Source organism: Sipha flava, unplaced genomic scaffold, assembly GCF_003268045.1.
Source record: "Sipha flava isolate LNK unplaced genomic scaffold, YSA_version1 2_pilon_pilon, whole genome shotgun sequence".
Lineage (NCBI taxonomy): Eukaryota > Metazoa > Arthropoda > Insecta > Hemiptera > Aphididae > Sipha > Sipha flava.
In genome coordinates, this window is record NW_020272972.1 from 890,851 (window position 1) to 1,035,029 (window position 144,179).

The 144,179-nt window shown below is 29.7% G+C and overlaps 9 protein-coding genes across 11 annotated transcripts; 2 read left to right on the forward strand and 7 right to left on the reverse strand.

The window, feature by feature from the left end:
* Positions 1 to 20,895: 20,895 nt before the first annotated feature.
* On the reverse strand, positions 20,896 to 22,894 carry LOC112686019 (nuclear factor related to kappa-B-binding protein-like). Its single transcript, XM_025558118.1, has 5 exons — positions 22,495 to 22,894; positions 22,198 to 22,394; positions 21,894 to 22,123; positions 21,592 to 21,818; positions 20,896 to 21,519 (listed from the first exon to the last, which is right to left on the reverse strand). Exons 1-5 carry the CDS (start codon positions 22,855 to 22,857, stop codon positions 20,896 to 20,898), a joined length of 1,641 nt encoding a protein of 546 aa, XP_025413903.1. The 5' UTR covers positions 22,858 to 22,894.
* Positions 22,895 to 30,111: 7,217 nt separating this feature from the next.
* Positions 30,112 to 36,001, forward strand: LOC112686020 (uncharacterized protein PFB0765w-like). Its single transcript, XM_025558119.1, has 13 exons — positions 30,112 to 30,565; positions 30,674 to 30,924; positions 31,237 to 31,439; positions 32,051 to 32,178; positions 32,253 to 32,329; positions 32,388 to 32,534; positions 32,615 to 32,873; positions 33,286 to 33,483; positions 33,597 to 33,752; positions 34,529 to 34,651; positions 34,864 to 35,046; positions 35,688 to 35,822; positions 35,879 to 36,001. The coding sequence occupies exons 1-13, from the start codon at positions 30,461 to 30,463 to the stop codon at positions 35,999 to 36,001; spliced, it is 2,088 nt and encodes a 695-aa protein (XP_025413904.1). The 5' UTR covers positions 30,112 to 30,460.
* Positions 36,002 to 38,244: 2,243 nt separating this feature from the next.
* On the reverse strand, positions 38,245 to 49,367 carry LOC112685996. Its single transcript, XM_025558086.1, has 19 exons — positions 48,945 to 49,367; positions 47,293 to 47,676; positions 46,998 to 47,194; positions 46,694 to 46,923; positions 46,392 to 46,618; positions 45,533 to 46,317; positions 45,245 to 45,442; positions 44,105 to 44,340; positions 43,688 to 44,019; positions 43,451 to 43,625; positions 43,159 to 43,386; positions 40,956 to 41,938; positions 40,789 to 40,891; positions 40,203 to 40,717; positions 39,295 to 39,496; positions 39,124 to 39,239; positions 38,907 to 39,029; positions 38,646 to 38,835; positions 38,245 to 38,569 (listed from the first exon to the last, which is right to left on the reverse strand). Exons 2-19 carry the CDS (start codon positions 47,653 to 47,655, stop codon positions 38,457 to 38,459), a joined length of 5,316 nt encoding a protein of 1,771 aa, XP_025413871.1. The 5' UTR covers positions 47,656 to 47,676; positions 48,945 to 49,367; the 3' UTR covers positions 38,245 to 38,456.
* A 3,761-nt stretch (positions 49,368 to 53,128) lies between these two features.
* On the reverse strand, positions 53,129 to 55,591 carry LOC112686000 (sec1 family domain-containing protein 1). The gene is made up of 2 exons (XM_025558090.1): positions 55,553 to 55,591; positions 53,129 to 55,181 (listed from the first exon to the last, which is right to left on the reverse strand). The coding sequence occupies exon 2, from the start codon at positions 55,053 to 55,055 to the stop codon at positions 53,190 to 53,192; it is 1,866 nt and encodes a 621-aa protein (XP_025413875.1). The 5' UTR covers positions 55,056 to 55,181; positions 55,553 to 55,591; the 3' UTR covers positions 53,129 to 53,189.
* Positions 55,592 to 55,870: 279 nt separating this feature from the next.
* Positions 55,871 to 57,706, forward strand: LOC112686083 (eukaryotic translation initiation factor 3 subunit F-1). Its single transcript, XM_025558206.1, has 6 exons — positions 55,871 to 56,105; positions 56,166 to 56,236; positions 56,309 to 56,526; positions 56,797 to 56,888; positions 57,145 to 57,404; positions 57,471 to 57,706. The coding sequence occupies exons 1-6, from the start codon at positions 55,997 to 55,999 to the stop codon at positions 57,555 to 57,557; spliced, it is 837 nt and encodes a 278-aa protein (XP_025413991.1). The 5' UTR covers positions 55,871 to 55,996; the 3' UTR covers positions 57,558 to 57,706.
* A 2,321-nt stretch (positions 57,707 to 60,027) lies between these two features.
* On the reverse strand, positions 60,028 to 80,209 carry LOC112686022 (tubulin-specific chaperone cofactor E-like protein). 2 transcript variants are annotated; one of them, XM_025558122.1, is made up of 8 exons: positions 80,121 to 80,209; positions 62,798 to 63,073; positions 61,582 to 61,778; positions 61,393 to 61,502; positions 61,076 to 61,246; positions 60,840 to 60,991; positions 60,580 to 60,758; positions 60,028 to 60,444 (listed from the first exon to the last, which is right to left on the reverse strand). In XM_025558122.1, the coding sequence occupies exons 2-8, from the start codon at positions 63,035 to 63,037 to the stop codon at positions 60,123 to 60,125; spliced, it is 1,371 nt and encodes a 456-aa protein (XP_025413907.1). In that variant the 5' UTR covers positions 63,038 to 63,073; positions 80,121 to 80,209; the 3' UTR covers positions 60,028 to 60,122. The 2 variants fall into 2 exon arrangements, with proteins under 2 accessions (XP_025413907.1, XP_025413906.1); XM_025558121.1 differs by lacking the exon at positions 80,121 to 80,209 and adding an exon at positions 73,042 to 73,403.
* Positions 80,210 to 92,576: 12,367 nt separating this feature from the next.
* On the reverse strand, positions 92,577 to 95,609 carry LOC112686073 (cuticle protein 19-like). Of its 2 annotated transcripts, XR_003148862.1 has the most exons (4): positions 95,504 to 95,609; positions 94,701 to 94,823; positions 92,960 to 93,663; positions 92,577 to 92,891 (listed from the first exon to the last, which is right to left on the reverse strand). XR_003148862.1 is itself a non-coding variant. In XM_025558194.1 (3 exons), the coding sequence occupies exons 1-3, from the start codon at positions 95,519 to 95,521 to the stop codon at positions 93,394 to 93,396; spliced, it is 411 nt and encodes a 136-aa protein (XP_025413979.1). In that variant the 5' UTR covers positions 95,522 to 95,609; the 3' UTR covers positions 92,577 to 93,393. The 2 variants fall into 2 exon arrangements, 1 of the variants encoding a protein (XP_025413979.1); XM_025558194.1 differs by having other exon boundaries at positions 92,577 to 93,663.
* A 4,407-nt stretch (positions 95,610 to 100,016) lies between these two features.
* Positions 100,017 to 101,570, reverse strand: LOC112686094 (cuticle protein 19-like). Its single transcript, XM_025558224.1, has 3 exons — positions 101,383 to 101,570; positions 100,976 to 101,095; positions 100,017 to 100,463 (listed from the first exon to the last, which is right to left on the reverse strand). Exons 1-3 carry the CDS (start codon positions 101,404 to 101,406, stop codon positions 100,224 to 100,226), a joined length of 384 nt encoding a protein of 127 aa, XP_025414009.1. The 5' UTR covers positions 101,407 to 101,570; the 3' UTR covers positions 100,017 to 100,223.
* A 10,031-nt stretch (positions 101,571 to 111,601) lies between these two features.
* Positions 111,602 to 114,941, reverse strand: LOC112686146 (cuticle protein 19-like). The gene is made up of 3 exons (XM_025558323.1): positions 114,817 to 114,941; positions 113,015 to 113,230; positions 111,602 to 112,595 (listed from the first exon to the last, which is right to left on the reverse strand). Exons 1-3 carry the CDS (start codon positions 114,829 to 114,831, stop codon positions 112,338 to 112,340), a joined length of 489 nt encoding a protein of 162 aa, XP_025414108.1. The 5' UTR covers positions 114,832 to 114,941; the 3' UTR covers positions 111,602 to 112,337.
* Positions 114,942 to 144,179: the final 29,238 nt, after the last annotated feature.

A 144,179-nucleotide genomic window follows, 5' to 3' on the forward strand; every position in this document is an offset into this window, starting at 1 on the left:
CTGGATATACTGCTTTAACTTCTCTTTTTACAGTCTTTCCATCAGAGACGTAGTCTGCCTAGAGGTCTTTTCCCTTCCGGTTCCTCTTTAATTACTGCATTTATTGCGTCTTTTATACTCTAGGCTTGATCACAGCAGTCTACTTATGGTTTTATAATGTTTCAAGTTCTTCTATGTAACATTTTTTTAAAAATTAACCCAATATTTATATTATTTTCGCTGAGTTTTCAATTCCAATTTCTTGAACGGTAAAATTTGAATATATTAATTAAACAATGTACAACACTTCAACTAATTTTAAAACAAAATTTCGATTTTATATAACAATTAATTGCTTTACCAATTATTTTTAGTTAAGTTTGACAATTCATCGGATAAGTTGCTCAAAATGATGATTGTTGTTCGAAACCCATTTCATCACATCGTTGCATTACTTCGTTGTGTGTGGCTGAAAGTATTTTCTCTTCTATTACCTAGTACACCTAAAACTTATTTGGTAATTTAATTCTTGAAGGTTAAATATAAATCGAATTTTTTTTTTAAAATTAATTAAAAAAGTGTACATTTATTTAATTAATCAATTAAAATCTTACTGTTCAAGAAATTTGAGTAATAAACTCAGTGAAAATAATGTAAGTATTTTGTTAAAAAAAAATATATCAAAGCATTCATCGGAATATTGTAAAACCGTAGGTAGACTGTTGAAAAATATGACGAAATAAATTTCATTAATCAATACTTTTACTTATTCTCAATCAAATTTCCAAAGACCAAACTTTATAAGTCAAAGTTGTTTAAAAAAATAAAGAAATTCAAATTTGAACTAAAAAAAAGAACCATTTAAAAAAGTTAGTTTTTGTTGTGCATGCGCGAAAAAAATTATTTAAAAATGAAATTTTTCAAATATTAATGTAATTTCAAGTCATTTATACTGCAAGAAAAACTCAAATTGATTACATAGTAATGCATATGAAATATTTCGTGTTTTACACATTACATAGTAATGCATATGAAATATTTCGTGTTACCGTTATCCATGAACACTGTATATTTTTTAAATAAATGGAAGTTATAGTTTGATATAATTAAATACGTTATAAATTCTAATTTATATAGCCGTGCACGAATCAAAATTTAAAATAAAACCACAATATCAGTATGCTTAACTTATGACCCTATAGTTCAACTACCTGTGTTTGAAAAATGATCAGTCCTCCCAAAGGATAATCATGGCTATGCCACTGTAATAGTTTACATTAAAATTTAATTTTAGTTGGTGATTATTATTTTTTTTTTTTTTTGAATTACACTATTTACGTTTCGTGAAAATATATTATAATCAAATTACTCTACTAACGTGAGAAATTTATTTCAATTTATTCTACATAAAAAATTATTTTGTTGTTGGTTTTATTGTAAATGTTATAAAAGTATAATTTAATTCAGTTAACGATTGGAAAACTTAAATAAGTTGTTTTTTCTTATTATAAATATAATTTTCAATCGATCTTGATGTATTATTTAATTTTTTTAAATGTATCATTCAAATATTAAGTATTGTATTTTTTGTCTCATTTATTTAATAGTTTATGTTTATATATATATATGTTATATATAACCTATATATGTTAATGTTATTTATAATATTGTTTTTTGAAAAACACCAAAGTATTAATTTAAATTATAATAAGTTATACATATTGTGTGTAGTTGAATTGCTCAAAAATATTTATTTAAATATCATTTATTATTTTTTTCTTCAAATTGTTATCTTAGACTTTTTGTACGGAGTATTAAATTTTGATTTATTAAAATACCAATCATTCAAATTATAATTTTAATAATTAATACAGAACCAATTTTTTGAAAATAATTAGAACCTGTGTTCTTCAAACCAAAAAGCATTTTAAATTTGAGAATAATAATTTACTTACACTTATTTAAAACTCAAATGGCTTATTAAGTAAATAATGAGACTGTAATTTAAAGTGGGTAGATTTGTTTGGTTTCTTTTATCAAAAAATTTTGTAAGAGTACGAAAAGATTATGTTTTTCAATATTGAATATTCAATAATCTTCTTGTTTTTATAATTTTCTTTTCAAATTTTTTACTAAACATATGATTAGTTTCTGTATATTGAAAAGAATATTACACCTATATAAACAATTTGAATGAATAGAAATAAATAGAAATATACCAACATTAAAAGATTATTAAATAAACGTTTCCGGTAAATTGAATTCAATAAAAATATATTCAATAAATAATTAATGGAAATTTCAAATCCATTGGAATATTAACTTGAATGAAAAACATTTTATAAAATTTGAATAATTTTTAGTCTAAGAAATCTGAAATAAAGTTTGGGTTATAACTGTTTATGAAATATTGCAAAACTTATATCAATAATAAGTGAAATAAGTCAACAAAATGTTTAGCATAGGATATTCGAAGCTTGAATTCATGATATATGATTATATGAATAAACAGATAATCCCGAGTTTTGTTTAATCCTCCAGTAATTTCATAAAGTCATAAATTATGGCAATTAATCAAAAGTACATTCACTTCTGTTCAAAATAAATTTCCAAAATTCCAAAGTTGATTTATTTTAAAATACTCTTTGTAAATTATAATCTCAAAGATGTACAGATTCTTAGGTTAAAAATTTAAACTTTTAGTTTTACTTTTAATTATATTTTCTAATAAATAACTAATGACCACACTTAGACGATGTTAAATAATATTCATGCACTCATAACAACATGGATTTAGATTTTGATCGGTTCAAGGGTAATAGAGTATACTATTAATACTTTATAATCTTCTCTTAAATATCGAATAATATCAGAAGTAATTATTTTAAGTAAATATTTATTTATCATATTTTAAACTAATGATATATATAAATATGTAATACAAATTATACACAATAGTTTTTGTCAAGTCAAGCAATTTATTAACTTAACTTATGTAAACGTAAAAAAAAAAAGAGTTTCCTCGTTATTTTCCGAAAACAATTTTTTAGTAAACTATGACACTTAGTCCGAGACACTATGATCAATGACTGATGTATAGCAAAAAATTCATACTATATATATATATATAAGTAGATAATTAAATGAGAGATCATTCATCATTTAACACTCACAAATAATGAAACTTATAAATGAAAAATCGATAAATTTAGTTCATTTGAGCTTGTCTACATGAAAAATATTAGATGTATAACAAATAATACTTGTATAATATATTTAAATATACTTAGATGTATATTTTCATAAACAAGCAAAAAAATATAATAAATATTATGAAATGTATTTCATCTGTTTCCTATGTATTTATTAATTATTCATTTATATAGGAAGATATAAAGAAAGGTACTCCATGTTTACTAATCTAAATTAATTCTAGGGTAAATATCAGTTCGGTAGGATAAATTGATGTGGTTTTAAGTACAAAACCACTTAATTGCTAACTTAAATTAAACGATTAAAACAAATTCATTAAACTTTTTTTCAATTTTAATCATATAGAGCCGATATATAATATCTTGCAATACGAGTTATGAGATTTTTGGCTTAAGTTTAAAATATACAATTTAAATAAAAAGTTTGTATACTTTAAACTTAAGCCTTAAATTATATTAACTTAACTTATATTTAAATAAAAAGTTTACAAAAAAAATTAAACTATCATTTAATAATCAATCTAAACTTTTTCTATAACTCATTTACAATAAATTGAACTTTTACTTTTTTTCTGAAACCATAAACTCAAGGAAGAACATTGTTTTATTATTTACTGTGAAAATCATCCATATTTTTTAGAGAATCCATCATAGGGGTAAATATGAAAATTTTTTATATTTTTTTAAAATTGATTGTGTTTAAAGTTTTTGATTCTTAACCTAATAACTTCGGTAATTTAAAATTAAACTTATATTTGCATTTTTTCTACAGTTAAAAAAATAAATAATAATGAAGTTAAAAGTACACGGAAGTGTAGATAAATGTCTCCTAAAAATTACAAAAATAAAAATATAAAATAGAAGGTTTTAACTATAGTCGTACACAAATTGTATTATAAAAAATTGGTGATATACTCGCACATTACATTTTCCAAGTTTTTGTCTAATCAAAATTATTTTATATATATTATAAAAAAGAAAACTATGAAAACATGAAAATTTCAATTATCATATCAAAGCATTACAAAATTTATTTTCTAGAAAATCATCACATTTCCAAATAACGGTAATATTAACAATCAGTAAAAATCGTAAATCGCTTAAATCTCTACGATTATTTGTTAACAAAATAATTAATTCGATAATATCGAAACCGGTATTTCATACATAATTTTTCGTATTATTTGAATTTTTTTTCAAGTTTTTTTTGGAAAATTATTGAGCAATCTAATAGTCAAATTCGCAAATGTATTAACAAGACTATATTTGCAAATAGAAATCAGTCTCCTTTTAGATAATTTGAGCAATCCTTCAGATCAAAATCGTATAGATAAGCAGAAAAATATATAATTAATTAATTACAAAATCAAACATTTTGATTGTAGTCTGAAACTAGCTAAAAATAAAATATTAATCTTAAAACAATATTATTACCTATCTATATATTAGCTTTCGTTATTTCATTGGCAAATTTTTTTCTTTTTGAATAAATTTTATAATTTTTTAAATTAACAAAGTTTATTTAAAGTTTGGATACATATTAATCAATTATAACATAATATTATAGTAGAAAAAAATATCATTGTAAAATCTCTTGAAATATATTATACTATTATCAAAAAAATGAAAAATGTTACATAGTAACAATAACATCCTTAAAAAACCTTGTATGCTCTAAGCATAACCTTGACAGACGATTTATTAGGACGATTTGTTCGTTACTCTATAAGTAGTTCATATATGACAAGTTAACATATATTTTTTTGTTTGCATTTATGTAATGCATACTCGTATAAAACACGAACTCAACCACTTAAATGTACATATTTAAATTATAACCATAAAATATTGACATAGTTAAGAATATCATTAACAATGTTATTTTTTTAAGTTAATGTTTCAAATTACAATACAATTTTTTTTTTATTTTTTATTTTTTGCATAGCCAGTGTCTATGTATTATTTTAAAAGACCGGAGAGATTTGAAACGTATTTATTAAAAAATAAATGGCAACAATTATTGATTTATTTTTAAACGAATGCACTTTATACGAGTATTATACGTTCTTATATTTGACCTATTTATGTTTTATTCTATATATTTTAAACTTCCAAACATAGATTATTTATTATTACAATACAGACCAACTTGGAAATTATTCTTATTTTAACTATAGAATGAAAACTATTTATATTAACTAACAATAAAATGCAAACAATTTCTGATAACATAATAAAATACCGCTCATTTTTCACCTTATATTTGGAATGTTCACGATACCACGATTCATAAATTTGATAACATGAACGATCTTTGGAGAGTTTAAATTACTGTTAATAAATTTGGTAAATCATTAAAACTCAAAAATAAGGAATATTGTCGATTAAGTTCAACTAAAGATTATTGCATGAATTAAAGATTCCTTAGAAGAAAAAAATACTTGAATTACTAAATAAATATTTGATAAAGAATTAAAATACGACCAAGCCTAACCAGAGTTTAACATTTTAAGAAGTTTTTAAACTTTGTACGATAATATTTTTTAACTCGTGTATATTTTATTTCTACACTAGTTAATATTTATACAACAAAAATGGACCACCAAAGGTAAAAGAATGAATTGTTTTTTTTACTACCAACATTTTTCGAGCACTAAAATTAAATAATATGTATGCTATTTTCGTTGGAGGTACTTTTTTTATTTTGTTTATAGATAAATTATTTCCATATATTTATTTACCAAATAGTTTATATCTGATTCGTTTACATTATACGAGTAAAACAAAATTTTTATTTATATTATTGATACGAGTTAAGAAAAAAGTCAAAAAAAAAAAGGTAAAGAAAGCCCACCAAGCAAATGCGTATATTGTGTTGTTGAAATTAAGGAAAAATATAATTTCTGATTGTTAAATTAATTTTAATACAAATATACGATTTTGAATATTAATATGTTATTGTATACACTTTATTACTCAATGTGATGAATTTTTTATCAGACACTTGCAACCAAAATTTTTATTTTTTAAAACAAAATATTTCATTATTTTTACGTATATACAATATACATAAGATAATAAATTTATAAATAAATAAGAATTAAATGATGATAAGAGATATTAAATAAAATAAAGATATTATTTTGAGTGTTAATGGTTCAATAATCAACTATTATAAAAAATAATATACGGATTAAGTGATTAAGCTTACATTGTATCAGTTATGTTTGAACTCTTAATTCAAATTCGTCACGTTACACACAATATTTCGATAAAATTTTGACTTGTCATGATAAATTTACATATTTTAAACACAGTAATCATTGAACTTAAATAGTGACTGAAATAGTCTCTTTTGTTTGAATTTAATTGAAATTATATTTTAATAAAAATAAAATAAAATCATAAAAAGTATAATCCGATTCCTTAGCACTCAATATTTAACTCTTTTGACTAGGTATGTTGAATACAAAATAAAATGCATAATAAATTAATAATCTTCTTTTATAAATATTTTTTTTAAATAGATATTGAATTTTATGTCATTTTTGTGGTGATTTTAATTATTTGTTCGTCCTCCAAGAATATAAATTTATCACTTCATTCCAATTGCTTTTGGTATTCACCTAGTCTGTATTTATTAATATGTAAATAAAATTCCACTTTATCAAAAATAAAAATTACCATTATTCCATTGTTTAAATTTTTCAACTAATGATTTACAAAAGCATTTTATATAGACCAAAATAATTTTAGGATAACTTATAAAATTTATAATAATATTCATTTATCAGTTTAAGTTAGTTGTAAATAACAATAGTTTTCTTAATACTGGACCAATTTAACACTATACGAAAAATATCTGTCGATACAATTTTGGAGATTATTTTAAAACAAATTGCATTGATTTATTTTAGAGTGTATACATAAAACTAAAAACTAAAAAGGTTATATTGTATAAGTAGTTAAATAATATGTACCCCAAAAAAGACTTTGTATTCTCTAAATATATAAAAAAATTTCCTGTCCAAATAACATGGTCGTTGATAAGTAGTATTAGGCGTTTCTTATGAAATAGAATAAGAACTATAACCGGAAATCAATATTTATGACTAGATGAATAGGGATATGAAATACAGGTAAATACACATTTATGGAATTGTATGCGTAAGATTATAGTTACTTATTATGTCAGGTAACATGTGTTTTGTATGTTACTTAATATATTTTACATCAACACGATCATGTTTAATTCATGTATTATATTTTATATTTTTATATATTATGAAATTTTTTTCACAAAAACCCACATTTTCTGCTCTTTTGAAATTAAATTATTTCAAAAATGATAATACGATAATACGATAATCTATCCTAAATAAATAATATATAAGTCAAACAAATACGATAGCTTAGACGATTTTATTTTTTTAATACTTGATAATAGTACTCCTAAAAATGAATATAAATTATTCTTTGGTAGTACTTCAATATATATTGTGTACTAGATTAGTAGATATGCCTTAACTCTAACATCGAATAAGCTCCACAAATTCTAGAGAATAGCTTGTTGCTATCTGATTGATTTTTACAATAGTTTTATTCATTATCATTAGATAACCTCTGATTCTTCATCTTAACTATAAAGTCTTTATTTACCAATCAAACATTGTATAATAAGTTGTTTATGTTATTCCAGATATTTTACCCTATTTCCAACCTATGATATGCATTTTAAAAATATTTTTGTTTCAATCAAAAGTCAAAATTTTCAAATATTGGATTTAAATTGTACATTTATTCGTAATTTGCATTTTAACATTTCTGTGAACATGATTTCGTACATTTCAATAAGCTTTTAAAGATGCAGTTACGAATCAAAAGAATTTTGATACCAGCTAGTTACTTTAACATCATTATAAAATGTTTCATAATTACTATGTACGAGTACCTCTTTTTCACATTACTATCAAATAGTCACTGGCAAAATTTAGGATCAAATTTTAACCATGACATTCGTAAATAAAAAAAAATTATTTGGAAATGTACTGCATTAAAAATAAATAGTATAACATAAGTTGGATAAGTAAGGATAAAGTAGTGGTAATATTTCTGGAGTATAATACGTATATGACTAAATAAACATAAGATTAGAATTTTTAAATATGTCGCTATTAATTATCCGGTGACTTATTAGTGAGTACTACAAATATTTGGAAAACAAATAATATAGCACGTAAAAACTATTATTATTAATACCTAATTTATAAAACAGATATTACTATAAAAATTTAACATTTTTCGAGCCATAACTTACCTTCAATTTTATATTTTTCATCTTTTACCTGCTGTCAAAACTTTAAGACTGTATAATCGTTCGGGAACAAAATACAAGCCAGTAACATGATATAACACTACAACTAAAAAATTACACTGAATTATAAATAGATTTCAATATACTTCGCTAAAAGTTTTTAATTAAAACTAACAATAAAAAAAAAAAAAAAGTTGAAAAGGATTTACAGATTTAAAGTAGCATCTGAAGATAAAAATAAAATTTTATAAATATTGTTATATTATACTATACAAACATAATTCAAAATAATTACACATAACTTCATTCATTTTATGTATAATTTTTTTTTTCACATCACACAGTGGTTTAAAAGTACGTGGAATATTGAGATCAACATAAATATTATTATTTTTGTATGACTCACCCTAACAAAAATTATAAGTTTGATTGTAAAAATGAATGATATATAATGAAAATATATGAGTACTTTATCAAACAAACAGACCACCAAATAAATGAACATCAAATACAAAACTTTTTTATTTTTTATTTGTTTACTAGCTAAATCTGGAAAGATAAAATTAATATATGGTTGAAACTCTCAACCTAACACAACTTACTTATTTTGAAACTATAAATCAAATAGTTTTGAACTGTCTCATTTATCGATTGTTATGTAATTGTATTTTTACATCATCCAAAAAATTATTAAGATCATCATTTTAATACTCTTATTAAAAGACGTAAGTGAAAACTTACAGTAAAAATTTCTTTTAAAAGAAATATAATTGTTCTAAAATAATAATTCAACATACAATTAGTGAAAAATTTAATCGAAATATACCTTAAGGTCAATCTGATTTCATTTCTTCCAATATAATATTGTAAACAATATTTTTATCTCTTATATTATATTAATTAAATTAAGATTTTTATGTTAGATATTTTTACCCTTATTATCTCTTTCATCTATGAAGATGTCTTTCGTATTTAAAAATTTATAATTATTTATTTAAATGTATTATATATATTTTATTTGTGTTTAATTGACGAGCTTAATAGTTTACTAATAGCTCAAAAAAAAAAAAGTGTTAGATATTTTCCCCGTTTATAATTTAAATTAATTAATATCGAGCACTTTTATTACCTCGGATAAAAACCATCATTACATTCTTTGATTTTGTTTTTGTTTTTTACTATATGCCCAATTTATACATAATATAAACATACTACATAAATAATTTTCTTGACATTATCATTGCAATATTTTAATGTATACCAAATAACCAAATTATATAACGATAATATTTATCAAATCATAAACACACAATTTTTAAAAAATAATCAAACGGAATAATGTACCTTAATAATACTTGTATAATGATAAATAATTTCTTTCTAAAACTATTTCGAGAGAGAATCAGTGTAATTTATATTAATTAACATTGTAAACCTTAATTAATATTTAGAAAATATTAATATAAAAAATCTGATTTCGGTTTACACAAATTCTGCGGTTAATACAAAATACGAACAATTATTAGAAAACATATCGCCGTTATGTTGATTAACATGAAAAGAAAAATATAATTTTCTATTTTTGTTTCATTACTCATATAAGTATATATTTATCAATGTCTTTTCTTATCACTTTTATTCTCTTTGTATGTAAATATGTAAGCGTGAGATTTGGCTTGATGCTAGTCGCTCTCGTTTAAATCCATTGCTCTATCGATAATTATAAGTTGACTTTGTTGCAAATAATGTTGCAGATGGAAACGTAAACAAATGGCTTCGAGATTTCGTTCAAGTGAGGAATATGACGAACATTCAATATCGATGGGACCGATGTTTTTTATAATTTATTACCCGACTGTTCGTTAGATTTTAAAGGAGTGAAGTCGCATGGAAGCGCAGAGTAGAGAGAAATTGACTGTTGTATTGTGCTAAAATGCTACTGGCTCAAAAAAACTAAAGAATTGAGTAATTGGCAAGAATAAAAACTCCAAGTTTTTTAAAAACGTAAATAAGCTTAGCCTTCCATTTGAGTACACTTATCAAAAAAAAACGCGTTGATCGATTAAACATATTTTCGCCTATGGTTAGGTTAGGAACGATGGTAGTTCAGAACAGAAATATACTTTTGGCTATGGACAATTTTAATTGTAACCTAACCTGAAACTGCCAAACGAAAATTATTTCAAATAATAGTAATATAGTAACAATTGAAAATAACCTCTATGCACATACACATATATTAATTATATGCAAAATACTATTTGGTGTGTGTATAAATATATATTTATGTATGTGTGTGTAATTGATTGTGTAAATTTAATTAGGGTATTTGTACTATAACGCGAGTTCATTCGTATATGTATGATTCGCTTAATATGAAAAATTCGTGTACGAGCAACGTATTGGTTTAATAATGATGGGTATGTGTGTTTTTTTATTGCGTCTGTGTACATGACTTCGAATAAAACGATTGCTTTGATCGTCACAATCTTTAATAATTTCTAATAAAAATGTCATCTATTTAGTACTTTGAGAGAGTTTATTTCATAACTTCCAAACATAGTTCCCTTAAGAATTGTGAATAAATGACAAAAATTACAAAAATACCATCAAATGTATGCCATATCATTATTTAACAAAACCGAATTTTAGTTTTAATTATAATTCAAAAAATAATAATCGTAGTGACCAGAAATTTGCACTAAATTATCACATCAACATTTTCTAAAAATGGTATAATTTTGAAAATATTTTTATGAGCTATTCATAGATAATTCAAATTTTCAAATTTTCTTAATTTTTTTTTTATAATGTTGATAAAATAATTTTGCTAGGCAAAAAGCCTTGAAAATTTAATACAAAGTTCATAAAAGTCTTTTGAAAATCGTGCTATTCAAATCAAATAGTGATAAAAACATTCAGTTAGAATTAAGTATCTACGGTTACTATTTTTTGAATAACGATAAAAACTAAAATTTGATTTTGTTAAATATTGTTAAGCCATAAATATTGTTGTTTCTTTATGCATTTTCATCAGTTTTTCTTAATTATCAGGAAAACTGTTTGGAGATTCATAAAATGATTTCTTTCAAAGTAATAACTAGATAACATTTCGAATATATGTTATGATTATGATTTTTGGAGTAATCGTTCTGATCTAAATCGTATAAATAAATATACACACATTATGGTAAAACCGATACATTTTACGTTTCAAGCAGAATCTAAGAATTTCAAGGTGAAACTTTTAATTTTAAACAAATTACATGACTTTAAAGAAAATACGCTTTGTATAACCAAGTTAATAATACTGTGTTTATTATCAATTTATTATCATCAATTTATATCAAATTAAAATTATATCATAACTTGTACCTAAAAATAAAACAATTATAGTGAACGCTGCTTTTCCTATATCACAATTTGTGATAAAATGTTTGGAATAACCATTTTGGATGATAAGTCGCAGATGTTTAGTGCGACAGCTTACAACTTTTTGCCATTTGGCCTCAGAAATATTGTGCATGAAAAACACATCTCCCAACAAATCCCCGACTATTATCCTACACTCAAACTTGCATGACTACAATTGTGCAAGAATCTATATTCAATTTAAAGCTCATATTATATCACCACCATTTTTTCATTTTTCCAAAAGCAGCAATACTGTCATAGTGTGTAGTAATGTATATTTGTGGCTTGAAAATATTCCATACATATTTTTACATGAATAAGAGACAGGGGAAAATAATACTTTTGACATGACATAGTAAACATACTCTAAATGCATAAATATGGATATTCCTGTTATTAATCAATAAAATATTAAAAAGGATCTCATTTTTTGAAATATTCAAATAACCTTTGAGTAAAATAAACTTAACTAAGCTGAAATAAATCATTTATACAAAAAAATCAATAAGTTTAGTTCATAAGTAATGTTGAAAAAAAACTATACCAATTTATTATTTTATTTTTCCATAACTCAATATAGGTGTTGTAATTTATAATATCACCTTAAGCAGACTTGGGTAAAATACTTTTTAAAAGTATTTAGAATAAATATTTGAATATTTACAAACAATAGTATTCCGAATATGTATTCAAATACTTTATACAAATTGTATTCCGAATACTTTTAAAACACTTCTAGTTTTTATACTATAAAAATAATAGATGTCCACTCAACAGAAATATTTGAAATCGTAGACTAAATATATTTTATTTTATTGTATTTTTATATTACATAACTAATAGTTTATGGTTTACAACAATAATGATTACCTGATATTAGCTTATACAAGATACGACGGAGAAGTAATAAAATCATTTACAAGAGATGATTTGAAAGTATTCGAAATACAGTATTCAGAATACTCGTTATAAGTATTCAAAATACTTTATTGAATACTTTCAAAAAAAGTATTTAAAAAGTATTCGAAATACTTAAAAAGTATTCTGAATACAGTATTCCGAATATTGTAGTCTGACCTTAAGTAACATAGTTTAAAAAAAAAAATAGGAACAAGGTAAAGTAAGTATTTAAAATGAAGAATTATGTATTTAATAATAGCCACGGTGAAATTTTAAATTATAAACAACAGATATTATTGAAATTGAATATAGATAAATCACAATGTACTATACAAAATAAACTAAATATATCTTTTTAATTCATTTTTTTTATTCTAATTGTTATAACTACTAATTAATGAAACCCCTCTATTTTAAATTATGTTTTTGAATATAATTGCATAAAATAAATGTATGTAATTAGTTGTTTTATAACATCAGCATTTTAAAAGTTTTATTATTGTTCAAACTTTTATAATTACTACTTTAGCGATTAGACACAATTATAAAAAATATAATTTAATGAGTTTAAAACTACGTACACTTATTAGATATACAGTAATTATTTATCTGATTCATGTAAATCCTAAAATAATTTATGTTATCCGTCTTTGAACATTATAACACAGTTTATTTTACATGTTCATTGATTTAAATTAAAAATGTTTTTCCTATAAAAATTACTGACAAATTATATGTGACTCAATAAGATGTCCGAAAGTTATAAAAAAAAAATTTTCAATGAAAAACTTTAGAAGTTTGGAACCTTACACTATTAGGCTCCAGACAAATGTTCTTTAGCCTTGTTTTTCAATCCGCCGTATAATATATGTTTAATATTTATAGGTATTAGAATAATTTCAAAATAAATAACATCCTTAAAAATGCACTGTTATTGAGATCCTTGACAATCTATTAAAAAAAATACTAAACAACTTATAACGTAAACAATTATATTATTCACAAATATGATTTTAAATTCATTTTATTTTATGGAAAAAATACAGTCTTTAATAAATTTACATTAAAAAAGCGAGTAAGTATTTTTCTGTTATTTTAAAATTGGCAAATGAAATATTTTTAAAATATTAAATACTGATAGTACATACTTGAATAGAATTCTGATGAAAAATTATATTTTTTATTATACTGAAAAAGTTTTTTTAACGAATTACTTTTTACCAAATTAATGTTTAGAAAAGAGCTGTTAAATTAATTTTCCTTTCTACACGAGTTCAATAACCCTTTTAAAACAATATAATTATTATTTAAACTTTCAGAGTAAATTTTACTATTAAACTATTTAGATTCCAAACTATTATCAATATTTTTGCTATTCGTAGTCTAAGACTCAAAAATAATCATGAACAATGATACCTACCTATTTTAAATACTAACATGAAGTTAACTAACTGAAAGCTTTAAATTTTGTTTTTATTACTTGTGTAGGATGTTATAAAACAGTATTTCTATATTATCATCGAACATCAGATAAAATAATTACTCATCATATTTTAGAAATGTATTACAAAAGATTAGTTTATTGTTTCAGTATTAAAAATTATTTTTTTATATGTATGAGCTGTATATTATTATATCTAATAACATAGTGAGCAGTGGCATTCAAAATAAAACGTAATTATTAATCAATCAAATAATAAAATATACTTATTATTTCTAATTATATTTAAAAATTTTAAATCAATTAAAAATCAATATTATTAAAAAAAAAATTGTCATGCAACTTCAATTTATAAAATGACCTTTGCTCTTAATGCCTATAAGACAATATTTACTATCTGAATACTTCTAACATTATAATTATCGGATCAATTATCGAATCCTTCGGGACAAAATTGTGTAGACAAACACAAAAAATAAAACCTACTTCACTATGGTCAGACCAATAGCTTTCTTGTTTTATTCAAATTCTAAAATATGTAAATGTATTAGATTGTCTTCTTAAACTATAAATACTTAAGTGAAATCAGAGTTGGGCAAAAACAAATCAAAATAATGGGTATAAAATAAAATCATGGATAACTGTTTATTTTATAAAAATAAATTATAATATTAAATTTTAAGAGTATTAGTTTGAATAAAAAAAAATAATAACTTTAGGTAGGTATATAGTTTAATTTTTAAATAAACTAATTATTCTGAACAATTTACTCAGAATAATAAATGAATAATATTGAATTTTCGTACAACAAAATGCAAATAACAATAAAAATTAACATATCGACTACGACAGTAATAATAATTTAATAATTCCTTTTAATTTTTATTAAGTATATTCAATAACTTAAATCATCCATAACTTTACAATTAATGTTATGTATTTATATAAATATTAAAAAAATATAATGAACTGTCGATGTTGAATAGATCATAGCGCTTTAAAATAAATATAAACCGAGTACTGGCTGAATACAAGCATACTGAGATATAACATTCTTAAGTTATATCGTAATTTATTTATAATAATATTTGATACCACGTAATATGTTATAAATACGAAATCATTGATTTCAATAAGTTAAAACCTTAAATTATGTAAGATACATTCAAGTCAAATATAATTATATACAATTATTGAATAACGAATAACCGAATTATGAGTATTTATATAATAATGAATCAACTGTTTAGAATAATGCATAAATAATAAAAAAAAAAATAAAAAATAATCGAATGAAAAATAAATAAATAAAGAATAATGTTTTATTCAAATAATGCCCAACTCAAAAATTAAATTCCATTGTAAACTTTGAAGATATATAGTAATTTTATTCTGAAAATTAATATATTAACAAAATATTGTTATATAAATGGACTTACCAATATTCTAGAAACATAAAATACAAACTCATATTTGATGTTTGTTTAGGATCCAATTAAGTGTTAAATTTGTCATAAATATATACCTGAAGACAATTACTATGCGACAAAACTTTATCTTATAATGTTTAACTATTATTATAGAAAAACATTTCAAGATAAAATTTCGTTGCCACTATTATTATAGAATAGCTATTCTTTAATCAGGTACGGGAATCGGAATCGGAACCATTTAAATTTTAAGAACCAAAATCGAAATCAAAACCTTTATACTAATGAATTAAGTATCGGAACCGAACCGGAATTTTTAAATTATAATGATTTTTTTAGGTTCCGTAATAAAATTGTTTTATTTTGCATAATATTAGTTTTATAAAATTAGTTATCACTACTTTGTTTATAAACATTCAGGGATCCATTCTCATAATATTTTTACTAATTATATAAAATGTACATTCCGGATAGGTATCTATTTAAAATTATTATACTTTTGAAGTTTTTATTACAAATATATTTATCACAAAAACGTATTATTGTGAAATGTCTATCCCAGTATACACTAAATATACATCATTTTAAATATTATTGTCTCCGAGGGGCGCTAGCCACCAGCAACCTGGATCCACCCATGATTATAGTATGTATATATAATATTATAATATATTCACTAGATAAGAAATAATATTATATTTTACTGATAACAGAGACCGGTACCTATATTTTTTTTAACAAAGAACCGGAACGAAATTGGAACAGTTATTTTATTTTCTGAGAACCTGTACCGGAACTGATAATGAGAAATTCAAACGGTTCCAGCCCCTGCTTTAAATATAACCCTGAGAGAAGAGAGTATGACTAAAAATAATTTCTAGTAATAAATGAAATATCAATAATTTAAATTTATTACCATTTGAAAAACATTTCTTAGATTTCTACTGATTTCTTTAATTAACAATAAATAATTTGAGTACAAAATAATTATAAAATTTAAGTGAAAAATTCCGAATGAAAAACCGATTGTAAATATAGTTAAAATAATAAGTACCAATACTTAATGTAGTGGTTTATAAAAATGTAACCCAACAGTCATATAATTAAAATATGAAACATACTGACCAAAAACACATGTTTGCACATACTTAAAAAACAATTGAGTTTATATACAAGTCATAGACAGAGAAACCTATATGACACATTATGTTATTTTGTTCCATAAAAATGTATTTTAAATTAATAATTAAATATATTTTTGACTTTTATAAATTTAAAATGAATGATAAGTTATTGAAAAAAATTCAAAATGTTATGATACAAAGTATATTATTATTAATATTTTTATATTTTAATTAATCTATCACCTTGTCATTTTTGATTTAAACCACAGTTAAAATCACTATTATTTACACATAATATAGGTGTATATAATTTTTGTACTAAACCATTCTATTCCTCATCTATCAATATTCGAAAAAACTGAATGAGTAAACTATGTTTAAATTATAGAAAAGTATATGGTTAGTTAAAAAATATTATATAATTAAAGGGAGTATATTTTTAACAATAATCAAAGAGCGCACTATTGTATTATGAATATTAAATAGAGTTTAATCAAACTTTGAAGATATTTAGGGTTCGCATTAAAACCACAATGTGTTAATTTTGCATAAAATGACTATATTGATAGACAAAACGTCAAAATCAAGCACTTGCATGACTAACTTTGATCTCAACAACTTGAATCTAAGGTCTCAAGAGGTTCTCTTAGGAAGAAAACCAAATACTCCCTAAAAGTAACAAAAACGTTACCTTTCTTGGTCATTATTGACTGTGAGCTTTTAATAATGAAAACTTCTGGTGAATTGGCTAGCAGGAAATTCAATCACTGTTGAAATGACGAGGTGCTACGATGTTTGTTTTACTCTTAATATATTTTCATTTACACGGGTCAAAGCAATATATAAAACGTTGGTAATAGCCAGTGCCGGATCTAGTATATTTTTTACCCGGGGCAAAGTATAAAATTAGCGCCCTCCCCCTTTGTTGTGCCTACAATTATACTTATGTATCAATTAAACTCTAAAGAAAAAAATTTAAGAGAATAAAAAAAAAATATATCTATTTGCTAGATTAGAAAAAATATGTATTAAATAAAAAACTTTAAATACAAATTATTACAAACTAATACATGAAAATAATCATTATACAATAATCAAATTATCATTAAATTTTGATTTTTCTTGCTTTTCTGGCGACAAAATCGTTAATTATATCGTCTTAATCTAAATTTTTGGCAATTTGATTTTCAATTGAAATAATTGAATTTGATAGTTGTTACATGTCGAAAAAAAATTAATTTATCAGTATTGTTAATCGGGTTTTAACATCATGGTTGTCTGATTATCGTAATTTATAGCTTGTAGATATCCTATTAGCAATAAAATATACTAGAATGAATCGCAGAAAATATATTTAGTAGACAGATAATATCCATTGGATTTTTGAGTTTATTGTTATAACCATAAAGTCAAATGGAGATAGAAATTGTAATTTGTACAAAAATTTTATTATAAAATGAATAAAAACTATTAATAAATATACACAACTTATTTTGTAATTTGGCGACCTCCGACCAAAAAGTCCGGGGCAAGTGACCCGGTTCACCCCCCCCCCCCCCCTAGATCCGGCCCTGGTAATAGCAATCAAATAAAATTTGAATTCATAGGTTACCTTTTAAGGTATCAAAGAGAAAGCAAATATTTATGTGTTAATATTTATAGTTTATATTATAACTAGTGCTTGAATTGGAAAGGGCGCATAGAGACGGAGCTCCTGTAAATTTTTTTTATTTTTCTACGTATCCCAACTATATTTTTGCACTAAAACGGGGTAATTCTAATCACGCTTAGTACCTTCATAAGAAAATATATTTTCGTAGATAATAAAAGATTATATGGTGGTTATGATAAGTAACGGCATCGTCATTTGAGGAAAAATATAAATAGTAATGTCTGATTATAATCAGACATATAGTTATAATTTGGTATATATGATATCATACTTTATTCATTGTATAGATTGTTATTAATATTATTGATATTAATATTTGAAATTTAAATTTTTGTGTAGCTAAAAAGTAGTATTAAAAATATATATAAAGTTTTTTAGAGGGGAGTGAGGGACGAAGCCCTCCACGGGACTGTGTTAAATGACTGCACACGTGGAACGCACTTTTTAAATCGTTGGACTGAGCTCCTCTAATTAATTTTTGCCAATTCAAGCACTGATTATAACGGTCGCGTAGGTTCAAAAACACAACTATGAAATCAATAAAAAAATAAATATGTATAAATATATTTATAACTCTCTAAGAAATAATAAAATTTAATATAAACTATCAAAGACAATTTTAAGACACTGCACAGCGTTATTTCGGTAACTTTTTAAAAGAAAAATAATTTTAATAAAACTGTAATTGAATTTTCAACGATATCATAATTCAATTATTATTCCCTCGGAATTAAAATATAATTTAAGTTAAATTTCAAAGTATATTCAAACAAAGTAAAAAATATACCTTCATAAAAATACTCATAATTAAAAATATTAAACGTACAAAACTAAAATTCCCAGAAATCAAAATCTTAATAAAATATTATAGAATAACAAATCAACAGTTCATACATTTTTCAATTAGATTTGAAATTTCGAACGAGGAAAGGAATATATGTATTTTGAAAGTTTTAAAATTAAAATATTATAGTAAAAATACAATCTATCCCCCGTAAAAAATTGAACTATACAAGACTTTATTAGTAAAGCAATTAAGAATTAGCAATTAAGTTTGAAGATTTAAGGTACCGAATCAGTTTAAATATAATTCATACAAAATTTAACAAAAAAAAATGAATATCTATAATTGTTATTGTTTATATTCCGGGTGAAACAAGGAATATATTGATTTTATCATGATTTGTATATTTTGGCTGTGGACACGATTAAGTGACTTTTTTGAACACAACGGTAGATTGATTTCAAATTTAAAAGATCAATGCAGCAATACCATTCCCTAACTCTATAACTTGTATCTCGCTCATGGAGTCTTACATGACCTAAATTGTACATACATTCTTATTATATTCGTGTATTTAAAATTAAATAAATATTATATTTCAGAATTTAATAAACTTTTCGTAAGAACTATGTTCTAAGATTTAAACCTATACAAATTTCACTACAAATCATTTAACTAAAATTGAATATAATATAATACAATATAATTATAGTAAACAATAATATTACAATAGTATTACAATATAAAACAGTATAATTATGTTTTTTATAATAAAATTTTAAGTATAAACATTTAATATTTTATGAATTTTCAAGTACAGAAATGAAGTGAATTTTCTTGATTTTTAACGTTTTGTCAAAATTTCATATTTAAACGCTCATAAAATTGTTTTTGAAAATAATTTCAATTTTTTTTTTTTCATTAAGTAGTGATAAATATATTTTAAAAAATGTTTGTTAAATTCTCAAGATAATTTTTTAAACCAAAACGATTTACGATTATTATTTTTCGAGTTACGAAGAAAAATAATATACGTACTTATATTTTATTTTGTCAAATATACCGTACATAAATGTTGCCTTTTTTATAACTTATGGTCAGTATTTCTCAATTATTAAAAACTGTTGAGAAATTATGTAATCAACCTCTTCAACATACCAACTAGACAACATTTTCTATATAAAATCTTTAATAATTGTGATTATCATTTTGGTTGAAATTGTGTACACAAACACAAAATAAAACACATCATATTTAAGCCAATACATTCCAAATTTCACTCAGAATTTAAAATACAACGGTGTAGTAATGGAGAATAGCAGTTACATGATTTAATAATAATGTACTATGTATTATTATTATAACAGGTACATTACATTATTAATAATAACAGCTAACAGAAATCGTGTGAAATAAATAATGATTTTTTCAAATATAATTAAATATAATTTTTGATATAATTTCTTAACAGAAAACAATATAACGTACTAAATTATAAATTAATCAGTTATTAATATAATATTTTATATTATAACTACTGTGATAAGTAGGTGGACTGTACTTGGATTCTAAATTGTTTTCTTGTTTTCAGATGGTGGAGGTGTAGATGAAGGTGATGACAATATTTATGGCGAATTATTATACTTCTCTTCCACATCACTCATTATCTCTAACAACATCGCTACAGCAGCCTGACCTTCTTCTGCCTTACGTATTTCATCAGCCGTTAAACTGATAGGTTCAACTTTAATTTGCCTCTGTTGTACTATTTCTTCTTCCGTCTTAACAATATCAGTAATAATTAATTTTGGTTCTAATTTTATGGCATCTAAATTGGTTTTAATTGATTCTTCTTGAATCAAATCAAGTATAGGTGTTGAAGGTGGTGGTGATGGTAATGATGGTGATATTGGTGGTGGTGGTGGTGGTGGTATTGATGGTGGTGGTGATGTTGATATAGGTGGAGATGGCTCATGATATACCTCTTTTTTAATCAATGGAATACTAATTGGTTCTGATTCAACTGGTTCTTGTTTTACTGTAATATTATCAAATCCATCCAACTGCACAGGAAGTTTTACATCTAATTGTGAAGATGAAGATGAAGATGATTGTGCTGATTGTTTAATAACCTTTGTTCGTTTCACTCGAGACCGATCGCTAGTTGCTGACCTCTTTTTCTCATTTCCCAATGAAACAGCTGGTTTTATCTGTTCTTTCATTAGGTCAAGTCTTATTTGTTCTTTTTCCTTAAAAAAAAAAAAAAAAAAAGTAAAACTATTATACCTGTCATAAATATTAAATTGTTTTAAAAAATATACTTGTTCAATTTTCTTCTGTTTTCTCTTATGAGATAACAACATTTCTCTATACATATCTTCAGTTGGATCAAAAGGATTACTCATAGGCAAAGCAATTTTAGACAAATCTATTCCTTCAAGAAATGTTGCTAAAGTAGAAGTGATAGTTTCTACTTCCGGTGAAAGAGAATTTTGTAAAACAGCTAAATTACGCCGTTGTTTTTTACTCAGACGAGCAGGTGGTCCTTCTAAATAAAAGAAAAAATATAACATTTAATAAAAAATACAAAATTTTAAAACCAAACATCTAAAAACATACAAACCTTGATAATTGCTATCTGAACTATTATCAGAATCATCTCCTACTCGATGTTTAATATCAGAAAGCTCACGAAAATATCTTCTTCTTACTTGCTGATGCATAGTATAACTATTACTACCCCCAGTATTTATCGTGGATGTAGTTGAAACCCCATTAAGAATATCAATAATCTTTGTACGTCCAGAGAGTAATTTTTTTAATGTATTAAAACTGTGAATACGTTGATTTTTTCTGGAACATCAATTAATAACACTTATTAAGTACATTAACAGAAATTAAAAAATATTTATTTAAATAATCCATACCTATATTCTTTTTTGAGAGTACGTCTTAACAAAGATTTCATTTTAACAATATCAGGACGATAATGTCCATTTTTTAATTTGTCATGAAAATCATCAATTGGATTAACTCCAAATCGAAAACTTTGACCACCAAAAAGCATTCTTAAAGTGATTTCTTTTTCCATTAAATCATTTTCAGGAAAAGTTGGAAGAAAATTCTACAAAAAAAAAAAAAAAAATTTTAGTATGTTTTACACTTAATTTTATTTTTTATAAGTTTTATTTGTATAAAGGTGAGTTTCTGTTACACAATTATACCTTTAAATGTTGCTTTTGTTGGTCACTTAAGCATACCCAAGAGTTGACAGAAAAAAGTTGTTTGAAAACTTCTTCATCTTCGCACATTCCAACAGGTAAACTAAGCTCAGTTTTATTAGCCACTACAGTTTCAGTTTTGAGTGATATAGTTTCGTCTTCATCAGCAGTACTAGTACTTTCAGAATCAAAGCCTGACTGACTACTACCACTACTACTGGATGCAGATGTACTCGTGCTAGATGTTGAAGTTGCAGAATCGTCGTCACTATCATCCTGTTCAATTTCAGGAGACGACAATTCTTCTTCGTCTGTATTTGAAGTTGATTCTTGCGGCCAATTTTCATAATTATTATACCCCGACATTATTGAGTCAAAATATAATTACTGAAATTAGTATAAAAAATATTAAACCAATTACTAGTTTCAAAGTTAATACTAACATAACATTTTCATAAACAATTTATATTTTTAAATAACCTAGGTAACAATCAATTTTTTTAAAAATGTTATAAATAAAATATTGGCTATAAAAAAAAAAAAAACAGTAGTTCAGAAGACACTTTGAATTTTTTTGTTTAAGTATTAAAATCTGTTTTCAATAAATCACAAACAAAATTCAAGGTCATGGATCCATAAAATAATATTTCTATATAAATTACTTTACATAATTACTTTCCATCGAACATGTTAATTGATTAAAAAACTACCAATAGTAAATTATTTAGAAAAATAATACGGATAAAAGATATAACTAAAATATTAAATAAATTGATTAATAAATAAATGATTGCTAGTTATTAATATTTACTTGGTATCTAATTTATATTATTACACTTTTACGTTCCTATCATTTTAACTACCCTCAATAAAATAGTAGTTATTCTATTCATTATTATTTATCTTAATATTTTGGTATGACCCTTAGTTTAATATATTTTTATATGTATACATTTATAAAGTGTGTCACCAATTTTCATTTAAAAATCACGCTTAATGTCTAATATAATATAAATTTGGTTAAAGTTAAATTAAATTCAGTTGATAATTAATTAAGATTAAATTATTGATTTATTAACAACCTAAAATTGTCATTTTATTAAATTAAGATACATTTTAATATTTTAATTATATAAAAAACAATATCAATATTTGATATTAGCTAATCGTTATTTGTAATATTTACCACACTAGTATATCAATATTTATTGTCTAGATGGTTAAAAATACATACCTATTATATATTTATATAATATTAAAATTGATTTTATTTCTTGATTCTATATTAATATTAGGAATCAATTAATGTATTGTCAATCTCCTAAATTATTAACAAAATCTAAATAATACTTACATATATTTTGTATAATTCAAAAAATGCTATAAATTAAAACATGTGTTTAATTAATTATTTTAAATCTAAAATATGATTTTCAACTTTCCAATCAACTGAAAGCTTGTTTAAAATGGAAAATATAATAATAAGTAATTTTATTAAGTTACAAAAAAATGAAAATTTCCGGGACTGACGTTCATTGATAATCAGATTGAGCATCAGTTTTTCTAATAAATTTTATTTCTACTTATTTTTTTTTTTTTTTTTTTTAAGGTGGGGTTTTATTAGGGGGTGGGTGATCAAAAAAAATAAAAGCCACACCGGAAACAGGAATCTGCGCACACCTATGTAGTTGATCTTTGTTGGACAAGTGTTTCCAGGTCTATATTTTCAGCGATCATAATAAAGTTAGTGTAGAAAAATTAAAAATTATAATAATATAATAATTATATATGTTACGTACGACCGTTTTGCAAGGACTACGGTATCCTACTAGTTATGAATGATAAAAATTATTTTATCATGACTGACGGAATAGAGTATGTTCTATTTTGATAAAATACTAGTGACTAGAATTTTAATTAGTTTAATATTAGTCTAGTGACTAGAATTAACTAAAGAGCAAAAATGTTTTGTTTTGACTATGACGTCAGTGTGCGAGTTTTCACTGAATTACATGAGTTCTATTTTTGATTAGTCATAATAAAGCTGTCAAGTCTGCTTTAAGCAGTTTTGCTCTTTTGGTGTGCGGCCGGCCTTTTAAATCAGAATTGTTTCGGGAGTCAGATAACCATTTTCATATTTTTTTTTTCATTTTTAACTTTTAATTTTTATTGGTATAAATATAATAATTTTGTAACTTACTTAAAATAATTTAAACATTTTTAATAAATTAAATCAACTTTACATAATAACTCTCATTTAATAATCAAATAATAATAATATAATTCAATTTTTTTTTTGTTTCTTTTCAGAACTGGATTTTTTTTTCATTTACCTAAATCAAAATTCCTCCGGGAGCCGGGGATCCCCTTTTCATTTTTAATGATATAAATATGATAATTTTATAACTTACTTAAAATAGTTTAAAAATTTTAAATAAATTAAATCAACTGTATATAATTACTCTCATTAGTTGCTGTGCGTCCGCCGTCGCATACGCACGTTTGTCACGTTGCGCTCGCTTTTTTTTATCAGATAATCATGATCATATATTAGGACGATGCCGGGTCCGTCCGTCATGTCTCGAGCATCTACATCGAAATCGACAAAATAGAATCTGTCGTCCTCCTCTTCGCCTAATACTAACACAAAAGTAAAGATTAACAAGACATTTGTGTCGCCAAATCGATTCTCCGTTCTCACGACGTATGAAAACCTCCCGAGGTTTTTAGCATAGGCGTAAGTTCTCCATAATTTTAGAGGGGGCTGATATTTAAAAATACTTTATTGCATATCAAAGCCGAAAAATTAAATCTATAATATTACCAAAAACATCATGCAAAACCTAAGCGTGATTTATTTTAGATAGATACGAATATACTATACTATGCATATACTGATATACTCTTACATATACTTGAATTTTAACAATCAAAACTCTTTATAATGCAACTAAAAAATATTTATTTTAAAATAATGTATCTATTTATTTTTGCAAATAAATCTAGTATGGCTTCTTGATCAATTTTTTTACAAATATAATTTTCAATACTAATTATAGCTAAATTGTTAAATCTATTTTGTAATATGGATGACCTCAGCAATATTTTAATCTTTCTCATTGCAGAAAAACTACGTTCACACATTGACGAACTTATAGGAAGAGTAAGTACAACTTGCATAAGCTTATACGTGTTAGGGTATATATTTGTGGAAAGTACTGAAGTCAAAGTTTCAGACATACCCAATGACTTAATTTTAATATGTTGTGCTCATTTAGTCATGCAAGTCAAATGTTGTTTACAAGTTGAATGTGCTTCAAGTTTACTTTGCTTATTGCCTTTTTTCCCTCTTGATCCAATTAACTAAATAGTCAATTGAGTACATTATATAATATTTTGAAAATGTCAAATTATAATATAAAAAGTATAGGTACCAACTACCATTGACTAGAAATATAGCATTTATAATCAATGCTACTACCTATCATTAAGTTCGTTCAAGGGCGTATTTGAGGGGGACAAAGGGGGCATTCGCCCCCCATGAGTTGTATTTTTTTTGAATATAATACATTTATTTATTTAAAAATTGTAATGTATAAATAATTAGGAATATAAATTACTAGTCTATCTTTATAATACGATAGACTAGTAATTTATAATAATCATTTATATTTAAAATATTTATAATATTTATCTTTATAATATGATAATAAATTCAACAATATGTCAATATGGTCATGAGTATCAATTTTTGTTTATCTTCTTATATCATAACATTTTTGGTTGTGGAACGAATAGTGGTATTATCTTCCATGGATATTTCTACGGTTATAGACATTTACAACCATAACCGGGGTATTTAACAGATGATATAAAGTAATAAAAGTAATACTTTTTTACCACAGATTTACTAGTAAGTCAATTTTTTGGTGTATTTATGCATATTGTATATTTTTGTATTTATTAGAGCTATATAAGTCCTTAATAATTTTACTCGACTATTTTTTTTTTACAACATAATATTTGGAACTTTTTGTTGTGCATAGATATTTAGTCATTTTTTTGTACACAAATTCATGCATGCATATTTTTGTATTTTATAGAGCTAGAAGCCCCTAACTCAAATAATAATCATAATAACTGACAATATTCTTTATTCCATATTCTTTAACTTGCAAATATTGGCCAAAAATATATATTTGTAAATTGAAAATATGGCTAAGATCAAGAATAGGTCAGCATAGACTAACAGGTTTGGCTTTGCTTCATGTGCATAAAAATATTATTGTATCCATTGATGAAACAATCAACAAATTGCCAAAATGAAAAAAAGGAAATTTGGAATTTGTTATTTGACTACTTACCAATCTTTTGTGTTTTCTACTTAGATATATATTACGTTAAGTTACCTGTCTTATTTTTTTTTTAATGTTTAAAAAATAATAGGTATTATTACTATTATGATCAGTGGCGTAACTGGAAAAAAAACCTAGGGGGAGCAATATAATATATTTATTATTACCAAAACCCTGACATCCCTCCCCCTCACCAGTTGAAACATATTTTTATTGTATGTATTTTATACACCATATATAATTGTTTGATTTTACATAAGTCTTTTAACTCATTTTATGGTTTAGTTAAACATAAATTGTAGGTAGCATGTACTAGGTACCAATATTGTTAAATAATATCCATAAGAGTTAATTAATAAAAGGTGTATTTGTACTGTTGGATTATCTGGGGGGCAAAATTATACCTTTATCTCTCAAAAGATTGTCAGAGGGGGAACTTCCCTCCTTTCCTCCCACAATTATGCCACTGACTATGATTATTTGTTGTTGTTTTTATACAGGATTTAGACTAACTATTTGTGTTGTTTTTATCAATACTTATTTTGTATGCAGTAGGTTTTAAATATATTTATTAAATAAATATTTAATTCAATTTGGTACTTGTATTTTTATTCATTCACTCGGAAGAAAAACAGGAGCATGAGCTGTAGTTAATGAACCAGGAGCGCACCCAGGAATTTCTCAGGAGGGAGGGGTCCAATATTTTTATTTTATCTGTTCTCTAATTATAATTATAGTCAGTGCTCAAATTGGGAAAAATTAAGTAGAGGAACTCAGTCCAACGATTTGAAAACTGCGTTCTACGTGCACAATTATTTAACACATATCCGTGGGGGGCTTCGTCCCCACCCTCCGCCAACCTTACATATACTTTGAATACCAATTTTCAGCTAAACAAATATTTAAATTCCAAATATAATATATTTTAATAGCAATACCAACATCTTACATGTTACAATAGAAAATAAAAATAAAATAATAATTAACATAATTGTAGACGATCAGGCAGTCTCATGAATCGAATGGTATAATCATATATTTGGTTTTTGTTTTTATTTATTTTTACTTTATGGTGCGGTCCACGACCTTAGAAGATTAGTCTATGGTCGTTGTGCAGGCATTTATTTTTTTCCGAAATGACGATATCGCCGATCGCCAATATTAATAACAAACCGTACAATGTATAAAGTATAATACACCAAATCCACAGACATTGCTATTTATATTTTTCCAAAAATGACGGCGTTGTCCTTATCATAAACACCATATAATCTTTAATTATAAAAATAGTTTTGGTAGTATAAATCGTAAAATTTGTTTTCAAATTGACGTAAATTGAAATTCACATAAAAATTATTTTGGACATCAATTAGTATAAACGTTTCCCCGTTCCGGTGAAAAAATATAGTTGGGGTACGCAAAAAAAAAAAAATAGTAAAGGAGCTCCGTCCCCCTGCGCATCCCCCCATCAATTCGAGCACTGATTATAGTTTAATTCAATACCATAAAATCACTATTAATAACTGTAGTAATAGTCACAATAGTCTTATATATCACACATATTCTTCACAAAGGCTTACTATAATAGGTAGGTACTATAATTAAAATCAATTTTTATTTGGTAATAAAATTATATAAAAAAATACATTATAATAATAATAATTATTAACAATAATAAATAATATTAAAAAGCAGTATAAATTAAACATGGTTTATACATTAAAGGTAGGTATATTATATAATCTATAAACTTTGTATATTGAAGATAATGGGAAATTTAAATACACTATGCACTATTTACTATTAAACCATTGAGTATGTAGAAATTCAATGGGAGTTTGGGACCGAAAACCCCCTTGGGTACGCCCCTGTAATGAACTGTAAATTATTTTTAAATTTGTATTAAAGAAAAATTAGTTTCGCCCCCCCCCCATCTCAAATACGCCCTTGAGTTTGTTAAACATACTTTTTTCCAATTTTTAAACCTAGTTAATGTAAACACATCTTGTACACTTTTTCTGGTAGAATAAAAACAAAAAATAGCATCATCCACAATACTATATTCAATCCATAAATATTTTGAATATTATTTATCGTTAAAACTTCAGTTTTGAGAACCAAAATTAGTTTTTGTATAAGTCTATAGCACAGTTATAAAATAAAAAATATTGTATTAACTTCAAGTAGTCTTATATTATTTTAATTCAATAATTTAACACCCAGGCCCGTATTTAGGGAAGAGGGCCCAGGTAGGCACATGCCCGGGGGGGTGTCAAGTCACAGGGGCGACAAAATATTTTAGCAAAATTAATTTTAAAAATGATGTACCAAATGAAAAAAAAAAAGAAAACAATAAAAAAAAGAAAATAGTATGTTTTATAATGTAATTTTTAAATTAAAAAAATTGTATTTTTACTATATTAAAATTGTTAATTAAAAAAAAAATGGAAATTGTATGTTTTATTATGTTATAATTTGTTTAATTCGTTAATTAAAAAAAAGTATTAAACGATTTTCATTTATAAGTTATATTTTAATATTAAAGAATCTCGATTATGGACCAAATAATAAGTGTTATATTATTATTATTTATTTGGAGGAGGCATAAATTATATGCCCGGGGGCGCCAAATTTTTAAATATGGACCTGTCTATAATATATATATATATAAATATATATAATAATAATTATAGTACCTATTGGAGAGTAAGAATTTGTTAAAACGTAATGTGATTGGTTACTCTGTTAAGTTTGTAATATAAAATAATAGAAGTATAAAAATATGTTTCTGTATCATAGGATAAAATGTATATAAAATTTATTTATTTAATTATAAACAAAATAATAGAAAAGCTTTTCAATATTTAAAACGCCATTTACCAATAATAAAATTGCCTTTAAACCGTTAATAAGTAATTGGTCTAAACCAATTTTTTAGTGATTATTTGGCTATATCTACTTTGATTTAAAATTAGTATTATAAGTATTATTAAATATTAAATTTGACATATCAAAAATTCCAACAATCATTTAATACAAAACATTATTAGAATGTGCATAAATCTAATTATGTATTTAAATTTAAAATTGATTTATTTAATTTCCTAGATGTTATATTATTCATAAAGAATTTATTGTTGTTGGTTTATTTCTATCATATTATTTAAAAGTTTTAAGATATTTTTCGTAAGTTGAACTATCATAATTTTCATATTTTTAAACACTTAAAGTGTGAAATGAAAAATTTTCGTCGAGGAACAACCGGTGACCCAGTAAGCTGATCGAGACTCCGTTCCAAATTGTATGTTCCTTGGTGCGCACTAATAATGTTATTGGTCCAAGTTCGACCCAAGCCATGTACACAGTTACTTGACTGTAGTTGTGTTACAAGCTTGGCTCCGAGTTTTGGTCGACCGCCGCCATCTTAATTTTTCCACTTTAAACATCTGTTCCTTAATAGTTGAAACTTTTAACTCTTAACCCTCCTACCCGGCATTTCGTCGTGTTGCCGTTGACATTTTATAATTTATCCGTCTACACGAATAAATTCAATTCAATTCTATTCGCTTTCTTTTTTTTTAAAAAAAAAAAAAACAATCGAAGATCGTCCCAAAATGAATAACAAAGAACAGCATACTACTCCGTTAAACATAAATGATGAATCTGGTAAAACTAGTGATTCGCTTGCGTTGAACAACACTAATTTACATGATTCTGAAGTAAGTAAACATTTTCATTTCTAATCCCTACTTTTGATGTTTAAAGGTTAAATTATACCCTTTATTCTCTATTCAGTTACCAAATTGTTTTTTTTTTTTTTTATGTAGAACTTTGACATTAATCATTCGGTTTTGAAACACAATGACTCAATTCAAGGTACTAGTGATCCTGTGAAGTATTTAGATTTACAACGTATGTTTAATGAACAAAAAAATACTATGATGGTCTTAAAATTATCAGCATATGAAAAAGCTTTAAATGAAAGAGATCATACTATTAAATCCATGCATACGGAGATGATGAACAATCAAAATGATTCCTATGTTATTTCTCGCCAATACCAAAGTATTATGGAAAAGTAATAAAATAAGTATATACTTTCAATATATTAAACAATGTTTACATAAAAAAACTATTTTTCCCTGTATGTTATGTTAAAGACTTATGGTCACAACAATTTGATTTATTATGTAAAAATAGATTTTTGTGTAAATTATAATTATTTCAATATTTTAACTTATGATGTATACATATAAAATGAATGTCATATGTTTTAAAATATTATTACTATTAATTTGTTAAATTAACAATTATACTAAAGTTAGTAAAAAATTGTCAGTTGAACTTTCCTTAAGATTATAAACATTTTGACAATGAATTTTTATTTTAGAACAAATTATATCAGTGATACATGCATAAGTTTAAATACAAAGTTTACAAATATTTGTGAACGTTTAAATAGACTTGGAGATATTGTTGATAATGCAAAAGTTAGACAAAATGATGTGATGATTTTGGTAAATCAAACTACTAATACATTTCAACAGAAAGTTCTTAATATATCAGACAGCATTGATGATTCATTAAAACAAAGTAGGCAACAACTGTAGTATTAAAAATATAAAATATGTAATTCTGTATTTTTGTTTAATACAATATGTATATATTTTTAACTATATGCACAAAATTTTCCAAACGAATAATATATACTATTTTTTTATTTTATAAAAGTAGTATCTGGTATGTTTGTAAAATTTATACAATGTTGATAATTTCTTGAAATGTAGATATCTTAATTTAAGTTTTAGTAATTAAGTGTGTATAAACCCTTCAATTAATTATCTTTTTCATTGAATTTTAAAAAATCTTGACATCAAACTCCATTATGTGTTAATATAATGCCAAATATGGATAAATACTCAGTGACAAATGGCTAGTACAACATTGAATTGTGACATATAGGTTTCTAACTACTTCTGGTGTCTTATTCTAATTAAATATTACAATATGTGTCAATAAAAGTGGCTATAATAGAAAATATAAATACAAAAACTTAAAATACAATAATTAATCATACTTAAAATAATAATGATCATTTTCATATTATACCTTTATAATATTAGTATGTTGTAATTAAATAATATATAAACATATTAACTATTTTGTTTATACTTAATTATATTCTTGTTTTATATTATATTAAGTGAATATAGAAAAAATAAGAATAAAACAAGAACTAGAAGTCTTGAATAATAACTATTCTCGTGATATAAGTGTTTATAAAACCGATTTAGAAAAATGTATGACAGAAATGGAACACTTAAAATCAAAGGTTATTTAAAATAAATTTTTTAATGTTCTTATATAATTATTATTTAACTAAAATTATTTATTTATTTTTATTAGAATAATGCTTTATTAGATAAATGTAATGAATCCATAATCAAATTAAACGAAGAAAAAGAAACTGCATTAAAACTAAAGTAAAACTTAGATAGTTTAAACATTTAAATACGCAAATATTATTTTTTTTATTTTCAGTCAACAGTTTGAAAAAGAACTAAATGATAAAGAAAAACAAAATAAATTGCTTACTGATGATAATATGTCTATAAGTATAAAACTTGATGAAATACTAAATGAAAATCAAACTTTAAAGAATGAAATTGATTTAATGAAAACTTCTCTGTAATAATTAAATAACTTACTATAGGCGATAACTGCTTTTATTTATTAGTATTGTATTGATATATAATTATAAATTTTAGGGATGAAAATAAGCAACAGTTAAGTATGCAATCAATTTTAGTTAAAGAACAAACTGAATTATTAGAAAACCTAAAAGTATCCGTTGAATTAAATGATGTACTCAAAAAAGATAATTTAGTCTTAAAAGAACGTAATGAACATCTTGAAAAAATTAACCATGATATAATGGAAGATATTAATAAAAATGAATTATTCCAAAATAAAATTCAAGAAGAAAAAGAAAAACAATTTAAAGAAATGTGTAACAATTACGATGAAGTTAGTATGTTTAAAAAATGTTTGAAGTAAAATTAACTTTCTTCTAAAATAGGAAAATTTGATATTTGTACTTATTCAAATATTTTTAAAAACTTAAGATTTTATAATTTAAAATGACTATTTTTATAAACTATGTACTATATAACTTTAACAATTATTTTTTTTTTTTAATTAATCAACATCAGAGGAGGCTGTGTATGTAAAAATACTACTCCTCTGCTGCCATAATTTATTGATGCATTGCATACAAATTGGGTTAAAATAGTGTAATGCATACAATTTACAAAATACAAAACACAGTGGGTGATTGCAGGTTATATATTTTGCTTATTATTTATGAGCTAAATAATTTATACAGTTTTAAAGATATTGCTGAAGTTCATACACATAAATTTAAAATTTTTATCATTAGTTATTGAATATGCAAGGAGAAAAGATAATAGACTTGACTGAAACATTAAAATTACAAAAAGAAAAAGAAAACCAATTTCAAAATCAAATAATTGAATTAGAACAAGAAGTTAATGAGTCTAATAACACCATTATCAATTTACAAGACGATTTAAAATCTAAACTTTTATTGTTACCTGATTTACAACATGAAATTGAGGTAAATATATATCTTTTTTTTTTTTAAATAAATTTAGTATAATTTATAAATGACTTTTTCATATTATAACATGAATTCCAAATTCCCATGAATGATAGTAAATGTTTTTTCAGGATTTAAAAACTAAGTTAGCAAAATCTCAAGAGAACTCAAATATCACTGCAAAAAAATTTTTATTAGAAAAAAATGAATTAGAAAAAGATAAAAAAGAATTAGAAAATCGAAACAAGGATTATTGTAAGCAAATTGAAAAATTGAATTCAAATTACGTAAGTATTAAAATAATATTAATACAAGATTTTCTTAATTCCGAGTTAAACCCAATTTAATTATTTATAAAATTTGTATTTATTTTATATTTAAATAGTATAATTAAATTTTTTTTTTTTTTTGAATCCTTAAAATTTCACTATTATAAAAATGATAATGCAAAAAAAAAATTAGTGAAAAATATTATTTTTATTTTTCTATTTTTAAAAGCATATAATTGTTCATACTTTGAAAATTTATCATTGAGCATTGAACAATTAAAACTTGCACATATTACAATAGTTGATTAAGCATCATTCCATGGAAAAGTGGTATTTAACAATATAATTTACCAGTTTGTAAAATTTAGCCAGTTTAACATTTATTTACAATTGGGCCAATTTATAAAATCTTAAACTTCCATTAAATTATTATTGTAAGAACATTAAAATTGATGATTCAAAATTTGGTAAAAAAAAAAATGTATTGCTGTCATTAGGTGATCAATGGGTTTTTTGCGGTGTAGAAAAGGTTTCTGTTAAATTGTTTTTAATCCTAGTAGAAAAACAAGCTAAAGAAACTTTTAAATATTATTAATCATTGGATTTTGCCAGAAACTATGATTTTTGGAATGTAACTTTTTTAATATTTTCTTACCACATAATAATAGTTATAACAATTATTATTTGAGTAACAAAAAAAATGTACATTTTAAGAATAAAAATATAATAACGCTTTTAAATTATTATAATATAATTTATGTATTATATATAAAGTATTTTATTTTACAATATAGATAGGATATAAATCAAAATCCAAACTGTTGTATAATGAAGTTATGAGATTACGTTCTCAATGTTCAAGATCAGACCAGAAAAAAACTCCTCGAGTCACTTTACCTTTAGAAAATATTGAGGATGTAAGTTCATTGTATAGTGAAGTAATTTTTTTTAGATTTTTTTTATTTATTTTTAAATTTATCTTTTCATCATTTTGAGTTCAACGTATCAGGGAACCTGAAGTAGTGACTAATAATCAATGATAATTTAATTGAGATTAACAATGCATCACTTTGAACTTTGTTTATGATTATTCATGTAATTTAACATAATTTTTTTTTAACACATACAGGATGATGTAATTATAATTGACAAAGATATACCCAACCAGGATGTTAGTATTTGGTCTACTTCAAAAAAAATTAGCCTAAAGTCTAACAGTTCAAATTCCAAAAGAAATTCTTCACCTCTAAAATATATTGACAATTCTAAAATAAAGAAACAAAAAATAACAGCTGATATTATACCTCAACAAGTGAGTTCTGTACAAATTTTTTTTCATTTAAAAATCATGCTTAATGTCTAATATAGTATAAATTTGGTTAAAGTTAAATTAAATTCAATTGATAATTAATTAAGATTAAATTATTGATTTATTAACAACCTAAAATTGTCATTTTATTAAATTAAGATACATTTTAATATTTTAATTATATTAAAAACAATATCAATATTTGATATTAGCTTATCGTTATTTGTAATATTTACCACATTAGTATATCAATATTTATTGTCTAGATGGTTAAATACATACCTATTATATATTTATTTAATATTAAAATTGATTTTAATTCTTGATTCTATATTAATATTAGGAATTAAATAAAGTATTGTCAATCTCCTGAATTATTAACAAAATCTAAATAATACTTATATATATTTTGTATAATTCAAAAAATGCTATAAATTAAAATATGTGTTTAATTAATTATTTTTAATCTAAAATATGATTTTCAACTTTTCAATCAATTGAGAGCTTGTTTAAAATGGAAAATATATTTTTTAAAAAATAATTAATAAATAAATTTGTATGTTATATATATTTAATTACCCTGTAAAACTAACCAGTATTAATTTGTTTTCAAATAGTTTTTAAAGTAATGTTTTGATTAACAGGAAATTTTTAAATATAACAAACATTTAAAAGAAAATCAAGAATGTAAAAATATAAATTCAATTAACTCTGTCTCAAATACTGGTTCAAATCTAACTAAGAAAAACGAATTTAAAAAACTTTCAGTTAAGCATCAAGTAACTTTTTAATTTAGAAATATATGAATAAATATTATCAGTATGAATTTTTTCAGGGAAAATTAAAACCGATTAATGAACAAAATATTGAGTACTCTAAGCCAAATTCACCAGTAATCCTAACTCCTGCTCCTTCTAACATAATGTATATGGAAAATGTATTTCGATCAAATTGTTAGATTTGATGTAATATATTACTTAAAGTAATATTAATGTTTTTATATTGTTTAAAATATAGTTAAATGTAATTTTTTAAAATGTTAAAGTATAATTTAAAAGTTAAAATTATTTTTATTATAAAACTCTAGCATTTTAATTTAATAGTATTTAAAAATTTAATTATAATTTGTGAATTACTATAAATACTTTTGTTGGTTATATTTTATTTTAAAAGATATTTTTATTAATATAAATGAAACTATCATATTAATGACATGTGTCCAGATTGTCCGATTGTTATTTTTCTTTTCTGAAAATTTAATTTTTACTTAATAAAATTTTAGAATAGGTTTTATTATTTATTTTAATATTATTAAGCTTATTCTTATTCATTTTTTATTATAAGGCTTATTCTTGGGGTATTAATTAGTTTCACATGTTCAGATATAAATCTAAGAGTTACCTTGCTCTTTATGAGGACATGAGTCGATGTTACTTATCGTATGACTGTTTTCAAACTTCAGCAACTGTGCTGACTGTGCATTGAAATCAGTTTCACTACCACTGCAACCCAGTGGCATCATTTAAAGGGGACGCAACTCATACTTTTGCTACAATCTAAAATTTAGCTATTCCAAAGTCAGCACATTTTCAAAATATTAATACGTCATATAAAACCATTGACAATATTGTTCATCATAAAAATAAGACTTGTACTTAGGTACAAAATACAAATAATTATATTTTTGGACAAATTTAAATTAATTTAAGAAATCGCGAATGTGTTGAAAACAAACTAATTGCTAAAATATATTTACCAACAGTGGTATATGCAGGACGAGGGCAAACGGACTGAAATCCCCCCTATTTCCCGTATTATTTTTTTTCCATGGTCATGAGTAAATAATTTGGTGTATTTATGTAAATATTAAATACATTACCATAAGATCGTAATAATTTTATTTCCCATCGTTAGTACTAAGTAGCCATAGACATTAATTTAAATTCTACATGCATAGCTGTTGTTAGAATATGTAAGGTCCTAGGACCTCTTATATACCCAGAACCTTTAAATTCCTAAACTATGTTACACGTATTTTTTTAACACAATTATTATTGTTAATTATTAATGAACTTACTAACTTTATTACTAATAAATTAATAATTTAAAAATAAACTGTCATATTATGAATAGAAATAAGTATTAATAGTCATATTATTCTAATTTATCTCAATTATATATAGTCCATTTTTACATTCAACATTTATAATTTATTTAAACCTTATACACCAATACACAGGCGAAAACAACAATTTTTCTTTTCATTCATAGAATTGCATTATTTTTATGAAAGCTAATTTTAATATTTTCTACTTGATATTTATTTTTTAAAAAAAAGAAAAAAAAAATGTAAAATTATATCTTGTAAATATAGTGTATTTATTGTGAATTTGGCGTCCTTCAAATCACGAGGTCCTCAGCTTTAAATTGTCACTGTCTACAAGATATTCTTTTTCCTCAACACAAACTTCTTATCAACATTTTCAATTATCATGGATAATTGTTTTTAAATAATTTAGAACACGATTGTTATTTCCCATGTTTTCTCACCACAAAAACTTTATATTTCAATTTAGTTGTTCAATGGTCACTTTAGATTTGAGTATAGGAGTTTAATATGGGTATGGATTTGATAAAAAAAATGTTATTTAAACACCGAATATGAAAGATTTCAGAATCAGTTACTGAAATAATTGTAAAACAAAAAACGCTTTAATTTAAAAATATTAACATTTTTAGTTTAGTAAAATTTAACGTTGGTACATTACTACTAGTGTTCACCTATAATTATAACTTAATATACATTTATTTAAATCTAGATTGTTATAAAAATAAAACATAATATAGTAAATTAAAAATTTTTTTTCTTAAAATTATTGTATACAAATGGTACACCCACATTCGCAACATAAACTGTTGTTTTTTTCAATGCAATTCTTGTAGTAGACATAAATGTATATATTTCAGTCTTAGATCATATACACTGGATAGAGCAATGGAATAAAATTGTTATGAGTTTCTCCCCGTACCACACTATTTATAACGTATGGCTCATAACAATCAATTGCTAAGCTTCACGCATTTACTACGCGAGATAAATGCTGTAACTATATCCAGTGTGAAAATGATCCAAGATTTTCGTATTTTACATTTACATATAGTTCAAATACCAAATCACATAAGTATTTTAACAACAATGAATACTTTAAACAAAGTTTATTGAAGCAAATAAATATAAAACAAAAAAAAAAAAAAGTAGGTAACGGATCAGACTACATATACAAAGTAGACTTATAAGTCATTAATAAACCTATGATTTTTCAAAGTCATTACATAGTTCATAGATAATGACTATAACATGTATAAATAAAAAAATAATTATAATAATTAAGGAACTGGTATCCCACAGAGGTTTAATTATTTGATTCACTCGGTCCTTGGCTAGTGTCTTGATTAGACTGTTGATGAATGAACATCGGCCTTACAATGTCAGGATTCACTAAACGAGCATACATCTGTGATCGTCCTGTAATAAAATAATTGTTTAGTTTTCAGTAAAATTTGAGCCAGGAGAAAATAATAATAAATGCAAAATTATTAACCTTTAACATGGTGATGTGACAGTGGTATAACTTTTAGACCTTGAATAGATTTCAAAGAATTAGCAGGAACGAGTATTTGTTGAGAACCTTGCTGCACCACAGTGTAAGTGTTAGGTGTAGAATTCACTCCTGCTGCAGATACTATGGTCGATGAAGTTGGTATACCTGTGAGAGATGATGACATTTGTGCCTGGAAAAATAATAATTTTTTTTTTACTTAAAATTTTCATATTAAAAGTAATTAATCAATTTTTCATTTACTTTATTTTTTACCAAAACAGGTTTCCCACTGATTTGTGACTGAACCACTCGCAAAGTTTGTGATTGATTGGTATCACCAGACTTCAAACGATCATTTATAGATGACAATCGAGTGAGCGTTTGCTATGATAACATAAACCCAAATATATATTTAATAATATGCACCTTATACTTATATCACAAGCGATCAATTTTAAAATAATATTTTAGTAATTACCTGTCCAATAGTTAATTGATTTGATGGCATAAGTTTTGGTTGAGCAACGGTCACTACTGTATAATGTGGTTGACCGCTCTTTGATGTTTGTACACCAGAAATTCGTAACGATGCACCTAAAAAATGAATGAGGTTATAGTGAAAAATTTAAATAAATTTAAAATCACTTACCTTGAACACTAGATAATTTTCGATTTCCAATAACGGAATCAACAGGTAATTGTGCTCTTGGACTAGATACAATCTTACCAACAATAGGTTTAGTGAGTCTATGTTGTACACTTTGACCAGATTGTTTTGTTTGCAACATCACATTAGTAGTCTTAGCTGGATTTTGATGGATCTTAGCACCGCGAATTGATGTTAAAATCGGCTAGAAAATAATTGATAATTAGTAGTTTATATAAATTCATATAATTTAAATGACAAACTAAAACTGCAAAAATATTTTGTTCAAAAAACCATATTTCCAATACTTCCGTTTTACTAAAGGGTAAATTCAAATATTTGTAACCCCATTTATTCTTACTGACAGTAAAACAATTGAAGCACATTAAAGGTTGTTAAAAAAAATAAATAAAAATATTTGGTTTTTTTATAGATTAAACAAATTAACCTAAACAAGAATTAAATAATATTAATTGAAAAGATTAATTAATACATAAAATATTTCAATCAAGCCCCTGTATGGTTAAATAAAAAATTATGATTAAAAGAAGATAATATAAAGAGTATATTAGTTTGTAAGGGATAGCAGAAGATTAAATATGGGTGATATTTTGAGACAACTGATGTGAAGGTTAGGTCAGTCCATGAGATTTTCGTAAAGCATACCGATAAGAAGCGCTAAATGAAAGGGAGATAAATAAGGTTCAACTAAATCAGATTGGGAAGAAAGTTAAAGATTTCATAGAGATTGAGTTATAAAACCAAAGGTGGAATGAGATAACTGTGACAAAACCAAAATCTTTAATAATTAGAATTTAAAAGCTATCATAATATGATAAATTTCAAATTCTAATTGTTCATAAACTATATGACACCAAAAGTGAAAATAAAATATTGGTATAAAATTATACCTTGAGAGCAATGGGTTTTTGATCACTCCCTGGTTGTTTAACCATAACAACTTGAGTCTGTTGCCCTGTCTGCTTTTGTGGCCTAATCATTAATAAGTGTTGGAATTGTTGTTGTGTTAACTGTTGTGGTTCTGATTGGACACCTGTAGGACTTTGTATTACATATTTAAATTGAGAAAGTTCCCCATTCCCTGCTTCAGTTTTATCATCTACATCAGATTTTCTGATAATGACTTGTTGTTTGTTTTGCTGCAAAGTTTGCTGCTGAATTTGTTTATGTTGCAAAAGTTTTAACTGCATCTGTTGTTTTTGCTGCTGCTGAAGTTGAAGAAACTGTTGGACAGTTTGTGTTTTCACAGTATCAGTTTGACTAATAATAGAAGAATTTTGTTCAGAGTTTGCAACCGAATGATCAGATCGCTTTTGTTTTAATAATAATATCTGACGTTGAGGTTCTTTGTTTTGAGGTGATTTGGTAATAGTAATATGATGATCTTGTTGAAAATTTGTAGGTACTAAAATACAAAAAATAAATAACAGCATATTATTTAACAACCATTGTGTTTTAAATGCTAATAAAATTTACTAGAAGATGGTCCAATTGTGACTGGTTGAGAAATTTGAACATGTTTTGTTGTTTTCTTTCTGGAACCAATTGTAATTAGATCTCCAGATGATAAAACTTGTTTCTAAAAAAAAAAAAAAAAACGTTAATGTTAACCCATCCACAAAAATATGATATGCAATACATACATTTGAAGAAATACTATTGACAACCATTTTATTATTATTAATGAGGTTTTGATTGCTGTTGTTCATAGTTTGCGTAATTTTTATCATCTGCCCAGAATTAGCAATATTTTGTGTATTCACAACTTTTAAACTGGTATTAGCCATCGAATGGCTAATGATGGTATTAGCACCTGAATGATTGGTATTAATATTACTAGAAATTGCTTGACTAGTGATATTACCAGAAATTGATTGATTATTGTTACTAGTAACTGAATGGACATTGCTACTAGCAATAGACTGTATATTGCCACTCGAAATGGAATGGATATTGCTACTTGAAATTGATTGAATATTGTTACCAACAATTGATTGTATATTGCTATTAGCCATTGGTTTAATATTGTTACCAGCAATTGATTGTATATTGCTATTAGCCATTGATTTAATATTGTTACCAGCAATTGATTGGTTTATCATGTTGTTGGTAAATGATTGACTAGTGATGTTGCCAGTAAATTGATTAGTAAATGTTTTACTAGTAATATTACAGGCAGTAATAGTTGAGCTATTACTACTTGCAGATGTTGAAATGTTATTAGATACGGGCATAGCAAACCTTTGGGAAGCTTCAGTACTATTTTGATCTATTAATGATGGATTTTCTATTTTAAGTTCAACAGCATTATCTGTAGTTTGCGTAGGTATTTTTCGATGTTTAATTACTCGAGGATTTTTTAATGACAGTTTTAAACCCTCTGTACCCGTTATGTCTTGAGTGGCATGCATGTTCACATCGGACAATACAGGCGAAGTACTTGAACTTGGCATAGAATCTGAAGTTGAACTCGTAGGTAGATCTAACATTGACAAAGATTCAGAGAGAACATTGGATGGTCGTTTTTTATTTGGTATTTGTTTAGGTTCAGGTGATTGTTTTTGGGTTTTATTTCTTCGCCAACATTTCATCTTCACTGCACCTTGTTGTTCTAAATGCAATCGTTCTGAAAAAACAAGTTTTGCCTAGTTCAAAAAAAGTGTAAAATGATGATAAAAAAAAAAATGATACTTAAGGATTAAATACCAATGTTATTTATCAAAAAAAAAAAAATCCTTAGTTTATTTTTTATTAATTTTTTTAGAAAATATATTGGTTTTAATATGGTTCCCAACCAGTGTGCCGCAAGCACTCTTTAAATGTGCCACGATAAATCTAATTGTTTTATAAGTATGTATTTATTGGCTTATTATTGATATTCGAGATGAAAACTGATGGAACTAATCGCAGATACATATAATATTATTTATTGTGAGTATGCCCGTCGCAGCCATCTCGATCGATCGATTGTATTTATATATTTCACAATAAATAACCCTCTAATAGAGTAGACTGTAAATAGTATACATAAATATATAAAATATAGTTCACATAATATATGGATTGGTGTACCGCGAACATTTTGTTGGAGATGAAGTGTACCGTATTGTTAAAAAGGTTGAAAACCATTGGTTTATACAATATTTTGATTCTCTCCCATTAAATGTAAGTTTTTCACGTGAAAGACAAACAAAAACTAAAATTCTTGAATTTACTAAGGCCTTTTCCCACTTAACCAAATAAACTCCTTGATAAAGGACTATTAATACTTTATAACTAACTAATAGATATTGTAGTATAAGGTTTAGTCAAATCCTCAAAATAAAAATACAATACATAATAAACAATCCTATCCAATAAACAAATCCTAAATAAACCCATTTTTCTTTTTATCATTATACATACTTTAACAGTAACAGTATCATTATCACATTAAATAGTTAAGTTTTTTAAATATTAAAATAATAATTAATGAAACTATCAGCATAAAAAAAAGATTTTTTTTCAGAAAAAACAAATCACACAATCCAATAAGCTATACTAAAATATTTTAAGATCTTTTGAAAAGACATCTTGGTCAAAAACAATGTAAAGAACTATTTTATTAATTACATTTTAACTAAAAACAACAATTTTTTTTTTACTTTAAATACTATAAAAATTATAAATTTTTATTTGAATTAAAGCTATAATTGAAAATCTATTTTATTTGAATTATAAGTTTAATAAAAACATATCTTGATTTTCTGAATCAGTTAATCACAATAATATTATGAAATAAACTTATTACTTTTTTTTTAATATTAACTATAATTATTAATATTATTGATATAATTATATTCATACCAAACTCTTCCAATGTTCGTCCTCTATGTAAGTATATCCAAATTTTACGTTTAGCATCATATTTAACACATGGGTCGTTTTCATAATGCAATCTATCTAAAGCACCACTGACGGCATTATGTAATTCAGTTTGATTTGCTTCCATTAAGTATTGTGAATCTTTAAGTAAAACACAGATGTCACTACGAGTTCCCATTCCATTAGGCAATCTAGCAGTCGCATCACGTACTGAAATAACACAATTTAATAATTTTTTTTTTTTTTCACAATAGTATAAATAGTCATGATATACCTAATACTAATATTGATATGAAATGCGGTCTATTTTCTATTAACAAAGAATGACCACGAGCTGCTTTATGAATATTGGAAGAATTGTAAATACCACGAACAGGACCTACAACTGACTCATATCCATGCATTCGATATATAAAAGAACGATGTGGTTTTAAAAACCTTTGTCTTTCCTAGAGATTTAAATAAAATATAATTTAAATCTTAAAAAAATGTAATACTATTTTTAACTTACTTGAGCCTGGAAAACAGCGCGTTCTTCAGAATTAGAAGGTGTTACTACCCAAGTATCTAATAATGGAGTAGGTACAGAGATCGATGAATCTGTTTCAGGCATTTCAATGGTTGAAATAAAATCAACAGTAGATGGTATTGGTACATTTTTAATACCAATCATATCTTCTTTAATATTTTTTAATTTTAAACTAATATTATTCAAATTATGTAGCCAACAATTGCATAACTCTCCGAGTCGAGTATCTGAATCTCTACCAGCACCAATCCACTGATATGTATTTAAACTAGGTTTATATTCAATATAAGGAACAAAGTCTTCCGGCTGCCACTCTGAATAAAATATTATAATATAATATATATAATATCATAGTGATGTTCATATTAATAACTAAAAAAAAAAAAACATTTTACTTACCAGGAAAATGACCAGCTAAGAAACCTATAGCTGATTGTAAAGCTTTAGGCCAAGTTTTTAATGCTAAACTATGATACCAATCTGGTTTTTTTTTATTATTTAATGTTGATTTCACCCATTCTAGGACACGTTCGGTTAATGCAGTCATATTCATACGGTATTCCCAGGTGGAACATATTATATCTCTAATAAGTGCAAAGAAACTAGCAGTTATATTTTTTGCTTCTGGTAGTGGTCTAAACAAAAATACATACATAATTAATATTATAACTAAAAAATTTGTATACAAATAAAAAGTACAGTACATTATTATGACGAATATCAATATTTTAAGTTTTTCGAAAAAAAAATCTAATTCGTAATTATTACGGTTTGGATTTTGTTGCAAATGTTTCTTTTGGGGGGAATGTGATAGAAAGATAATTCTTAAATAAAAATATGTTTTGAACATCTAATTTCACTGAAATTAGATTAATTTTTTGTTATTTTATACTATACCCCCCCCCCCCCCCCGTTTGGTTCTTTAATATAATTTTACATTATTTTCATGAAAATTTAACATATTTATATGAATATTTTACATTGATTATATTAATATTGCCATAAATGATAAAATCTGTAAAAAAAATCAGAAATCATTAGCATTCAAAATAGCATTACACCAAACATTAATGCGTACAGTATGATTTAAATGATTGAGTTTACATGAAATATACACCAATTACTACAATTGATGTGAAAAGGTCATTTTCTATGAATAAAAATATGAGTATATTAGCACCCGATAGGATGAGCTTTACTAAACCAAATTTAACCAAATGCATACATGGTCGTAAATTTATTTTTTAATATTTATTTGCGTGATTTGTGTGAAATGTGTCATTTTAATTTGTGTTTTTTTAAATTCAATTTAATAAATGCTTTATTTTGCTTTTATTGATTCTAACTAAAAATGCTTTTAAAGATTTATTTTGCTACAAAATCCGAGCCCTAGTAATTATATATTAATCCTTTAGAAATTCACTTTACGTTCATAGTTTTTCATAAAATGTAAAACTTCAAATTGTTTTCAATTTTTCAAACCTTTGTGTATTTCTCTTGAGATATTCACCATAATAAGAATCTAATTTATTAACATACTTAATGTCCATATCATCATTGCACTCAGTCTTAATATCTAAAACATGGAAACCTTCCAACTCTGATAATGATCCAACATAATTAGAATCTGTGATAACTTTGCTTGGGGTAGACACTGGTGATAATGATAACTGTTTAGAACCATAGTTATTAGGAGTGACTGGTAGCATACAAGAATGCAACATCCTAGGAGGAGACCTAAATAAAATAACAATAAATATAAATTAAATTTCATGAGTGATATTTTTTATCAAGAATATTAAAATAAAATGTAATTCATATCCTTACTCAGTACTCATAGATTGCACTGTACTAGTTAACATATCTTCTGGATGAAATTCTCTTTTAATGTGATAAGTAGCTGGACTGTACTTGGACTCTAAATTGTTTTCAGATGGTGGAGGTGTAGATGGAGGTGATGACAATATTAATGGCGAATTATTATACTTCTCTTCCACATCACTCATTTGCTCTAACAACATCGCTGCAGCAGCCTGACCTTCTTCTGCCTTACGTATTTCATCAGCCGTTAAACTGATAGGTTCAACTTTAATTTGCCTCTGTTGTACTATTTCTTCTTCCGTCTTAACAATATCAGTAATAATTAATTTTGGTTCTAATTTTATGGCATCTAAATTGGTTTTAATTGATTCTTCTTGAATCAAATCAAGTATAGGTGTTGAAGGTGGTGGTGATGGTAATGATGGTGATATTGGTGGTGGTGGTGGTGGTGGTGGTGGCGGTGGTGGTGGTGGTATTGATGGTGGTGGTGATGTTGATATAGGTGGAGATGGCTCATGAAATACCTCTTTTTTAATCAATGGAATACTAATTGGTTCTGATTCAACTGGTTCTTGTTTTACTGTAATATTATCAAATCCATCCAACTGCACAGGAAGTTTTACATCTAATTGTGAAGATGAAGATGAAGATGATTGTGCTGATTGTTTAATAACCTTTGTTCGTTTCACTCGAGACCGATCGCTAGTTGCTGACCTCTTTTTCTCATTTCCCAATGAAACAGCTGGTTTTATCTGTTCTTTCATTAGGTCAAGTCTTATTTGTTCTTTTTCCTTAAAAAAAAAAAAAAAAAAAAAGTAAAACTATTATACCTGTCATAAATATTAAATTGTTTTAAAAAATATACTTGTTCAATTTTCTTCTGTTTTCTCTTATGAGATAACAACATTTCTCTATACATATCTTCAGTTGGATCAAAAGGATTACTCATAGGCAAAGCAATTTTAGACAAATCTATTCCTTCAGGAAATGTTGCTAAAGTAGAAGTGATAGTTTCTACTTCCGGTGAAAGAGAATTTTGTAAAACAGCTAAATTACGCCGTTGTTTTTTACTCAGACGAGCAGGTGGTCCTTCTAAATAAAAGAAAAAATATAACATTTAATAAAAAATACAAAATTTTAAAACCAAACATCTAAAAACATACAAACCTTGATAATTGCTATCTGAACTATTATCAGAATCATCTCCTACTAGATGTTTAATATCAGAAAGCTCACGAAAATATCTTCTTCTTACTTGCTGATGCATAGTATAACTATTACTACCCCCAGTATTTATCGTGGATGTAGTTGAAACCCCATTAAGAATATCAATAATCTTTGTACGTCCAGAGAGTAATTTTTTTAATGTATTAAAACTGTGAATACGTTGATTTTTTCTGGAACATCAATTAATAACACTAATTAAGTACATTAACAGAAATTAAAAAATATTTATTTAAATAATCCATACCTATATTCTTTTTTGAGAGTACGTCTTAACAAAGATTTCATTTTAACAATATCAGGACGATAATGTCCATTTTTTAATTTGTCATGAAAATCATCAATTGGATTAACTCCAAATCGAAAACTTTGACCACCAAAAAGCATTCTTAAAGTGATTTCTTTTTCCATTAAATCATTTTCAGGAAAAGTTGGAAGAAAATTCTACAAAAAAAAAAAAAAATTTTAGTATGTTTTACACTTAATTTTATTTTTTATAAGTTTTATTCGTATAAAGGTGAGTTTCTGTTACACAATTATACCTTTAAATGTTGCTTTTGTTGGTCACTTAAGCATACCCAAGAGTTGACAGAAAAAAGTTGTTTGAAAACTTCTTCATCTTCGCACATTCCAACAGGTAAACTAAGCTCAGTTTTATTAGCCACTACAGTTTCAGTTTTGAGTGATATAGTTTCGTCTTCATCAGCAGTACTAGTACTTTCAGAATCAGAGCCTGACTGACTACTACCACTACTACTGGATGCAGATGTACTCGTGCTAGATGTTGAAGTTGCAGAATCGTCGTCACTATCATCCTGTTCAATTTCAGGAGACGACAATTCTTCTTCGTCTGTATTTGAAGTTGATTCTTGCGGCCAATTTTCATAATTATTATACCCCGACATTATTGAGTCAAAATATAATTACTGAAATTAGTATAAAAAATATTAAACCAATTACTAGTTTCAAAGTTAATACTAACATAACATTTTCATAAACAATTTATATTTTTAAATAACCTAGGTAACAATCAATTTTTTTAAAAATGTTATAAATAAAATATTGGCTATAAAAAAAAAAAAAAACAGTAGTTCAGAAGACACTTTGAATTTTTTTGTTTAAGTATTAAAATCTGTTTTCAATAAATCACAAACAAAATTCAAGGTCATGGATCCATAAAATAATATTTCTATATAAATTACTTTACATAATTACTTTCCATCGAACATGTTAATTGATTAAAAAACTACCAATAGTAAATTATTTAGAAAAATAATGCGGATAAAAGATATAACTAAAATATTAAATAAATTGATTAATAAATAAATGATTGCTAGTTATTAATATTTACTTGGTATCTAATTTATATTATTACACTTTTACGTTCCTATCATTTTAACTACCCTCAATAAAATAGTAGTTATTCTATTCATTATTATTTATCTTAATATTTTGGTATGACCCTTAGTTTAATATATTTTTATATTTATACATTTATAAAGTGTGTCACCGATTAGGTATTATCTGTATTATACTATCACATTACATTGTTTAAGGTTTTCACCCATTTATTGTTAAAAAAAAATAAATAAACAAATAAAAAAATGTACCTTATTAGGTTTATTTATAAGTGAACATTTTGTTAAACAGACACTAATTTATGATACATATTTGATTTAAAGTACTTTTTCATTATTAACACCAGTAGAACAGTATTACAATTAGCAAGCAATATCTGGGGTAATTGCTCATTTTATACACGGAGAGACATGTTAATAACTATTTTGCTGCAAAGTTCAAAACTTATAATATTAATATAATAATTAGAAATATTTAAGTAAAAATAAATATGCAATTCAAATAATTTTAACGGTACTACTCAATTTGTTTGCAAATATATTTAACGGATCAATTTTGATAAATCTAATGAAGACATGTGATAAAAATAATATAAAAAGTTAAAACTAGTCTTTATTAACTAACATTAATTGATAAACTGTTATCAGTTTAAAATTGAACTGTTTTCTAATGTTGTAGACAGATTCAGTCAAATAGAGAATGACAAAAACATTGTTTACGTACAACACTTGGGATGAATGAATCATAGAAAAAACTTTAGGAACTAACAGACAATTTATGTGACATACGGTGTTAAGACCACAGATCTATGAACTTTGATTATGCACCTACTTACCAGATAAAAAATTTCAGATCTTTAAATAATTGTCACTGAATCAAACCGCTACGATTTTTATGTTCGGTGGATTTTCTTTCTTTGTATAGTGTCCGTCCCGGAGTAGATGGCTGTAGGCTGTAACCAAGCAATTACGAGTCGGGCGAAAACAACCAGTTTTTCTTAGTCTTCTGAGAGAACGTTAAACGCGAATAGTCGACGATGAACGGTCAATATGACGGATCGGAACCGCTGCCGTGCCGTGCACATACGTCGGGGACATAACGTAACTGTAGTTCGCGTCGTCGTCCCGGCCGACATAATAATAACGATTTGGGGAAAAAAAAGTATATCGTAACGTTGTTGCACTGAATTCCCTCTCGCCGTCGAACGTCACGAGAGGAGCTACAGTGTTTTGTTTACAATCTGTATGGGCTCTATCGTCGGCCGCGACGTGCGAGTCCACGACTGATAACGCTTGACACATCTTGGAAGAACAAATGCACGCCGCGTATATTTGTCGTTTACGCCATGACGTTTACCGCACAGGATTAATAGACCTAACATAATCCTGCACCCGTAACAGGGCCGGATTAAGGGGGTTCAAGCCCGAACGTAAAATTGTCTCAAATATAAGAGACGAACGTTTTATTTTTTGTTTTCTTTACCCGCCTTTGGCGAAGTATTAATTACATCTAGACAAACACGTACGTCGTAATCGTTAAAATTAATAAAAAAATAAAAGTTTTCGAATTAGCCATTATAATTGTAAATGTAAAACCGATGGTTAGTGAGTTATGGTTAGGTAAGGATTTATTTTTAATCCCTTTTTGAATCGTTAAATCCAATGAAACGACAGTGAAATGACTTTATGAAATAATAACTGTCTTCTAAATCAATAGTCCGTTAAAGTATTCATGTATACACACACACGTATGTATATTAGAAAATAAGAACGAAAATTATTGCCCTTTTTCCCTAAAAGTGATCAGAAAAAGTATGTTACCTACCGAAAAAAAATAAGCGTACATTTATTTTTATACCAGGACGTACGAACTGGTCTGTACACACGACTTAACCGCTAAGTTGACCATCACGTGCCGGAATCATAGGCGTGCACAGGTAGTATGCAGGGTATATAGCTGCATACCCTGAACACAGAGCTTTGTTTCTAAAAATATCAAAAATAAATAAAAAGCATGACATATTTGGTTTTGTATTGCGCTATAATTATTATTATTCTTTTACATTCAGTTCCAGGACGTTTTCATTTGTTTTTGAAACACAAATCACGTACCTATAAATAGTTCATGCAAGTATAGAAATAAATGCTTAGCCTGGAGTATTATTATGTTTCTAATGTATGACTGGTTTCGAATTAAAAATGCATACATTACAAGTATAAAATTATACTCCGCGGGCTAAGCTTTATTTATTTGTTTTTTTTTTTTTTATTTCTATATACATTACATTATGATTATCAACCATTTACTAATTTTTATTTTATTTGTCATTATTGTATTGCAAACTATCTGACTCGGTAAACTTCGTACCGCCTAACCGTCAATTAATGTAGTGATACCTTTTAGCTAAACATAATTTATTATTTTTTAATTAACGTAATAAAACGAATACAAAAAATGTATTAAGTTCAGTGGATATTTAGGAAAACTACAAAAATCAAGTATTTGAACGGCGTTTCCAGTTATGGAAAATTCATCTTTTGTACAGTGAAAAAAAAAAAAACGGTGAGTGTCGTTTTTTGAGGAGAATATAGTCGGTCTTAGAAATTATTTTCAGTAAAATATACACGTTCGCCATTATTTATATTGATGTTATTAGGTGTATTTATAATATTTAATGAATTATTTGTATATTCATTAATACTTTTTTGTTCGTTTATTGACCGTACGTACGTAGATTAAATATATAATTATATATATTCAATTATACTATGTACCTATGTCGTAACCACTTAGTAAAATTGATAATTTCTTGAGGAGTTGTCAATTTCGATATATAGTATCGTTTTTCACACTTCATGTAATACTAAAGTATGTCGCAAAATTGTCACTAATTTAACATTGTGTAATGTTTTTCACAGTGTACCTAATCATTTACTTCGTGTAGGCAGGACCGGTCCAAGCAAAAATAGTGCACTAGGCAAAATCAAATTTTTCCGCTTCTAAAAAAAAATTGAGCTCTTATTTTAACTTAGCCCCTCCCCCTATTTTCTATTGGAAATCTCAGAAGTGATTGTATGGTTATTTATATTTTTGGAATAATTGAAAACATCCAGCGTAGGTCGTAATATACAGTAATATAATAACTTTAGAAAATATTATTTTACTATATAGATGAGTGGTTTTCACGTATGAATTAATTTAAATATTTTTTCATAAAACACCGATAGAATTAGAAAAAATGTACCTACGAGTTAATTCTGAAAATGCCACCCCTACTAAAGTGCCGCTCTAGGCAGGTGTCTAGCTCGCCTATACCTTGAGCTGGCTCTGCGTGTAGGTACAAAAAATATTTTATATTTATTATTATTCTATAACTATTCTTGTTTATTAAACAAAATTATCTTTTGAATAACCTAAACGTCTGGCAACAAATATCGAGGAAATGGAAATAATCATTAAATCACTAAAGCACAATAAATCTCCAGGGGCTGATAATATAAATCTTGAACTACTAAAAATTGCAGGGAAAGAAATATTAGTTAACCTACACCAAATTATAACGAATATATGGAATAGCAAATAAATAAAACAGGAATTGTCGTCATCAGTTATTTGGCTAATTTTCAAGAAGGGATCTTACAAAAGTTAATAATTATCGAGTTATCTCGATATTATACACAACGCATAAGATGCTCTCAATAGCTACCTTACGGAGGATAGAAACATTCGCAATTGACGTACCTAGTAAGGGAATATAATCAAGGCTTCTTAAAAAGAAGATCCACCAGTGACCAATCTTCAAGCTCAGACAAACAATGGAAAAGTATTATGAATTTGATAAAGAATTGCACATGACATATTTATAAATCTTAAAGGAGGGTACAATAACATCGACTATGGATAGTATTACAGAATTTTGGGTTGCCCAAAAAAAAAAACTAGTAAATTTACCTAGTTAAAATTTAAGGCTGAATGTGGCAAATCAAGAATATTATGTTGTTGAGTTTATCATAATACGTATAAGATATCTTGTACACGAAGTAGGTACCTAATTGAACACATTGTGAAAAAAATTACTCACGAGTGACTGTTTCGTGAAAAAAATTACTATTTAGTGGAAAATTTTCGTATTTCATGAGGTATAAAAAAGCTGTTTTTATTTCATGAAATATGCAATTTTACTAAGTATCTATTAACAATATACTCGTATATACATGTGTTATATATTTAATCTATAATAATATGAATATAATGTACACACTACGGTTTCTTTTCAGTTGTTTTTAAATGAAAATGTGGGTAGAAACCATACAGAATTTTTCATTATAGTTTGGTACAGAGAATTTAGGATATTTTCAGAGTATAGGTTGTAGATCACAAATCTTTAATTATTATGATACCATTATTATCGAATACTTTTTTAGTGTATTTCAATGTTTGATAATAAAATCCAACCGAAACTCTATGGCAAAGTTTGTGCCTATGATATTTATAAATCATATGTTATTATTTTAATGTCAAATATTAATTGAGTCATAATAGGTATAAGCTGCTTTTTTTAATCTTCCATATTTTTATAACATACATCATAACTTGTAATAAGCTGATAAGTACATTTCATTAAATTTTACTTGGAAGCACAATTGTAAATAATATCTATAGTCGTGCTTAGCGACTATTGAATATCATAAATAATAATAGGTAAGCACAATAAATGGATAAATCAGTTTTACCACCACTCACTAGTTTATTTAGTACCTATTTCATTTCATTTCAATTTTTGTTCAAGTAAAATCAAACTTACCATATGAACAAAATGTAATAACAAATAATTAAAATAATTTCAATAGTAATTTTAAATCCAACATATGATAGAAATGCTTAAACTACTGTAATCATTTATTTTTTAACAGGCTCAAAAATAATGACTAAATGATTTAATATCTATGTAATAATTTATTAAATTTATTTCTTGACAAAAGACAATAACAATAGTTATAATTAAAATTAACCACAATATGTTTGTAAATATATATATTTACTAATTGAATAAAAAAAATTTAAAATAACAGAAAATATATTAGTTTAATTCTTTGCCCAACAACGATAGCTGTTCCAAGAAGTCTGAAGCATTATTTACTACAGTCGATCCATAAACAATTTTTAATTGTGGTATACCAGGAGACACAGTTTTATTTTTTACGTACTCCAATAAATTCTGATATTCAATGTAATTGCCTCCACCAACTATAAATACTATAACTTCACTAAATGTATTTTTTGATTTAAATCCATCAGAATTACGTAATTGTTTAGGATCAAAATGACGAAATTCATCTGTTGAACTAGATGATTGTTTATTTTCTAATAATTCATCAACAATTCGAGTCACTGGAAATGTATGCTTTTTAACAACTAAATTTTTTACACCTTCCATAACAAATGAAGAAGTATGAGAAAGTAATTTTTCAAACATATTAACAGATTTGGTACCACCCCCATATTGATTTGATGTAGTTGTGATATTGGAGTACATTTTCCATCTTTTAATATATTTGAGTGGGCTAAGATCACAACCTTGTTTTTCTAAGGCTGATGAGTACATATCCAAATCTGAAACTGAAATGTTATGTGTATAAATATAATAAATTATGAACAGTCTCATTTTATCTTCAGCAGTTCCAGCTTCTTGGTCATTGATAATATCTAGTATTTGTTTATCCAATGATACTTGGCTCATAACTTTTTCCTCAAATTCAAACAGTAAATCTAAACGTCGAGATTTAATAACAGATAAAATACTTGTAGCTAAGTCTGTATGCATATCTATTAACCTTTTCTTTTCTAATAGTTGAGGCAAAGAATTAACAGCAGATGTAAGCTTAGCTGTATTATCACTCATCATGGCTAAAGCAACATCACTCTCTCCATCCAAGCCCATAGATTCTTTTAAGTGTTTGACTTCTTCTTCAGAGTTTTTTAATTGCTCTAATTCAGATTGAATTGATTCTGCTACTGTAGGAAATGGACTTCCTCTATGAGTCATCCAAAAAGAATCTTTTGGATCCAAATCAAAAGTTTTGGGTTTTTTTTGTTCTTGAGTTACTGTAACCCTGTTTAAATTTAATTTTAGTACATCATGGACTAATGCTTGGTAAGTCCACGTATGATGTAGAGGTGTTGCCATGTCAATATTACGATCAAGTACAATTAAAAGAGGCCGCTGAAAATTGTAAAATCCAGAATTCTCAGATGAAAATAAACTATTTCTAGTATCCCTTAAATTTTCTCTCAGCTTTTTATCTAATTTTTCAGCAACCATTTCTGCAGCATTACCACGGGCACTACGAATAATAGGTAATGTCCCAAGAGTAACAAATACTGAATACAGACCATCAACAGTATCATCCATCATTACTTCAACATCTGTATCTTTAGCATCAGCACGGTTCAATGCATAATATGATACAGCTTGTGAATTTTGATTGCTTAATATGAATAATTCATCTTCCAAAGAAATAAAATTTAAATATTGATCGTAAATTTTATGAACTTGGCTAACATTTTCTGTTTGTAATGCAGCACTAGCCAAGTCTTCCAATTTTTGACGACAAATAGCTGAGATGAAATTTAAATAATATTTTTCATACACATTATTTTGGAAATCCTGAGCTATTCGGTCAAGATTTTCTTGATCTGGCATACAAAAATAAATAGCAGCTACATCAGGTATAGGATCACGTTCAGAATGAATACTTAAATGCAATGTCACACCACATTCTCGTAGTTCTTTAATTGGAATTAATGGTGATAGGATGTCTTGACCACGACGATCATATATTAGTACTTTCCAAACAGGTTCTGAACTATTATCTTTAAAATCTGGACTATTTAAGTTGAGCATTTGCTTCAATGCTGCAATTTGTTTATCTCGGACAGATGTCATAATAATGGCTTTATGTCAATTGATTTTAAACAAAAAATGTTGATACCATAATTAAAATGTATTTTATAACATTATCTTTCAAACTTAATTTTATTATAGACACATTTCATTTTGAACTACATGTACCTGAAATAAAAAATAAATTTTAACTCAGTAAAAAATATAAATATTACCTATGTATTTATTTTAATTGTATGTCTTAAATATAAATAAATTCTATAAAAGTATCATTTATAAGCATGGAATATCCTAATACCTTTAGTTGGCATTAAGTTATGTGGTATTATGAATAGATTTAATTTAAAAAAACATTACTTATTTACAGTAGTGATATTTATTTAAGTATCAAATAAAATTATTAAATGAAATGTACAAATTTTTAAGTATAATTTTTCATTTTTTAGTAGGTAATAAAGACCATTATAAAATCAATGTTATTTTAAAATAGTAAATATATCTATAATATTTAATTTATAAGTAAAAGGCAAAACACTTACTTTAATTATAATCCAAATGTTTGATGTTAAAAATTATAGTTTACTAGTCAATAAAAACACTATTGTTCAAAATTAAAAAATTCAGTGGGACTCAAGTATTTAAAATTACTACTATTGTTAATAAATATTAAATTTAATGCCGTTTAAAAAAAGGAAGTACTCTTAAGTTCTAACTTTCAGATTTTTATCAGCATAGAAAAAAAATATTGTTATCAATGTAGTGTTGTCATCTACCTATTTACCACGTCAATTTTTTCATATTACCCGGTACAACGTGATCGCCTAACATAACCTCAAATATAATATCATATTTTTTTTTTTTTTTTTTGTTACCAAAATATTTAGTATTATAAAAGTTAAAAAGCTCAAGAAACTATTCTGCTTACTCTCCGTGTGTTTCGTTGTAATTTTGAGCATTTTAATTAATTTCTGTTAATCTAAATTATGGCGTTGAATCTGACGGTTAAAGTGCACCCTGTTGTATTGTTCCAAATTGTTGATGCTTATGAGCGTAGACATGTCGACGCTCATCGAGTAATTGGAACATTGATGGGTATTTTACATAAAAACGAAACCTAAACTATGTAGCTTTATTTGGCCTTTTATTTTTTAGGAACGGTCGACAAAGGCGTAGTTGAAGTGACAAATTCTTTTGGCGTCCCTCACAAAGAATATGAAGACACGGTTCGTACATTCTGTATACATTTATCAAATTAGTTTTGTTGTATAAATAAGCAACATTTTTTGAATTTCTAGGTGGAAGCTGATATTGTATATGCTGCAGATATGTTTAAAATGAATCAAAAAGTCAACAGATCAGAACAGATTGTTGGTTGGTGGGCTACTGGTAATGAGGTGACTACTCATTCTTCGACAATTCATGAATACTATTTGATTGAATGTAATAATCCAGTGCATATCACTTTGGACACAACATTGAAGAATGATAATATGGGTTTGAAGGCATATATTAGGTAAACTAATAATTCATTGTATCTAAATATTTTTATAATTTTGTATTAGTTTAATGCTTTTAAAGTTTGTATCAGAATTATAAATGAAATTGATACAAAAAGTATGCATCAGAATAATTAAAAATAAAATCTACCAGTTTGATTAATTTATTTGTTGATGATTAGCCTTAATGCCATAAAATATACTACTTCAAATCTGCTAAACCATCCTATCTTAGTTAATTTTTTATTTTATATTGGATTATAATGTAACTAAGTATTTTGTTACAGTACACAAATCGGTGTTCCTGGTGGTAAAACTGGAAATATGTTCATCAATGTTCCAATTGAAGTTACATGTTATCAACCTGAAACTGTTGGATGTATGTTATATTTATTCATATTTGCTATGTTATGTTTATTTGGTATTGTAGATATAATTGGTTGTAAAAAAAATTTATTTTCCAACATTTTTGTAAATTTTTTAAAGTAAGATTAAATTATGAATTACTAGGGAGAAACATGTTTATACTATTTTCTATGTTCATTAAAAAAAAAAAACTAAACTTTAACTGTAGAATTAAAAAACAAACTGATTCGATGGTAATATAATAATAATTTTTATTTACATTATATTAGTAAGCCTGTGTCAAAAAACAGTGGCTGTTGGACAAAAATGTCAAGAACCAATTGCTGAATTAGTTCAGATAGAAGAAGCTTCATCAAAAATCTCAGATCTTTTGGATGTAGTTTTATCATATATTGATAAAGTGTTAGCATCCAGTGAATACAATGCTGCCGACAACAGTCATATTGGTCGTATGTTACTCGATCTTATGCATAGCGTTCCCCATGTATCACCTGAACGATTTGAAGAAATGTTCAACTCTAATGTTAAGGTAAAATATTTTATTTTTTGTTTGTCTCATCATAATGTAAAAATAATATATTTATATATTTTTTAGGACTTATTGATGGTTATTACTTTATCTCAACTGACTAAGACACAACTAGAGCTCAACGAAAAACTTACATTGCTTAGTTTGTCATAAGTGTACTATATATAATACTATTATTATTATTAGCCACTGCAAAATAATTTTATAACTTCATTTTACATACATTTCATCAAATTTATTTTGTTACACTGTAACTAATTCAATTCAAGGTATAAACAATAATTAAAAGAATACTGTATTTAAAAATTATAAATAAAAGTATTTATTGTATTTTCAAACAATAAAACATACTTGAAATCCTTAATTTATAAATTATTTTTGGTTATTTATTTTTAAGATTTTTTTTACCTTTTTACACTATTTTTTCTTACAGTTAGTAAAAATATATTGTTGCTAATCTTTAAAACCCATCTTGCATAAATAATATATTAGACACAAATTTTTAAAAGGTGTTTAGGTGTTTTTTTTTAAAACTAAATGAAAGTACCCAGGAACAAAAACAAAAACTGATTGCTAAGTGTTAAGAATTGTTATATATATATATATATATATATTATATACTACTATACTATTATATATATATATATATATATATATATATATATATATATATATATGTACTGCAGGGACGCTGGAACATAATATATTTTGGAGGGGGGACAAACTGAGGGTAGTCTTTAATTAATGACTACTATCATACTAATTTAAACATTTTTTTTTTCAAGACAACTATTATAGTTTTCCTGGTAGGATAGAAAAAACAAATCAAATTATTTTAAAATCGCTTAAAAAGCCATGCAACTAAGAACCACGCATAAGCTGTACGCACTATATATGACAGTATCAGTACTATAGAAACATTACTTTTATCGAAAATAGACAAAGTGTATAATGTACTAAAAGATAAATATTAATGTTGATAACGCGTTTGTTTTTAACATTTGTTTTTCTTTATTATAAATTGCTCGGACGGGTGAGGACAAATTCTGTATAGCACTGTAGTCTTATATTCAAATCCATTTTTCACTTATAGACAGAAATACTGTGTTAACAGATAATCCCATGGTTTATTTAGTTAATTTAATCTATGATTTTATTATATTAATTGTAGATTTTTGTAAGTAAAATGATTATATTTTCTCAACAAAAGAATATTTAATGTTTTCAAACATTATTTACATCAATTACAACTATTTTACATAATTTCATAATCACTCCAGAGAGCTGTACACAGCATTTCCATAATTAAAATAATTTTCTTACAGTCATACGACTTATACAGTGCTACATTGATTGTATTACAGCCACTGATTCAGTTCAGTTTTACTACATGTTGATTTAGTTGATTGTTCGATATTTAATGAACTGTTGTGTTTTTAATAATATTACTTTTATTAATCTCTGGCAGAAATTCCATATTATTGATGAATTTCAGTTGTTAAAAGATAAACAAATATGGAGTGCTCAAAATTAATATATCAATCCATAGTTTTCTTATTATCTAATTGTGTTTAAGTCATACAAAATTATATAAACAAATGATTGAAGACAAGATATCAGATTATGAATGTTAATGATCATCAAACCATTGTTTCAGGTACAATTTATAATTGAATTTTTGGTTCTGCTCTTAATTCCTATAGGTTTGGTTGACACAGGTAGTTTTCATTTTTACTTCTTAGTGCTGTTTGCTAAAACATTTTAAATGCATACTGTGAACAATATAATAAATTAAGAAGTAATAGATGTTATTGATTGTATTTGAGCAAGGACATAGTTGTTAAGACAAAACCTTAAAATAAAGTAACTCGATACATTTTAAATCATTGTATGCAGTTAATCATTCGTTTTCTCAATAAAAATAAAAATAACAATAATTATAAGCTTTTTTTTTCCTTTAATCAAAATAACCTTACATTCTGAGTAAAAAGGAAAATTGAAATTTTTATTGAAAATGTAGAATTATTTTACTTTAATTTATAGAGTTCAAATCGTTATTTAAAAAAATGTTTTGAGTAATATTTAATATCTTTGTAGATAAATTAAAGTTTGGTTTTAAGTCCCATAACTAAAGGTAAATAAATAATTATTGGTAATATTCGTATTTTATTTATATTTACATTTGTAATATTTATGAATACAAAATTATATTAAGCAAAAAAATTATAGTTTAATAAAATTAAAGATTTAAGTAATCAAAATAATAACGCAAAAGTATAATTTAATTGTTAATTATAATCAAAAATGAGTCTTTATCTTTCTACAAAATGAACCATATAACTAATGTTAATATTACATACTAAAGTCCAATTATAATACTAAATTATAATACTAAGTCTTTGAGTTAAAAGAGTGTGGGTACCGCATGATACATTTTGTTTGACTTTGTAAATATTTAATAGATTTTTGATTGAAAAATAATTTTGTGAGCTCAAGCAAAACAAGTACAGGCCACTGAGCTAATTACAATAAGCTTACGTTTTTCTATAAAATGTATTACTTAGTTTGAAAACCTGTACTTCATTCTATACTGACTAGTATAATAATTAAGATTATTTCAAAATTTTAAAACTAAGCATGATTTATATTAATTTAACATCTTTAGGTATCACAGGTCACTGAAAGTATATTCAGTTTTTCGTTCGCTTATTTAAGACTTCATCTTTTTGAATCGACAATGATCTGATCTCCTTTGACTATGTTATAGCTATACAATCGTTTGTTGGGAAATTTCATTTCTTCAGGACCAACTACTGAACACACGTGCTGATCTACATAGAACACTCGCATACGGTGCGCTGGTATGCCGGTAAACTTTTCGAATTTTTGTTTGAATTCAGATACAGTTTGGTATACGTCTAAAATGTGTTGTTCACATTTGTCACCGCATATAATCTTAACCTGCACTTTACTTTCAGGCGTCAAGTCTATATTTACTAAAGGATCGAGTTTACCGTGTACTTGAACCAGTTCTTTATACCTGAAACATATTTTGTACAATTAATAGTTATATCCATGGTTTTTATTTAGAATTGTTCATTCTACAGATTAAAGAACATTGAATACCGTCGTGGAAAATCAAAACTCTTTTGAAACAAGAAACTATTATTGTTACCTGTCCGGGAGTTCATTTTCTGGCTTGTCCATATAGTATCTAATTAAGAAGCGTTCCGCGTCTTCTCTTTCGTCGGCAGTGATTTCTGCGCCCCCGTTCAAGGTCTGAATACAGGGTAATCGTGCGATTAACAACTGTCTACGTTCGTGTTCGGTGTATTCCTGCCTATCGGTGTTTTCCTGTAACAGAAACAACAAGTTAGTTCCCATCCAAACCGGAGATTATTAAAAAAGAGAATGACCGACTGTGCGATAACGTACTTCGAATATCGGGCAGCCCTGTATCCTTAGGTATCTTAATTCTGGGAATCTGCCTAAAATGTCCACATCATCCCATGTTCTGATTAACGTTCGGTTTAAGTTGAGGAATCTGAGACGCGGGAACGCGTCGTGTGGTGAATCCAAAGTCATATCTTAAACAATAACAGAACATTAATACGTTGGAATCGCGATAAATTGTCGTGCGGATTCTTTTTTTCGTCACTCAACAAACTCACCACAAAATCCGTTCCCTTGCCTCGGATAGGACAGAATGCCCAAATGGCAGTCCGGCGAAGGTGGCGGGGTCATGAGGGACTGCAGTGGACATTCAGCCAGCACCAGAGATTCGAGATTCGGGAACGCTCGTCCGAGTTTGCACACTTCATACCACGTGGACACAGGGTTTCCTTTACAAGTTTACCGTTTTATAATCAAAGCAACTACGTTTTGTCGTATAAGTACATATTATTAAACGCGTATCAATCGTGTACCGTAAAAGCTAAATAAATACAACAATTGATTACGAAATGGTTAGAATATGTGTTATAGGCACCTGTAAAATGTAATTTCTTCACCGAGGGCATTTGAATGGACTGACAGTCATCGTCGTCGTCCAAGTCTATAACATCGTAATTGTTCATGCTCAAGTGTATTTCTTCAACCCTGTAACAACAATTAGATGTATATAAATATATTTTTGATTAAATAAATCGCAGCTCTGTAGTATAAGCTCTTAACTTACATCGGTATTCGTTTCAGTATGTGTTTAAAGCTGCGCCATGTAATATTCGTCGAGTTCAATACAATGCTCTTCAAACATGGATATGTTTCTCGCAAGTCACCACAAGTATCGATTGCACTATTTATATCTGAACTAAGATTGTTAAAACTCAGGTTTGCAAATTTCAGTCGTGGCATGATATGTAAAATCTTAAATATCTGCAATCATTCATTTTCATCATAATCATTCATTATCTGTTTGAGCCGAATTTTTTTCATAAAAATGAAAATCATTATTAAACCTTTATAAGTTGAGTTGATATATTTAAACCCAGGAATTACTAGTTTTGCTTTGGGATTCGTAAAATATTTAATTGCATAGTAAGTGATTGTAATTGTGTTAAAGGTTCAACGTTCAATGCTCTATTATTATTTTTTGAGTTACGATGAAAAGGAAAACTCGATTTTGTTGAAAGCCGGTATACATTATGCAGGTTTTTTTTTTTTTTTTATAACTATTCGTTAGTTTTTCCCATTAAGAAAACTGTTAGAAAATTTGAAACACTACCCCCTTCAATATATCAATTAGAAAACATTTCCTATCATAAATATTTTATGATTGTGATAACATTGACCAAAATCGTGTACACAGACATAAAAAAAGTAGGTACACACCATGGTAAAGCCAATGCATTCCTAGTTTCACTTAAAATCTAAAACACGTTTATTTTATTAATAACAAAATATGGGTAGGTACCTACGCTTAAAAAGTCAATACCTTTTTAGAATTTTTTGTCAAGCCCTAATGAAAAGGTAAGACAAGCGTTCCAGTTGCTCGCTTCCTAATGCCAATAATCTGGTGATCAACGTGTTATTTGACTTTAATATCGTTATAAATGAGCTGAAGTGAAATAAACAGTAGTCTATACTGATGAAGGGTTTGCGATGGTCGCTTGAACAGAGTAGATAAGAGTTGTAACTGTGGAAATGAAGATTAGAAGAGAAAAACCGAAGAGGCTTGGATGTAATTAGGAGAGATACGAGGATAATCGGCGGTGTAAGTGCAAAGGAGCTGGGTATGGGGGTCGAGACATCGAATGAAGATGCGGTTACTGCGGTGGACTAAGTAACCGGTCTTGGAAAGTAATAGTGGTGGAAGTAGGGTTGAGAGAGAGAAAGGAGAGTGATGCTGCGGAATAGAATGAGCAATTTAAGAAAAAAAACTGCGTAAAACTAACCTCGCTCCACCTAGACAGACAGTTCTGAGCTAGATCCAATTCTTCAACGCCATGACACTTGTCCCTCAAGTCGGACTCTTGGCCAGCTGAATCGATGTCACAGTCGTTCAACACCAGAAGATTAGGTATCGTGTTCCTGGGGTTCTTACGTGGCACGTATATAGGTATGGGCATCTGGTCGAACGTGTCGTCTTCGAAGCATTGGTACTTCTCCACGATTGCCTCCAACAGCGATGGCATGATGGTGGTAATTGATTTTTATTGCCTCTCGCGTCCCTGAAATCAAGATAAAAATATGCTCTTTTAATTCGGGCGCAATTCATGGAATACCTGCAATACAATAGCAATCGTACGGGAATTGTTAATAACGATGATACACAGCATCGCAGTTGTATACATACATCGTATATACAAGTATGTATATAGGTGGAACACGTTTCTACCAAAAGTGTACCTTTCCCTTTTCCACCAATACCCGTTTCCACCAAATAATAGTTTGACTAATACCCGTTTCTACCAAATCATTTTCAATTACACAACTCACTAATTTAACATATTTTACACAATATCATAAATGTTAATATTAATATAAATATAGATCTTAATATGGTTTATATCAAACTCTCCAATGGATTCAATTTTGTTGACTTGTTTTAACATTAAAATAAAATACAATAGCAATGACTTTAAAAGCAAAATCAATTGGAAAATATTCCAAAGTGAACGATTTAACGATCATGAATGGCTGGAGAGTATAGCATCAAATTGAATGCTGTATTTTGTTTTAATTGTCGCATACTTGTCAGATACTAATAATGTTGAAAAAATATGAACAAAAATTGAATGTAACGATTGGCAAAAAACTGATTTGGTGGAAAATGGAAATATACAAATGTCCACTTTTATATACTATATATATATTTTATTTGATACATTTTTTCTATACATATTTATATTGTGGGTACATTTCCTTCCCCCTTTAGGCACACAACCGTAGAGTTAATATTTACAAAGAAATAATTAGTACCTACCCACGTGCGCGTGTTATATTACATTAACTGCTACGTAAAATATCTATTTCCCCGAAAATATCGACCTAAAAAATAACTTTTAATTTTTATGGAACTGGAAAACGAACACGAGGAATGAAATTAGAACCTGCGCGAGGACCAAACCTAGCTATGTAAATCGTTGTAGTCTGTGTCAAAACCTTGAAACTGAATATCGTGCATAAAATAATAGACGCGTACCTATAACTTTCACTTGAAACAATAACATTCAACCCTAGGATGTGAAGTAATCGTGTAATAATTCGTAAGTAATAAATCTCGTTTTCCTTACAACTATTCGTAAATTGTTGGTAATATAAGATGTAGTATCAATTATAAGTAGTCGTTCTTAATTAACTCTAGGTTTTATCAAAAAGTTGAAAAGAAGTTGACAAAAAAAAAAGTTTGAAAAAAAGTTGAGTCAAAAAAAGTAAAGCTTATGTATTTATATTTATGGAAAACATTTCATACTTGTTGACAGTTCATAAATTAAATTTTCCTGTAAAGATGTGCTCAAATCAGACTTGTCTCGGTGAACTATCCTGAACTATGATGGCTTTGAACATGCTCGTATAGTGATTACAATTTATTATTTATAATCAGTCTACGACCGCTACTACCGTGCCTAAATTATAAAATATTTGAAAACAATATTGGCAATTTTAATGTGATTTCGGATTTGATTGTTTTATTTCCAACACAATATTCGCACCAAATACCTATATTATATTGACTAAAGATATACATATATAACCTTATTTTAAAAATGTTGATCTTACACATCGAGTGTAGTACGTTGAAAATTCGTGCAGAATTATTTAATTTTCTGTTGCGCAAAAGTTAAACCAACAAACGATTTTAAGAGATTCAATTAATTTATAGTTTTATTAATGATCAGAATTATTAAACTACAACATCTATTAATGTAAAATGAAATACAGGTCCTTGTATTTATATATGTATTATAATGTATAAGGTTCAAAAAAAAAAAAAACGTGATCTCAAAAAACTCAGTCGTTTATTATATTTATAGGTACGCTCTTGGACCTGGAAAGGTACACGACCTGACTCCGGGTCAGGAACCTGTATTGTCATTGTCGTTACTCCAAGCCAGGTGGCATCATTTAAAACGACCATTTGTAGGTCTGTTCATAATAGTTTCGTATATTAATTGGGCTACGTCTCTATCCTCCTCTGCACTTTTTACATCCGTCAACGAAGAATACAAAACCAAGACGCGGTTCATTAATCTTCACAGGTTTCAACAGTTCTGCGTTTCATCGAAATTGTATTTGTTTAAAACGACAGATTTGTACACAATCAGTTAACCAACTCAACGAATGCGGAGATAAACGGTTACGTTATTTTATACGCACACTGTTAGCGAAATTGACTCGGTAGGAACTGACTTCATGACGGTGCGATTCTATATCCGTCTAGTAATTTTATGTTTAGATCAAAAGACAAAACTTGTCTAATGAAAACATACATGTGCACTTTGAATAGATAATATAAGGCTTGAACTATCATGTAGATTTTTCTGTTAATACATAATTTGAGTATACTATTATGCTATGAACGCAAACATTTCCTGGCGAGATATTTTAAGTTGGGTGGATCACTGGACGGGTGTTGTTCAGTTTGAAAGCAATACCATTGCATTTTTAAGTACGGCTCCGGGTGTATACGGAATAACTCTGTGGACTGGGGCAACTGTTCGTGTAAACAAATCGAGTGCCCTGAAGTAATAATTGTTGTTGAGAAAATCGAACGGTTATTGGTAATATGTATTTAATTAACAGGAATAGCATTGTAATAACATTGCAAGCCGAACGATTTATTTTAGCAAAACAAATTTGAAATATGCGTTTGCCAAGATAAATGTCTACATTTTTCACTATTTTTGTTTTAGAGTTCGTCCAATGTCCACCGATGAGGAATCGACTAGGAAGTTTAACAAATATATTTTTAAAACACCTACCGTATCTAATATACGCGCACTGATCGCCGCACCAAATTTTTGCAAACTCATATACTCCACCAGATTAAATATCAATACAATCCGAAAAAACTGTTAACAGATAAATATATATACACACACACGAATAGGTTTTTCTGGCTTCACCGAACAGACATAGATCTAATAACATACAACTTGTATCTAATCATGATAACTTGTTGGTTTCCGATTGTAGTAAACATTTTAACGGAATATAGATGAATTAAAGTCAAATCAAACACGCATAATGGTATATACAATACCTAATTTGGATTTTATTTGAAAATAATATGTACCGGTTTTCAGCGTGTATACTATAATTAAGGTTCTCTTTACCATTTACATACGACTGCAACCGACGAAAGTATATTCTTAAGTTCTTATTTATTATTGTATCATTATGAGCATTAAAAAAAAAAAAAAAAAAAAAATTGTTCGTAACATTACTTTTAATTACATAGACCTCAATAATATGATTCATACTTGAACTTTCTACACGAATAAAATTTATTACGATAAGAGTCTAACGAGAATGGTGAAAAAAACTTGTTTCTCAATACTTTGTATCTTCATGCTTAACTACAAGATTTTCGAAACCTTAGTTGATCTACGAGATAAATAGGAAAAATAAAAATCGGAAATCGCTTGACTGTAAAGACAACAATTACCTACTCGCAAATCGATCGTTTAACGTATCGGTTTACCATTCTCAACGAATGTACTGCGCGATTTATTTTTACGGCACCGCGTACACGAAATTTAAAAAAGAAGAATGAAAACCGTGCGCGGTTTCGGTAGTTTCAAACGGGTTACCGCGGTATCGCGGAGCCAGGTATTATTATAATATTACACTGTTTCGAGCGCTGTTACTACTATTTTTTTTTTTTTTTTTTAACACATCGATTTTCACCGAATCATGTTAAATTTCCGGGGAAAAAAAAAAGTGTTGCGTTAGATTTTCCACACGAATAATGCCGACGGGGAAACCGCTGACCAGAACGGTACCCTAAAACGTGTGTGTGTGTGTACCGAACGCTCATTGTTCTCTTGTTCTGTGTCCAATACCCAGACAACTGTTTACTGATCAGGCCTGTCACCCGGCTGGGTTTTCTCTAGCTGCGAAAACACGGTTAGGTTAGCACGGTAACGCGCTCACGTCCGTGACCGTCGTGTATTATAGGTACCATTATGACCGCTGCACTTTCGTCTTCCGTGTAAACGCGCGTATCCCGTACTCTTCCTGTTCGCAGTTAATGGGCGTTTCGCGTCTGCCGATTTATCGCGCTCGGTATCTCCCACCGTACCACCCCCAACGGAATGGTGGTTTTTAAAAAGAACTTGCCAAAACGAAGTTACCACCACGATAGCACGTGCGAATGCGGAAGCATCCGGGATGTAAAACATTATCACTGGAAAACGAACAGAATTCAATTCGAAAAACGGAACCCAAAGGTTTTCCAACTAAAACTACGTGGTCGTCAACGTTATCCATATCTGGACAGAAACAGGAATTCAAGCTGATCGGCGCCGGACTAACTAACTTGTAGCGGATCCGGATCGAGATAACGGGAGAGGGGATTTTTATAGTTCAAAGGCCACGTGTTCAAGATGTTCTATCACGGTTGAAAAATATATTTAAATAATTTCATATATATTTTAAATCGTAGCTAATACGTCTAAAATGACTAAAAAGCCTTGAATTGTAATTGTATGTTTTTATATTATATTGTTCTGGAACGGGGGTCGATCGATCTTTTCTAAATCAGCTCCTTCAACTAACAAACCAAATGGAATATCTGAATAAATGTAAACCTAGTAGATACTTGGTAATATATAGTGTAGGATTATTTTATTTTAACTATTTTCTTTAGGCCTTCATTAATTTGTATTTTTTACGTACATAAAGTTTTTTCAAAAGTATATTATATGATATTAATTTACAATAATTTGTCTGTGTAAAAAAGTACATGAAATTTTACTATGCAACTTAATAATAATAATTAATGATTTTGATTTAGGGGTTCCACAAAAAAAAATTTTGAAAAACACTGACCCACATGACCCACGAGAACTTTATTATATAGAATCAACGACATTAGACAGCTATATAAATGCGCAATATATATTATAATCAGGTGTATATATATATACATAATTATCAACGCACATTATCAACCTGAGATAAGACACGACTTACACGAATATTAATACTTGATCAAAACAAAGTTTCATATTTTACGAACAAACGTTTAGTAGTATTATTTACATATAAGAACTTGGAGAGCAATAACCTATTTATGCAATTAAATACAATAAGAATGAAGATAAATTTACCAAGTGCTATTTACTCTGTGATTATATACTTTGATTATTGTTTGATGAATATTAACATAACAATGGCCAACTGCCAATTGCCAAGAAACAATTATAAAAACCTCATACAACTATTTACTTATTAGATTTTTTTATTCGTGTAAAAATAATTATTATTACACAGTCGACATTTTTTTTTGGAGGGGGGGATTAACGAAATCTAAGATGAACGGACATTTGATACGTATAAAGAATAAATTATTGACTTAAAACGGGAAATGGTTGAATTGCACTTCTCGATCGAGACGGTAGAACTATTTAGGGTTAAATACAGGTATTAGTCGAACTGTACTAAGGTAAAAAAAAAATTGATATTTAATAATAAATCAAATTATATTTATTTCTTGTAACCACGGTTTTTTTTATCCGTGTTTATAACTAAACGCACGTATGAATTAGAATGAATCAGAAAATATTTTTATTTTGTTTTTATTTTTTTTTTTTTATTAAACTGTGGTTATAAGAAAAACATGTAATTGAAAATATTGTTAGTATATTATATTATTTTTTATATGCACATATATCTTGTACAATTTGATCAGTCGTTGAAAATGTGATTATTTTTTCAAAAATGTTTCTTGGATCGAATTCAGTTTGGTCATATTACTTATTTTTGACTCGAGGGCGATTCGACTAAAATAATTGCAGTTCAACCTTACCCTTAAACAGGACTACGTAGAGAAATTAAAATAGGATTTGAGTAGTTTGTTACTAGGACCCAAAATTAAAATGTACGCGATTCCATTTTAATGTATGTCATATTTGATGTATACAGAGGAGAAAAAAAACTTTAGCTCAATTAAGAACAAATTTCAATGGCTCGGCGCAACGAAGATATATTATCAAAGTTCATTGATGATGCATACTTTCTAAATGTGTAAGTTTACCAACGGCGCATGAAATCTAATTAATTATACATAACCACACCTATTTGTATCTTAACGGAGGTGGAAAACAATGTATGATGATGATATTAAAATACGTTATTTTATACGATAGTACATAAGAATGTATACGTATATGTAAGGTATATTAATAATATTTATGCTTTACAGAAATCAAGTATTGTTGGCTCATTTCAATACAATTATATTTATATTTATTTAAATGTAAATCGTGACCAATGTCCATTTTGGTGCTATAAAAATATAGGAAATAAAAATACGTGTTCATGACTTGCACACTTCTATACATATATAATCGCCTTAACGATGGATTATAGTACATACATTATAGTAACATACATATGGTATATTAATTTAATACATATTGTTGGCTCGAAGAAAACCCACAAATGACATCGTGATTGATATTACATAGGTAATATCCACCTCTTGGCATAACGTGCACGTATTAATTTTATTTAAATATTAAGAGTTAATGTAAGAGTTTATTTTAGATCAAATAAAATTTAATGCTATATATTAATATATGACTGGTACACAACCTTAACTTCGTATGATCATTTTAAATACAGTCGAGTCGCGATAACTCGCACCTCGATGACTCGAAAAACTTGTGTTTTATTCCTCTAGAAAATTCTTCCCCTATAAATTAGTTAGATATATCGAATAATACATATCATGAAGTGAATTTTTATCCCCCTTCAACTTCGAGTTATCGTGACTTGACTATATTTGAGATTTACGTATACTTCCAGACATTTTTTAAAATTCTCAGCTTGTTCGAAAGTACACTGACAGCCAACATTGATGTTTCACGCGTATCTATACTGTAAAAATTTTCTTCGATTACTCATTTTATAATGTACTCTATTACATTTTCCCAGAATAAGACGAAAAGAATATGGGATAGTGCGTCTCCTTGTCTCGATACGATTTTTACTTAAAAAGATTATTTTGCATTATGCATACTCACGTAAGTTATTCAAAAATATTTCCTATTATCTGTTCCGTAAATTTTAAAATTCGCTTAGAATACATTTTCTAAACTTGTTCTTCGCATTGTTACATAATTGATAGTTTTAAGTTGATATAAAATAAATATCTTAATAAATAATCTTTATAATTCTTTATAATTAGGTGCTTTAATATTTAACCCTACACCGTTCCACTGTTCCGGTAATATTTGAATTGTATTACAACGGAATTTATAAGATACTTATAATATATGTTAAACATAATACTGATTACGCAAAGATATCAGTGAATTATTATTTTTTATTATCCATTATATTATCATAGGTCTAATCAAATAGGAAAATACGAATAAGGTAACTTTTATTATTCGACTAAAATATTTTACAAGATAACATTAATTGTACATCCAATTACTGTTCTGTAGAATTACTGAGACTTATAATACATTTATTTTTATTATTTTTTAAATACATTTAATGTATAAGGTGCATACCTATGTTGATGTTTATGAAAGCTATAGATGTAAAGTCTTCGATTTAAACAAAACAATTAATTAGAAACTGCATGTAATAGTTTTAAGAAAAAATCAGGAGTATCGGGATATCAAGGCACTCCAAAATGTACTTAATCAGATGACATAAGTAATAAGTTATTACAAATAACAATCATTTTAAAATATGGAAAATAAAAACGAATTTTCTTCAATCTAATAAATAAATTGCAATCTCATTGAAGACGATTAATACTACCAAGATTCATCATTCTTTCCGAATAAAAAATGAAGCTGAATAATATTAAATACTTTTTTACATTTTAATCAATTATCGTGTATAGCGTGTACCTCTCAATTAATTGACTATTTTTGTCCGACGTAATAACGTTTTACACAAAATAACTTATTTTATAAAATGTGTTCGGATTGTAATTATATTATTTTAAAGCAAAATATATATAATGATCTCATTGTAAGTTTAAATATTACAAGTGTTCAACATATAAAAATAGGCTAAAGTAATTTGCCAAGAGAAACGCGATTATTACTTAGCATAATGAATGTTCAAACGCGGTATAATAATCCTGTTCTTACGAAATTACCAAAATTACGTAAGCAAATAAAAGTAGTTTCATGATTAAAGTACTGCGTATTGTCTGTTCATTTCTATGCATATTTATTTATTGGTTATACCCAAAGTACTCGTAAATAACAATTAAATAATCATAAGCGTTTCTTCAATAATATTTTTGAGTTTTTAACACGAGACAAACGATCGTACGATGTTGTTCATTAATATATTTTTACGTTATTGTAAAACGATTCAAACACGAATGAGCATTGCATTAAAAAAAAAACCAAATCTCAAATCATGTGTTGTACATTAACGCTATTATTAGTTTTTCATATTGCAGTAAAATTAAAAGTGAAAATATAAAAGAACAAAATAATTAATCGAATAAACCATGGCGGAAACGTGCACATCACGTCAAATATTACATTGTAATCTGCTGAGAAAAGTCTATTAATATATTTTATTGTGTTGCATTACGTGTATTATTATTTGTACGTCGGTTTCGCAAAGACTGCGGTCGGCCTCGTAAGTTTTGTACGTACCGCCACCGCGCGATATTATTAAGCATTAAAAGTAATGCATAATATACGATTTGCAAGCTGGCAAATCCAACGGAAAGAATCACCGCGGAAGAAGTGAAATGCATTCCCCAAGAATCTGTGTCGGGTATCAAGATCTATTTGAATTTTCTGACCGTTCGAGTGGAGAAACTGGGAATGTTCATTATTCTCGAAATCGCTCGGACAATTCGGGAGCGTTTACACCACGGATATCGTGTCGGCGTGATACGCGTGTAACACTTCGAACCGTAAAGACAAACATTTGATCCGGAAAACGTATAAAGCGCGTCTAGATCGGGAGGGCTGCGATTGAGTGTTTTTCTTCGACAACCCCTACCGATCAAAACAACGAAGTTTCGAAAGCCGCGAAACATTTTTCCTCAACGTTCTGGAGAGATGACTGTGCCGCGGAACAGAACGGGTACTGCGATCCAGTGCTGACTGGGTCAGTGCTGCTGTTGAACAATTTTATTGAAATCGAGCGAGGATGGGCGTTGATGGGTCCGGACCAGCGTAAATGTCGGAGAAATGTTACGAAGAAAAAAAAAAAAAACGACCAGAACGTCGGGGGTAAAAGTAATCTCAAAGGTTCCCAAGGAGACTTGCGAATGAAACACGTACGACATGCGTTGTTTATTGACGTTTTAGATTTTACACATTTCCAACCCCCTCCCGGAACGTTTTCCCGATCGAGGTTTGTGCGCGCGTACAGGTTAGTCCGTCAACGCCGAAGACGACGGCGGTCTCGCGGACGGTCGGGACACGGGATCGGCGGCGGAGCGGTGCGTAGTCGTCGACCTCGAAAACGATTGTGCGACGCGGTCGTAATCGAATTACGACGTAATACTACGCCGCCCGCCGCCCGCCGCCCGCTCGACGCGTTGTTATTGTTCCGTCGGTTGGCGTGTTTGTAAATAAAAAACAGCTGAAACGTGACGGCGGCGAGGGGAGAACGGCGGGTGACCCAGTGGCCGCCGTGTTTTTGGCTCGTCGACGCCGGATTGCGTTCTGCGACCGCGCGCGCTGCTGTAATCGAAATTTTCTTCTACCCGACCGAAAGAATCGACGGCGGCCTGCACGGACGACCGAAACCTCGTCGTCAGCCTTACCCGTCGGAAGGTTCGGAGCCGCGCAACCGCACGGGAACAAACTAACCCGGAGCGAACGGCCGTCGAACCGGTTTCCCCCCCGTGTCGGTCGACAACGAAATCTCCCGGGGACGCCGATCGGTCGCGAGAACGCGTTAAATAAGACCGTCGCGACAACCGTGTACGCGGTAGGTTAGAATAAGATCATTCGGAAAACTCGGTGCTGACCTTGACCGGGGTGCTACAGGTCCCTTCGTCGTGGCGCCTCCTCCGTCGTCCACGGTTCCGCCGAACGTCCTGCGGTCCGCTTGCCAGACGACTCGTCCCCGCGGTACATCAACGCGCGAACGGAACGGAACACGCGCGACCGCACGCGATAAGATTGAAAGCGCGGTTTTGCCCACCCGGTGTGCGATCCGCTACGTCGCCCGTCCGGTTTTCGATATTTTCTTCGCTCGTTCCTCTCCGTCCACCCACCGGGCGGGTGTGTTCGGTTCGCCGTGTGTTCGCTCGACGCGCACCGCACAACAGTCGCACTGCAATTGCAAGCGGCGGACGGCGCGCGATCGGCTGCAGCGTACCACGCACTCGGCTATCTTTTGTTCTTCGCGCGATCCCTACTACGACGCGCGCAACGTTGTATCGACCGCGCCGCTGGCCGCGCCACCGTCGACCGGGCACCAGTGCACCACCGCGCGTGTTCGTCGTACGGTCGCGTCCGTCCGTGGCCCCAACAACAACAATAACAACAACAACAACAACAACAACGGTCAACGCGACGCCCCCGACCGGGATCGGGATCGCTAAAATTTTTAAGTAGCACCCCCCCCCCCCCCCCCCACCGAATATTGTTTCGTGGTGCACGCGCAGTTTTTTCATCGGACCGATTCCTACATTCATTTATTGTTTCGTTTGTGATCGTTTAACACGTGAAAGGTGTTCGTTAAACGTGCACAACAGATAGGTATGATCGTACCGACACAACCGTCAACCGCCGTACCAAAATTGCATTACTGAAGCTACACGTTTTAGACCTCGAGAAATTTTTAACCGGTTTCCGCCTGTACGACGGCAACAACACCATAGGCATGTTTGGGTTAGCTAATCCCTAAATCAAATATCTCATTAGCCCCTTCTAAGAATTGTTCGAGTTTCGTATGGTTGTGTTTTATATTTTATTCGAATTTCGGGCTCGTTGATATGTTTTTTTTTTTTTTTTTTTTTGACAATTATTTGTGATCTCGTGAAGGAAATCGTTAAAAATGTACCTGATGTAAGTGTAAACACCACTAACCATGTTCCAAAACTACATTGTTGACGCTAAACATTTTGGTCCTCGCAAAATTGTTTAAGGATTTATATTACCCATAGGTTTACAACGGCAGCAACTGAACCATACATTATTTCGCATCATAGAAACAGTTATCGTTGTAAATCATAGATACCTGATTAATAGTTATCGTCTAATGTCATAACTAACCGATGTTAACTGTTTAATATGTTCGACAGTGCACGTTTACAAAACATGAGATTATTTTTTGAAAAACACTTTTTAAAAACGACATCGATCGGTTGATACGAAAAATGTCATGCGTGATGGTGCGTATTTTTTTTATCATCGATTTAACGTCGCACTGATCGTTTTGAACTTGGTTTCAAATGTTTCGATATTTATCCATTCTGTGTGTACATAACAATCATCGGCGGTTCTCAATTTTTACTTTTTTTTTTCAATCAATGCTAATGGAAATATTTTACACGTCTGTTTCGACTGTAGAGAGGTTATATAATAACCTATTGCGTTATAAAACTAGAACCAATCTACGTTATTATTAGCTGGTTTTTCGTCATTTTTATTAGATCCCGATTTTTATTGCCACATACATTGTACGAATAAACAAATTTCTAATTGTGTGCAAACCATTTTTTTTCATTAGATATTAATCGAGAAAAAATGTTTATCTGAACTTGAAAGAATGTATGAAATCAATTTCGAATATGTTCTAAGTTCTCGTACGTCTCAGGAAGTGTTCATACATAAATAATGCGGCAAAATCAAGTCACTTTAGAATATAGTTAAAATTTAGTTTTATAAACCATACTTTTTCTTGTTTATTATATAATACTGTTATTATTTTACATTTTTTAACACTGTATTTTGATCATAATATATTTTTAAAATTAAGACTAGTGAATAGCATTTTAGTAAAACGGCAACTTTGTTATATAAATAGGCCTAAATAATGTATAGTGATATTCCTTTTAGTTTATTTGAAATTAAAATAGGTCTCCATCCTCAATCTATTTACGTGAAATATATAAATAATATATACTTCATCTTTATACGCCCTTTTTGGTAAATTATAAATATAAAGTATTTATTATTATAATTTGGTCATTTCGAATCATTTATGCTATTAAAATAAAGAAGCTTAAAAGCGGATACTTCAATGAAGGAAGTTGAATAAGTGGACAAAATTATATTCACCGTAAAAACATTACTTCCGGGCAGGTGGAAAATAAATAGGGGAACTATGGAACTTATTTTTAATAGACAATTACAGTTTAAAACCCTATTGTGTTTAATAAACATAATCATGTACATACAATAGGTAAATGTTTTTTTTTTTTTAGATAGAACTCATAGCTATTAAAATCTCGTTTTTGGTGTTTATATTTATTACATTTATACTTTTATTTTGTTGTTCAATATCTTATGATTAATTTTATTTAAATAAAAGAATCTTATGCATGCATAATAATTCCTTGATTAACTTGAAATTAATTATTTGAAAAAAATACGTTAATTTGGTAAATTTATTTAAAAATTACATACAAAGTTAGTTAACTTTATAGGTTATCATTGTTTTCGTAATTGGTTAAATTCTTGTAATTTCGAATATTTTTAGAGTTCAATTAACCATAAGTGATTTGTGGGTATTATTATTTCCGATAGATTCCACAATTATAGTTTATTAATTTGTCAGTAACACGTTTGCTAGACGATATAGAAAACGTAACAACATACATTTTTAAACCAAGTAATTTTTATATACCACGGAATCTAACGTAAATTAATACACTTTTTTTTTGTAGTTCCATAGGTAAAAAATAGATTTAAAAAAATAATTTGGAAGAATTGGAATTTGCTTTTATAGTTTTAATCGTCGTTTTCCTGCGTGTAATTGAAAACAAGTAATACTTCCTAGTTTGAACTAAATATATTTTTTAATAACATCTCTACGTGAAATTTAATCAAACAGGAATAAATGTTTTGATACCATGTGTAGGAAGAAATATTAATAAATATAACATAATTATTATATCTAGCGAAAAATTTTCCACGGTATACATATATGTAAAGAGAAACATTAAAAAAACGAATTACGGTTACAGTTATTTTAACTTTGAAGTGTGACAAGACTGATGATGTGAGTGACTAGAGAAAAATTTATAATAATTATTACTCTATTTTTGTGATTAAAATAAAATTCAAAAGATCTCCTACGGATATTCGCGAACTGCGATTTGGATTCTTCCTTGTCACGTTGACTTTCGATTCCTGAAACTTCATACTTGGCACCCGCAGCAACGATACGAGTGGATCGGTATACTCGTTATAATATTACAATATTTATTGGACAATTTATTTTACAATGAAATTATAATTATATTTAGTTATTATGATCAGTGTTGCGTGTCGTTGGTCGCCTATCTAAGTATGCCAAAATAATTGCAGATACATTGATTTACTAAGTAAGTGTTCAACTTTCTCCTGTCGAAAAAAATAAAAAGATCATCATACTGGAACGTAGGAGAACCCTTTTGCTATTTAGACACCCACAGTCAGTACCCACGCGCGCGTACTTGAGGAGAATGTCGCAGAATAAATACATGATTACAACCGGTCTTCTAAACACATGCTCTGGATCTGATTATTTTTTATAATTTTTCCAATCAAACTAAAAGTTTGTAAAGTGTACAGTTACTTAGAAATCGTTGCTGCATATAACATCAGCAGATCCAAAACAAAACTAACTGCAAGGTACGTGTCGAGTTCTACTAAGTATACATGTTCGAACCGAATGTCAGGAGAGTTGAATATTTAGTGGTCTGTATATTAATGAGAAAATAAAACCTATTTTATGTAATGCATTCTGTATATAAATACTGGGTTTCAGATATTTGATATTGTATGGTTGGTGTACGTTTTTTAATTCATATCAATTAAAAATTTTATTCACTTAAAATCAATTTACGCTAAGCATTTGAAACAACTCAATAATATTTAAAACTATATATATATTACATAGAATAACAATAGGTTTGATTTGTTATCCCTGGACAAGTATAGTTAATGAAAAAAATTTCGTATTATTTACAATTGTTGTCGTTGGGCAAAAAAGAAAGTAGAAAATATATTTTTGGGTCTACTTTTTTATGAATACGCAGTAAATTCTAATAGCCGTGATTAACAATTTCAATGCCGAAGAACAATCGAAACGATGACAAACACAAATTTTAAAAACTCATCGTTCTTCTAAAATTTGTATTATATGTTTAATGAGTTAAATCCATTATATTTCTCGATTTCATAAGAGTATTTATACTTATAATATAGAACCACAAGAATGCTGATAATAGTGGTCACGTTACATCTAATAAAATACGTTTTCACGAAAAATATTTGAACAATTAATCGGCATTAGAAGAGCTTACAGATGCATTAAAACATGTACAATACATTTTCGGGAATCGCGATACAATATCGATTAATTTGTGCTAAATGTGCTTCGTATTGAAATTACAGTTATAGTTAATCATTTTACGTGGCAGTTGTCTGTGAATACATAAAATTATCATTATTGTTTTGCTAAGCAAAAGTGTAATGATAAATTATTTTTTTTATGGATCATTGTAACTGACATTACTAGTGACACTAGAATCAAAGGCAAAGGAGTCATCTATTTTTATAACAATAATATGTTCATGTACATGTACTCGTAAGTGAAGAATGCCTATCACATTCTGGAATGCCAGTCACCACGTTGAACTTTTAACATTAAATTGATACCTACTATTTGTTGGAATCATATTGTAGTACCTAATCAATTCCGAATCACTGAATTATTTCAAATATTACCTACTCTAAATGTTTAAACAAATTCATCGATCAATAAATTACTATCGATAAGGTTTTTAACGCATGCGACTTTCGAGTTAAATTAGTTTTAGAGTTGAATAAAACCATTAGGATTTCACATTTTATATACTTCGCCGTCTTATCAGTGGTTCTAATATTCAGTATATAAAAAAAAAATCAAATAGACCTTGAATTGACGATTCAAGTTCCTTTTATTTCCATAGCTATGATAATACGTAATGATGCCGATCTATTAGTCTTATAATGTGTGTATTTGAAAAAAAATACCATACGTTTGAATCTATTTGTTATGAAATAAATGTTTTGTGGGTTATGACTCATAACGTGAATTGCTTTGTGTTCTACCAACTTTCCATTTTTATGAGATATTGATAAAATGTAATACAAACATCCTGAAATGTATTGGAAAAGACATTTTTAAAACTCTCTCAACAGTATCAATACTCTCGGCGACCATATCGAATGACAAGTACATTATTGTTATATTATAGGTTTATTTAAGAAGTTCTAAATACGTCATAACATTTGAATAATTATATCATAAAGTGATTATACTGCAGTGATTCTCAACCTTTGTTTGGTGACCCTAGGTATATGATATAAAATAACCAATTTTTCATGCGACCTTTTTGTCGTATATAATGGTCGATATGGATATTTAAATTTACAATAAAACTGTCAATTATCATAGCTGAAAGAGACCATTACTTTTAATTGTTTTTAAAACTTATATATTTACTACAAATGCATTATATTTAATCACACAAGATTATTAGTAGATACATGAATAATATTATACAACACCAATTTTTAGGTAGATTCTAAAGACGACTATTTCACACTAGGAACAGTTTAATTTTTTTCGTCTGAAACTATTCAAATTTAATAGTTTCCGTGAATGTTAACCAATTAAGTGTACCTATTATATGGTATGATATGATATGTTTCATTCATTTTTTTTTTTAACTATTCTATGCAGGCAGTCTCAGCATGAAAGTATTTAATAAATTTATTAATTTTTGGTGACCCGTTCATAATTATTCGTGACTTAGAGAAACGCTGGACCTGAGTATAAAATATGTGGTGTATTGGAATACGTACAACAATTAATATGGATATAGATTTTATGAACCACTTGCTGCAATTATGAATGTAAGATTAAGACAATAAGTATAAGAATATCTTTATACTTATATAAAACGCAATAACGTATAATACCTATTCAAGTTTAGTGGAATGCATTTTGGTTAAACATTACGAAATAAAGGTAACGATAAAAATAAATACTGTACTAAAAAGTTTATTTAATGATTATATTGTAAGGAGTTAAATTTTAATTCACAGCAGTCAGTATGAAGTCTTTATGAAAATACAAGTATCACGAATATAATATCATAGTCAAGTTTACAAAAATATGTAAATTTTATTTTTCCTTAAGTGTTACCATACGATTTTCGTTATAAAGAAGCAGTACACTCATTTCACAAAGAAAACATTCTGTAGATACTAGTTTAATGAACTTTGTCATATAACAAATATAAACATTCTATTATTATTATTATATATTATACGTATTTTTTTTAGATAGGTGTTTGATTAAAGTTTTGAAAATGTAACGTAGCTTAATAAATATATCGTCCTTAAATATCCTACCAACGTCTACGATTTTCTTTTACATAAATGTTTGTGAATTTATGCATAAAATTATATCTAATAAAACGACGGAGAAATTATTTCAAATCAGCTAAAAATGATTAAGAAAATAGTATAATTAAGTGTAAGAACTGTTACGTAATGACAAATAGAACAATAGCTTTATTGTTAAACATACGTAATATATAATCCAAAGTCTAGTTCCGGTGAATTAAATGCTGCTAATGATAAAAAAAAAAAAAAAATCTTTAATACGAAAACGTAAAAATGTAAAGATATTCGTACACTATATTGAAAATAATGCTTCGTAAATAAATTATTGTTTTGGTGGAAAAAAATCCAACTCGAAACTCTACGGAATTGAGCACGTATGTGTTTCGTCGTCCGTATTTTGCGCAACATAAATCTTAAGAATACTTTTTCACGTTTTCGTAACAATCGCACTGTTTTTTTTCTTCTAATCCCGATAACCTTATGCATGCGTACTCACCGAAAACGCCCCGAAGTCGAAAACGCTAAAGTGTATGGGTAACGGAATTATTGACCCGTACGAAACCGTATGCGCGTATGTTTATGACATAATAACTCGGCCGCGTTAAACGCACTAATAAAACGCGTACGGTCTCCCCGTAGGTGGACACTGGTGTACGTATGATTTGGAATTTAACGGAAAATATTTGAACTCCCAGACGCGACTCTCGCGACAAAGGATACGATGGCTGGTGCCCGGGGGAAAACAAGTTTCCATATCGGGACGAATGGCGAAGTTGCGCTGCAATGACCGCGACCTTCGTGAACAGCCGGGTGTGGTGCGCGTTTCCATTTGATATTATTGTATTATTGTCTGCGTTTGAATTTTATTCGTTTTATTTTTTCGCGCTGTTGTGGCGCTAAAAATCGAAATCCATTTTACAATTCGGATGCGCAAAAGCGCCCACGGTGCGCGAATGCGTCGTCGTTAATTTCTGTTGTATTCGGTTTGAATTTGAATCGCATAAACAATCTATTAACGCCTCGTTTTGTTTTGCACGTGAACTACAAAAACCATATACCTACGTCACAGCATACTTGTTAAATCTTAAGACGTATCGTGTACGTACCCAAACTAAAACAGTGGCATTGTTGATGTTATAGTGTTTCGTTGAAAAATAAATCAATCGACATTTTCTAAGCTGATTCTGGTTTCCCGTGCAATAATTAACTCGATAGCTGATAGTCGAATAAAATATAAATTATAACCGCGAACCAAATCAGAATATAGAAATTGACAGATTTATAGCAATAGCCTATGAATATAAAATTACGAATAATTAATTTACTTTCAAGGAATATTGTTTATTGATCGGACCGTTTAGATTTGATAAGAATAAGAAACGAATTATTTTAAAATGATTTGATAAAAATAATTATTATTATACTATTACGGTAAGTTTATAAAAATAATCCGAACTTGTTGTTTCTTTCGCATTACACGTTTATCAAACGAAACGATCGCGTTGTTTTAAACGGTATACAAATTATTTTGGACACGATAAACATTATTTTTGTTACAAAAAAAAAAAAAAAAACCGTTAGACCAGCGATCGCATTTTCACGTATCATTATACGATTGCTACACATAGTTGATCTTCGTTTTCCATTTATCAATGACCGCCGTTGATACACTTCATGTAAACTGTACGACGTTAAAAGATCGTGCATGACGTATATGACACGTGTGTGCGGTGTATCATGTGTTTGTATGTATAGATATTTTTTGTCGTGCTCGAAATCATTGTCTATAAGATGACCCTGAACCGAGAAGTAAAAAATAACACAGTCATTATATAATTACAATACGTGCACGTATTACGCGCGAAACAAAAACCCTTTGACAACGATTCGTTTTTATAAATTATGATTATTATTATTTTCGTTATGGCCAAAATGTCAACGTAAGGTCAAAGGATGATTGTTGTATACTAAAATGTTACAAATAAATGTTCCTGCTAGTCCGCACGAAGTTGTGCGATGATTTATCGAGTACAATTAAAAGGTTTTAAGCTTCAGAGTAATATTATGTCGCCTATTACGATCGTGTTAGATACCACGCGTTGTACAAAATATATTATATTGAAAACTTAGAACGGTATCATCTTGTTATTTATAATTTATTATATTTATGCTATATAAAATAATATTCAACTTGAATTCTACACGCTGCGTAAACGTCAGTTGACCACATAATGCTTTAGACACAAGTTCATTTTAAAAACTGGATTTTGAACAACTGAAGTAATGTGTCGATTATAGAGTTTATGATATTAATACGATTAAAATATGTACACTTGCACGCAGAAACGTATTATAATTTATCAAATGTTGTCAAATCACAAGCCAACACGAATCGCTGTTTTAAAATCAATTTTAATGTAGGTTAATATAAAACGCACTTCGTATCTACTCGTATATTTTAATTATTTGTCGAGCTTCTATATTATTATTAGTGGAAACCTACACAATTGCGAAACAGTTTGTAAACACAAGAGTTTCAGCATAAATTGTTCGTTTTTACAATGATTCAAGTGCAATTAGGTTATTATATACTTGCGAACATGCGTGGATCACAGAAAATAAAATTATCAGTCATTATCTTGCCTCCAAATTAATTAATGTTATGTGATCATAATATCACTTTCCGCTTAGAGAGCACATTATTGCTTATGTGTTGACCTAGTGTTATAATAAAACCGTAACATTTATGTGTATGTAAAGAATACGGTTAATTTAAAAAAAAAAAATTTAAATCGACGTGATAAATAATGGTTATTCTGTTTATAAATTTGATGCGTTTATGCACAGTGGTTTTTACTGTAAAATTATACATTAAACAATTCAAATATTTAAAAACGGAGATTATTTTTAATTGTTGCTAAATAGCTTAAATTGTGTACTGTCTACCATTATGTTGGACGATGAAGCGGGTTTTCCTTTCATTTGGGTATTGTGGTTATAACTACTTATTAAAGTAGGGCAGTTATTACTTATTAAAATTTCAAGTGTGTACCGTAGTATAATTTTCGATTACACAAATGCGGAGTTACAAACCACAATAATAGCTATAAGATAATAATTTAGTTATAGTTATATTTTATAATTTACTTTCCACTCCAGAAATAATAATAGGACCACTCGAATATATTTTAATTTATCAATTGGTAATGTACATACATACATTATTGTTGTAGTGGTACGTTGTTTTAATTTCAAGTTTAACACAAACACAACAAAAATGTCATGTTATCAAGATTTTCACAATCATTTTCTACAGTTTGTAGAAAAATTTGAATCGTAATATTATTATGCCTAGATGATATTTATGGATAGTACCCATCCATATAATTGTTTTACAATAAGAAATCTTATGCTCCCCATTAAAAATTATTTACACCAATGTTTACTGTCTCGTTTCGATTAATTTTTGGAATATTTTATTTGTCTATATATTTTCAGTATAGTATGCTGAAAATATATAGTATATAGTATTACTATGAATAGGATCAGAACTACTATATTATTGCGTATGATTTTACTTAATAAAATGATTTATAATAAAAATCGGCGAAATTATAATTTATGAATCGGCTTGGAATTCTTGACACTAATTATCGTTTATCACATTTCTCGATTTATCAATTACGACTATAAAAACAATAAATAACATTAATACAAAATAGTTGATAGGAATTTACGGACGAACAAACATATTTTATTTTTTTAAATAATTTTATATTTTGTATTTAACCGTATTCAAGCGAGCTACAGAACGGTAAATGTATGTGCATAACAGAAAATATAATCGTATAATGCGTTGTAGTTTATTTGATGTGCCGATCGTAAACTGGAAATTAAAACAATTTTGGATTCCTATAAAACGTGGTTAAATAATGATATGTGTTATTTCACATCTTCGTTCAGGGTCGTTTCAGACATTGTAATCAAAACCATGTGTATTATGTGCTACACTTGTGTAGTACATTTGTATTATTATAACATTTACAATGTCACGCGCGATTTTCAACGCATAGTGCGCGGAATCCTCTTTAGCAAGTGTACGGCATAGAAGTGTTATTAAACAGAGCACGGGATAAGGTCGATTGCGTATTCAAATGAAAGTGTGGCAAGTATATACTGCAGTTTATTCGCAAACATAATTACCGAACGACAGAAACAACTTTGGTCTACTCGCTTGGAAAAAAAAAAAAAAACTAAAACAAACTTCTAGGCGATTTAATGATTTTTCACATCGTTCACACGTTTAACGTACATGGTAAAGGATACTGTTAGTCATTTTAGTGATTAAATATAAGAAAATAATAATTTCAACCGGACTAAGTGTTTCGATTAGTTTTTAATGAGTTTGTTATAGTATTATCTAAGGCTTTTCGATACACAACTTGGTGCGTTATAATTTCACAAGTTTAGCCAAGAAATTGAATTCTATTAGTTTCAATAGCCATCGATTCATTTAATTTTTCTACGTGAAATTCATACCAAAAGCAATATTAGAATTGTATATTAGAAAACAACGATTAGTCAAAATATTTTATGGATCGATAAAACGATAAAGATTTTTTTTACCGAAAAATCCTCAACTTAACAGTTACCACGATTCTTTCATGTGTTGCATATATCATTAGATCTGTTCAAGAAAATACAACCATGTGTGTTATATATTACATTTAAAACGAAAACATTTTACGAGTCTTCCGGATGTTATAATGTGTAAATAATTTGTTGGCATGGGATACAGCACCAAAAGTATAATATTAGAAAACATTGACCACAACATGGATTGATGTTTATCAAGGTCGTTCATTACATATATAAGCAATGTAAACATCATTCAATTTTAATTATTTGATAATATATAGATATAGAATCCGTTCCAAGTCTATTGCACTTAAATTAATGCAAGTTCAGATGTTCGGTAAAAAATAAAAATTAATATTTTCCTTTGATCACTTTAGTCATAGATAATATTAATATTAGCGATTGTCGACCTCTACTTTAAATAAATAATTATTTTACTCAAATAGTCCTTGTTAGCAAAACATAATATTCTTCTAATATAATTAAAAATGTTAAGTGTGTTACATTTTATTTAGTTTCATTGGACTTGACGATCCTTTAATATTTAATGGTAAGTCTGAAACACGGTTATCTATAGACGATAGATAACCGTAATTTTAAAACAAATCAGTAACTCGAGAAAGTATATCTTTAAAAAACAAGCCAATTACAAGATGTTGTATTAACGAGAAAAAAAATCATATGATGTAAAATTTTTTATTCTACGTAACAATATGGGTGCGTTAATTTGAAACATTTAGTGATACATTAATTATTTAAACGAAACTGTTGAGGACACGGTCTCTCGTGTCCCTTTCCATTTCGTGCTCTGACTAAAATTAACTGTTCGGAGATGTTTCAATGCGTATCGTTGTGATTAAATATATTCACATTTACTGTAGCCAACGATGTCAAGGTGAAAGTGTATTAGCGTAAATTACATTCTTTAAAACTTCCATAAAGATTACATAAAGTGTTTAACTTCCACTCGATCGTAGGACTGCCTCTTGAAAATATACCATAAGTATGTTATGGAAATATTTGAGGATAAATAAATAAATATATGTTATACGGTAATGTATTGACAATTGAAAGCGGAGAGCATAAGTTGTATTCGTTTATATTTCAAATTTACGAGTTTCTGGAACGGAATAGATGACTTACTTAAATATTTCGAAATTATTTTGAAAACTGTGGTCAAAATATAGTGTTCGAACCGTATCAGATGAAAAGAAACAGAAGTAGGTACGATAGTAAAGTAATTCCAACCGATTTTTAAGATTGTGGATTAGAAAATATCGGTACGGAATGTCTATATCATGCGCGAGTGACCGTTTAAATGTTTCGTATCAAAGCGTTCATATCGCACACCTATATCAAAACAGTAACAACTCAAAAAAACGCTTTTTTCAGGAATGTCGGTTTTGTTGTTGGTACCTTGGTATCATTCGTTCGATAAAATGTACATACATTGCAATCTGACGAGGAATATTAAAGATAAAGATAAACCTGTTTTGTTGATTTATGTAATTTCGTTTGTGGAATCCGAATATACGTTTGACTAAAAAAAAACCAACTTTTCGAGTTGTTACTGTTTTGATATGGATGTGCGATATGTCCGTCTGCGTTGTCATCGTTGAAACCGAATATTTAGGTGAGCCCGAAAGCATTTTCAAAACGTACTCGACAAACACCGCGCGAAAAAAGCGCTCGATAGGTGCTCTAAAGGTTGTCTACTTTTGTACGGTTCAATAAATCCATGGCCAATCGGAAGCGTTTACGAATTTGTGTTACGTTCGTTTGTTGTGCACGAGCCAAAATCCGTAAGCAACGTGGTATTTACCAACGGCGAACGACGAAAACGGTGACAGTCAACGATCATCGACGGGTAACGCGTACGTCCTCGCGGAGATCAGAAGAGTAGAAATCCCGTGCACGAGAAACAAACGCAGTTTACCCGTGTGGAAAGACGGCGCGAAAAACGGCCACGGCCGTCGTGATGCCTCGCGGGTCATTCGTCATCGTTTTCTTAAACACTGATATTAGGTTAAGACTCAATAAGTATTATGATTAATTATCAGGGACAAATTCTCGAGAAGAGTTCGACTATTGGTCTTTGATAGGACGTAATTTTAACATTTTCCGCGGGCGTAAAAAAATTCCTAGTTCCACCCCTGGGCGTTTCCCAAGGGCCGTTGTCCGCAGCTATTTCGGAAATCGTTTGGTCGTCTCCGGCCGGAGACAGCGCCGGCGGACATTGCATTGCGGCCCGTGCTAAGCGCGTTTTGTTTTACACGACCGCGGCCCGGATGACCCGATTTTTGGATGCGATTGCCAACGGCACCTCTCCGGACGCGAGATCGTTTCAGACGTACGTAGGGCCGTGTTGCTCGGTAAACGTGCAATGCTTGAGTAAGGAAATCAAACACAGCTCCGTTACGTCTGCTACTCGTTTTACCGTTTTCGCGGAGGATACGGACGAAGGACAAGTATAGGCGCAGGTAAATAATAATAATAATAATAATAATACAAACGTCGTCGTAACAACAATTATTTGAGTGCAGCACAAATATAATCTTATTGGCGTTGGACCGTTGGCAACGACTGTGGTTCGGTCGCTGTTAAGAAAAAAAAAAAAAATAACATTTCGTACTGATGTTTCGGGTATTTCTATTCCTGGACAGGCTTCTCCGAAGGACGTGGCCTAATTTTTTTTTTCCGGGACAAACTATAATTAAAATTAACGATTTTTTATTATTTTTTTCGTGTGACTCACTTTGTTTTTACTGTAGGTGCAAATATGTTGGCCGTTATTTGAAAATTTGTTATTCCTTTGATATTTGCAATATAATTTTAAAATTTTTGTTACTTTCGTTTAAGAATTAAAGAAATATCTTCTTTTAAAATAGTTATTGATTCTTCTTTGTGTAGAAAATGTATCGTTTCCGTAGAAAAGATTTTATCACAAGTTAGCCACATGTTTATTGACTTATTGTTTACCAGAGGCTGTTATAACGAACAAATATTTTCCGGTTTAAGACTTCGTATAAGTATACATAACATTTTTTCGTCGAGTTACGTTCGTTGCGTAATCAATATGTATGTTACCGTACGAATTAAAAAAAAATGTTCAGTGTGCATTTAAAGAAATTTTCATTGAAATTTCATTTTAAAGAACAGTACTAAAGTTACGTTTTATTTATCATGAAACTTAAATAATATTAAAAGCAATAAAATAACTTCTATTAAAAATATATAATTGTGTAGCAGTAGTTTTATATAAGAACATATTATTTGAACTGTTTGTCATAAACCGATTCATAGGATTTGTATACATATATATATAGGTACAGCAGAATAAGTATCAATTTAATTACGAAACATCGTTCAAAACTACAATGATAATACATTAACTTTGTTTGAATACATTATTGGTTATTGTATTATTATAAACATAACTCTAAAAGGAATATTTTATACTGACGAAACTTATTGCGTATTTGCGTAATATAGAGAGAGGAACTCACGAGTCCACGCTTGACATTGAATTTTGAAATTATAATAATAATAACAATCAAACAAATAATTGCAATTTATTTTTTATTTTTTGTTCAATAATGTGTAAGAGCATATTAAATAACAACATAATGCTGTTTCTAATTCATTATACAAATATAAACTAAAATTCTTTCCATGTTTGTAGTTTTAAAACTAATTTATTTTCCATTATTTACTGTAATATCATTATTTTGTTATTTGCATTAATTGTGTTTTTAATTGCGATTTTAGAATAATGTACATGATTAAAACGTAAGTAATTATTAATGCTCGTAAGATGTTTGAATTAACATTTGTACGTTTTGGTATTGATTTTAGAATGCACTTTTAACAATGTTTATATATATACAATATAATATGTTTTAATATTAATGGTTTTAGGTTTTAATGTACTTGTAAATTAATTTAATTATAATAAATTACTTTAATTTACACGTCGATAACGTAATAATAATAATATTTTTCATGCCACACCATAAAATATATGTATATGTTACCGAAAATGTATTGAATATACTATAAGTCATACGGTATATTTTGAACTTTTTTTGGTTTTATTTAATTCGGTATAAAACTTTCCGAAATCTTTGTAGAATGAGTAATAAGTAATAAAAAAAAAAAAATTAAAGTTTTAATTTGATTAAATCAATTACATATTTTTAATATTTTTATTTTATAAAATTATTTTACCTATTTTCAAACAATTGAGATGTTAAGCATCTTATCTGTCATATCATGTATGTAATTTTGAAATGTATGAGTAAGTATGTGTCAAATATAAATGTACTTATAAAGATACAATAAAATATAATTGTATATCAACTGCATACATTACCTGCTTGAGAATCGGTATTCTATAAAAATATATTATATCAATTTTATACTTTTCCTGCTCATTTTTTTTTTTTTTTTTTTTTGGCATTCCATAAAATGCCTAGTTATTCTATAAAATACCGGATTCGACACTATGCTGGTAAAATAAGTATGTAATTGTAAGATCAAAATAATAATTGGTCTGTTACAAAATAATGTGCATTATTAATACCCTTAGATACAGTTGAGATGTTATGTGTCTTCATCGTTCTTCTGTCCGTTCCGTTCAACGACTACTTGATAAAAATCCATTGCGTACATCCTGTAGCGTAGTTATATCAAAGCATTTGAAAAATCGTAAGACCAGTGCACAATGACTGTCATGGATGTTGACCAATATAAAACCAAAAATGCGATACAATAAAAAAAATAACGTCCGAAGTGAAAGTGAAAAACGTTACAAAACGGAAAAAATAAAAACATACGGAATAACAAAATTATATTCAAAAATAATAAGGTTAGTAATTAATCACGAAGCCTTTATAAAAAACGCGGTGCACATGCCGAAGTTGTGTATTGTAGTTTATTGAAAAATGAACGTTTCCCACACTGTAATAGTTTTAAGGGATAACAAATTAATATTTGTAACAAAGTCGTGCATACGAATATCAAGACTCGATAGATAATTATGGTGATCATTAGTTTTACAAGCAAGGGATTGCCATAAACCGTAGGCAATAATAGTACATGAAGTGCCACTATTCGCTACAGTACGACCCAAAAGCGTTTATTGAACGGCTATTCGGATTTAACGGACTAGCATTAATGGGAAAGTTATCATTTCAAATTCAAATAAAATAACCTGTTTACGTTATAAATAATTATTATTTTTAGTTTTAAAAAGTATATACCTATTCATTATTTATTACTCATTATTTCGGTCGAAATATTTTTGTTCCATATAAAGCATTTTTCACACACATACACCAATTATATTCTGCACGGTTTTTATTTTATAAAAATTTCGATTCTTAAGACTTAAATATCGAACCAGTTACTAAGCAATTATGCATATTTAAGGTGTTGATCAGTGGAGTATAAACTAGCAGAAGGTGTTTTGCAAAAATTGATGCACACTATTACAATCATTCAAACCTTGAAAAAATAATATTATGGAGAAAATAATAAGATATGTAATTTTTTTTTACACAATTGTTGTGCAGTCATGACTTGAAATTACAAATACATATTTTATTTTTTATTTGTTAGCTAAATTTAAATTGACCGAGAAAATAAGTTTTGCTTGTTAAAAAAATATTTTATGCATAAAATTATAATATTTTATATCTTCTATTGGTTGCCTCACAGAGTACATTTATTTTTTTTTAGGGTCAACCTCATATATAACACTCTAAATGAGACAAACATAGTGAGCTCTCCTTCAATTGACATAACTGGTACTTCATTAATTTATATTTTATTGTCAAATCAAAATTTTTACGTTGTATTGAATAATTTTATTATTTCCTTAATTAACATTTTCCAATTATATATAAGATTAAACTTTAAATTACGGCACAATTACACTTATATTAAAACATAAATAATAATTCAATAAATAAATCTTCGTATTTCACTGACTGTTGAATTAATCAACAACTCTGATATTAACTAACGCTCAATAATGTAAGATCATACATGATCGTACAAAAAATTGATTACCATGCTGCTATAATGGTCACGCATGAATATGAATATAATATAGAATGAATGTAATAAATACATCACCGTGAAAATACAATATTATTTTTCAGAAAATATCAAACTATCTAAGTTTATACGAATAAATACGAGTTTATACCATCACATGTGAAAACACTATTATTCTTTCTTATTGTGTGAATTTTATAATGAACAGAAATAAATACACTCGTACGTACATTGAAAGGGATGTTCTGCTGAACCAATTTATGGTTGTGCTTCAAAAACCGTGTGTATTGTACAGAAACAGAAATAATCAACTTTTACGTCGTAGCATGTAGGTAAATAGATATTTGTAAAACACTTTTATCTTTTGAAATGTTAATAATTTATAATATTATAAATAATTAAAAAGTGTTATCAATTAGATAACGACGGTAGCTTAATTTATGTACAAACGAACAAATTAAGATGATCACTGTCTATAAAATGTTTACTCATTTAGTAGTGTAGTCTAGACAACTGAATAGATGGTCGATAATTTAGCGATGAAAAGGCAAAACAACGTGTATTTATAATATTTTAGTGTGCACCGAAGGGTTCACGGTGATTTGGTTTTATTTTGGTTTAGAGTTATCGAAATGCACGCGAAAAATAATATTATAAGAACAAATACGATAATTTTAAAATGTGCATTCGATAGTATACATATACACATTGATTGCACTTTTTAGACGTATATATGTTTCGCCGATAAGTTGCACAAACCTCAACCTTGAATTCGACACGTATTGTTGGGCCGACGTAACATTTTCCTATCTATAGCGTCTCTCACAGTGAAAATAAATCAGATTCATCAGTGGATAAAATAATTATTTATTCATTCTTCGCGTGCAGCTTATGAGTTTACAATGCCGGTTTTGAAACATTCATGTAGTGGTTACACCTAATACATTTATTATAAAATAAGAGCAAAAATTACAAACAAAACGTCTTCCTAGGTACTAACCTAATTTTAGAAACCGAATGATTAAACATGTTTGTGGATTTTTATTTTACATTAAATTTGATATCAAAATATATATATACAGAAGAAAGGCAACTGACGGATTTCGTCAGTGCTCCGGTTCCATGTATTTTATAGTACATTTTATCGTATTGTATATTTTCAATACAATGATTCGTGAATCAATACACACGCGTGCGAGGGTCTGCATAGGACGTATAGTTAAGTCAGCCGAGCATAAACGACCTAATTTGCTATACGTACCACTACGTATGTTTTGTAACTTGAGGTCGACGTCAGAAAATTGAATTTAAGTAGGTTGATTCGATTTAACAGAATGTTATATTCTCAATGGAAATTAGCAAACGATGCATATTACAAATCGTATAATATTTTACATTTATGTGATTTCCCACACAGCATAGATATGTTTATTCAATACTTAATAAATATTTAAAAAAAATTAAAATATTTGATAAATGTTCAATATCTATTGGTTATACAATGTATAATATGTATATTATAAATTTTTAAACATTGAATTAAGTATTAGACATTTATGTATAGAATTTTAAATGTTCATTGATTTTAAAATATTTTTTTTGAATATTAATAAATTCTTATTACATGTTTTAGGTTCAATATGAAAAATAAAATATATATTCTATGTTGAATAAAGTTCTTTAGATATTTAAATTCCAATCATATGTAAATATTGTTTTAATCGTTATGATTGACAAATTTGGTGTGGGTTGTTTGCAACGTAATAATTGTGCATAAATACAATATTTTGTAGTTAATTGGTTCATAAAACATATATTATTATTTAGTTTTTCATAATTATAATTACAACATAGAAGTAACAAATTAATTTAAGTTACAATTTTTTACAAATTTTGTATTATTATATAGACTTTTAAGGAAACCAATTTCATATAGTTGAATTTATCAAAAATTCTTAGTTTAAAATAGGAATGAATAAAATATATTTTGTTTTTGAATCGACGTAAGAATACTGCTGTTTTCATGAGCTGTTTTTAGTTTTGAGCACTTGTTATTGAACCGTTCGAACCACGAGCCATTTGTATACAACCCCTCAGGAGTTTTTTGTCGGAGAATTAACAAAAGGGTGGTTTGAACAAGTGAGGGTAAATTCTGTGCAGCCATTGGGGACAAACATTACTTTTATCAAAATGATGCTATAGCGTACCGTGGATAATTCAAGTGATTAAATATTAAAAACATTATACATCGTGGTTCGAGAGGAATTATTTTTTATTAAAACTTATCAAAGTATCAAACATATTTTCGAATTGTATAAAGTATTGGTATAAAGACGTAAAAGATAACATTATTTGATTTAATAAAACGTTTAAAGTATACAAATCGAGAATATTATTAACAAAACACATGACGCAATATCAATTAAACTCCGTTGTAACACTGTCGGGTTCTTCGATTGCCCAACGCTCACAACAAATGCAATCGAGGAGTGCATCGTATTCACCGGTGATATTATTGTTAATCCAGCCGGGCACGGGATCCTCATCCGATCGGAGTGTACGTGATCCTCTATAACACCATAACGTGTGTCGTCACGAGGGATGCAACGCGCTTGACAGTTTCCTAAAAATCCTTACGGTGCTGTAAGTAGAAAGCCAGTGAAGTGCCAGTGAAGTCGATCCGAAACACACTGCGGACACTCTTCGTGCGGGTTTCGCACGTGACGTCCGACCGGTGCGGAAAACTGTGTCCAGGTGCATGTGCGAACCGAATTCCAGACGGTGTCCTTGCGCCAGAGCTCGGGTGTAATCGGGCTGCAGGTGCAAGTTCTGAATGATTTTTCGATCGAACGGAATCATACGAGTGCACGTCGTTTACGTTGTAAGTCCTCGCGCGGACGGTTTGAAGACGGAAAAAAATTAAAGAAAAACAATAAAATCCAAAAAATAAAGAGCGAATAAAACATTATTACTACCGTTATTGTTTCACTATAAAAGGTCACTATTCCTATCCTAACCTAACCCAACCCTCCGATCAATAACGCACAGGAGCCGATCGACGCGAAGTCTGTTCAGACGTCTCGACGTCCGCGACCACCGTAGTGATGGTGATGATGTTTGCCGTAGTGATGCGGGTGATGAGCATGGTTTTCGTAATGGACGTGCGCGTTGAAACCGTTGTGCTTGTCCGCCGTGTACGTCACCTTCCGGATCCGGCCGTCCGGCTGGACCACGCTGTAGCCACCGTGCACCACGTCGCCGTCCCGCTCCTCCCACTGGTCCTTGTCGTCCTTCGTATGCGGATCTTTGACGCCGTACTTGAACGTGTACTTGGGCGGTGCCTACGTATGCGTTAGGGAGAAGAAAAAAAAAAAGAAGTTAAAACGAGAATCACGATTTTCGCGGAGAACTCGCTCAACGGGCGCAACTCCATCCTCTGCCCTAACAAACGGACGAGTGCAGACGACTGAGCTCGTCGGGCGTTATGAGACGTAAAACGATTTGTGCAGCGGTCCGAGAGACCGGAAGAAAAAAACAACTGTCCGACAGTGAAGAGCAAACGAATGGAGTACGTGACCGAATGCGGCCGATCACTGGAAAGAGGAAACCCGCGATATCTCCGAAATCGCACTGAACGGCAATAATTATTCCCGAAAAAGCTAACACTGCGTCACGTCGAGAGTATAAAGTTACGATACGCGTTGAAACCGACATCGAGAAGTACGACAGCGATCCAAGGGGTTTACCGAAACGTACTCGAAGGAAATATCATCCCCGAACGGCCCTTGCCGATGCGTCTCGATCGATGAGTGTGTTGGTCACGCCATGGTCGACAGCACGGAGATCGATCATCCCGAACGGAATGCTATTTCAGTGTCGGTCTATAATTCCGTCATCGGTTGCGTTCTTACTAGTTTATTTCTTTTAGCGACTCGAAGAGTTAACGTTTGTATAATATGAGATTTTATTTTTTTATTGTTCCAACACGTGGCGTACCCCGTACAACCGATCGGCCACAGCTGCTGCACGCAAACCGTTTTCGTTTCGTCGGCACATCGCATATTATTATAATACCATTATAGCCGAGAGCTCGGATGCGCGTATATCATAGGAATCGTCGCGAGGGACGGACACGATCACGTCAGAAACGTGTACTTTGCGTTGATATACGATTAAGGTCGACAACTTTTTCGTAAGACGTACCGATTCTCCGAGCCACCGCGGGGTATCGACGCGCGTCGCCTTTCCGGGTCCTGCCCGTGTCCGAACGCGATTACCGATCGCATCAGCGGTGCGAATTGCACGGCCGCAGCTGTAATCGTTGCGTCCGTGCCCGTCGCAACACGAATTATTGCTATCCTATTTTTTGTATACGTACGTAATAGTCGTGTCCGTGGTGCTGGGTGTGATGGAATATCGGATGGTAATACGCGAACGAGGTGGCACCATGGTGGTTAGCCGCTGTCAATGTCGTCAGCGCGCCCAGGGCGATCGCAGAGATCTGGAAAATTGCACAGAGAAATCATACGTTTTCGACGGTATTCGCGCTGCACGGTTTCGCGATCGTCCGACGATCATTCAAACATGCGTTCCGCAAGTCGAAAACCACGAACACCATTGTTATTGTGTTGTATCGCTAATACGATCGTAATACTCGTTTCGACGTGATTCGAACGTTATCCGTCACGATTAAAGATTCTATAATTTTTTTTTTTTTCGGACTACGAGAACCACGGAAAAAAAGGTTAACTTTCGCAATATTCAATATTTTTTTAATATTTTAATATTTACTCGCGGTTTGAAATACTCCTTGTGTATAGTCAACTAAGTCTACACGAACGTATATTTTATTAACAGTAAATTACAAATATTACAACGATGGGGAATGTTAGATTTATAATGATGGATTATAATTTTTACTTTCGATACGAAACATACAAGTAGGTTACGAAAAAAAAATCGTCACATAATGTTGGGGTATATGCGATTGTTTTAGATTCTTATTAGGTACATGATTAGGTACATATTTCTTGTACGACATCAACAAGTGTTAACGATATCGGTAATGAATTAAATTAAAAAAATTAGGATAACTTTAACAGAACAACAACGAAGGTTTAGTTGACATTTTTATGCTCAGAACTTAATATTTTATTGGAATGTACTTTGTCATCGACTTACCTGTAAAAAACCAGCCATCGAGATATATGATATGCACTGAACCGATTGAGATGTGCACGTTGAATTGAAGTGATTATTATTTTTTACTCGTTAAACTCACAACTGACGGACTGATACTGATTGAGTAGGACAATTAATATTTAGTATTTATAGTGCTCGGCTCTATGTGCAACGGCTAATAACCAAACAGGAGTTAAAACATTTCGAAACATATAGGTATATGAAACACATGTTATTATAAGAGGGCCGTTAGTTTTAGGTGTATTGGTTCTGCGGTGGGTGCATTTGCGGTCCATCCGCCAACACAATCAGAACAAAACACTGATTATAATTAGAAATATATTATGTTAAGGTCTTTAGTGGTTTTTGACGAATTTTACACATCGACGCTTGAGGCAACATATTATTTATAAATTACGTAATTTATAAGCACGGTGCATGAAATGATGATCGACGAATATTTATGAACCTAATGTTCTGCCGAAAAATAAATTCTGAAAATAATTAAAAAAAAAAAAAAAAATCGTACTTAAATGATACGACTTTTAGAAATGCTTAAAACACTTAACACATTTGAATCGGGTTTCTATTATCAATAATGGTCGTATTTTTATGTAACTGTTGTTGCGTTCAGAAGGATTGTAGAAGCGACAAAGGACCTCAATGGTCCGTATTAACAGGCCAAAAGAAGAAGAAGAAGAAGAAGAAGTTGTTGTGTTCTTTGTCGACAAAATAGAAAAAAATGAACCATTAAATTTAATGAGGTTGGTCATAATACAAATACTACTCGTAATTCTTTGATTAGGTCGAAATGGATCACAATTTCCAGTGGTATTCTATGGGGCTTTTATTCAGTTGTTTACCAAATCGATTACAAACGTGTTATCATTTCAGGACACATGAAATTAGAATACAAAATAATTTTAAATAATATTAATCGTTATACCACATAATTCGCCATTTCTTTTGTAATTAGATGATAATGATGATTCGATATTATTTTATCAATATATGAACGGTTTATAAGAATATTCGCACTACGCTGATAATATTACAGGGACATAAAAAACGGACGTTGAAAAGGACCTCAGATAACGGATTTTCAATTTCAGTGATGAAACTATTGATTTGTTCCTGGAAACATAAAAACATGCAAATAATCAAAAATTCAAAAATAAAACTCAATCGATCATCATGTTCTTCCGTTGTTGATTTGAAGAAAAATCAATTTATAATTATATTTATTAAGATGCATCGTAAACTATACTGAGAATAAATCGAATTACAAAAAAACAAAATACAATACTTATGCAATCGAATAATTATTAATTGTATAACAATGGTTGTGTACAATAATTGAGTTGTGTTTTGATTTGAAATATTTTTCTTATTGAATCGAAAAATCAAAAAAAATTTACATCAATAAGTTATTGATAATTTACAACAATTTTATCTATCTCCTTTAAACTTTCAATTACTTTTAAAATAAATTCATAATGCTCAGTGGCGCAGGTAAGAGGGAGGTGTTCAAACCCCCTTTAGTAAAGTAGCATCCTTAAAACTAGGTAGATAAGCATAATTTTTTTAGCATAAAACACGATAATATGAAAATTGTTAGGACATAAAATTAATAAATAAATACGTGACATATCGTGTCATAATAACAAATCATGAAAGATAACTTGCACAACTATTATGTATCTAGTTTGATAACTTTTGCATTTGTATAATACCATGATTATTATATCGTTCTCTGATAAATTGTGTGATATTGTAAAGTGTGTAATTGCATTTGTTTTTATTAAATTGGTTATTATCGAAAATCAAGTTCACTCCTTCATTTGTTGCGGATTTTTTACTGAAGTTGTGTGAAGAACGCATATACTACACATATGGCAATGTCTGAAAACAATATGTACGCGTTTTTGTCACCCGTCAAAACGTCAAAATGACATAATGTTTTATGTCATACAGACAAATAAATCGTTCCCTGTAACTCGTTCTAAAAATAAATTATTGGATTTTTCGATGCGTTTACTCTAGTACCGTTAGTGCGTAGAGCTAAACAATACGTTTAAAAATAAAACGGTGTACCGGGGATGCAGTTCTACCATTAGAGCTCCTAAACGTCGATACGGAAATTGTGTAACTATATAACATCTAATCATTACGGTGTATTATAAATTACGAATATTCATCGTATTATAATTCATTACAACTCATAATGCAGTTCATACAGTAATACACGTATTGTTACAGCGATAACTACGACAAATTCATTATATTTTCGTCACATGCGCTACATAATTTCCCTTTATTCTGAGTGTGTATGTTGATTCAATCAGTTACGTAGGCAAATTAAGCTACGTGATCGTCGACGGAACTCGTGGCTGGGTTAATAAAAACGGAATCACGTCGTAAACAAACCGTCTCATTTATTATCATCACGTGGTTCAGTCAAGGCTAAAAAAAACGTACCGTCTGTCTTATTTATAATATATTTACCATACGTCATCGTATACCTACTGCGGTTGTTCTGTTGAGCATACTTTTAATTTTTAATTTTTTTTTCACGTCAATAAATCTTGTTTGGGTGTACCTATTTATATATATATATATATATATATATACGGCGATAGTGATTATGGTAAGTAGCCAAAACGGTGTGTGGATAATACGGCAAATATTTATTTTTTTTCGACATTGTAAGAGATTTGTTATTACACTAATTGATCTGCATTTTATAGTTGTTTATTTGATATGCATGCAAATTACTGTACAAAGCGTTATAGTTAGCTTTTTTTCATTACGATTTTTTAAATACTGTAATACAAGTTCATTTTTATTGTACTTTTTATTCCCTTAACAGTGTCTTTTAAAAAATAACTTTAAACTTATTTTAATCACAAATAAGATTCAGTTTACAATTGGGGCAATCGAATTACGCAAAATTACACAGTTATAGTCTTGTATTTTACTTGTGTTTTCCCGACAATAATTATATGACCCTACCCATCTACTACATATTCAAAGAAATAATATTTTAACACTTATTTATTTTTTTCATGACATTGGACATATTTATAGTACCTATAGTTATATTGTTTAATTTACTATTTTTAATAAATGTTGTGGAATTCGTAAATCACAATACAAAATTGTACTTCGCAATGGTTAATTTCATAATTTTGATATAATTTCAATAGATTTTGGTTCTTCCGGACATTTTTGCAGTCAAACCTGGGATATTTGATAATATTCAAGTAATATTAATATATTTTTTTTATGTTTCATTTCGATCATTGGTAATTTGAAACTTTTTATTTTTCCAAATTTATTGAATTTTGTAGATCAAAGTAATTTTTGTTTGTTAGTGCCAATAATTAACCAACTTTAATTAATTTTATAGATCAAAATCATTTTTGTTTGTAAGTGTCAATAACCAACCAACTTAAATACTGTTTATTACCCATTTTATAATTTTCACCAAATATTAACATGAAATGTACAGTACGTACAAACAATTTTTGGTTTTAAAAACTGTTTATTGTATGTACCATGATTTAGTGCTACGATTCGGTCTAATATATTTTTTTTTTCCACTATTGATTTTCGATTTCATTTCAAATCCCTTCATACTAAATTATAGCCGATTTCATGCCTTCTGCAAAATTTCGATTGGAACATCTGAATGATTTATTTCATATAATGTATATTAAATCCATAAAAAGTTTGGCAATCAATGCGAAATCCAACGCAAGAACCAAAGAATCACCATAATTTACATGTTTGATGATTTACTGCCAATAAACCGATTTAAAAAATTGAACGGTTTCATTAATCTTTAGTGGTAAAAAAAACAATTCACTATCTAATATGTTATTGGTTTCAAATGATGTAATTCAATAACAAAGTATTATTTAATATATAAATAATTAATTAAAAGTTATTGACATTTCTAAAACAATCACTAAATAATATATTTTTTCAAGAGAGTATTAATATATAATATAACGTGCAGATATTAATAATCTACTTATCTCTCTACTCTAAAAAACAAACTTTTCAATTATATCTTCTATTTTATTTATATAATCAGAAATATTTAATAATTTTTATAATTCATAATATTTAGTAACTATTTTAAGAGTATTGACTCCAAAATGATTGTATTTTTTTTTATTTTTGTAATTCAGCTTTCGGGTAATTCAACCGAATTACGAGCTATAGATCACGGTTTGTTTAAATTAAATGTTTCCAGAAGAAATTCGATTTTGATGATAAGACGCTTAATTTAACGGATCGCAGAGTTTATGTCTAGCTTTCAGCGTACATACTAATTGGCCATTATTGTGTGCCCATTCGAGGATGATTTCGAGGACGACTGGACTCAAAAACCGACCGACAATCGGTCGAAAGAGTTCTGGTGAATTAGGTTTGAACACCGTTACCGTAAACCATATCGCCGTCATAGACGTTCGTGACCGGGTATTGAAATGATGTAACAAGAGGATTCGAAGACAAAGGCATGGATTTTGTTTTATTGATTTTTCAATTGGAATTTAACAAGACAGCATACAAACAGGGTGCATAAAAGTAGCAAACAAAAACGGGAGAAACATATTACGAGACGGAACTGGCACCAGTTTTGCGGTGCTACCGCGGTACGACATGACGTAACCGCGAATGTGCTGCTGTTGCCGTCGGCATTACAGTTTCTTCATTCGTCTCCGTGGTGCCCGTAATGTTGCGGGTGGTGAGCGTGGTGCACGTGGTGCACGTGCGCGTTGAAGCCGTTGTGCTTGTCCGCCGTGTACGTCACCTTCCTGACCCGACCGTCGGGCTCGACCAGGCTGTACTCGCCGTGCACCACGTCGCCGTCCCGGTGCTCGGACTGGTGCTTGTGGTCGCCGGTGTGCGGGTCTTTCACGCCGTACTTGTACGTGTAGTGTGGCGGTGCCTGGGAACAGAACGCGGTCGACCGAGAACGTGAATACGACCAACCGGTTACCATGTCGGGCCCGTCAAACGGGCCCAAGTAGGCCGGTTGCGCCGCTCTCCGGGGATGAATTCTCTCCCCTCCCCCCTCCCCCGCAGTGGAGGATGTTTTGATTGCGCGCCGAAGGAACACCGTTATCCAGGACCCCCGAACGATTACGTTACCCTAGTTCCACGACTGTGGCGTAACTCGGCCCTCGGTTTTCGCAAGATTGGATTCGGTTACGGAAATCGAAACGGTCATTTTGCAGTGGAAAGACTCGACTCATGGGCGACCCCCTTCGTCCGAGCGATGCATCGTTTGATTTATACCCACGTGGTCCAATGTTTTTTGTTTCGCTTTTGATACCCTCTCGGAGCCGTGAAATAGTCTACATGCTTGAAATTAAACTTCTCCTTTTTTCCGGCCGAACACGTTTTGTCCGAACCTTATATATATATATATATATTTATGAACAATGATTGTATACTTACGTAATGATCGTGTCCATCGTGATGAGTGTGTTCGAATTTCGGATGGTAAAAAGCGTAAGATGTGGCGTCGTGTTCCGCAAAAGTTATAGCTACAAGGGTGGTAAACACCAGCACGGCGACCTGTAAATTATAATAAATACAAATGTTGACTACAATTAGAAAGTGGAATGTAAACTGCCCCGCAAGCTTTTTGGTTTGAGAATAATCATTCCGGTCGAAATATAACTGTTTTCAAACACAAATCGAACGCACATTATTTTTATACCATTCGATCACTGGATAGAAAACGCATTTAAACATTTAATAAATATTACGAGCGAAATTATAGTTATAGTTACAGTACAGCGTTTTCTACCCGTACACATGTTTCTACACCGCGGGTACGTAACAGATTGCATTTCACTCACTTGTAATACAATGTTCACCATCATAAGCGTTCAGCGAGTGATTGTTGATATCAGGAAAAGCGCTGTTCAGAACGAGCAAAACGATCGATATGAACTGATAAATGTTCACCACCGTGGTCGGGTATTTATATGAAAACCGAAACCATAATGGACGTGTTGCAATAGCGTAGTACAACACACACCTAAACCATTACAGAAGAGTGTTCAATGTTTTGTTAACCTCTGTGGTGAGTTTACATTTATGCTCCGGCAAGTTTGGTCTGACGAAAATTATCGATTACTAATCAGAATAATAATTATTATCGTCTGCAGTGGCGCTTGTATGAGGTCAGCGGTTACTGTCGCCACCGCCATATTACGGTATCAACTATGTACGCATTGATTCTGTTTTAGCTTTTGTAATTCTTGGTTTCGTCGATTAATAGGTCGTTTACATATTTACGAGATGTTATTTTACGAAGTCTTTCAAGGTTCACGAAATCAAAACTGAAATAATTACTACTTAGTAATTTTTCCGAGGTTGGACGAGAAAACGTTCAAAATTCAAGTAATTTATATAAATAGGAAACATCTTAATTCATATTTATATATCATAGGCGTACGCACAATGATGTACGATTTGACCAGACGCTCCCCCCCCCCCAAAAATTTTTTAAGGCCGTACAATTTAAGTCTAAGAGTAAGTGGCTTGTATTTTAACTGATGTTGCTTAAATTTAATGTATTTTATTCCAAAAATATTTGATAAAGAATAAATTATATTTCGTAATAGAAAAAATAAAAACAAAATGTTTAAAACTGTTGTGCAAAAACTTAAAACGATAACAGCTACAGTTGACTAGAAAAGTACAAATCATAAATAATTAAAGCTATCTAAGAAAAATATATTAGGTCCAAAAATATATTCATTGAGACTAGTTTACCACAATATTAAATAAAAACGGAAGTTATGTTTAAGTAATTAATTATTTATACATTATAATTTATTAAATATACCTCCATATTTCGTTAAGATAGGGCACAAAAGTATTGTAAGTACCCCCTAAAATACAGGTCTTTGCACATATATAATACATATTACGTATGTATATACTATTTACTATCATATATATATATGATATTTAATTGCGCGTAAGCATCAAATAACGATATTACATTATTTTAATTGTTCAACATTATTCTTTATTCATTGATCGACGATTACGTAACAATTATAACGTGTTTTCCACTGCGTAGATACATTTAAGTATATTAAAACATTTTATTGACATTATATTGTTATAATAAAATGTATATTAAGTATTTTTTGTAACTATTAATTTACATGTGCCTTTAGAAAGGAGTTCAACCCGTAAATAAATTGAAGTAAAAAAAATATAAAAAAAATAAAATAAATAAACTGGCATAAAACGCATCGAAATTCTTGCGAATTATAAAATAAGTTACAAATCGGTTTAAGAACAATTATCTGTATATGGTAATAAACTATGTGTTTAATTCAATATTCGTTTAATCATACCGAATGGTAGGACAATAATTAGAATATTTTTTTCAGAAAATAAATTTGATCAAACCAAATATTTAAATTTTTTTACTCCAGGTAAAATAGTTTGGAAATGGCCATATTGGATTTAAAAAACACAAAGAAAACATCATCAATTCTATCTGAAAGAAGTATAATTAATGTTTGGTGGACAAGATAAACATTATTTCTTAAGGCTTTCAGATTTTAGTAAACCAACAGTGGAAAAAATCGAAAAACAACTGGATCGAAATGATCCAGTTGTGTCCTTTGCCTAATTTTCAATATTGTAAATAATGACATTTTTATAATCATTTATCACCTAAAATAAACTAGCAGACGTATAAATCAAGTAGTGGATCAAAATTTCGCTCAATCACATTATAATATTATATGAATTACACACCGTGAAAAATCCAATGTAATGTTTAATACAATTTTATATTTTACATATTTTTAAACAACGATATTAATGTAAATTGAAACATATCATCCAAATGCTTTTTTCCGAATCAGCGAAGATCAAGAAGACGAATTATAAGGAATTTAATTGAAATTTATATTTATGATAAAATCTTATGAACAATTACAATTTTAATAACAATATTTTGTCTTAACTTCTATTATAAATTTTAAATTAAATTCTCATTCAATTTTTCTACAAAAAAATTGTTATTGAAATTTTACAATTGTGGAAGTAAATCCAACAATTATCCAAATGTTTATCATTGAATTATCCATGTAGGAAAATGGTGCTTTAATTATATTTCGGGTGTATCTTCTATTGACTTGTAAGTCATTCCTAACGACACTTATAATTATTAAATATTTAAAAATTTACAAACACAATTCTTATACACTATCATTGAAAATTTAAAAATAATCATTTTGAAAACAGTTATTTACCACTGATTTTATATTTAATATTATGACAAATTAAATAATTAAATAATAAAACGTAATATTTTGAAAATTAATGCATTTATTTTATAAACATTTTATAGCAGTTATATCGAAAAAAAAAATGACAATAAAATTGTATGTTATAATAATAAATACGTTTTTATAAAAATATAATAATGATTAATTATTTGGCTAACAACTTAAAGTTGTATAGAGATAACAATTAAAAGTTCATCTCGAGTAAAATACAATATGAGAAAACAAAATAAAAAAATACAACTTAATAGGGTTGAATAATGAAAATATTAAAAACCTTCACAAAATAAAAAATGTATTAATTATAAGTAAAAATCAATGATTTTATAAAAAATAAGAGAAAAATTCGGAAAGTATGAAATGTTGTTAATATTATTTAATAATAATCATGTATCGACATAAATATCGTTGTGAACTGATCACAAAGAAGTACCTATATACTTATGAATATTATCAAACTTTTATCAAACATAAATTAATAAAAATTGTTTTCAAGTATATCGTACTACATCTAGTTAATTTTATTTTAAAATATTATTTGTTATTATAATATACTTGGTATGTATGTGATACGATCACTTATACATTTCTGTAATATGAGTTGATAAACGAATATTTTACGGGTGTATATAGTAGATTTTATAACTAAGAGTTTAGTTATAGAAAACATATCTATAAAAATACTTATTTAATATATTATTTATTACATATTTATTTATAGAATACTTGCTTTTAAACTCACTATGGATTACTGACAATCAATCAAATCGATGATTGCAGAAACTTCATGAATCACATATTTTATAAAATTTAGATATTAGTAAAAATGTATACTAGTCACGTGTTACTATGCGTTTAGTGTAAAAATATCTTAAGCTATACTTTTTTTAGTAGATAAATTAAAATAATCAGTGTTTTTACATTAGACACATAGAAACACATGGTTAGTATACGATTTTACTAATATCTCTATTCTATTCTATTAAAAAAAATATGACTTGTAACGTTTATGCAATCATTGATTCAGTTATAATATTACTTTTAAGTATTTACCATGTACTTATTTTAATATTACTAAGACCCTGTCAGAATAATAAACCTTACAAAAATAGAAGATTTTTTTAAAGTTTAAATTCTCTAGTATTTTAATGGTTATTGATCATTGTGCCAAACGATATGCAAATTTAAAAGTTAACTAGTATAATATAAAAAACACAAACGCATAAAATAACTTGTGAAGACATTTTAATAAGACCATTTATCATATTGTATTAGTAATTTATAGTTAAATAAAATTTGACAGAAATTGCCTACACATCGCGCCGTTACAAAGTAATACAGAAAAATTAAGATTATATCTATATTGTATTTAAGAAGGCTATGGTAGTTCCTTAGAAAAAAAACAATTTACCAACCTAATTTTCTATTCAGTTTTTCTAGATAGTCCATATTATTAAGTCGATTGTAAAATTGTTCTCAATATTTTTTTTTTACATGATGCAAAATGTAACTTTAAAATAATTAACCATAATCATTCTTTTTTATGATAAAATGTCGAAATTTTGGTTAAAACATTGGGAACAATTATAATGACCTTCATCTAGTTAGTCATATTATTATATATCTGTATATATTTCAAAACAATGATAAATCATTTCATTCAGAAAAATGATTCTTAGTGAAGGTCGGTGTAAGACAGTGAATTATCGTTAGGTAAAATCAAATCAAAATCATGATAACATCGATAAGCGTATAAATAATAATAACTAGCCTGAGTATGATACGTTTTAAAAGAAATCTTAGAAACCTAATCAATCAAACGATTTCAATTAAACAATGAAACTTCAAATTTAGTATTTAAAATTAGCTCAATTTAAAAATATTTTTTATATGCACGAAAAAAGGGTTAGAATTATTTTTAAGTAAAGTTTATTTTCAACACCTTTTTTCAATGGAAAAAATTTGAATCAAATCTAAATACATTTTGACATATTTCCTATTCGCAATTCACTGAATCTTGTTTTAAATTTTTCATTAAAATGAAAAAAAACTTTTAACAAAAAGAAAAAGGTATTTTTTAAATTTCAATCCATTATCTTATGAATTACTATATGAAACTTTTGATGCAAAATTATCACAACCCTATGAATATGTTAATACTTCCATTAAAATCCAATAATTAGTGTCAAAACAAATTATTATTAATTAATAAAATAGAGATTTTAAATATGAATTATTTAATCATAAATCGATTTCCTGATAATGCATTTCTCAAATTATTCAATGAATTTCTTAAAATTTTTTAATATTCAAAATTAATACGGGTCTCTCTAACTATGAAAAATTTAATTTTCGTAATCTCCTACGTTCTTATGTGGCAATGAAATCAGCCACTTTTTAAAAATTAAAATTCTATATATTGAGTTTATTATTATTATTATTATTATTATTATTATTACTATTATTACTATTATATTTATGGTTTACTTTTCTTAGACTATTCATCAATGGCTTTGTTACATTATCTAATCCGTACACCTATGTATGTTTCATTTCCCTTCATTCCCGCTCTATAATAGATATGTCGAAAAATTAGGTCACTCATTCCGGTCGTAATCATTTCCGTGTTATGATAAAAGATAAATAATTTTTACTAAAATCAAACAAACTTTTAATTTTTGTTTTAACCGCACGAATAAAAATTATCAACAATATTAGGCAGAAACGTGTCGGTGACACACAGATTAAATAAATAAACGTACTGACGTAATGAACTAAAATATAATATTTTAATACTATGTTAAACGGTATAATTTTAGAAATACTATATGTTTTTTATGATACTTAAAATGGGTTGAGTAGATTTCTTTTCTAGATGATTCTTTATAATCTAAAACGAATAATTTACAACAACGTTTTGACATAACCTGTAAGATATTCTGGCTCGAACGCCATTCGCATAAACGAAGTATCATGGTAAAGCAGTTAATCTTCTCGGGGTAAAGTTAAACACATTTCAACAAGCATCAAACCAGCGCTTTTTGCGATATCGAAAACGGTGATTTGCTATTATTGTCAATGGTTTGTAACGTATTGTTGTTTGGACTGACCAATCGGTTTAGTTGTACGATGATGGTTTCGATAGCAGATATCAAATTGTTCTACTCGAGTTCATCATCGCACGTTTTAATTTTTTATCTCAAAAATCGAATTCAACAATATTTCAAGACACGTAAATATTACTTCTGTTCAGTTACGTAGCGCGTTCTTCTATATCGCGATCCGCGTTTTTAATTTGCGGTCGGTCACGAGACCCGATCGAAAAGTTTCAATCAGTCGTCAGTGCCGTGCGAACTCGAGTAAATAATGTAGCGCACTATTATTTTAAAAAAAAAAAAACACACGCAACGCGCGTGCACTGATAACGGCAACGCGGCGGTGATTAAAATCGAACTCCACGCGCGTGCCTCGTCGGTGTGCAACAACAAATCATTTCGATCGCAATTCGAACCTTTCACCAGTCGTCGCGGCATCGTTTTTACCACGGTCGGTCGGCGTACTACGAGCGGTGAATCGTGTGTATAAGTATACTCGCGTAGAAATGTGTGTACACGATAATATTTTGAGCATGCTCATCATTTTTTTCCCCTACGCTCGCGTAAAAAACGTATTTTTTTGAAATTCTGATCTATGGAAAATGTATGTGTACTATCAGGATACATTTTCCAGTGCACAGATTGTTCGTACCTATTAAGGAGTGTACTGTGGGGCGGCATCAACTTTTGTCGTTTAAATGAAAGTGCCATTTTTTATTTTTTTTTTTCGCGCAAATAATTTTTCCGTTTTCGACAAAGATTTTCAATGGATCAGAATCCGGAAAAAGGCATAATTCAATCATGAAAACGAGATACGGTCGGTTGAAAAAAATCGCCCTGTGTATGTTTGTATGTTTTCGCACGGTTGCCCGGACGAAAAATCCGTCATCGAACTATGTTTCCGTGCGGTCAGCACGCAACATAATACATCTACATTCAGGGACGTGTATAGACTTACTTTTAGAGAGGGGGAGGGGGCGGATCAAATTATTTCTTTAATCCAGGCTCAAAATGTACACGTAAAATTTTTGATAATATTAAAATCCGGTGAATCCTTAATGTTTGTGGTTTTTTTTTCGTCTAATGCCGGATCCACTTACAGTCGACTTTTGTGTAGTTTTTTTTTTAACACCTGTGTTTTGAAAGTTACGTTTGTGTTTTATATGATTTTTCAGTAAGTATGGACCCGACAAAAAGCACCATTCATTATTCATAGCCACGCGTTATTTGATTTCGTTATAAAATGATCCGCATTAAAAAAAAAATTTGAAACGTGTATCTCACATATAATCAATTCTTTAAATACGGATTTAGGGGGGGGGGGGGGTCGCCCCCTCCCCCCCCCCCCCTAAAATACGCCCGTGTCTACATGTATAACGTTTAAGATTTATTTTCCAATAAACACGGTAAAATAATGTATAAATACAACACGTTTGTATGACGTTCTGAAAGCGCGGTGCATAATTCGAACTCGAACTCTTTGCGTCGTCTCGCCACCTGGGCCGCGAACATATCCTCGCTCGTCACGCGTGTACATTGTATTCTTATCCCTCGCCCAATCGGTATCGCCTTAACATAGCAGGCAAATGTGCATTGTAACGTACTGTTTGTGCGCGAGGAGCACTTTTGAATGCCCACGGCTTGTGTACAATTAATCACAGTCGCGATTACGCGTCCCAATTGACCAGTCGACGAAAATCAATGGGAGGAAGGAAGGGGGTAGGGGGGAGGAAATTAGTAAAAATAAAACCAAACGCACGGCGCACGTACAGGTAGGTTTTACAGCCGGGTATTCATATTATTATAAACGGTAGTCGGGCAGTATGAAATCGGTGGTCAGTCGACACGAGAACGTTTTTTATAATATCCGCGCTGTCCTCTCCTTGCCCGTCTCCTGTGCGCGTCTTATACGTTCATGACGACCGTTTCGTCGTTGCCGAAATGCTTCGGTTTGGTGTCAAACGCAACGCGCGGTAGTCGTCTGTTGTTCACATAGTCGATCGAATGCGTACATCCGATTCTAATATTGGTATTAGCACAACAAAACGCTTGAAATGTTATAAAGTCGAAAACGCGTATCAGTTTCAGTCAAGCCTCCCGCCTCCACCATCTGTAACGATTCGTATTCTAATTACTCGCGGCCGAGAAGCCGAGGAAACACGGGTTAAAAAAACGTAGGAATACAGGAACTGTACCGACAATACGGATTTATTATGTCGTCATCGAGTATCAACTTTAAACCATCAATGATGAGCAAAATCCCGTCGAGCTGTCAACATTTAGTCGACCACTCGAGTACATGACATTGATTCGATCGTGTATGTTTTTATACTTTTCTACCGCATACGATTCAAATACCATTAACTCGACATTCTTTCACTGAACATCTTCTCAAAGACGAAAAACCAATTGAACTTGAATTTTTACATAGTGCTCCATTTAATACACCAGGTGTGCTTAAAGAAAAGATTTTTCAAAATTTTCATTTTTAGGTGTTAAAACCGGCTTGTGCTGGATATATATTTTTTAGTTTTTGGTTTCTTAGGAAACATTTTAGTTTGTTTAATATGGTTATTTTAACCATAACTATTACCTATTTTATTATACTATTATATCAATGTAATTAAATTAAAATAAATATCATTATAATATACGACGAGTTTCTTCAAATTTTCAGAATTTTTTTGTTTAGTATTATTAATTGGTCTGATATAAAATAATAAAACGTCTTCCGAACAATTCTGGACAATTCAGCTAATCAATTATAATTTAGTCGTATGATAACGAGTTACAATGCATCCATAGCACTCTACTCAATTACAAATGTTTTACAAATAATTCATCATCATCATTATTATAACTAATTTCAATATTATTTTGAAAAATACAATTATTGATCACGATAAAAGCTATCTGGACCATATTAAAATAGTATAACCCATTGCATAGTGCTGTGGTTCTCGTTATTTTAATGTAAGCTGTAGAAGAAACAAAAACCTGAATCGATCATGTTTTATCGATGTTTAACGTAATGTTTTAACGTATGTGTCAATCTATAAACTATAAAACTACAATGATTTGTGTTTTCTTACAATATTATGTATAAAATTTGATTTTATCACTCTGCTTGATTTGTCAAACCAATGTGTGAAACACGACTTCAGATTCCTAAGACTTTTTTTTTTACACATATTGAAAGCAGATATTGGTAAACAAAATACGCACACCCACTATTTAAAATTATTACAGTCCTTTGATCCTGTTGGTACGCGCAACTACTATAGTAGTTGTGTTCGCAAAGCTTAGGTGACCGAGTTTTCATATTACTATAATAATTATTATTATTATTATTATTATAAGACTTACAATCACAGTCCGTAAATAGATCAGTGTTAAAAAAATTATACTATTATTCACTACTATTATATAATCGTAGTTGTATAACAGTTATACAAAATAATACAAACCTAAAATAAGTATTATTAAATTGACAATCGATTCAGAAAAGATAATTTATCTAACGTGACGACTAATTATACTAAAGATAAACGTTAAATAGCGAATGCATTCATTTAGGCAGTGATTTTTGCTGCGCTCATAGAGATTAGTTTACTGTATAGTGTTATTTATTTTACAAGATCATTAATTAATACTAGTTAAAATGTGAGTTTCAGAATTCATTGGTATCTAAACGTCTACGGTTACATAATTTTATATTTTTAACCAAATAATCTATTCTATTTTTCGTATTTAATTTAAAATATATGAAATCACTTAAGTTAAAATATGAGAATTAAATGAAAAATAACTTTTATCTATTTATAACAAAAGAGGTATAATTTTTAAATACGCAATAAATATTTATATATATAAAAACTACCTATACGCCTTATTATACATAAATGTGGTGACTATAGGGATAGTGGAATACGGAATGAGGGTACAACTAATGAAGGAGTGGTTTGAGCGTTGCATCAATCATCAAACAAATATTATCTACAAATTGGTATAATAATTGAGTAATCTCTTATTGGTTCTGAATATGGATTTTTAATAGGTTTACTTCTGTAAAGTTTTAAGTTCTACTATAACTTGTTTGAGAACATCCAATAATATTTACTCTTTTTGATAACATTCTCACCAAAATTCAATATATTTTATGTGATTAGCAATCAATGATTATTTTTATGAAACTCTATTTGGATTTACTATCCTATAAAAATAGTTTTATTACATTTTTCAAAATTATTTGGGATATCAAAACTTAAACCTTATTACGGCAATAATTATAATTATGAACTATTAATGTCCAATAATTAAACTCAAATTCTTCAAAAATACTATAATATATTTGTCTGTTTTTGAAGTTTAGTTTACATAATCATATATGTGTTGTGAATTAAGCGATGCAGACTTATTAGAAGAGTGTATAATATATTCCAATATTGGAAATATTAATGTTATAACTAATGTTCTTCGACATTATATGCTTATGATAGCGTATCAAAGTCAAACATTTTTTTTTTTATTATTTATAATGTGTCGGTTTGTGAAACGCATAGCTGTATACGTACACAACTAGTGTTATATCGTTGTCGACGAGGAATAAAAAAAAAAAACCAACATTTTTAAAAATATATATAATTATAGATGTATTATGAGCAATTATAAAATGTATGTACAAAATGATCAGGTAAAAGTACAAATATTTCAAGTATAAGATTTTGGTTTTCTACAGCATAAAAATTCGAGAAATATTACACCGGATCCCGGTGTACAATTCTCGAACGCGTGTAAAAAATAATACAATGAAAATATAAAATCAATTATAAAAAAATAAAAAATAAAAATAGAATGTAAAATGTAAAAAACAAATAGAAAAAAAAAAAATCGGCGACTTAAGATCCATGCGTATCGTACAGATAATATGTCGGCGGTAAGAGATGCCGTTCGGATTGTCGTGTAAAATATAAACGTGAAAAGAGATCATTGACGAAGCGAAGAACCGTTTAATCGATATTATTGTAAGCGCGCGTGAACAGCGACACGCGTGTCGAACGGAAAACGAAAAAGAACATTACAAGGTTATACCTGGTACGTAAAGCGCTCGAAGTCTTAAAATATACCCGTTTTATCGTATACGTATAGAATATATATATATATATATGTGTGTGTGTGTGTGTGTGTGTGTGTATCATAATCATCTGAATTGGCTGTATGCGAACGCGTACGTCATGTAAACAACGTTCGATAAAAAGGGCGGTTAAAGAAAGAGATAAAAAAAGGGATATCGATTTTTGATTGGTTACGAAACTCTACGGTAAATGCGTTATGGTAATCGTGTGTACGGTAACCTAACCCGCCGGCTAGTCCGGCTGGTAACCGAGACGCGGTGCGTCCTCAACGGCGGTACGCGTGATGGTAGACCGGTGCGTGGGCGACGGTGGTCGGGTGGTGAGCGGTGCCGGACTTGTGCACGACCGCGTTGAAACCGTTGTGGTCGTCCGCGGTGTAGGTCACCTTGCGCGTAGTGCCGTCCGGTTCGACCAGGCTGTACTCGCCCTTGACGACATCCCCGTCCCTCTCTTCCCATTGGTCCTTGACGTCGCCGGTGTGGTAATCCTTGACGCCGTAGTTGAACGAATACTTGGGCGGCGACTGCAACCGAACGCGACGAATCGTTTTACCGGCAAACCGTTCATCCGCCGGCGGATCACGGCGGATCCGTCGGCGTACACGGGGCGGACATGTCAAACTGGAAGCGGGTCAAACGTGCCGAACGGCTCACGCGCGTAAAAGCTCAACGAATAAAAATCGTTATACCGTCGTACACGTTGCGTACGTATAAAACCGTCGATAAAACTTACGCGATTACAAACAGTTGGTCGGAACGTAAGACGTGTTACAACGGTATGACGATTTTTATGTGTTTAAGATAACGTCGCGACTCGACGTTCATTAACGTTTCGGGAGTTTTTTAGCCGTTCATTTTTTTTTTTATGTTGTCCACCGATATCGGTAGCCGCGCGTTTGACATGCCCGGTGCGGGGCGTGCGTTTTTCTCGCGCCGTACTCACGTAGTAGTCCACGGGTTTCGAGTAGCTCGGGTAGTCTGCCTGGTAGGAGCTGGCCGACGAGTAAGCCGGGTACGCCGCGTAGTCGTACGACGGGGCCGCCTCGTATCCCTGGTAACCGCCGTGGTGGTAAGCGCCGACGCCGCCGTGGTAAGCGGCCGCGCGGTGAGCCAGGTAACTGCCGCAGGCCACGTGCAAGACGAGAGCGGCGAGTGTGCACTGCGAAATCACACACGTGCAATTAGCAATTAGCACCGACGCGGGTAAGACGGTCTGACGGGACCGGAAACAAGGACGAGGAAAACCCGAAACCGAAAACGGCACGTGTCCCGCGCGGTTTGGGCCGCCGCGGGTGCACGCGTCTAACCGGGGCGTAGGGGGGGGGTCGTGCATCTCGATAAGGGCCGACGCCGCCGTACGGACAGGGCGTTGCCGCGCGGCGTCCTCGTGCGCGCCCGTGGCGCGTAACGCACTCGCCCGTCTTTCGGAACGCTAACGACGTGCACGCGCGACGCGGGTTTTCGCGTTCGCGCGGCCGGATCGTGCGCGCGCGGAGGATTTATCGGATCGGATGCGCGATCACGACCGCGAGGAGTGTGTACGCGTGCGTTTATTTCCTCGCGGGCACGACAACGGCGCGGCGGCCGAGCACGCACGACGAACGTGAAAAACGAACCCGTCACATAAGTCGGGTTATCTGGACCGCCGTTGCGCAACGCCCCTCCCCCCCCCCCCCCGTCCTAACTTCTCGCCCCGATAACCGTTTATTAATCGCAACACGTGGAAACGCTCGTGACCGTGCAGGGCTGCTCGTTCGCCGCGGTAGCCACGGGAACACCCGCGACGTAAGCGAATTCCGCTTTTGTATGTAATCGAAATTAAGTTTCACAATGGTTCGCTCGGGAAAATATTTATTTTTTTTCCCAGCGATTGCACCGCGATCATCGCGCTCGCTGCTGGCGGAACGTGTCGCGTACGAAAAACGTGGTCACATTTACCGCGCACGCGAGTTCTACGAGGATTGTACGCGTTAAGGTGTGCAACGTCTACAAGCGAGAAAAAAAAATCGTTCGTTTTGTCGGTATGCAAATAAAACGTTTAAAACGAGTGCAGACATTACCAGCGGTTTTGAATCAACGACTAAAACATTTAGATACTCGTTGTTTGTTTCCGAGAACAAAAAAAATTTTAGATAAGAAATTTAATTACTTGTTAAAAAAAAAACTTTACGTTATGCACGGCCGTTAAAATAATCAAATTATGTGAAGTACACGTTTATTCAAAATGCTGAACTGTTCTAAATAATTATATCCCGTGCACGAGCAGGAATACTATGTATGATGTAATAATATAATCAATGAACTACTCTGGAAAACGTGCGTTAAAGTCTCCCAAGACCTATTCGATTATGCTAACGAAATCGTTTACCTTTTGAATTGGAACCTAACGTTGTTTCTATAAAAATACTCGTAAACCCGACTGTTTGCGACGGTAAAATTATGTTAAATGTTGCCGGACTTGGAATACCTTTGATACGTGTAAAAATATCCAAACGACGAAATCAACTTTAACACTGAGATACATATTTATTGAAACAGAGCAAAAAAATAGTTATTATTCAAACATGCATACACGGGCGTTGATATTTTTAGTGATTTATTGAATAATTTCAAACTAAACTTTTACTAAGTGAAGTAACGAATGAGAAATTATTGATATGTGGATCAAAAATTTTAATACTATACGCCGAGAACCATGGTTTAATGTGAATATTATCATCTTAGAATATAATATTATATACTGACCTGTATGAACGCCATTTTTACTTGAACGGTAACGTGAAAAAGCACTAGTACAACTTAAAACACAACGCTGAGAACTAGCTGCGACTGTTCTGGAACTCGGTTGGATTCAGTGTGATCTGTACAGCGGACGGGCCGGTGCATTTATACTAAAAGGGCGGCATCGGCTGTCCCCACGCTTGCCAGTCACTCATTGGTCAATTGTCCATCCGCGTGCGTCCGCGGTCGTTTCAGCCCGATGTTATTATTATTATTTTTTAACCACCGACCGTCATTACAATTGCTCATAGTAATCGTTTTTGTTTTGTTATTTTTATTATTATATTATTATTTCGTATGCATTATTGTCGGTGAAGTAGAAGTAAAACTCCGATTTTCTTAAACCTTGGACTAAATACTTATGACCAGTGTCAGTCAAATATCGTGTGTTCATTACATACTATGCATGTATTCACATCGGTTAGGATGCGTGTCATCTAACTAGTGTTTATAATTTGTTAAACAATGAGTGATTTGTCAACGTAATAGTTATTCGTTAGCAAATTTCGAATAAATGGAAATTCCAAAATTGGGTGATTTTCATTTTTAAAGAGTAACCACCACCGTAAAAATACCTATATAGTTGGTAATAAAAAAATTTGAACGAGAAAAATCTTGTAAGTCTAATTATCTACATTTTTAATGTTCGATATATCATTAGTTTTTAGAAATTAATCTAAATAATACTTGATTGAAGTGAAACAATAGTTCTGCAACATTCCATTAATAATCCAAAATATTTCTCATTAAGTATAGATTTTTGTTTATTATAATCACTCAAATTTTATTGTATAATATTGTTCATGATATAAATATTTAAATAGCTTCTAAGCATTCTTAATGTTATAACAGCACATAGAGTATTTCCATCAATGATCAGTCACTGCGAAAATAATTAAGTATCAAACTGTATTGTATTTTCTTGCATATGTTATGATTTATAAATTTATTCACTTAAAATAAAAAATAAAATTATATTAATAATATTCATATTTTCTTTTATAATTAAAAATAAATTTAATTCATAACTATAATATGATTTTTAACAATAATTTATCTAACTGCATTTTTTTTTTTTTTTTATACCAATGTTTTGACTTAACTGTTCATTATATGTCTTTTCATAAACTTGAATTTTTCGATTAATACTGAAAAATATGTATATTGTTTACATCATAATTATTATAATAAGTAAAAAATATTATAATTACGCATATTGTATATCGAATAACGTTACAGATTCATATGCATATCTAATCAATTAGATCATTACGTAAATCATTACGTCACACAAATATATTTGAATGAAATACTGTTGTTTAATTAAGATTTTATCAATAATGAACCTATTTTATAGATATTGAAATAATTATATTTATATATTTAATTATTTTTTAGGTCTTTGTTGTTTTGAGAAGTTTTTAAAGATTTTTAAATCACAGATATAGTTCTATAACATAATATAAATATCTTATTTTAATAACTATTGTAATTTTAAAAAATGTTGGTTTTATCATTAAAAAGTAAACATTTTTACGATCAATTTTTATGAATTAAATTTTTATTAAAACATTAAATCGTAATTTAATTACATATTTGAATTTAGGCTTTAATATTATAATATGTGCTTTTTCGAATCTATATTTTACGTTTTAATTTCATATCAGTAATCTATTTGTTATGGATAAATATTGTTCGCTTTATTATCTATTATAGAACAATAACATACAATCCATAATACATAGACATAGATGCGTGTTCCTATTAATGCTTTAGTGTCAATGATGAACTCTTCAAAAATGGATAAAGGCTATCCAACACGGCCTCGATCCGATGTCAATAACCAATTTTCCTAATTGTGTTCTTAAAGAAAAATCGTCTTTGAGTTCATATATAATACATCAAGGTATTAAATGTATTGTGTTTACGTTTATAAAAAAAGAAATAGAAATTGGTCATCGGCTATAACAAATTGAAGGGCATTATTCGATCTCTTTATATGAAGGTCTGTATTTCATACATATGGTACATCATAACATAATTCCTGTTTTTAGTGGATTTTTATTTTTAACCTAAATGGTAATAAATAAAATAGTTAAGTATACTTGTAATACATATTTACAAGTAATGGGACTATAAGATATGTTATAATTTTGTATTTCTCTTCAACGATGATCGATGATGAACAAAGTGTTTGATTAATTAGTTAATTATACCGCTTACCGCATAAACATTTTAATTACATCCATTCATTATCTTAAAATAAAACATCAACCGAAATCAATGATTAAAATTTTTAAAATATTCGTATAACTTATAAACGCATAAGTAAACAATTTTCTTAGATTTATTTTTTATACCAAACATAGGTTATTGCAGAGTGTCAATAATTTATTTTAATCAACATAGTTGAAATTATCTGTATTATATTAATTTTTATAATATCTGTAACTGTTTATTGTAACTGTACAGTTACATCTTTGAAAGTAACGTTAATTTCTTTATTCTTCAGTGTAAAATTAATTACTTACAGAAATTGTTGTTCAGTAAATAATATTTACATACATTTTATGTAATTGAATAAATTATTATCAAACAAATATTCGTTAATAATATGAAACATTTTATTTCAAATAATTTTATAATTTCAATTTTAAAAAAACAACAGAAACAATTACTTTCTAGAAATGTTCAGATGTATATATTTTATTTTATAATAGACAAAATGTGTAAATACACTAAATTTTGAGGGATACGAATGATAGTCTACATTTGAAAATTATATATTTAAACAGCAGCACCAATCAACAAACATAATTTATCATTTCACCATTTGAAAATATTACAAAAAATGTACACTATTTGGCCACCACATGCATCAACAGTTAGTATTTAGTAAACATATTAGTATTTTTGATGCTTTAATTGTTCTGTAAATTGATTTTTCAATAACATTATAACATACATTTCGAGATTTACTGTTACCACAAATCCTAAATGAAAAGTAGGTATCAATAAAGAATAACATGCTTTTATTGTTAATGAAACATATTTAATAGTGGTAATTTTAATTTAAGATTAATTTCATGGTATATTATTTAATCAGGACCCATTTTCATATGAGTGTATTATTATGTCTTTATTATTCTTTAACGTATAAAATATAAAAAAATATATATTTTTAATCTATTTTAACTAGGAAAATAAAAGTTAACGAACTATACAAATCCAATTTCGGATAACTGTAATTCGTATAAATTATTAATTAAAACACATACAAGCCAGACGTTAAATTGGTATACGCATATTATGATGACCAACTTTTAAAAAATCCACATAAATACACAAATAATACATATATAATAATACATAAATACACACAGTTTTCCCTGAAATTAAATGGATTAAGTAGAATCGCCGTAAATTGTTAGAATGCTGTATTACATTATTATCATGATTTTTACTCTAAGTAATATACATTCACTCATAAAAAGTAATAAGTTATGACCGCGTTTTATACTACCATGGGAGTATTATTACAATATTATGAAATAATTTCACTGGGTGCACACAGCAATACAGCAGATTTATGTATGAGTATAATATAAAATCGCCTCACTAGTTAATTAAGGAATTTTTCAAAAACTATTTATAAGTGCACCTATTACCCGTTTAGCAATACACTTGGTTTTTTTTAAATTAAGCAATTTTATTAAAATATTTGTTCTTATTCCAGGCTAAAAATGGGTTTTAATGTACTGTCAAAACATACGTACAAGTTAGGACTGAACAATAACTCTTCATGTTCCCTCGCCAATTATGGTGGTAAATTTAACGATTTTTAACACTCACTATCCAAAATTTCAGCCCTCTCATACAATAAACAACATTTAAAATAATTAATTCCTCTTCATATAAAATTCTCTCATTTCTGATTCTCTATCCTCCAAATATTCCAATCTGTTTAGAATAATCGGCATATGCATTAGTTAACGTTAATTATTATTAATACTACATATGTAAGCGAAGGAATGTACCCATTATTTTACGAACTAACCATACAGTGGGTTGATATTCTGTGGGAATATGCTGAGTGAGCCTTTTTGGTCACGTAGCCTTTCGGACACCACTGGTAAGTTAGTTCTTCAGTAACCACATACTGTAGTAAAACCTCATTCTTATTGTAATAAAGTCGTAGGAAATCAATAAAAGCATCATAACCATTTAAAATGTAGTTTTTCTTTGTGTTAATAAAACCGTTCGAAACGAAATATCGACCTGAGTGCTGGATTAAAATCCGCACTCAACAACTCTTATTAAATAAACTTAATTTCCCAATCCGGCTTCAAAATATAAGGACTATGGGCTTTATAATTATAATAGACAATATATATGTACATTTTGTACTTAATAATAACAGTAGTAAGTACACGTAAGAATAATTGTTGAAATCTAATAATTTAATGTTGAAAATTCAATAAAAAAAAAAAATTAGATAAAATTAAAAATGTTATGTACAGAACAAAACAAAATGTGGCGTTGAATATAAAAATATTTGTTATGAACAAGTAACGATTAGAACCTTTTTATTTTTAAAATTGACAGACATGTTCTCGTAGAAAGAAAAAAAAATAGAAAAAAATAATTTTTTAAGCGCCGTGTTATTTGTAAATGATTTTTAACTCGATACGGTTGGTTTTTCAGAACAAAAAACGATTGTTGTTCTGTATTTTTTGACGAAGAACTACTATACTCAGATAACAATGGAATCAGTGCAGTCGTCGTTCGTCAAACCGCATCACCTCGCTGACGTTTAGGTGTTTTTATTAAAATCGTTGTCGTTTAACCCGTGCTATTGCGGTTTTTTTTTTTTTCTACAGAAATTTGTATTTCTTTTTATACGCGCACCCAACGCGTTCAAATAAATACAAATATAATATATATATGGTATATACATAATATAATAAGACGTTTTTCGGTGTTCTTAACTCGTATCCATGCCCTAACCCTTTGGAATCACTGACGGCGAAGGAATTCTCTTGCGGCGCGCGCTATCGATTCGCTGCCGAACAACAAAGAGGATTTCGTGCGCGGTAGACACAAACAAACGGTATAGTTACGTGTACGTAAACGCGCGCTCGTAATGCGCTATCGAATTTCCCGGGGAGTCGCAGTGGAACTGGATTACGTGATTTCGTTGTCTCGCGTAAAACAAATAACCTCGTTGCGAAACCCGCAAACATTATCATCATCGGCGTTTATGCGCGTACGTAGAGCAGTACTGCCCGAGTACGAAAAATCGTTTCTCTCCCCCCCCCCCCCCCCCGTTTCCACCGTTTGACCAAGTCGGCCGAGACAAAAGGTTAAGGTCGACCGACATTTTCGTTGCGTGGCCCACACGCGCGAGCGGGTACGGGGCACCGGAGTAACCCGAGTAACGCGCGTCGGCCTGGTACGCTAGCCCATAGGCGTGTATTGTTATACTCGTCGCGTGCAGTCCGATGACCGTTGCCGCAAAGACGTTCCGCTCTAATAATCACTGGCACACACGACACTCGTTATCCCTTTCATTATTATTATTGTTATTAGGTATTCGTGTGTTTACATGCACAAATACGCATTGTTACGACACGTAATGCCGCCGCCGCGTAGACCACTACTACTAGACCATGAAGAATATTCAACGTTCGTGTGCTTCCCGAGACTTCGTCCGTTTGACTTCGTCGTCCCGTATAAGGCCCATACCGCTGGTCACCATCAAAACCGTCTGAAAACTTTGAACCAATCGCATTATTACTAAATACTATTATCGTTACCTGCATTACATTATTATGCACATTGACTTGTCGGTGAAAAAAAAAAAAAAAAAAAAGTAAAAGTATTGTGTGTCTCCGTGTGTAATCTCTACGGCTTTGATTGCGAATACGTTAAATTATAATTGTGTCCGTACGGTAAAACACAATTTGTACTACAGTCGCGCGACACAGTCACGTATTTTACTCTGGTCGTCGGTCGAACGCAATAAACGTATTATACTAACATATGTATGTTATGTGCGTGTAAATCATTACTTATTAATGTGCACGGTAGATTCTCTGCATTTGCATGTACATTATTATTGTTTCGTCATCGTATCGAAACACATAAATGCGATTTACAACTCGAAATCGATTGTACATTTTGGTAGACACGTATTATACGAACACCGCGAAAAAGAAAAAACCAATTGGATTTGAATTTTAAACGCGTTATTCTTGTTGACGGGCTATTAATAACAATATTTTTATAGGTGCGTGCATCTATAAATAATAATATCATCTCGAGTGGTCGTCAATAGTTATAATTTTTGGTTCGAGTTGAACTCCAATGATTGTCATATATTCATCTGCCGCCGATGACACGCAGATATATTTGTATTACAATATGAATTTTACACGTCTAAAACGATATACACTTTAACAAATGTAATAGGTATGTATAATTATCTAATCATATCACTACTAATGCATTCAATAGCGTTTAATACGTCTAAATTACTACGAGTGCAGTGATACATGCAACAACACTGTGTTAATGTCGATGGAAAATAACAAAACGGATTTGATAGGTGCATATTACACCGCCATGATACTGATATTGCTTTGCATAATATCCTCTCGATTGTACGTCTTAAGTGGTTCAAATGGATTCGATCGGAGCAGTATGAGAAAAAAACGAAAACCGTTTGTGTTAGAAGACCGGAACAGTTCAAGGTTTACAATCTCAAAGGTCCATTTACATCACATATTATGTGTATAGGTCATACATAATAAGAACTGTTCCCCGGGTCGCATTCCTATTATTTATACCGCGGTGCACAAGTATTAATAGTAAGCCATTTACTTAACGTGGCATTATTGTACGTAATAGAAATATAAATATTTTTATAATTCATAATCAATAACAATAGGTTACATAGTATGATAATAGATGAAATATTAATTTATACGCGTTTGTAAAAATACATTTATGTTAATTATTGTACATTTTACGATCGAATCCTACATTCTAGACACCATATGCTTCCAGACAAGTTATATACTTTGATTATCTTTTATCGTCATAATTTTTAATCATTTACTATCTTCTTGTTAAACGAGACAATATACACTTTTAATTTCGTTTTTCCGAAGATTTCGATTTATAAAAGTTGGATGTTGCGCAATAATGGTTAACATTTTAGATAACTAAACTCCGCTGACCGTTTGTCTACACTTAAAACCCGTTTGAATAACATACTACCGTCTCGGTGTTTTGCTTTGCGGGGTTAGACGTTTAACACGATTATATCCAATTCAAAATTAACGAAACAAAAACATATTCGGCGACTGTGAAAAATGTTTGGTATCATAATATCAAAATGTTTTTCGTTGAACCGAAAACACGCACGCGTACCTATATCTTAAGTAAAAAGACGTTTGTTCGATGACGAGTGAAAACCACGCGCGATTGTTACACGTATTATGAGAACGCACAACGTGGACGTCAAAAGTCGAGCATCAGGCGAGACGGGACGATGATAGTTGCGCGCGTGTACGCTGCCGACACGGGGCGCGGACCGCGTGAACAATCGTTAAACAATCGTCAACAATTCCTGCGCGTCTCAATCTCAAGCGATATCCGTTATCGTAAAATATCGCCGTCAACGTGTTCCGAAACGTTTTTTATTTGTCAAAACAATAACAACACAACTATTCACCCGCGTTGCGCGAACGCCGTCTTAGTTTTTTTTTTTTTTTCTCGCTATTATCATAGCGATTTTCGTTACGTAATTCGTTGGATAGGACTGCCCCTGAACCCCCACAACATTATATCGTTGCACTTGCCACGTTTTTTTTTTTTTTTTGTTTTCTTTCCACCAGCACTAACTCGCTATTTCGCGCAAACAAGCAGCGAATCCACGTAATTATACCGCAATAACGCTATAATAATAATAATAATAAAACTATTCCGTCTCATTTGTTAGTTTTGCAATACTACGTTTACGACTCAAATTTTCACACACGGGTTCGAATCGCCTGCGCTTTTTTTTTATCGGACCCCAAAATCTTAAACAATTAATCTTTAATACAAACTCGTATACGTATTTTACTGCTACCGATCATTCAGTTCGATAATCAATCCCCGAAATCAACGTGTACGCATGTTTAATCATTGTTATTACTATCGCCGTCTCGAATACTTCCATAACTCGGTGGCGTCCGTAAAACCATGTCCACGTGCAACATAATATTTTTTATTACCGATCTAATAAGTACAGTGACCGTAATAATTATTTAAGACACGGAACGCGTGGTCTGTATAGATTTACTCGACGCATATGATTACAATCAATATGGTATACAGGGTATGTTTCGATGAACTCACGAAGTATATTGGAAAACTGAATTTTAATTTTAATTCTAAGTAAGCAAATTCAAAACTATGGCTTTGACAGAATAACATATTTTTATATTTTAAGTGAAATAGTTTATTTATCAACTGTAAACTGTACTGTGTATACTGATATCTAATATTGAGACTTATTCGCATTAGTTTTATTGTATGTTTTAGTTTTATAACAGACTCGAACACAAATAAAAAGTAGCATTCAACATTATTATAATAATCAGCTCTATTATAATTTAGGTTTGGACGTTCACAAAGAACCTTTCATTGTATGCATCATGATGATCGATTGCATTATAAGACCATCCATCATAACTACTATAAACTCGTTGGAATCATGTACATTATATTCAGTTTGTCATATCATTTTCAGGACAAACACGATGATTATTTTTTCTCCGGTAATTTGTACTTAGGTAAAGTACCTACTTATCTAAAATATACCTTTGAAACGCATAAAACATTGTGAAACTCGTTAAACACACAACGTACACATATAGACTGCCATAAATCACCGTGTTAAGATAATTATCATCAACTCAGTTGTTATGATATGATTTACGTGTAATAAAATATGTTTAATAAAAAATAAAACTTTTTCACATTTTTTTTTTATATACGCGTTTATTGTTTCATCATATTTTTTTGAATAATATTCATGTTTATATATGTGTACTACTCGGTTCATAACATTGCGTTCATTTTAATTTTCCAAATTGATTGCTTATGTTCATTAAATTAATTTTGATTTCACAAGAACAATAAATATTTATCAAAACCAGCAAATTCAATTTGATTAGACTCGTGGGTAGTTCGACTAAAAAAAAAAAAAAGTAACGAATGACAGTAATATTTTGTACACCATGTTCTTCAAATATAAAAAAAAGATTTATAAATTTTAAGTACTTTATTGTAGCGCACAAATTATTTTTTGATCTTCAGTATTAAAAAAATGTAACACTACTCATAGCGATAATGACAATATAACATAAAAAATACAATATCGGACGAATTACTTTACACGAAACCATTTGTCTTACACGTGAAAACGCGTAACAATAAATTTTAATGCAAGCATTATTAGGGTTCGAGCAGCATTTAGCTTGGTCAGTAGTATATTAATATGACTGGACGGTTAAAGACCGTACGTTTTATTATCACAGTCAGCACGTACTCACGTGTATAGCCATTTATAACTGCATCTGTCTGCGGTTCTGATTGAAAATTATGACACCTGTAAGTTTTCTCGCCGTCTATAAATAAATATATTCTCTAGTTCATGAAGTCTTGTAACTTTACGGCGAACGGTATGTATGAAGTAACAGACCACGAATTGTTATATTACAAAACCGTGTGCTCGCGTTGTTTCTTCTATGCGTGCTGTTGTTAGAAGTAATAATAATAATAATATAAACGAATTGTACTATTATTATACACATTTTGAATAGAGCGTATAAATGCCGTTATTGCCAATATCAATGGAAAAATATGTTACTAAATAATTTTCCGCGCACAGACCGCACCGTCACCGTGTACTTATTAATTCTTTTCGATTTACTGCTGTCCCGTAAGGCATTATTATTATCGCACTCCCTGCACGTATATAATAATATATAGGCAAATAGAGATTTTTCCATACGTGTATATATATATATATATATATATAAATATATACTGCTAGATCCTGACGATTACTCTGATGTTTGCTTTTCATCGCCAGATTTTACGCAACTGTCAAAGATAATCAAGCTCAAAAAGAATTCGCCTGCAGCCCTCCACATTATCATACATATATACCTATACTTTTCACGGTTCGTATACATGTTGGTAATGTACAACATACTTACTATATGTATACGTTTTAAAAATACTGCTATAATGCTATAATGCGTTCAATTTTTTCCTATTTGCTTTAAAAATGAAAGTTACAAATTGCATTTTAATCGATTAGATTTTAAGACGGTATAATAATCCACTGTACGTATGTAGTAGCAGTATAAATTAAATAACATAATATTTACACAACTCATTCGGCTGTGTATAACGTGTACACACAGTGTACGCTATAAAACAAATATGAGACTTGATATTAGAAAATTAAACTTCGAACGAAAAACGCGTAACAGCTACTGCGAATAACAACGTATGGGCGTACTAAACACGTGTAAAATTTAAAAACGGGTTTCCGAAACGTTCCGCGTATGAAGAATACGGTTAATTGATCACGAATAAAAAATGTAGTATACCTATTATAGCGTATATACAATATTATGCAGAGTCCAAATAATCTGATGAGCATCATATCCGCGTGTAGGACGAGTGCGTGTGTGAACCACGGCCGCGCAAAGGATTTTACGTAAAAATCAGAGTAGGTTTGCCTGTGTGCAACGGCAAAAACATAATTTGTATAACATAATAGCGAATTTGAATTCAGGCCATTGAGGACAAATCGTTTATGTTTGTTTTTTTTTACTCCAAATAGAAATAGTTCCCATCACACTATATGCATTATTGTTGTTATACCTACTTTGAAATTTTTTTTTTTACATAACCGTCACATGGGAATCGTATTATTCGCCGTGGTTGCTAACATAATAACGATAATAGTATTTAAAAGAATACTAGAATATATTAGAAATTAAATATAATAATCTAAAATGTTAAAAATGTACGGTTTTACGTAAGAAGGCGTAAGATATAACCAATGGGGTCGACGTTCCCATCATCAGGTTATTTATGTCAAGTGTTTCTGCTGTAAGGATCGCAAGAAACTTTTGTGCTTCCTTTGTCATGCAGATTGTTTTTCGAAAAATAAAATGAAAAATAATACTCATTAATCCGTATACGGGAGTTTGGTAATAATACCGTTTTCAAATATAACCATATTTAACCTATAAACATAAAAACTTAACATACATATGGACACCCATGCGTGTGATCTGCGATACGTGCAAAAGACTTTAAGTTTACTACATATCTTAATATGTCTGTATAATAATACATCCGGTATCTGCCAATCTCATTGTGCACATCATTGTAAGGATTTCGATGACGTCCGTGTTGAGCAACGGATTTGGTATTTCAATTATTTCGAAAATCGATTTAATAAAACACGTGGACACAATCATTTTTATAAGTCTGTCTGCGAGCGTATAGAGTACGTTTAAAAGCTGAAACCCGTGCAGCGCGCAAGAACGTTATTATGTTATTACACCACCTAAATCGCTACATATTATGTATTCCATTATATTAATAAATAAGTACATCGGGCAAACGATAATCGCAAAGCACTATTATATGTGCGCCGTGTTCGTAATGTAACTGATTTTCGTACCACTTGACCGTAAACAACGTCGTATTTGATGACGAAAAGAGCACGCCCAAGGAATGCAAGAGTTATGTCGAAAAAAACGCGCACGCGAGTGTTATGTAAAAGAAAAAAAAAACATGTTCGAACACAGTAACCGTTAACATTACAATATCATATTATAACACTGCAGCACAATCGGTATTGTTTATCGAATAGCCGCTTGTCCGTCTTACGATACGTCCTATAATATGTTATACCGGATTACGGTTTTACACTACACCTCTCGTGGACGTTAATATCTATTATAATAATATGTTTACAGTTATAATAAATCGTAAACTTTTACTTTTGCATCGAACATTTTCGACGGACATGGTTTCATATACGTTATGGTTTAACTTCGTGAATGATGAAACTTCATAATACAAATATAACTCCGCACGCACCTATCTCGACGCTTTGGAAAGAATTTGTAGTATTGCACGTACTCGAGCGAAAAACGAGTCGAGCTCGATTTTTACATGTACGGCACGTTTTTCTTGTATCCCGTCAGTTGTGCGGTTTTCAATTTTCAAAAAACATGCCTTAAACATGTTTTTCTCGTATCGTGCCACATGCACGTAGACCGTATGTAGGAACACTCGTATCAGCTAAAATCTGACAGTATTTGCCACACATAAATGATACATGACAAACGATATTACTGTCTCGATGGCGCGACGGACACCGTAAATTATAGCGCGAGCAGGCCGCCGAACCAACGAATAGACGTATTTTTACATAATTTATCGTACGCTATGGGTATTGCACTGTGTTAAAGTTGCACACTACAACGTACACGTGAGTGATTGTTGCGGAGAGAATATTTTTTTTTTTTTATTATTTTTTAACCTAAAAATAAATGTTCATAGAAATATACGTTCGTATATTACAGTTTATCGAAAAATCAAATACATAGACGCATGAAATACATAAATGCCACAGACGTTTTAACAATATTTTATGTTGTATTGTAATAAATGTATTTTAATATTGCAGTATGACTTATATTTTATGTTGTACGCTTTTAATGAATATAATCTGCGGTGTTTCGTTAAAAATATTTTATTTCACATTTTTTGATTTGTTTTCACGCGAACATATTATACAAAAATCGTCGTGCACCGGTTTTTTTAGTACATCGATTAATCACCTTTTTCATCCATTTTTGTTTGTGCGAAATGCTTTTAGGGCACACCACCCGAACGTTACCGAGACTTAACCATCGCGGATTCGTGATCGAACCGAAATTAATCGTAATTGTTGACCGCGACGACACCTGTAAGCGGTCTTATGATTATTATAATCATACATCGCAAAATATCCAAATCGCGTGGTTCGACTTTTCGCCGCCGCCGTCGTCGTCGGGCTGTTTAGGCGCGTTTGATGAGGTGACTGCCGTCGGTCGTTTTTTTCATGCACTCGCCATCGTTACCGGCAAACCCGCGTCGAACCCATTGTTGTGTACGGGCCCGCGAGTGTTTACGATCTCAATTATCGTGTCAATATTGACGTAGGAACGCGTTACCGTACAATACAAACGCGTAAGCGCACACAATACCGCGCTGATTCGCGGTGAGGCCGTTCGTGTTGCACATGTTTCGACCGTAATTTACTGTTTATCTAGTTGAATTTTTCTTCTTCTTCCCCCGTAAAGCGCGCGTTGCGCGCGTACCAGATATGGGCTGTTCGCGAACTGGTTATTAACCTTTTGCGGCGCGACCTTCTCTTATTGTGCGCGTGGACAAAACAAGCGAACACCGCTCGCTCCCGCTCGCTCCCGGAGTGACGGCCGGGAGTAACTCACGCGCGCCTTTTCCGCGCGTTAAAAACGTGTTGCGCGGCACGGGGTTCGACAACGGTCCCGCAACGCGCGTAAACGGCTGCCCGCTGCTCCAGCCTTGGACGCGAACGGCGTACAATACGGAGTCGATTGTGCTGGAACAGCGTATTGCAATCGTACGGGTATGAACCGTGCGCGCCGGTCCGGACGACCACGCGTGCGGCGGTCGGGTTAGGAAATCCGTGTCCGAACGTTTCGTTTCCCACACGAGATTTCCGAAAAGACAATACAAAATGTGTAATGATATCTCGTACAGAGCGGCGTGATAAAAAAAAAAAAACGTTATTATCGTCATTACAACGTATTATTCCGAAACGCGATTGTCCGGCCGGGTCCGGTACAACCGTTGTTTCGTCACACCGCCGGCGACGGATGCGAGGTTTAATGTTTTTCCAGTTTCGTTATTTTTTTTTTTTTTTTAACGACCGCTGGCGATGGTGGACCATTTGACATTCCTCGAAAACGACAAGTCACCTTGGCATTACGTGCGCGTCTAGCGCGGCGCTCGCACGTCGTGCCCACGCGTTTTGAAATCGAAAAAAAAAAGAATTAATAAAAAAAAAAAAAAAACGATCCGTTCGATCCGATTTCGATTCTCCCCGTTGACCTTTCGGCCCGCGAGTAAACACAACGTCCGATGTATAATATGCGTACACTATTGTGCAACGCACTCGCGTACGTGCGCCGCTGGCTCTCGTCGGCGGTAATATGGACGTGTGTTAGACGTCGCCGGGGCACTTGCGATCGTTTCGGCGGCCGAAACCGTGGGACGGAAAAATCGTTCGGCGCGTTATACCGGTGCCACTCGTACCCACAAGTGTTGGTCTTGTGTAACACGCGCGTCACGAGACCAACGCTGGAACAGGTCGTACGTGTTTATGATCGATGTCTTCCGCGCACCGCCGCGCCGTCCCGGGGGGATCGTAACGTACGGGGATGGACGATATCTTCGACGTTTATTTCGCGTCGGCCGCGGTAACGCCGAAACGGTAACGGCACACCGGTGTAACAGGCAATTATTACCTCAGACGATTAATACCGCAGGCGATTAATACCCCTCCGGTAAAAAATTGCGAGGGGAGGTAATAATCGCCTGTTGCTGTTGTAGATTATTACCTCAGGCGATTAATACTCCCCAGTAAAAAATTGTGGGGGGAGGTAATAATCGCCTGTTGCTGTAGGCGATTATTACCTTAGGCGATTATTACCGCAGGCGATTAATACCACCCAGTAAAAAATTGTCGGGGGAGGTAATAATTGCCTGTTGCTGTAGGCGATTATTACCTCAGGCGATTATTACCCCCCTCCCCGGTAATAATATAGGGGGTAATAATCGCCTGTGACACCGAGTGGATTGATTCTAGTGTTGGGCAACGATATAATATTGTGTATCGATATCGTTCCGATTTTCTCGATATTGTATCGCGGTATCGGAATTTGTTCTATATTGATATCGTATCGAATTATATTTTTATAAATTTAGTAAACGATATTTATTATTGGTACACCAAAATCGTAAACTTTTATCTAGTTCATAATGCTTATCCATACAGATAACATTATAAGCTATATCAAATGTAATAATAATGTAGAAATGTAACATTAAATATAAATAATATAATAATTCACATTTCCCGAGGATACGTGTACATACTTGATCAGTTATATTATTAGACAAATATTATTACTCATAAGTTATTGGTTAATGTTTTATTACACGGTACACACAATAAAATTTACTGAAGTTTAGAATCTAAAAATAAAATGTATTTCTAGAAAATTAATTAAATCTGATATTGCGATATATCGTACAACCATAGAACGATATCGGTGTCGAAAATGTGTCACGATATCGATATCGTATCGAATTATTGATATCGTTGCCCATCACTAATTGTTTCCCCTCTTCCCGTAGGTGTGATACGGGTACGAAACGATTTTTTTCTCCGTCGCTATCAACATTCGGCTAACGTGTTTCCGGTCGACGAGTTCGTTTTTAATATTCAGAACGAAAATAATGAAAAAAAAAAAAAAAAAAAAACTTACGATTTATTTCTACTTTTATTCCCAGGGCCGGATCTAGGGGGGCGGGGAAGTCGGGGATTTATCCCCGGGCGTAACATTTTAGAGGGTGTAATTTTCGTAATTATTAACGACTAATTTGATATTTTTAACTTCGTTAAATACTGATAGTAGGTTAAAACTCAATGAGTACGATTGTATATCGATTATAAGAACACAATTTATTTGAGTATTTGTTTATTAGTCTATGGATAGGGCGTAATTTTAACATTTTACCCGGGCGTAAAAATTCCTAGTTCCATCTCTGTTTATTCCAACAATAATAAATTTTTTTTTGTATACGTATATTTTAATTTTTTTTTTCAACATCAACGATGAACGCATCGTTTTTATTTTCGATAACCGCGCGATAACCGATCGATCACAACCGTATTGACGCTGTACGGCACGAGAAGCGCGCGCGTCACGTTCGACGTTACCGCGCGCCGAAGCGGACGTAACGAGCCGCGAACGAAACGCGTGCGGGAATAATGAATCGGCGCCGCCGCGACTCGTTTCTCGCCGCTCCGGATTACTACACCGGGCAACGGCAATGTTGTACAATACGGTACAATAGAGCAGGGCGTGCTGAAAAAAAAATCTGAAGTCACGTCCGACGCTGAAAACGAACACGGCGGTCGGATAATGTTCGTAAAAAACACCTCCGTTGCGCGTTCGCCCCCGGAGAGTGCTATTTCGTTAATGCGCACACGAGCTCTGTTACACCGTACCGACAACGAAAATAATCCGCGAAAAAAAATTAATTAAATAATATTAACAATAAATAATAAATCACCGAGGTTAGAGAAGTGTTGATGACAAAAGTGCACGGAGCAATTATAAACTTTTTTTTTTTTTTTTTAATAATATACAATTATACGGATAGTATTGTTCGTACTTGACGAGGTACGTTTAATACAAATAATCAACCATGACTTGGCGGCTCCGGGTGGAATTTATTTCATTATCGTGACGGTAATGCTATAAAAACACACGATGGGGATGTGAATATCAAAGATTTCATTCCTATTACATGTGATCACGCTCGCCGTTGTGATGCATTCGGGATTAACACAGAAAAAAAAAATACACATGCCTCATGTACCCATATACTCGTACATGATAATTTTAAAAAAAAATTACCAACACAAAAGTTATAGATTTACATACGGAAAAAAATATGTGATAAAGAACAAAAATAAATAAACGGTTACCATTCGAAATAACACGTTGAAAGTTGATTATGGTTTAGGCGGATTTCTGAGTGGATTCCGTTGAAGTTAGAGAAGATCGTTAAACTTAACTTTGTTCTTATAGTCTCGTTCGAAACCGAACGGTGTTAACATCGTATAATTAGTCTCAGGTTCTAAGTGACGTTCATATTTTCTAAAAACGAAATTGACTTTACAAACTTTGACTTTGTTCTATTGTAAATCATAAAATATACTTAGAATTGGTCAATTATAGTGTTGACTATCATAATAAGAACGAGAAACAAAGTAATAAGATATAACAATGAAATTTAAAATCAACTATTTCTGTCTGTGATTTGCTCTGCAACTAATAATGTTTTTATTATGTTATGCTGAATAGTATTAAGTAATATTATAGGTATTAATAAATTTGAGTTTTGTTTACTCCTTAAAAACAGATTGTGTACTCGACCAAAATAATGAAAATATACATTTTTTCCTTCATCAATTACAATTTAAAATCAAAACACAAAATAATAATGAAATAATGTATTCGAATGATATCTACATTTTATCTTTGTACGACACGTTTTCCAAAATATCAATTACACAATTTATATTTTGCAATTCACTAAAATTCAATATAATATCTGTAATAAAAATATTTAGGTCAAAATATATATTCAAAAAGTTCACCTTTATAACGACCAAACTATAATACACTATAATGCATATCATTTGAATACTTTTATGATGATTTAAAAATATGTATATATACAATATTTTATACTTTAATTAAAAGTACTAATAATGAGTATGTGTTTTGATGTAAATAAACATTCTCGATTAAAACCTAAGTCACGAATGTTGGGCTTTTGTATTAAAAACATTCCGTTTGTTCGAAAATAATAAAACCGAAAGTTATTAAAACGTCGAAAAAACGCGTATTTTAACCAAAGTTAAATGACATTCGGTTATAGAATAAATTGATGTAACTGCACCTACAATACTCATCCACAAATAGCAGAAATGATCATCGATAATTGTAATAATCGATTATTTTAAACTGTCCACTCACCGCGAACATCGAGACATTTCTGCGTTTTGTGATTGATCACAACATTCAAGTGGGTCGGTTGCGTTCACCCGTTTTCTACACAGACAGGATATTCTATTTTTATAAGCCATTGATCTTGACCGATGTGTTCATTTAAAAGCCCATTATCGTGCCGGACCGTGCCCACGAGCTGCACAATGGTCACTAGCTCTCGGAGACGCACACGATAGCGTGTTAAACCCATAAATTTTCAGACGGAAAAGGTAAGACGGGAACAGCCCTAACACAGAACTATTATTATAATTATACACGCCCCAAGAGTCGATACACGTGTACTGCGCGTGCATATGAGAACACGCACGCGAATGCGTATCGAGGTAATATAATTGCGATGATCGTGCCTCTGCGAACCGGGCGGTGGTGGTGGAGGGTAGTTGGTGGTCGTCAAAATTAATTGATATACGCCGATGTGTATAGTCGAACAATAAACGTGCGATGTTCATAAGATGGGCGTAGGCACCGTAAATGATGTGTGAGAGGCGTAGTACATGTATATATATATATATATATATATATATATAGGTAATTATTTTTTATTTTTTTTTTTTCACTTCATCGCGTATGGATAATCTTACGTTTTTACGTTCTACGGTTTTACGCGCAGGACCGCGCGGGTGATAAAATCTCGCGGTTAATGGGCTATTTTTATTATTATTATTATTATTTTTTTTTTTTGTCATTCGAGCGAACAGTTAAACAAAACGCGTTCCGCGAACGGTGGTCAACACCGGGCGCATTGTATTCGAATGTATAAATGAATAATAATCGTACGTTACGTGCAAGCGGGTAAACGTATAATATCATAACGTGCGGTACGCAATCCGCGGTCTCGCTGCAACACATCGTACACGTTTTAAATACGTATCGTGCCGGTGCACTAATTGCGCACATGTGGTCAGCCGCGTTACATTTTACATACACGTGTTTGTACGTTTACGTATTACAATCATATGGCTTTTTGCATTTTGCAGCCGTTTTTTTTTTTTTTTTTTTTTTTTTTTTATCGTCTTTCGATTTACTTACAAAACCGATACGGCAACGCGCGTGCAGCGGTCCGGTTGCGAACGGTTAAACGCGCGCGCGTGAATCGACAACGGCATTGCATTACGTACCGCGATCGTGTGCGATACGAATATAAATACACACCAACACTTTATCGTTGCAGTTTACACACACTTGTCCGGGGTGGTTCACCGCGATACACCGATGAAACGTCTCCGTGTTTATCATTTTTAGTACAGTTCAACACATACAAGGGGGGGGGGGTCATATCGGATTCGTTACACTAATTTATCGTTAATCGATAAAGCTATTGGACGCGCTTACCTTCTCTTACGAACTTATCTTGTCATTATGAAATCGATTATTTCGTTTTTCGACACTTTGAAATTCTTACGACAACGTGTACCAAAGAATGGTTGTATCGTAACTGTACGGGAACGAGAACTTCAACAGTCCGCTTTAGGGATGGAAATATAAATTTTATGTGACCCTCCTACCATTGAAATGTAATAAAGCGCGAACATTTTAAACAAAACTAAGATCTACAAAGATATTTCCATCGGGTCACAGTATGCGTCCCTGTAACTACATACACAAATACGTGTGTTACGTGCGCGAGCGTACGTAATAACATACTCAACACACGTGCTATCAACAGGTGTACGGTATATGCGTATACCACGCTGGTTCGTGTCGGATAGTTTTAATTAGACGGTTTATGCGCGACATATGTGTCTCGACACATATATTATTATTATTATGCCCGTTGTTGCGGAATTTTGTGATTACCGCCGCCGCCGCCGCCCATGATTGTTTTCTGTTCGAATGTAATTTTTTAATTTTCCTTAAGGTCATCACAAATCATTATAACCAGCCGTGTAGGATCGCACAAAATTCCAAACGTGTCCGCGGTGTGGCAATGGCGAGTGCGCACATAAATATAATAATGTTACGATATGGGTGTGAAAAATCGTGTTGGAAATCGTTGGACAAAATAAACAATAACGAGATAAAGATCTAGCACGGGATACGGCTACAGGTCAAATATGTTTTGCGAACGTTTTGCCGCATGATACAACACGGTCTTATAATACGACCGCATACATTCGTTAATATTGGGGACCGAAACTCTGTACGTTTTTTGTTTTCGTTTTCAGATCCGAGCGCTTTCGAGGGGATTTCTTGTGTGTACACCAGATGTGCTATACTGTTTCCGGTTTACAATATTATATATCTACATTATTTATTTATTTTGCATATGACATTTTCGGATTATAAATATATCTACATGAATTATTATTACTAAAACACTTCTCCGCATTCGAATTCATTCGTGCTGTTTCACTTGGGCAATGCAACAATGTTTATTGAATCCGACCGACATTAACTATTATTATTGGCTAGTCAAAATATTTGATGGAATACACTTCGTATAAACCGATTGTATTCACTATTTGCACAGTTAGTTCCATTTTGTAATTTTTCTTATTGGTTTGATGAGAACAAACGTTGTTGTACCTATAGATAAATTATAATTTAGTACGTATCTACTTAGCAACGGTGACTGTGTCACAGATAAAATACAAATGTAAATCTTATCTATATCTACACTATAGCTACACATTATATGCATCTGAAAATAACTTACGTGTAATGGAAGAAGAGGATGGGGTAATCAGTTGAATCGTAAATTATGTAATTAATATTACAATAATTGAAAATGATTTAGTTAAAATGAGGAATAGATAGTGGGGTGTGCTGATAAAAATGAACCGTTGCACTTTTAAGTACAACCCATGTGCAACTAGTTCCTCGTATTTTAATATGCTTTTAAATAGTATTTTCTCCGATATAATTAGTTGTCGATGTTAACGCGTCAAGTATTAACACTTAATTGTACGCTTTAATAATATCGATTTTGTTGTATAATAGCCTATAATATAGCCTTAAAGCTATAATATTATATGATATATATTTTTAAATATAATCACATTATAATATATTATGTTTAAAGTAACGTTGATTGTCTATGATTTAACATCGAAAGTTATGTACTTTATTTTTTTTTACTTCGATACACGTGTTTTGTATGGAATTGTAATTATACACCATAAACCGTAGAATTATGCATGTATAAAATCCACACCGATATCTATACATCCACGGTTACAGAATTTATTTTAATCGGTTCGGAAATTAGTTACGGGACGTCTTAGATTTTGAGCGAAACGAGCAATTGATCGGTTTTTAATTTTTTAGGTGTTTTTTACAATAATTCTTACCGAATTAAAACGCACGAATTCTGTAAATACACTTTATAGCCTATGACAATTTTCAACGGTTAACGCGACTATGGCGTATTGGCTTATTGTTTGTTTATTCATTCATTTTGAACGCAATCGATCGTCGAAGAAGATAGAGCATCTGATGCAGCCTCGAGCAGATGACGGTCGTCATATATTATACATTGAGATCATAAGACACCGCCAGGCCCGTATTTAGGGGAGGCACGAGTAGACACATGGCCGAAGATGTCAAGTCTCGGGGCCGGCAAAATATTTTAGAAAAATTAATTTTAAAAATTATGTACCTAATGAAAAAAAAAATAGTATATTTTACTATGTTATAATTTGTAAATTAAAAAAAAATTGTATTTTTATTATACTATAATTTGTTTAATTTGTTAATTAAAAAAGGTATTAAACGATTTTCATTTATAAGTTATATTTTAATATTAAAAAAATCTCGATTATGGACGAAATAATAAGTGTTATATTATTATTATTTATTTGGGGGAGGGCATGAATTATATGCCCGGGGGTGCCAAATTTTTAAATACGGAACTGGACACCGCATATACATTATGTACATCACGGAATATTTGAGCATCAAAACTATGTATTAATTTTTCTGAACAAACGGTAATTACTAAATATTATACGTATACAAGTACCTCTACCTACAGTGGCGCACAGAAATATTTTGAGAGCACATGCAACTAAAAACAGTTACCCACCCGCCCACCAATTTTAAAAAAAAAAAAAAAAACGTTCGTTTAAATTGTTGCCTGTAACTGTAATTAACTCTTAAAACAACTATAAATTTAAGAAATTAAGATTTATTATAATTAATTAAAATTAAGATGTCTACACCCGATGCCGTATAGGTATAACGTTCGTGTTGTAATAATAATGTTATTTGCTTACCATACTCCATAATGTTTGGTGTCGAAGTTGTCCAATTATGTACCCACCAACCCACCCATACACCCACCCCCGACGAGAACACGTGCAATTGCACTCCTTGGTAACCTGTCTGGGCGCCACTGTCTGCCTATATGACCGCGATCATTGCGCAAGTGCAGGAGCGATTGTCGTTGTTCCGCATTGACGTTACGTAATTTTAAGTTATGAGTACGAATATAGTTTTTACAATTCATTGTATACCTATGTATGTTAAATTATTATCGTTATCCTTATCGTTATTATTATTATTTTTATTATTGGTGTTAATTTTTCGCTTCTATAAACGCTAACAACATATTATATTCTGTAAACTGTGATGTCTTTTATCAGCCCATCAAAGTATAATATAACACGTCAGAATTTTTTTTTTTTTTTTAGAGCGTTTCGTTTTTAAATAATTATATATATATATTATAGATTTAATATTTTTGCTTTTTTTTTTTTTTTTTTTTTTTTTTCATCAATTCAATGGAGTGTGCACGATGTCATGCCGGCATTCGCTGCCGCCGACGATCTGACAGACACGGTCTAACGATTATTGTTAACTCGGAGCGGTGTGCGAAGACACGATCTACGACCGAGAGAATAATAAAATCGTATTTCATTATTTCGACCATCGACCTCACTCACCCCCGTGAACCACAAATCAACGGTTCGTTATTGTCGTCACGGATTTCGTCAACATCTTAATTATTGTTATTTAATGTTTATCAATGTAAGTTCGGTTTAAAATAAATTTTAAAAATCCGAATAATTATTTTTATTTTTTCCCCTCTTACTTGTTCTAATCAATTTATTTGTTAGTTGCTTAAATGAGTATCTCTAAATGTATTTCTATTATTATTTACGAATACAATTTGTGTGTTTGCGTTGAACTCACCACACGTGTATCTACGTTGAACAATTTTAATTCCTTACGTTGTTTTAATTAATGCATAAAAATGAAAAAAAAATCTAAACGGTCAGAGTACTGAGTAACATGGTACGATTATAGATAAAATTATACATTCGCGCTTCGTTTGAATGATTTGAACGCTTAATAAAATTTCATTTGCCAATTAATACTCATATGGTAATATCGAATACTTAGTGAAGGAACGAGTATATTATTGTTTTTTTTTTTTTTAATACATCTTTCGACATAACTATAACAACACGCATTCAAGTTAATATATTCAAATTCATTGACGTAGAATTTATATATTACGTACGATCTCCAAAAATAAATAATACTCTTTATTTATTTGTTGAAATAATTAATTTTTATAATGTAAATGATTCAATAAAATTGCTTCCATTCAAAAACGTTATGAAAAGATTCGTCAAGGACTTAGAAAGAAATTTCCAAAATTTGTCGAAATACGTTGATTTGGATATATACAAATGCAATAGTTTAGTAGCACCTCAGAACTCTATATTCCGCATAACCATATTAATAATAATAAAAAAAATAATCATAAAATATCACTTATTTATTGTAACCATAAGTTTTGAAGTATTCGGCACACTAGAGGTTGTGGAGCGAGTTGAGATTATGGTTTTATTATGATTATTTTAACAAATATATCTTAATGAGATATTTTTCTGGTACAAGGCCTAGGTATTAACATTGTGTCCTAGAAGAGATTGTTTTTACTTTTAAAGATATCAAATGAATTGTTTTATACGAAATATTAACTTAGTAGAAATGATGTATTTTTTACTTAAGCAAACCAAATCGTTAATAAGAATTTGAAGATGATGCAAAATAGATAAGCTAATATTTAACATCCGTTGGTTCTTAAGATCTATATCTATAAGTGTTATGATATAAAAATATTTTATAATTAAGTAATTACATTGCTTGGTAGTAGAATCTTACAGCATAGGTGTATAATTTCGTGAAGGTACAAAGAAGTACAGAGTAGAGGTTTTATTTCATAGAAAACTTTACATTATATATGTATACGCATTATACGGGATGACTCTTTCCTCGTGTCAATTATGACATACACTTATGTAATTTAGCTTTTATTAATTTTATTTTATTTATTTGTATTTTTTTTTTTTTTTTAACATTAACAACATTGATTGTACACTCTCCATATGCGCTGACAGTTTGTAAAACTTGCTATCGATTTTTGATGTTTAAATACTGACCAGTCGAGACGTTTCATTTTAGTCCAGAAAGAGATTATCTTTCAAACGATTTGTTGTACATAATTATAAAACTATAGATAATACCACACAAATTATTATAACTTTAGTTCTACATGAGAAAGACAATGAATGTTAAAAATTATTAAAATATGTTTTAACTAATTCATTGCTTAAACATTTTCCCATATATTTTCCGAGCACCTCTCCTTATACTTTTCCTGACCAGACTTAATATATATATATATATATATATATGTACGTCTAATGAATAATAATATCAAATTTGAGTAATATCACTGATAATGTAATATTGCTTACTAGAGTACGTACTTTGATTGAAAAATATTCTCAGAAGACCAATTATCACTTTCAAAGTTTAAACTATAAATATAGGCTAAAATTCATAAAATTAATAGTTAAGAGCTAAGTTTGAAAGTTATTGAAAGTTATATAACTATAAGCGCCAGATATGGAACAGCCTGAAGTTCAAAAACAAACGTAAAACATTTTTTTTTTGTATAGTTATACCAAATACATTTCACGTTACAGAAATTCACCCTGTACAGAGTACACGGTTAAAATATATCATACTACATCGTGAAGTGTATGCAAGAGTATACTAAAACGAAAACCACGAATGCACGTGCCTATTTTGATTTATCGGTAAAATACAATAAACGCGGCCGATGTAATATATTATACGGGCCATTAGTTCGTATAATACAAGCACTCGCAAACGAAAATTATTGCACCAATTAATGTAGTGATTAAAAATATAAATGTAGTTCGCCTAAACTTCGTACATTACGGACACGCCTGTCGGTTTGTGTGAACATTTTTAAATAGTTCTACGTCTGTGTACAGTGTAATAAATCTGTAAACAATGACGAAAACTGTTACGATCGATTTACGAACAGGTGAACAGGAGCGTATTTACACTTACTTCTAGGGGGAGGGGCGACTCAAACTTTTTCTTTAATTCAGGCTCAAAATGTACAAGTAAAATGTTGGTTAATATTTAAATCAGATGAATCCTTAATAATTGTGGGTTTTTTTTTTTTAATCTAATGCCGGATCCACTTAGAATCAAATTTTGCGTAGTTCTAATTTAACACCTGTCTGTGTTTTGAAAATTACGCTTGTGTTTTATTTGATTTTTCACTAAGTATGGACCCAACAAAAAGCCCAATTCAGTATTCACAGCAAGGTGTATTTTGATTTGATTATAAAATTATCCACATTAAAAAAATTTGAAATGTGTATCTCACATATAATCAATTCCTTAATTACGGATTCAAGTTGCGATCGCCTCTTCCCCCCCCCCCCCTAAAATATGCCGATGCCCGCAAGTTTAAAACGGCTAAATTGTGTTTTATAATCATTGGCCAACAAATAAAAAGCACTGTTTTTTCAATTAATTGTGACTATACTTCAATATTCAATTATACTATATTTAGTAATTTATAAGTATGTGATATTTTATAATTAATCACTATTAAAATGAAACAATAATAATTTTTCTTAATAAATCATATTTAACATAGGTATTAATTATAATTAATAATATTAATAAAACATAATGTCATTTTATAATTAGAATAACATTGTTTTATTTGTAAATTAAATTACATTGTAAATATTTATAATTTATGAAGTAAACAAAACACGTCTATGTAACTGTATACATATTTTATAATTATTGAAGTAATTTTTAAGGATTCAATACATGGAAACATCACTGTAAAAATAACACGTCATTGTTCAGAATCTATAATAAAATTAAAAATACATTAATAAATCACGAAGTACTGGTTTTATTTAACTGTTTTTACAATTTATTTTGAGAGTAAATCTATACATATTTATTAAGAGCTATTAAATATTTATAAAAATCATTTATATTTTTAAAATTTTTTAATATTTATCGATAAAGAACTTGATTGTTATGTCTTACGAATGATTAAATATATATAGGTTACATATATATACATATATATACAGATATAAAAAACAATAAATTTTGTTGAAAAGAAACACAAAACTTACTTTTTATTCAAAAACTTTTTGTGATAAACATCCTTCGACATTTTATAAATTACAATTATATTTCTTGGTGACTTATTGATTATTTCATTAGCCTTGATTATCTTTTTTAAATTGTCAACATTTTCTTTAAGATTTTATTAAACTTTCAAAATTATTTTTATTCAATTTTAAAAGCACGCTAGGCCGTTTTATAATTCATTTTGTTGTTTATATACATTAACCTACATTAATTTTATAATATATAATCTAAACGGCAATAATAACTTGTCTGTTTAATGTTGATAAATATTTAAATAACATACCAAATATATAATACAATATTTAAAGTGGTTTATTTTTTGTTTTAAATTTCCGATTTCCGCTTTACACTTGTATAATTCATCAGCATTTTTTTTTTTTTCATTCTTTTCATAAGTTATACATGTCTCCATATTTTCCTGAAATAAAATAAAATATAAGCACATGGTGAGGTACAGTGATGATTAACCGTTATGGTTAATAGACTCTGCGGCCAAACAAGGTGACCACTGACCATGTTGCACCCGGGATTTTAGCAAGAATATTATTTAAGATATCATACATGATGTGCCCTCGAATATCTAATAAACCACATATGCCTGTATGCCTAAAAATACAATCCTAAATGTTTGCTTACTAAAACCAAATGTTATGACGGCTGAAGTTAATGAAAATTGTGTAATAAATAAAATAATTTTACTGTAATAATTAATAATTGTCTGTTAATATAATACAAAGAGTATACAATACTTTTTCCGTTTTTAATGCTTCTATTTCTGTTTCGAAATGTTCAATTGAACGACGACATTTTTGTCGTTCATCGCGTAATTCTAGTCTTTTCATTCTTAAATTACTTTTGAGTTTGTCAATTTTTATCTTACATTTATCTTTTTTTTTCCTAAAAAATCAAATTTCACTATTAGCTACTAAACATGATCAATATTTAATGTTGTTAATTAAATTATAATAAATTTAATGTTTAATTCGTGGAATATTATTACCTTTATTCTCTTATTATAACTTTTTAACTCAGTTAATTGTTTATGTTCTTTATTATACTTTTTCTTTGTATAATGCAAGTCTCCTTTTAAATAATTAATAAGCAAACTCAAATCTTTGGCTGAACGTTTAAGATTAGTTTCGTTTTTACGAAGGTTCAAAATCTTTTTATGTTTTGCCTAAAAAGTTCAAAATATTATAAACGCATGATAATTATAAATGCTTTCTGATAAGTTACATAAAAATAAAAGTATATATAGATTAAATGCATTAAAGTCGTATTGCAGTTTAGTTTTGGTTTGGGAGCTTTACTACTGTTATGCTTATCAAAAATTAAATAAGTCATGAGTAATTTAACTATAGTTAAACTCTTGTCTTATAACTCAATTTATAACTAGAACACATACACAGGTGAATACCAATTTCAGATTAGTTTTTCTATTCCACATAATCAGTTACTTTAGAGTTTAAAAAGCTTTAAAAAATATTGTTAGTTTGTATGGAACTAAAAAACCTCCAAAAATAGAATCCAAAGTTCTCCTACTATAGGTTCAATATTAGTTGTTTCTTTCAAAACCCTGTGATTTTATTTTTATATATTGTTCGGTAATAATAACATTTGTACCACAAAATAATAATTCACAACTATTGAACAATACAGAAATAAGAATGTAAACAATTGGTTATAACTAATATTTTCTGCTTCCATGATTGCTAAGGATAACTTTAATGGAATGTTGCAAAAACTTACGGGCTACAACGAATTATAATGACAGTCAAGCTACCTCAAGCCAGTATTTTAAACTATTATTCAACATAATAGTACCTAATTATATTTCTTTTTAAAATAAATAATTTTTGTAAATTATTAATAGAATAAAATTACTCATTCATAATATATATAAAATACATTATGTTTAAATCAATATTTAGGAATTCGGTAAAATGAGTAGGTACTTTTAACTCGTTCATCTTTTCCTTGTTTTTATAATCAGCATATTCTAATTCTTTTTTCATTACTGCATTTTTATGCTGTAATTCGTCTAGTTCTAAAGCTAGAACTAGACGATCTCTTGTAGCATAAAGAACCGAAAGCTCGTCGTTTCTGTAAATTATTCGAAATAATTAGCATTCATTATACAAGAAGTTCCCATTGTATGATCCGCGGACTATTAGTCATCATTGACTGGTGGTCCGGAAGTCATACTTACAAAATTTAAAAATATTTCATTCTTCCTTTGGTGGGTTATAAAAATACTGACAACTGTGTATATTTCTATGTTTATTTGTATTTTAAACATTTAAATTACATATTGCTACTTAAACTATTATTTAAATCGATAATCTAATATTTTTTATACAGCAAAATAAGATAACATATAAAATACAACAGCCATGTTCGAAGTTTGATATTGTACAAATTTAATGATCAATGTATTTTTATTATTAATTGCTTCATACTTTGTAATTGATATCATATTCTTTTTGATTTTTCGTGTTAAAATTTAACAGTTAATTGAAATGGCTCCAAAACGAAAATACGTCAAAGCAAATATACAATTTTCCAGACTTATTTACATTAAATATAATGAAATCAGCTTTGAGTAATATTCTAACAGAAATATCTCAGTTAGTTAAGAAAATGCAAGCCCATATTAAATTGTTTTTATAATTGTAATTTACTTATTAATTGTTATAATTATATGGTATATATTTTTTTATAGTTGTGATTTTCGTTAAATTGTTAATAATTTTAAAATTTTACTTAAAACTCAACAATTATAAACATTATTAGAAGCCTACTATAAGGAATTGCATTAATATTATCTTATTTATAATCTAAATTCTAAAATATGTGAAAACATTGATTCTCGTGTATAAGAAAAAT

Bases quoted from the DNA above. Each gene is read 5' to 3' on its own strand.
- LOC112686019 (XM_025558118.1), bottom strand. From the start codon at position 22,857: ATGTCGGGGTATAATAATTATGAAAATTGGCCGCAAGAATCAACTTCA. The intron at 22,124-22,197 runs GTATGGATTATT...TTGATGTTCCAG, and splicing joins ACTCTCAAAAAAGAATATAG to AAAAAATCAACGTATTCACA. The intron at 21,520-21,591 runs GTATATTTTTTA...TTTTTTTTTAAG, and splicing joins AACAGAAGAAAATTGAACAA to GAAAAAGAACAAATAAGACT.
- LOC112686020 (XM_025558119.1), top strand. From the start codon at position 30,461: ATGAATAACAAAGAACAGCATACTACTCCGTTAAACATAAATGATGAA. The intron at 32,874-33,285 runs GTTAGTATGTTT...TTTTATCATTAG, and splicing joins TGTGTAACAATTACGATGAA to TTATTGAATATGCAAGGAGA. The intron at 35,823-35,878 runs GTAACTTTTTAA...GAATTTTTTCAG, and splicing joins AACTTTCAGTTAAGCATCAA to GGAAAATTAAAACCGATTAA.
- LOC112685996 (XM_025558086.1), bottom strand. From the start codon at position 47,655: ATGTCGGGGTATAATAATTATGAAAATTGGCCGCAAGAATCAACTTCA. The intron at 43,626-43,687 runs GTAAGTTAAAAA...TTAAATCTCTAG, and splicing joins GCGCTGTTTTCCAGGCTCAA to GAAAGACAAAGGTTTTTAAA. The intron at 39,030-39,123 runs GTAATTACTAAA...ATGTTATCATAG, and splicing joins ATCAATTAACTATTGGACAG to CAAACGCTCACTCGATTGTC.
- LOC112686000 (XM_025558090.1), bottom strand. From the start codon at position 55,055: ATGACATCTGTCCGAGATAAACAAATTGCAGCATTGAAGCAAATGCTC.
- LOC112686083 (XM_025558206.1), top strand. From the start codon at position 55,997: ATGGCGTTGAATCTGACGGTTAAAGTGCACCCTGTTGTATTGTTCCAA. The intron at 56,889-57,144 runs GTATGTTATATT...ACATTATATTAG, and splicing joins TCAACCTGAAACTGTTGGAT to TAAGCCTGTGTCAAAAAACA. The intron at 57,405-57,470 runs GTAAAATATTTT...TATATTTTTTAG, and splicing joins TGTTCAACTCTAATGTTAAG to GACTTATTGATGGTTATTAC.
- LOC112686022 (XM_025558122.1), bottom strand. From the start codon at position 63,037: ATGCCATCGCTGTTGGAGGCAATCGTGGAGAAGTACCAATGCTTCGAA. The intron at 61,779-62,797 runs GTTAGTTTTACG...GAATGATTGCAG, and splicing joins GTCTGTCTAGGTGGAGCGAG to ATATTTAAGATTTTACATAT. The intron at 60,759-60,839 runs GTACGTTATCGC...TTTCTGTTACAG, and splicing joins AGGGCTGCCCGATATTCGAA to GAAAACACCGATAGGCAGGA.
- LOC112686073 (XM_025558194.1), bottom strand. The intron at 93,664-94,700 runs GTACGTATACAA...ACGCATACGTAG, and splicing joins ACCACGGACACGACTATTAC to GCACCGCCCAAGTACACGTT.
- LOC112686094 (XM_025558224.1), bottom strand. From the start codon at position 101,406: ATGATGGTGAACATTGTATTACAA. The intron at 101,096-101,382 runs GTGAGTGAAATG...TATAATTTACAG, and splicing joins TGGTGAACATTGTATTACAA to GTCGCCGTGCTGGTGTTTAC. The intron at 100,464-100,975 runs GTAAGTATACAA...TTCTGTTCCCAG, and splicing joins ACGATGGACACGATCATTAC to GCACCGCCACACTACACGTA.
- LOC112686146 (XM_025558323.1), bottom strand. The intron at 112,596-113,014 runs GTGAGTACGGCG...GTTCGGTTGCAG, and splicing joins CGAAACCCGTGGACTACTAC to TCGCCGCCCAAGTATTCGTT.